Source organism: Furipterus horrens, unplaced genomic scaffold (genome assembly GCF_987537825.1).
Source record: "Furipterus horrens unplaced genomic scaffold, mFurHor1.1.pri manual_scaffold_2, whole genome shotgun sequence".
Lineage (NCBI taxonomy): Eukaryota > Metazoa > Chordata > Mammalia > Chiroptera > Furipteridae > Furipterus > Furipterus horrens.
Window position 1 is genome coordinate 26,521,643 of NW_028327172.1, and position 144,179 is coordinate 26,665,821.

At 37.8% G+C, this 144,179-nt stretch overlaps 2 protein-coding genes and 2 non-coding genes across 9 annotated transcripts; all 4 read right to left on the reverse strand.

Moving 5' to 3' along the window:
* Window positions 1-36,140: 36,140 nt before the first annotated feature.
* LOC150018048 (U2 spliceosomal RNA) lies at window positions 36,141-36,331 on the reverse strand. The gene has a single exon (XR_016509452.1). It is a non-coding gene; the product is annotated as a U2 spliceosomal RNA (small nuclear RNA).
* A 6,816-nt stretch (window positions 36,332-43,147) lies between these two features.
* On the reverse strand, window positions 43,148-99,240 carry BBOX1 (gamma-butyrobetaine hydroxylase 1). 5 transcript variants are annotated; one of them, XM_090263143.1, is made up of 9 exons: window positions 98,671-98,840; window positions 89,790-89,855; window positions 89,428-89,680; window positions 88,123-88,237; window positions 71,064-71,262; window positions 57,851-57,956; window positions 52,948-53,144; window positions 44,970-45,136; window positions 43,148-43,631 (listed from the first exon to the last, which is right to left on the reverse strand). In XM_090263143.1, exons 3-9 carry the CDS (start codon window positions 89,644-89,646, stop codon window positions 43,477-43,479), a joined length of 1,158 nt encoding a protein of 385 aa, XP_090119269.1. In that variant the 5' UTR covers window positions 89,647-89,680; window positions 89,790-89,855; window positions 98,671-98,840; the 3' UTR covers window positions 43,148-43,476. The 5 variants fall into 5 exon arrangements, with proteins under 5 accessions (XP_090119269.1, XP_090119262.1, XP_090119254.1 ...); XM_090263136.1 differs by lacking the exons at window positions 89,790-89,855; window positions 98,671-98,840 and adding an exon at window positions 99,142-99,240; XM_090263128.1 differs by lacking the exons at window positions 89,790-89,855; window positions 98,671-98,840 and adding an exon at window positions 99,142-99,240 and having other exon boundaries at window positions 89,428-89,683.
* Window positions 99,241-128,929: 29,689 nt separating this feature from the next.
* On the reverse strand, window positions 128,930-131,013 carry FIBIN (fin bud initiation factor homolog). Of its 2 annotated transcripts, XM_090267613.1 has the most exons (2): window positions 129,919-131,013; window positions 128,930-129,804 (listed from the first exon to the last, which is right to left on the reverse strand). In XM_090267613.1, the coding sequence occupies exons 1-2, from the start codon at window positions 130,548-130,550 to the stop codon at window positions 129,786-129,788; spliced, it is 651 nt and encodes a 216-aa protein (XP_090123739.1). In that variant the 5' UTR covers window positions 130,551-131,013; the 3' UTR covers window positions 128,930-129,785. The 2 variants fall into 2 exon arrangements, with proteins under 2 accessions (XP_090123739.1, XP_090123740.1); XM_090267614.1 differs by having other exon boundaries at window positions 128,930-131,011.
* Window positions 131,014-132,602: 1,589 nt separating this feature from the next.
* LOC150018051 (U6 spliceosomal RNA) lies at window positions 132,603-132,708 on the reverse strand. Its single transcript, XR_016509395.1, has one exon. It is a non-coding gene; the product is annotated as a U6 spliceosomal RNA (small nuclear RNA).
* Between the last annotated feature and the right edge of the window lie 11,471 nt (window positions 132,709-144,179).

Genomic DNA, 144,179 nt, shown 5'->3' on the forward strand with positions numbered 1-144,179 from the left:
ATATAATGTGGTAACCTGGATAGAATCTTTGGATAGGAAGTAGATCAACTGATGAAATTTGATGTCTGCAGCTTAGTTAATAGTACTGTACCATGTTAATTTCTTAGCTGTGATGATGTATTATGGTGGTGTAAGAAGTTAACATACAGAGACCTTGGGTGATGGGTATATGGAAACTTCATATACTATTTTTGTAACACTAAGTTTCATGGTAATTTTTGATGCAGCAGTAGATAGCTGAAACATTGGCACAGAGATAGAAGCTCAGATAATCCCAGCAGAGGTCCTCTTAACTTGGGGCAATTGGAAAACAGGACTGATCTCAAGTTTGGGGAGTTAGTAGCTTTTTCTGTGATATTATCTAAGGGTACCAGGAAACATTTGGTCAAACAACCTATTCATTGGTCTATCTTGAAGCTTGAAATTCCCATTCTTCAGATAATCCATTAATTTAAGGCAAGTACCATAAAAGGTATCTTATAACAGTCATCGTCGTCGGCGGCGGCAGCCGTCCGTCTCGAGAGACGATGGTGTAGCTTCTTAAGAGTCTATCTGCACCGCCGAGAATGGCTGTGCAGTCCGACTCGGGAGTGACACAGTATCTGTCTCCTCCCATGTTGAATCGACATCTTGCGATGACGCTGGAGTGTCCTCTCCAGTGAAGCTGAAGCTACAGAGCCTGGGCAGGGTGATATGGAGGGTCTGCTGTTGCCCATGCAGCAGACCCCCCCTCTCTTCGCAGCTGAAGGGTCCAAGGGAAAGACGGAGTCAATGCAGCTTGGTTTCAGGTGCGCCGCAGGAGTTGCCGGTGTTGACTACAACGTCAAACCGCCTTAGGGACTCCGGCTCCGGATTTTCTGTCGGGGTTTACTCCCTTAGCCTTCCCCTGAAGAGGTATGCCGCAAGGCAGGGGAGGTTTTTTGGGGTCAGAGTTTTCCTTCTTATAACAGTAAATATATGAGATCTACCATGAAAAAATAATTAGTTAAATGTTTGGGAAATAATTGCACAGTTTATCAAACTTTTGAAGAACATTAGTATATGAAAAGGTCTGAGAAATTCTACAGTAAAGAAATTTTTGTAATTTTATTTAGCCTAGCACTTATTCCCCAAGTTACTCAACCACAGAGTCCTAAATGTGTGTACGTAAAATTTTTCTATGGAAAAGACTTCAGGGAATGCCAGATGAAAGCATCATGAACTGTAAGGGATTCTGAGTAGCAAAATGAGTCCCCTTTTCGTAGAAGTGATAAAAAGGAGGCTGAATGTCAACATTACTTAAAAAATGTCTCCTACACTGGGAAATAGTTCAAAGTCAATAACCTCTATGTATCTGTTTCCATTTCAAAAGGCAGTCAAGGGAAGAGTGAATACTAGTCAAAATTCTTAGTTATAAACAACAGAATTTACTCCTGGAAAGGGATTTATTACATACATTAATATTAAGGACATAAATTAGTTTATTAAATTTAAATAAGGGCCAGGGAACTTGTTTTGATACTCCATAGCCAGAAGAACACAGCAAAGAGAAACCCCCAACTGCAATATGAAGACATCTAGAAGGACTCCCTCTGCTAAGGATGTCTACCTCTTATTACTTGTGATGTCAAACCTTAGTCAGAGCTACGCAGAACCAAGTGTCACAAAAGATCCAGTCTCATGGTGTGTGACCACTACATGATGTTACTCCATTTCTTGTCACTTCTGCTTTCCAAGGTTTGATTGGATATGTCTCTTCACACAAGCTATATAATTACTCAGCTGCAAAGGGTTCTGGGAAATGTAGTCCTCCACACTTTCTCACAGTTATAAGAAGGCACATGAGAAGGGTTTTTGAACAAGTGTTGAGAAAACCAATTTGCAGCATCAGCCACAGGGTGCTACATTTACCCATTCTTCATGACATGTGCAAACACGATATTGGTTTTATATCACATGGTCATTTTTTCCCCATTTCTACCTAGACCACAAAACTGATTACTGTAACACTAACCATAGTAGAAATACTAAAATATAGGACTATAGTAATGATAATAATCATCACCATAAAACCAGTACTAGGATAATACATGCAGTATAGAACTAATAACAAGCCAAGTATTGTAGTTATACTAAAATTCAAACCTTTGGTAATAATGCTAAGAAAAAATCATTACTAACATAGAATAAAAGTATTATAATGGCAATAAAACCTAACATTCTAAATAGACTGAATGATGTGGTTTTAATCTCAGTATTTGAACTTAGTTCCTTTCCTCTTAGTGGTTAAGATCTTGGGTTTTGGTATCAGAGTGCCTGGCTCTACCTTGGCTCTCTGACATTAGGTTAGAAAGTAATTTGGTTCTCAATTTATCATTGTGAGGATTATAGATAATAGTAGTATCTCCCTCATAGGGCTGTATTGAGAATCAAATGAGTAAAAACGGGAAAATATTCTGCCTATAGCCATTAGCACTCAATAAATATTAGGTGATAGGAAGGGCCTCAAGTGTGTATCACTGAAACTTTCTCTGCTTCCTCAGAGATGGGAAACCTGCCCCTGCAAGCCAGCTCTCTATGACAGATTTCCTATTATCTCCCCATTGAGCTATTTTCTGGTAAGTTACCATTGCTAGTTAGAGGGATGTGCCTTTCATTTCCAGTTTTAGGTTAATCCCTACTTGTAAACATGGAATTTGGGACCTGCATTCTGTCATAGAGCCATGAGGTCCTTTCTGGATTTCTATCTTTAGGGACTAGACTCCCCTCAAGCTCAGGAGTCTGCCTATGCCCTTAGCTACCTTCCCCTGCTTGTGATTTTATAAAGAGAGACAAGGCCTTTGGAGCTAGTTGTAATTGGACTCACATATTATCTCCATTGCTTATTAGTTGAGTGACCTTGGCAAAATATTTTACCTCTCTGAACCTTGGGTTCACATGTGGAATGGCATTAGTCATACTTGTCTCAAAAGGTTGCTATGAAAAACAGTGAAGTGATGTTGGATGGTGTCTGGCATAGTTCTTAGCACATAGAATGTGCTTTGTAGTTAACACTCTACCCCCTCTCCACTTTTGATTTCTGCTCTGTCCCATGATGCCATTATTGTTTGTTCTAGTAATGCGTATGTGGCAGTAGGGGCTGGAGGCTGAACCTTCAATTTGTTCTGACCCCTTGAAAACCCCTGGATGTTGTTCTGAATTTTGTTTTAGTTCAAGGGAAAAAAAATCAGCTTGTTCCCTTGTGTTTCTTCCCCTGGAAGTTCAATCAGCTAAAATTCTGGGAACGGAGTGTACAGATTAACCAGGTTCTGCTTGAGAAGTTTTGCTGTCTCTCCATTGAATGGGTTGTTTCGGTCTATTGCTTGGGCAGATACTTTACTTAAGAAGTTAAAGACTACACTTTCCTTAGGGCCCTTGGACACTTTGTACAACTTCTGAGACTCCACATCAAATCTTAATATAATCATATAATCTTAATATAATTATTAGCATAGTGCTGACATTTGCTAGTTTGGCTTTAGGGCAGAGAACTCAAGAGATCTAGTGTTAGATAGATCTAGGTTTAAGTTCCAGCCTGTGGGACATTGAGAATATTATATTAGAACCTTTTGTTGTGCCTTAAAAGAGTACACTAATGACCCCAACTCTTGGATGGTCGAACAAGGCCTAAGGTCGCTAGTGCCTCATGAATCCCAATACCTGCAATGAGCTAAACAAATGGTATCCTTTCTATCTGTGCTTTGACATGACAAACCTGGGGTTCTTCACCTGTAAAATGATGATAACAATAGTATCTATCCCATAGGGAACTGTAAGGATTAAAATAATTAATATTTACAAAATGTTTAGAATAAGATTTGTCACTGAGTAACTAATATACAGGGCTAGAAAAAGGTAGGTTTACAGTTGTAAAACAAATAAATAATACAGTAATTAATAAATTATAATACAAAAACACACTATGTGTTTTATGTAGTCACAACTGTAAACCTACTTTTGCCCACCCCTGTATAGAAGTAATTATTGTTATTACCTTTAATTGTTATGTAACTATTCTCTGACAAAGGGGATATGTAAATATTATTTTATACTTTGGGTAATAATGTAATCTTGTGTTATTTTGTTGCTCAAATTGTTTTCACTTTGGCCATTGAGAGCTCTTTCAGGTTGACTCTGTTCACCTTTGGCACACCTCTATTCTTTTGTTTTTGAGCACTTTTGTACTTTCTGGCACTGCAAGATTCTCCAGACTTTGTGCTTTCCGAGTCACAGCTCTGGAATTGGCCATTTCATTACAGTTCCTGCTTTCTATAATTGAAGGATGGTATTAGAAACCAAGATGTGGGTGCTGGGTGAGTCAATAGATTTTGATTCAAATACTTCCAGCATTATGTCTGTTAAACGTAACAGACCTGAGTTGGTGAGGGAGGCCCTGTAGTGCTAGGTATAGATTAATAGTGTCATCCAAGATCAAAGAAAGTTTTTACGCTACTAGAGCCCAAGCATATCCAAATGTGAGCTCTACTGAGGGGAGGTTGTGGAAGAAATTGTGCATGTTTTTATAGATGGTGTAAGGTGCAATGATTCTGTGGTGGTGATTGCATTCTAATAATTCTTGAGTTATTTTGTATTGTTTTCTTAAAAAATTTGATCTTTATTGTATTTTTTTTCCATTATCATTTAGTCCCCTTATACCTCCTCTTCCCAGCAATGACCACACTGTTGCCCATGTCCATGAGTCCTTTTTCCTTTTGCTCAATCCCTCTCCCTCCAACTAGTTGTCATCTGCTCTCCATCTATGAGTCTGTCCCCATTTTCCCAGTTAGTTCAGTTTGTTCATTAGTTTCCACATATGAGTGGAATCATATGGTACTTGTCTTTCTCTGACTGGCTTATTTCACTTAGCATAATGTTCTCCAAGTCCATCCACACTGTTGCAAAGGGTAACATTTTCTTCTTTTTTATGACCAACAAGCTGATTTTCCCCCCCTTGAACTAAAACAAAATTCAAAACAACATCCAGGGGTTTTCAAGGGGTCAGAACAAATTCATTGTGTAAATGTCCCATAGTTGTTTTATATCCACTCATCTGCTGATGGACACTTGGGCTGCTTCTGTATCTTGGCATTTGTAAATAATGCTGCAATGAACTTAGGGGTGCTTAGGTTCTTTCAAATTAGTGTTTTGGGTTCCTCAGATATATTTCCAGAAGTGGGATTACTGGGTCAAAAGAAAGATCCATTTTTTATTTTTTGAGGTGTCTTCATACTCTTTTCCACAATGGCTGCACCAATCTGAATTCCCACCAACAGTGGTAAAGGGTTCCCCTTCTGCCAGCACTTGTTTGTGGACTTATTGATGATAGCCATTCTGACAGGTGTGAGATATTTCCTTGTGGTTTTAATTTTCCTTTTTCTGATGATCAATGATGTTGAGCATCTCTTCATATGACTATTGGCCATCTGTATGTCCTCTTTGGACAAGTGTCTATTCAGATCCTTCGCCCATTTTTTAGTTAGGTTTTTTTTTTTTTTTTTTTTTTTTGGTGTTGAGTTTTGTAAGTTCCTTATAAATTTTGGATATTGGCAAATATGTTCTCCCATTCTGTGTGTTATCTTTTTATTCTGTTGATGGTTTCTTTTGCTGTGCAAAAACTTTTTAGTTCGATTGCAGTCCCATTTGTTTATTTTTTCTTTTGTTTCCCTTGTCTGGGGAGATATATTCAATAAAATATTGCTACTGGCAATGTCTGAGATTTTGCTGCCTATGTTCGCTTCTACAATTTTTATGGTTTTGGGTCTAACTTTTAAGTCTTTGATCCATTTTATATTTATTCTCATGTGTGGTGAAAGAAGGTGGCCTAGTTTCATTATTTTCTGTGTATTTCTGCCCGTTTCCCAAGACCATGTATTGAATAAACTATTTTTATCCCATTGTATGTGCTTGCTTCCTCTGTCAAATATTAATTGACTATAAAGATGTGGGTTTATTTCTGGGTTCTCTATTCTATCCCATTAATCTATGTGTCTGTTTTTATGGCAGTACCATGCTGTTCTTATAGTTTAATGTTAGGTAGCGTGATTCCTCCAACCTCGTTCTTCATTCTCAGGATCACTATTACTGTATTATGCAGGGCCTTTTGTCCTTCTGTATACATTTTTGAAATATTTGTTCTAGTTCTGTAAAATATGTCATTAGAATCTTGATAGGAATTTCATTGAATTTATAGATTTCTTTGGGTAGTATGGACATTTTAATGATGTTAATTCATCTTATCCATGAACATGGTATATGCTTCCACTTGTATCTTATTCAATTTCTTTCTTCAGTGTCTCATAATATTCTGAGTACAGGTCTTTTACATCCTTGGTTAGGTTTATTCCTAGGTATTTTATTCTTTTTGTACCAATTGGAAATGGGATTATTTTCATAATTTCTCTTCTATTAGTTCACTAGTGGCATATAAAATTACAACTGATTTCTGGATATTAACTTTGTATCTTACTATTTTGCTGAATTTATTTATCAGTTCTAGTGATTTCTTGGTTGACTCTTTGGGGTTCTGTATATACAGTGTCAGGTCATCTTCAAATAATGACAGTTTTACTTGTTCCTTTCCAATATGAACACTTTTTTTTTTCTTGTCTGATTGCTGTGGCGAGGACTTCCAGTACTATGTTGAGTAAGAGAGGTGAAAGCAGACATCCCTGTCTTGTTCCCAATCTTAAGGAGAATGCTTGTAGTTTTTGCCTGTTGAGTATGATGCTGGCAGTAGCTTTGTCATATATACCCTTTATTATGATTAGGTATGCTCCCTCTAATCCCACTTTGCTGAGGGTTTTAATCATAAAGTAAATGAGGGTTGGATTTATCAAATGCTTTTTCTGCATCTATTGATATGATCATGCAGTTTTTAGCCTTCATTTTTAAAAACGTGGTGAATCACATTTATTGATTTGCAAGTATTGTACCAACCTTGCATTTTCAGAATAAATCCCACTTGCTCATGGTGTATGACCTTTTTGATGCATTATTGTATTCAGCTTGCTAATATTTTGTTGAGGATTTTAGCATGTATGTTCATTAGGGATGTTGGCCTATAATTTTCTTTTTGTAGTGTCTTTATCTTGTTTTGGAATTAGGATAATGCTGGCCATATAAAATGAGTTTGGGAGCCTTCCCTCCTCTTGAATTTTATGAAATAGTTTGATAAGGCCAGATGTTAGTTCTTTTTGGAATGTATGGTAAAATTCACCTGTGAAGTCATCCAGTCCAGGGCTTTTGTTTGCTGAGAGCTTTTTTGATTACTGCTTCAGTTTCACTAGGTGTAATCTGTCTATTCAGATTCTCTGATTCTTCCTGATTTAGTTTTGGAAGGCTGTATGTTTCTAGGAGTTTATCCATTTTTTCCTGGTTGTCCAGTGTTGGCATATAGGTTTTCATAATATTTCCTTACTATTTCTTTGGTATTGCTTGTTATTTTTCCCCATTCATTTCTGATTTTATTAATTTGGGCCCTCTCTTTATTTTTCTTAATCTGTAATCAGCAGCCTGGTGTTAAGCACCATTGGGTGGGGCAGAGTAATTCCTATGGGTGAGGCTTTTGCTTCCCCTCAGGCTGAGGCCACTTGGAGAGGAGTGCTCTGCCTGTGAAAAATTCTTTTGCAATATGGGGAACGACTCATCAAAGTGATCCTGGCAGCTGCTCCTTCAGTTCTCTACCCAGACCCACCAACCCAAGACTCTCCTCAAGCCTCTCTAGTCCACTCTGCCCTCCCTCTACCAGAGCCTAGAGTAAGTGACTGCAAACAAAATTTTGGGCGTTAACCCTTAAGAGTCTGTCTGCATCTCCCATTGTCTCTTTCTGGCAGACAAAACAAACCCTACTGCTTTTCACAGCTGGGTAGTATCTTGTTCCTTTCTGGCTCTGGTGCTGTAGGCTGGGGAGCCCAGCTTGTAGTTTAGCCCCTACACATCTCAGAGGGAATCCCATGGTTGCTGAAATATCCCTCTGGAACTTCAGCTGCCTCCTGTGGGAGCCCAGCCAGCCCTCTCACGCCTCCTCCACACTCCCTACCAGTCTCATTGTGGTGAAGTGGTTTCTTTTGTCTGTCTATGGTTACAAGGCTTCTCTTCAGCTAGTGTTCAGTTGGTTGTTCAAGGTGATTTCTCTACAGTTTAGCTATAATTCCAGTTTGGTTTTGGGAGAAGGTTAGTGTAGCTTCTACTTACTCCTCCACCACCTTAGATCTCCTATTTTGTATTGCTTTAAGTCTTTCATTCTGTTCTAGCTGTCCACTGTTGTGTAGTAAATGACTCCCAAAGTCAGTGGTTTAAAACAACAATTATTTTTATCTCTCTTGTTTTCTGTTGGTTAATCATTTGGGGAATGGCTCTGCTGATTGGTCCTGGAGTCTTTCATTTAGTTTCATTCAGTTGGTGGCTGTAATTGGAATAGCAGGAGTCAAAAGCTGCTGGGGACCAGCCAGGTATCTCTCTCTTATTTCTCTCCCTCACACAGGCTCAGGGCTTTTCCATGTGGTCCCTTCCTATAAACCAGTTTGGCTTCCTCACATTATGATGACTTCATAATAGTTGGATGACTTACCTGGTGACTGAAGACTTCAGTGCAGTTATTTCAGCGGACAGGGCAGAGGGACCCTTGCCCTTTTAGACTTAACTTTGGGGTTTGCTTTCCTGTCTTCTAGTGGTTCTAAGCAAGTCACAGACCATTCAGATTTAAGGGGAGGGGACAGGAATCCACCTTTTAATTGACGGAGTGCCAAAGTCACATTTTAAGAAACATCCATGAAACAAGACACATTGTTTTGCTTATCTTTATAAAAAAATTCTGCCAACATCCACCTCAACTATGCTGCCAAGAATCTGGGCATTTTAAAATGTACCTTAAACTCACAAAAGTTGAAAACTGCTGCCTTAAAATGGAAAGGTCTTTATCTGCTGTCTTTCTGTATTTTCCTCTGTTTTCATACTCTCATGCTTTCTTCAAATGTCTTTCCTACCCACTACCACTCATTTGCTTTCGCATGTCATGTTTTTTGACTTGCATGATGGACATAAAGATTTCCTTTGAAAACACTGTTGCTCTCAGTGCTGAAAGAAGACATGTCAAATAGAAAAAGCATGAAGGTGGAAAGAAAAGACACACATGAAAATTGGAAAACACAAGTGGGACAAACAATGCCCGGGGAAAGAGAGTCAGTGGTGTTGAATGAATGTGAGAGCACACAAAGGGGCCTGGAGAATATTGAGGACTGGAGGTAAGAAAATATTCAAAATGTGAAAAATTTTTACCAGTGCTAAGAATTGGCACAGGCCTATTTTTAAAGAAAGAGTGAATCTAGAGGTCAGGGATGGGTTTGGGGGACATTCTTAAACCATCAAAATTATGTGAAAAATTATATGTAAATTGAAGAAGAGGGTCCATAGCACTCATCAGAACTACAACGAGGCGTTAAAATACACTGACAAAATATCAGAAGCTCAGGCAGAGACAGACTTGATTAAAGTCACATGCTGGCAGGAGATCTGGCAACCCAAGGTCACTTATTCAGGGCTGTGGTTGACATATGTCCCATTGTGGCCATGCTTTGCTTCCCAGTCCTATAGGGCACCATGCTCTTCTTCCCTTGAAAGTTTGTGCATCTGCTTTTATCTAATTGTCCATTTTCCCCTTCTTATTTCTTTATTCTCCTGTTGTTCTTACTAATATGTAATCTGTGTCCCCAATTCAGCAACTGTCATTGTTCATTTTATTCCGCAACTGGGCTTTTTCTTCAGAATACCCTAGCCCATCCCAAACGTGCATACACACAGATGCACACACATGCACAGTTTTGTTACCTTTGGGTGTTAGAAATTATTTCTCTTCTATGTGCCATGGAGTAAACTGGATATGAAATCTCCTTGAATGATGAAGGTATGGCAGATTCTAGAGTTTAAAAACTCTGTAGCTTATGGCCATGGAGGGGCAGGGTTCAGTGAGTTTTGGGGAGACCCTCCCAGGCAACAAGAGGGAACTCTATTTTATCTGTTTTCATATAGTTTGTGAATGGATATTGTGTATGTGTTTAATAAAGGCTGTGGAATAATTTCCAGTGCATACCACTAGATGGAGGTCCTGCCTAAAGAACACACTTGAAGGCTCAAGCAGTCAAACCCAAAAATTTCCTCCCCTAAATAAAACCATGAATCAGGGGCACCCCAATCCAACCAAGTCTTGTCTTATTGTGGAACATGGTTCCTCTTGAACAACTTCAGTAACTTCTTACTCAGGAATTTCCCCAAATATGGGTCACTGTACCCCATGGTTCACTACACTTAGACAACTATAGGAACATTTACTTTTTCAATTCTTTTTCTCCATTGAATGCCAGATGACCAGTCTTGTGTTTTATTCTCCATTTCATGAGCTTTAAGTGTTGCCTGTCCTGTGAAGAGTTCTTTGTTTCTTGAGAGGAAACCTTGCAAACACAGGTAATTCTCCCAGTATGGGATTTTGAATGCAAGCAAGGCAGTAAAGAAACCCAGTCAAGTCTGAAGCTAGCTAACTTTTCTTTCTGGGGATTGAGCTGAGTTTTTCTGACTGATACTGATTACCCCATAGCTAAGGAATTCGGGACAGACTATTTTTATTGCAAAGATTACTAGAAGCAAGTGTGCATGTATTCTGCAAATAAAACCTCATTAATTTAAACATAATACAGATTGATTAGTATAGATCAATTTAATGAGCTATAAACTCACATTTGATGTTTTCACCACCTAAAGTTTTCACACCTGAGATTTAGAAGCGAATTGACAATACACAGAGTTTGCTTCTTTCCCTTTTGTGTGAGAAATCAACAACTTTTCACTTGACAAAGAATGATTTCTAGCGCAGCCAGATGAAGAATTAGGTTACACTAATGTTAGCCTTGGAAAACCTTGATAATGAATAACCTCTGAATCCCTCCTTGCTAGGCTGATCAAGGTCAAGGTGTCTGAAACAAAATTGAGGGCTGAGGATGTTTCTTTCCAGTGTCCTCAGTGCTCTGTTAGGACTCTGCCACTCTTTAGCTGCCTTACCTCTGTTCTTTGCAGTCAGTAGCTGGTGACATATTTGTCATTTTGCCTGCTTGCCCCTCCCCTTTGTCCAAGACTGGGCAAAGGGCTATCTTATCCTCCAGTCCCAACCAACTTGACCAGGGTGATTCCATCAGGATCTACCAGGATAAATTAAACTATTCTGAGTATTTAAAACAAAAGAAGTTTAATGCTGGTAATTGGTCATACAATTGATGGAGGAGCTGAGAAGCCTAAGAGAGCAGTAGCAAACCCAAGGTTATAACTGTAGGCTGACAGGAACAAAGGGAGAAGGTATATTACCTGAGCCTAGGGCAGAGGGTCACCAAACAGACCCTGGAGCTGGAGCCACGGGGAAGATGCATTCCCTAGTTGAGATGCCACCAAGGCAGAGCAGAAGGGGGAAATATGCTGGCTTTTCCCTCTATTGGTTTTCCAATCTCCCAATAATGCCTCTCAATGGCTGAACTCACCAGCAGCCAGCTGAGAAGGAGCTTGGGAAACTCTCTACAAAGGGCCAGGACCTGGGCTATAGAGCAAAGCAGAAAAAGGTCAAAGGGCCCAAGGGAAGCACAACAGGTGAACATCTACACCAAATAAGACCAATCAAATGTTTTCCTTCAGGAACTGGGATTGATTACTTAAATGATCACAGTGGCTTTTGGGTGTTGTAGCTGGGAAGCTAAAATTTGGAAATCAGGGCCTTCGAAAGATTGCTCCAAATAAAAGACAAAATCCCAGGAAGAACTGATGATGCTTAGGAATATCTGTAATTAGGGAACAGCCTTTTGATGGAGCTTCTAATTTTAATTGGGTGTGTATATATTCTGTTCCAGAGAGAATGAAACAAAAAGGCCTGCAATTTTGTAGCATCTAAATTTGGTGACACATTCAAAATAATCATACAATTAAAAAAACATTGTTGCCTTGCAATAAAATATTTATTAAATAAAGATATTTTAACAGCCAAAAAAATGAATACCTTTGGGCATATTTGGGCTGAGCTTTTATACATTTTTTCCAAAAAATGTAGAAAATTCTAATGTTCTCTACCTAGCAGATTTTGATCTGAATTTTCTACCAACCTCAGTACCTACAAAGTATTTTAAATTAAATATATAATGGCCTACTGAGAAGAGTCAATTAAAGTTGTCACCAATTTATTAACCATAAATACAACTTTGAACTTTGCAGACAATTTTATGACAAAACTAAAGATAAGATTATGTAAAACAAAATGTTCAGTAGCATATCAGTGACCCAGTGTTAGACCCAGCTATATGTTCCAACAATATTCTGCTCAGGTATTTTTTCAATGTTTACATTATTCATTTAAAGAAGCTGAAAAAATTAGTTAATGTACATAGCATGTCATTTTAACTTTTTAAAATGAATTGAAATAGTTTTAAAATGATACATTTAATACATTTAGTACACAATAAAACTAATTTGTTGATCAGTGAATAAGTATTAAAAAAAAATCAGACCCACTTTTCCAAAGAAGCCTTTTTGACAGTTAGGCTCAGAGGTCCTGTTTCTGACCTTGAACTGCCCAGAAGCACCCGTAACAGAAGAACCTAGCCTCTCATTTCATGCTCCCCACAATTTTACTTGTGGACATTTAATCTCCCACACAGGGGGACTTCAGCCCCCAGCTCTCAGAAAGACCCTGTATTACACTTCATTTTAGTTCCCCCAGCCTGAGAGCAGACCACTGTCATTCTCGCCAACATCTCAGAAATGACCCACAGAACAAATTGACAGTTTCCTAGAGGAGAAAATATTCCACTTTTCATGCTTGGATTCTGGGTTATTCCTGCAGATGCTATCCTCATGCTTTCCAATTATATAACTTAGGTAACCAGAAAAGGTAAAACAAAAAAAAATAATGACTAGAAAATAAAAAAAAGAACGAGAGAGCAATTCAAATTAGAATAAAAACAAGATAAAACAATAACATAAACCTGAATCATATTAAGGCCCTAAAAAGAACAAAAAAGACAGCAGTACAAATAATAATAAAAAGACAAAGTCAATCAAAGACAATGACAATAGAGCAAAAGAGTTGAAATAAAAGGAATAAGAGATTCAGAGAATAACTCAAGCTAAGAAAAAGAGATAAGAGCAAGTACAGGGTTAAGTTTATAAACACTAAAATCAATTAAAGATTGGACGTGAACTGGACAGCATTAGGAGTTTTTATGTGTCACCCTGCCATACAAAAACAACCCTGGCCGTACTAGCTAAGCCAGGCCTGTAAATTCTAGAGACCTCGCAGGCCTGTGGAAAGAACTCCAGAGGGCCCTCGGAGCTGAGGCGAATACCATAATGCAGCTTAAATCAATTAAGAAAAACCTCTTAGACCTCATTGACTATTTAGGGCACAGATCACGGTGCAGGAGATTTCTCCTTAGAAAAATCATCTAGTCCAATTTCTTTTCTGTAAGTGTGAACTAAGGCCTATATGGAATGAAAAGGTGCAATTCCAATGACAGGGGTAGATAGGTGGAGACAGAGGGACCCTTTTTTGGCAATGCCATCTGATTAGGAGGTCTGTCCAATTAAAGACCCTACGCTCAGCACCTTTTTAAATAAATTTTTTTTTCCCCGTACCTGGACTTTTGGAATCAGCACAAGTGCGTTCAATGTGCCTGGTGGTCAGTTAGTTCCTCTGGCATCCATTCCCTAGGCCAGCCATCTAGTTCTGTTGGAGTGAGCTCAGCTGCACAGCTGAGATGTGTCCAAGAACAGGGGTTTCTCGTCAAGGACGCAGGAAGCTCTGCTAGCCTGGGGATGACTCAAGATTGACGCAGAGGTGGGGCCTGGGGAAGGAGAGCCCCGCAGAACCCTTGGCTGGGTTTGGGAGAGAAGCTGGAGAAAGCCCCTCAAGGGGCAAGAAAGATGTAGAGCAGACCACAGTCCTGGGCTGGCCCTAGGCTCACTAACCTCTAAAGTGGTGTCTGGCTGTCTGCAGAGCTGCCCTGGCAACGGCGCCCTGAACACAGAGCTGGCGGTGCCCGTAAAGGCATCTACGGTAAGACCCAAAGGGCCTGCAGGTCTCTTTCGTTGTGCCGGGTCTAGAGGGAGGGTCTGGGTTAGTTTCCTTTTACTGGTGTGACCAATTACTGCAACCTGAATGGCTTAAAACAATACAAATTTATTATCTTACCCTCTGGAGGTCAGAAGTCTGAAATGAGCCTCACAAGACTAAAATCAAGGTGTTGGCAGGGTGATTTCCTTTTGGGGGTTCTAGGAGAGAATTCATTTCTTTCTTTTCCTAGCTTCTAGGAACCACCTGCATTTTTTGGTTCCTGGCTCCTTTCTCGGTCTTCCCGCAGCTTGGTATTTTCACATTTCCCCCCAGAAATCTCACCCATCTTCTTTGCTCTTTCCTACATCTACTTCTACAGTGACTCTGCCACTTTGCAGATTATATTGGGCCTATTTAGGTAATCCAGGCTAATCTCATCTATGGAGAGAAATCCTTAATTTAATTACATCTGCAAAGTTCCCTTTGCTATGCAGGAATGCATTCACAGATTCAGGGGATTAAGGTGTGAATATCTTTGGAGGGGAGCGTTCTTTCCATGACCACAAGAGCTTTCATCCTCTGTCATTTCAGTAGGTGGCACAGGGTCCTCGCAGAATCATCCACACTGGAGATGCCTGTTCTTCCGCTCCTGGTCCTCACCACTCCTGGTAGGAGCTGAGGAAGGCTCTGCGTTGTGACTTCATTTAATGGTGAGTGATTGAATTAGCTGCTTTAGAGTGAGTTTGGGACACACTTTCTGTTGGAATTCTCAGCAACTTAGGCTATTGGTTTCTTAGGAAGAAGGGAGCTGAGTGTTGGGTATAAAAGTTATAGAACTAGACATATTCAGTCAACAAACATATACTTAGTATTTATGGGGCACTGAATATAGATCAGGCAACAGAATATCATTGGTGAATAAAACTCAGACTTTGTAGATTTTGCTTTTTTACTGTTTTCCATGTGCTATGATCTAAGCTATAATACAGCATCGACTTTACTTATTCACGACTGAACCACGACGTTCACCTTTTCATGGGTGTTGATAGTGAATTCTCAATAAATTTTTGCTGAAGTAGGGAAAGATATAATTTCGACCTCAGTGAGTTTAGTTTAATATACTGAATTAGGGGTTGGAAACTTCTGGTTCTTGAGTCAAATCCACGCTACCACTTGTGCTTGTGAATACGGTTTTATTAGAACACTGCCATACCCATTTATTGATGTAGATCTCGGCTGTTTTGTTACAATGGTAGAGTTAAATGGCTGTGACAGACTGCACAGTTTCCAATTTGGGGCTAAAATATTTACTATCTGTCACTTCGCAGAAAACATTTGTCATCCCCTAGGCTGACAATTAATAACTGTATGGAATATAATAAGATCTAATAGTAGTGCGTGAGAGAGGCAATACTTTGGTTATTTTGAGAACTTCCCACATTCCCAAGCCACGTCTTTAGAAAGGCCCTTTAAGGTATTTGTCAAACTGTCCACAATGGTTGTCATGGAGATGCGTTGTTCCCCCTTTCACCATCCCTGTAGGTTTGTTGCTTTCCAGTCACCTATGAGAACTCTAGTGTTAGGATCTAGTGACCCTGGATAAGCTGTTCCGCCTTTCCTCTTAAGTTCTCTCCATCTTTCTGCTGCACTGTTGAAGTGTAGGGCTTGGATATCTACTGTTCATAAGCTCCTCCTCCCTCTCCCCCAACAGTATCCTACAGTTGTTTCCTATGGTGTCATCAACCCCACCTCTCTCTACCTTTCAGGGAGTCTAACATAATCTAATTTTTCAAAAGATTTAGACCTTTAGAAAATACCTCAGCTTCTAATTTTCTCCCACCTAGAAAATAGAAAGCTTTGTTACTGGTTTGTAATAAGCATTAGGTGGAAATGATGATAACAACAATAAACTGGTATTTGGGAAATTATCTTGTCTTATCTGCATTGCTAAGCAGTTTGGACCATTACCTGAAAGCAATAACTTAATTAAGAGAAAGGTTTTAAGGAAGAGACTGACAGGATCAGCCATGAGGATGCCATTCATTATTTAACACCTGCTACGTGTAATGATCACTCAGTCTTAAACAACTGTCACAGTAATATAGATAATAAGGGCTGGGGATTAGCTGGATTTGTGCATTGGAAGCTGGTCTAGCTGTCAAGGACAGAATAGATGGGAGGCAACCCACCCTTCAAGATTGGAGGGAGACTAGGAAGGAGAGTATTGATTACAGTAATCTTGGAAAGAGATGGTTAGGCCTCTACTTGGAAAGTGACAGTGGGAATGGACGTGAGCTTACAGAATCTAACTCTCAGATGTAGAATCAAAAGGGGTTAGGTGAGTAATTGGTTGCCAGTATTGAGCGGGAGGGAAAGGCATGGACTTCTCATAGGTCATGGGCTTAGGCAATTGGATGGATGGTGAAGCCCTTCACTGAGTTAGGAGACAAGGTGGAGGGGCAGCTGTGGGTATGTGAGGAAGACGTAGAATCAACTTGGCTGTGGCATTGGACCTTCTACTCCACTTCTGGAGTCACTTTTAATTGTTTTTAATTGTTTAGTAAAGGACTTAGCCACCCCAGGAAAGAGAAGTCCCCATAGGCAAGAATGGTGAACATCTCTGCATCAAGAGAACAATTCTGTTTTGTGCAAGCCCATTCCGGTGGCTGGAAAGGGCACATATTGTGATGGGGACATAGATATTTCCTAAGTCACTTCTGCTGGCCTGCAAGCATTTCTGTGTATAGACATCTATTAAATTGAGAGTCCTCTAGCCTGATCTCTTTCTCCATTGTTTTAGGTCCAGATAGATCTATGTGGCATTTGAGATCACATAAAAACTACAAAAAGTCTTTTCCATTTTGATCCTACTAAAAGTTATGTTTTCTTTTAAATTTATTTTTCCTTCAAAATAAGTTTTACAAACCCCATAAAATACAATTCATTTACTGTGATTCTACACAGAGAGATTTCCTGACAGGAAAATCTAGATAAGGCACATGGCAAAATTAACATTCAGTCTATATTTTTTTCTAACCCCAAATATCATAATAAAGCCTTCTCTTACAAGGACAGGATCTGACAATAATAAAATGGTCATTTTTGGGCTATCAAATTATAACCTGCCATTGAAGCAGATGGCAGTTATAAAAAGAATGTATTTAAGACTACTTCCTCCTGTCTCTCCTCCCACTTTTCCCTCATCCTTGCTTTCTCTTCTCCTTATCATCCTTCCATCCCTGACCATACAGTAGCCTAAAGCACCTTTCTCTGCCTAAAATTCCCAAAATAGAAAATAAGGACAAGGTTAAGAAATGCATTTATGAAGAATCAAATGATGAAAACTGTTCAAAACTTTTAAAAATAAAATTGATTCTGATTCAGTTCAAATTCTTTTTCATTTAAGTAGTTGGATCCCACTTAGGATTTCTTCAGACAGTAAAATAAAATTTTAAGAAGCAAAATCCTTCTGGTAGTTTAACAATACTAGAGCCTGCTGTTTTTGACTTTCCATTAGATTCATAGCCAGAGAAGGACAGATGTGTTGAAGATGTAAACGTGCTTTTAGAGACAGTTTTTTAAAATATTATTTTTAATTTTATAAACTATTATTTTTAGAGTAGTTTACAGAAAAATTAAACAGAAAGTACATAGAATTTTTGTATACTCCCTCACATAGAAACAACCTCTCACACCACAGTGGTATGTTTGTTATAATTGATGAACTAATGGCCTCATCATCATCACCCAGAGTTTGTAGTTTACATCATGGCTCACTCGTGGTGTTGTGCATTCCATGGGTTCTGACAAATGTATAATGACACATATCCACCATAGTATACAGAAAACTTTCACTGCCTTAAAGATCCTTTTCAGAAACACCTTTACAGATTCACCCAGAAATCCTGTTTTACCAGTTATTTGGGCATCCTGCAGCCCTGTGAAGTTGACACATAGTTAATCATCACAACAATATTTGCTTTAAGTATTTATATCTATTTAAAAGATATTAGGAAAGAAAATATTTTTTAATTTACTCAGTTTTTACTACTTTGGATGCTTTTTATGAAAGACTTGTATTTACCTGAGATATTTAGCATCTGTTTCTTTACCTATTAAAGAATAATTGAAAAATGTAATGTGGATGCTAACTAGTGCCCTTCACATTGGAGGTATTCAGTATATGCTAGTTTCTTTCACTTTGTGTAGCTCTACCAAGTAAGGGAGATTAAATATATTAGATAAACATAATGAAAAGTGAAATAGCTTTTACCAGAGGATTATACAGAGAAACAATAAAGAAAGGCCACCTCCCACAGAATGGAAGGAAGTGGGAGAGCTTCATGGAAGAGATAATGTTCAAGCTGAGCTCTAGAGGATGAATAGAAAGAATGGACTCAACAGCATGCAGAGGCTCCAAAGCATATGACATATTTGGGAGACTAGAAATTGTCATTGGTAGAGCAAAGGTGCCGTAAGGTTGTAGGAGAAGGAGCAGAAAATGTGGCTTGGATGATTCATTCAGGATTTGGGACTTCATTTTACATGTAATAAATAACCATCATAAAATTTTAAACTGGAGAAATGATATACTCTTATTTTGGAAAGATAATTTTGTGATAGTGAGAGCAGGAGATTGAAAGGTGATTAGTTAGGAATTTCTTACAATACCAATGACTATCATACATAGATCATTAAGTATAGTATGTTAATATAAGTATTTATATTAATCATATATTAAAGTCAAATATTTTTGTTAATCATAAATATTAAGACACTGGGCTAGTTTGATATTGTCATTTTGTTTCATATATAATACTTAACCTTCATAATAATCTTTAGATTATTGACTTAGTATCGTTTTACAAACGAGGAAGTTTAGGCTCAGAAAAACTAAGAACCTTGCCCAAGATCTCACAACCAGTAGGAAACCAAGCTGAAGAACTGAGCCACGTTTTGCATGACTCTAGCAGTTCAGGTGAGAAACAATGAGGGTAAGAATTAGGGCAGAAGCAGGATGAAACATTTCCCTTTTTGTTGTTTGAATAAGACTTGGTTTTGTAGCCTCAGAATCATTCTTCCTTTCGTCCCTCAATTCATTACACAGATCTGGATCATCACAGAATTAAACTGTTTGCTCTTTAGGAAGAATCGCTTTACAATCACTGTCGAAGAGATGTAGGTGCACCACCTTCTCACTTCCGTCTCCAGAGGAAACCTCTGGCAACAATGTAATTGTATCTTTCTAGTCATACATACACATACATAATATACACACACATACATGCATGCATATAAACACATATACACACATACATAGATATATTATTTACACACTTACATATAGAATTGTTACTAAGCACAAATCATGGATATAATCATAAAGCAATTTTATTTTTGTTTTCTACTGTCCCTTGATTCTCATCTGGGGAGCCAGTTCTCCTGCCCTGGGTGAAAGCACCTTCAGAGGCTTTATGCCTTCTCTAGCTACTTCACATTGCAAAACACCACCTCAGTTAGCTAATTACCATGTTAAGTCCCAAGGAACAATGACAAAATATGGATTTGATCTAAATTTGAGGCTTTGTCCCTATTTCATGTTGGTCTTGCTTCAGGGCAAAAGGAGTAATTATTTTTATCCATATTTCCTCATCTCACCAACATTGTCTTTCTGACTCCTCTGGGTCAGAGTGTTTTTCTCCCTACCTCTGCCCCATCATTTCGTGGCAGTCTTTAAAAAATTTTCTTCTACTTTTATAGACAAAAATATCTTAATTGGTTTTTTAAATTTATAATTTCCTTGTTATTAGTATAATAGGACATCTTCTCATATATTTGTTGGCCAATCACATTTCTTCTTCCATAAGTTGCCTATTCATGTCTTTTTATAATTTCTTGATTAACTGTTGTTTAAAAAATAATTTGTACTTCTGGTTAAGATGGCAGCATAGGCAGACATGGCTCACTTCTTCATAAAACCACATCAAAATTAAAACTAAAATATAGAACAATCATCATTCAGAACCATCAAAAATTGAGTTGAATGGAAGTCTTACAACAATGGAATTAAAGAAACCACATCCATCCAGACTGGTAGGAGGATCACAGACACAGAATGGGTTGGTCCTTCACCCATGTATGGTGGATAAAAATTGAGGAGGGATATCATAGAAGTGAGGAATCCCAACCCCACACCAGGCTCCCCAGGACAGGGTTCCAGTGCCAGGAAGATAAGTCCCCACAACTTCTGGCTGCAAAAAACAGGGAATTGAGTCAGTGGAAGAAACTTCTGGAGCCCCAAGCAGTTCCTCTTAAAGAACCCACACATGGACTCACCTACTCAGACTCACTCCCTCTGAGTTCCAGCACTAGAGTTTCAGCCTGAAAGGCACCAGTGGCATACAGGGAGAAACGGAAGTGTCTGGCATCAAGGCAAGCAGAGGCCACTGTGCCTTTGCTAAACCCGCCCTCCACAGAGCCAGTAAGCTGGGCCCATATCTGAGACTCCATCAACTTGCTTAACACTGTTTGATCCACTTTGGGTATCCCCAGAGACTATGCCCCACACAACTTATGGGCCCACCCAAGCTGCTAAACTTCCTAAATCCTATCAAACAAGCAACAGCTGGCCTTAGTGAGCCCCAGGCACAGTATTAGCAGCAGACAGCCTAAATTTACAGCTTGGTTTTGCCCGGTAATCTTCAATCCCAGCAAAAGTAGCAGCCATTTCAGATTGCTCTATAGCTCAAGCAGAGTGGCTCTGGGAGAAACTCAAGTAAGGCTGACCCTTGGCCTGCACCACCTGAGAAACTCCAGGATTAGCACACCCAGTGGACCACTACAGACCACACTGGAGCACCACCACCCTGCCCCTGCACAGTTGATCCTCCACGGGGGATGGAAGTTGGTGGTCAGTGGTCACAGCCAATCCTTGCAGCTGACTGGCCTGAGTAAATCCCTTTCATTGATCTGCCAACAGCAGCTAAGACACAACTACATGAGGAGGGTATACTCAGCACACAAGAAAGCATACTTTGAGTACCCAGCTTAGGTCATAGGGGAGACTGTCACTGGACCCTACAGGAAACCTACTACATTAAGCCATACTACAAAGAACAGAGTCAAAGCAGCTCTACATAATACATAGGAACAAACACAGGGAGGCTGCCAAAATAAGGAGACAAAGAAACATGACCAAAATGAAAGAACAGATCAAAGCTCCAGAAAAAGAACTATACAAAATGGAGATAAGCAATCTATCAGATGCAGAGTTCAAAACACTGGTTATAAAGATGCTCAAGGAACTTAGTGAGGACCTCAACAGCATAAAAAAAGATCCAGTCAGAAACAAAGGATTCACTAATTGATATAAAGAACAATTTATATGGAAACAACAGCAGAGTGGATGAAGCCGAGGATCAAATCAATGATTTGAACAAAAGGAAGCAAAACACAACCAGAACAATAAGAAGAAAAAAGAATTTTAAAAAATGAGGACAATATGAGCAGCCTCTGGGGAAACTTCAAGAGGTCCAACATGCACATCATATGGACACCAGAAGGAGAAGAGAAAGAGCAAGAAATTGGAAATTTATTTGAAAAAATAATGGAAGAAAACTTCCCTAATTTGATGAAGGAGATAGACTTGCAAGTTCAGGAAGCACAGAGTCCCAAATGAGATGGATGCAAAGAGGCCCACTCCAAAACACATCATAATTACAATGCCAAAGGTTAAAGGTAAAGAGAGAATATTAAAATCAGCAAGAGAAAAGCAGTTAGTAACATACAGGGGCATTCCCATAAGGCTGTCAGCTGATTTCTCAAAAGAAACTTTGCAGGTTAGGAGGGATTGGTAAGAAATATTCAAAGTCAGGAAAAGCAGAGACCTATAGCCAAGATTGCTATACCCAATAAAACTATCACTTAGAATCAAAGGGCAGATAATGAGCTTCCCAGAAAGTAGAAGATTAAAACTATGAACAATGAATTGGCAAAAAATACGTATCTGCCAACAACTGAATCTAAAAACCAAATTAAGCAAACAAGAAGGACAGAAATAGAATCATGGATACAGGGTGCATTTTGTTGGTTGCTCAATGGGAGGGGGGTGCGGGGGATGGGTGAAGAGGTGAGGATATTAAGACGTATAAATTGGTAGTTACAGAATAGCCATGGGATGTAAACTACAGTATAGGAAATGGAGTAGCCAAAGAACTTATACGCATGACCTATGGACATGAACAATGTTGGGGGGATTGCCTTAGGGAGTGGAGGGTGCTAGCTGGAGAATGGGCAAGGGGAAAAAATCAGGACAACTGTACTTGCATAATCAATAGTATATAATTAAAAAATAATTTGTAGTCCTTTTAGTCTACAGTGTCATTTGTGTAATATTTAGAAACTTTTTTATGATTTCAGTTTTTTATGTGATTTTTGTCTTCATGCTGATGCTTGTGTAGCTATTTTGATTTTTTGTGAGTCTAATTTTTCCTTTATTTTCTAGGTATTATGTCTTACCTAGGAAGGTCTTCCCTATTCCATGATTATAAAATATTCTGCCTTAGTTCTTATCATATGATAATATTTTCTGAATTCATTTTACTTTTTATTTTTATTTATTTTTATTTATTTTTTATTTGTTTTATTTATTTTTTTTGGTTTTTCAATTACAGTTGTCCCATTTTTTTCCCCAGTGCTCCCTCCCCAGCCCACCCGTTCTCCCACAATCATATCCCTCCCCGTTGTCCATGTCCATGAGTCATTTATACATGTTCCTTGACTAAACCTTTCCCTTACTTATCCCCCTTCTCTTCCTCTCCCCTCCCCCCTATTGAATGTTATTCTGCTCCTTGTTCTATTTATTTCATTTGTTTATGTTGTTCTTTAGTCTCCTGTATTAGGTGATCTCATATGGTATTTTTCTTTCTTTGCCTGGCTTATTTCACTAAGCATAATTCTCTCTAGTTCCATCCATGTTGTCGCAAATAGCAGGAGTACCTTCTTTCTCTCTGCTGCATAGTATTCCATTGTGTAAATTTACCACAGTTTTTTGATCCACTCATCTATAGATGGGTACTTACGCTGTTTCCAGCACTTAGCTATTGTGAACAGTGCTGCTATGAACATAGGAGTGTGTAAGTTCTTTTGAATTAGGGTTTAAGAATTTTTCGGGTATAATCCGAGCAGTGAAATCACTGGTTCAAAAGGCAGTTCCATTTTTAGTTTTTTGAGGTAATTCCATACTGTTTTCCATAGTGGCTGCACCAGTCTGCATTCCCACCAACAGTGAAGTAGGGTTCCCGTTTCTCCACATCCTTGCCAGCACTTGTTTGTTGATTTGTTGATGATGGCCATTCTGACAGGTGTAAAGTGGTATCTCATTGTGGTTTTTATTTGCATCCTCTGATGGCTGGTGATGTTGAGCATTTTTTCATGTGTCTATGGACCTTCTGTATGTCCTCTTTGAAGAAGTGTTTGTTCAGTTCCTTTGCCCATTTTTTAATTGGGTTGTCTGTTTTCTTGATATTGAGTTGTATAAGCTCTTTATATATTTTGGAGATCAGTCCCTTGTCTAAGGTATCATTGGCAAATATGTTTTCCCATATGGTTGGTTTCCTTTTCATCTTGCTGATGTTTTCTTTTGCTGAACAGAAACTCTTCAGTTTGATGTAGTCTCATTTGTTTATTTTTTCCTTTATTTCTCTTGCCTTAGGAGATGTATCCATGAAAATATTGTTACGTGGGATATCTGAAATTTTTCTGCCTATGTTTTCCTCTAGGACTTCTATGGTTTCACGGCTTACATTTAAGTCTTTGATCCATCTTGAGTTTATTCTCATATGTGGTGTTAGTTGGTGGTCTAGTTTATTTTTTTTTTTGCACATCTTTGTCCAGTTCCCCCAGCACCATTTGTTGAAGAGGTTCTTCTCACTCCATTTTATGTTTCTTCCCTCTTTATCAAATATTAGTTGACCATATAGTCCTGGGTTTATTTCTGGACTCTCTATTCTGTTCCATTGATCTATTATGTCTGTTCTTATGCCAGTACCAGACTGTTTTGATCACAGTGGCTTTGTAGTATTGTTTGATGTCTGGTATTGTGATTCCTCCTGCTGTGTTCTTCTGTCTCAAGATTGTTTTGGCTATTCAAGGTCTTTTTTGGTTCCATATGAATTTTTGAAGTATTTGTTCTAGGTCTGTAAAATATGTTATTGGTATTTTAATAGGGATTGCATTGAATCTGTAAATAGCTTTGGATAGTATGGCCATTTTGATGATGTTGATTCTTCCCATCCAAGAACATGGTATTTGCTTCCATATATTTGTATCTTCCTTAATTTCTTTCTTCAATGTTATGTAATTTTCAGAGTACAGGTCTTTTATCTCTTTGGTTAAGTTTATTCCTTAGGTACTTTATTTTTCTTGTTGCTATAATAAATGGTATTTTCTTTTTTGTTTCTGTCTCTGATATTTCATTGTTGGTGTACAGAAATGCCTTAGATTTCTTTATATTTATTTTTTACCCTGCTATTTTGCCAAATTCGCTTATTATATCGAGTATTTTTTTAGTGAAGTCTGTAGGGTTTTCTATGTATACCATCATGTCATCTGCATATAATGATAGTTTTACTTTTTCTTTCCCAATTTGGATGCCTTTTATTTCTTTTTCTTGTTTGACTGCTGTGGCCAGGACTGCCAACAGTATGTTTAATAGGAGTGGAGAGAGTGGACATCCTTGTCTTGTTCCTGATTTCAGGGGGAATGCTTTCAGTTTTTGTCTGTTGAGTATGATGTTGGCTTCTGGTTTCTCATATATAGCCTTAATTATGTTAAGGTATGCTCCCTCTATTCCCATTTTGCTGAGTGTTTTCATCATAAATGGGTGTTGTACTTATACATTATCAAATGCTTTTTCTGCATCTATTGATATGATCATGTGATTTTTGTCTTTCATTTTGTTTAGGTGATGTATTATATTTATTGATTTGTGAATATTAAACCATCTTTGCATCCCTGGGATGAATCCCACTTGATCGTGGTGTATGATCTTTTTAATGTGCTGCTGGATCCTGTTTGCCAATATTTTGTTGAGGATTTTAGCATCTATGTTCATTAGTGATATTGGCCTGTAGTTTTCTTTGTTGTGTCTTGACCTGGTTTTGGAATTAGGGTAATACTGGCTTCATAGAAAGAGTTTGGGAGTCTTCCCTCTTCTTGGATTTTTTGGAATAGCCTGAGGAGTGTAGGGGTTAGTTCTTCCCTAAATGTTTTGTAAAATTCTCCAATGAAACCATCCAGTCCAGGGCTTTTGGGTGCTGGGAGATTTTTGATTACTGTTTCAATTTCCTTCTTTGTTATTGGTCTGTTGAGACTTTGTACTTCCACTTGATTCAGTTTTGGAAGATTATATGTTTCTAGAAATTTGTCAATTTCTTCTAGGTTTTCGAATTTCTTGCCGTACAGTTGTTTGTAGTAATTTCTTACAATCTTTTGTATTTCTGTGGTATCAGTCGTGATTTCTCCTCTTTCATTTCTAATTTTGTTTATTTGGGTCTTCTCCCTTTTCTTCTTGATGAGCCTGGCTAAAGGTTTGTCGATTTTGTTTATTTTTTCAAAGAACCAGTTCCTACTTTTGTTGATCTTTTGAATTGTTCGTTTAGTCTCTATGTCATTTAATTCTGCTCTAATCTTGATGATTCCCTTCCTTCTACTTGCCCTAGGCTTTGTTTGTTGTTGTTGTTCCAGTTCTTGTAACTTTAGGGTTAGATTTTTTATTTGAGATTCTTCTATCCTTTTCAGATATGCCTGTATTGCTATGAACTTCCCTCTCAGGACTGCTTTTGCTGGGTCCCATAGGTTTTGTGCTGTTGTGTGTTCATTATCATTAGTTTCCAGAAACTTCTTGATTTCTTCTTTGATGTCATTTTTAATCCATTCATTATTTAATAGCATGTTATTCATTTTCCATGAATTCAGATGTCTTTGACTTTTTTCTTTGAGATTTATTTCTAGTTTCAAGGCATTGTGGTCTGAAAAGATGCTTTATATAATTTCAATTTTCTTGAATTTGTTGAGGCTTGTTTTGTGACCTATTATGTGGTCTATCTTTGAAAATGTCCCATGTGCATTTGAAAAGAATGTATATTTTGTTTCTTTGGGGTGAAAAGTTCTATATATATCAGTTAAGTCCTTTGGTTTAGTGTGTTGTTCAATGCCTGTATATCCTTGGTGTTTCTTTGTTTCAAAGATCTGTTTATTGTTGATAATGGAGTGTTAAAGTCCCCTACTATGAGTGCATTGCTATTAATATCCTTCTTGTGGTCTTCTAGTATTTGCTTTATATATTTGGGTGCTCCTATGTTGGGTGCATATATGTTTATCAGTGTTATATCTTCTTGATGGATTGTTCCTTTAAGTATTATATAATGTCCTTCTTTATCTCTTTTTATTGCCCTTGCTTTGAAATTTGTTTTGTCTGATATGAGTACTGCTACTCAAGCTTTTTTTTTCATGTCCATTTCCTTGGAATACTTTTTTATATCCCTTTACTTTCAGTCTGTGTAAATCTTTTGTTTTGAGATGTGTTTCTTGTAGACAGCAAATATGTGGGTCCTGTTTTCGTATCCATTCTGTTACCCTATGTCTTTTAATTGAAGCATTTAATCCATTTACATTTAACATTATTATTGACATGTATTTATTCATTTTCCTTTGTATCTGTGTTCCTTTCCCTCCATTTTTTTTTTCTTTTTTTCTTTTTCCTTCTCCTTAGATCATTCCTTTTAGCCTCTCTTGCAATGCTGGTTTGGCAGAGATGTATTCTTTTAGTCTTCCTTTGTCTGAGAAACTCCTTATTTCACCTTCCATTTTGAATGAGAGCCTTTCTGGGTAGAGTATTCTTGGTTGTAGGTCTTTGTTTTTCATTGCTTGAAATATTTTTTACCATTCCCTTCTGGCTTGTAGTGTTTCTGTTGAGAAATTGGTCGTTAGGCTTATCAGAGCTCCCTTGTATGTTATTTGCTGTTTTTCTCTTGCTGCTCTTAGGATTCTCTCTTTGTCTTTGAATGTTGCCATTTTAATTATGATGTGCCTTGGAGTGGGCCTTTTGGGGTTCCACTTCATTGAAACTCTCTGTGCTTCTTGGACTTGCATGACTTTTCCTCTCATCAGGTTAGGAAAATTTTCTGACATTACTTTTTTTTTTTAATCAGATTTTCTGTCTCTTGTTCTTCTTCTCCTTCTTGTATTCCTATGATCCAGATATTGTTTTGTCTCATGTTGTCCTGTAATTCCCTTAGACCTTCTTCATACTTTTTCAATCTTTTTTCATTTTGTTGTATTGTCTGAGAATTTTTTTCTACATTGTCCTCTAACTCACTGGTCCTATCCTCTGCTTTGTTTAGCCTGCTTTTGATTGATTCTACTGTGTTTTTCAGTTCAGAGATTGTATTCTTCATTTCTTCCTGGTTCTTATTAATAGTTTCTATGTCCTTTTTTATGCTGGTGTAGTTCTCTGCAAGTTCCATGTAATTTTCTTGGAGCTGTTGGTAACTTCCATGGAGGCTGTCATAGTTATTTTTGAGGTTTTCGAGCATATTGAGCTTCTTCACCACCATAGTTTTGAATTTCATGTCTGACATTCGGGCTATGTCTATTCTATCTCTTTCTCTTTCTGGGGATTCCTCTTTTTTTTTCATTGAGAGGTTGTTTCTGCGTCTTACCATGTTGGATTCTTCTTGTTTGTTTTTGTTTTTTGGGTTTGTCTGCTTTGATTTCCTGCCTTTGAGGTATGAGATTCTTTATAGGAGATTTGGGGGTTTCAGTGGTGCAGTCTCTTTGATCTCCTGAGCCTGATGTTCTTGGGATACGCTTTATGTCATTTGTTTATGTTGTCTGGTTATATTTCAGATGCCCTTTGGTGGGATCTTCCCTCTGGCTAGCTGACTTAGAGTCACTCTGCCCACCTTGTCTTGAGTTCTTTTGTGGAGATGCTGTTAAAAACATAAACACACAGCCCAGGCAAGAAACCCACACCCTCAAAAATATCCCCCACCCTCTATCCCATTATCGGCAGCAAATGAGTCAGCATTTATATAAATGTAGAGAGGTTAGGGCTATTATACTATAGGAAGAATAGATAGGAGTTGTTTTTAATGAAGAAAAAGATGATTTTTGAGAGGGGGGATGATAGAGTAATAATAGTAACAAGTAGTGTTGAGACTATGCAAGACAGTAAGTAATATTTACATTATATGTTAAGAATAAAAAAGAGAGGGAAGAATGCAGAATATAGTAAGAAAGTGGAATTTTATAGTATTATATTTATATTGTAGTTATATGCTATATATTTAGTGTGAAAGGGAGGCTAAACAAAAGAGACAAATGAACAAAAATTAAAGAGGAAGGATGAGAGGGAGAGCGGTATGAAACAAATTAAAGAGATAGCTTTAAAAATATTTAAAAAAAATAAGATTAAAAAAATTAAAATAAAATAAAATACAAATAAGAAAACTAAAATAGAATTAAAAATTTTTTAAAAAGAAAGTTTTTACTTAGTTCAGCCTTTGTGTGCAGTCTTCTTTTTCTGGATCCACAGCTGGTCTACTGAGGCGGGTCAGAGGTTGCTGATCATGGCGGCAGTGGTGTGTGCCTTCGTGCGGTGTTGGTCGCTCAAGCCTTGCGCCTGCTGGGTCGCTCACGGTGGTCTGCACGCTAGCCTCAAGCCTGCTGAACCGTGCTCAGGGAGTTGGTTTCTCACCCCTTGGGGCAGGGCCCAGACACTTGTGCACAGTGGAAGTAGGCATCTGTGAGTTGTGGCCACCCGCTCTTCTTGTACCTGCTTGGGTGGGCACGAATAGCGCCTGTGCAAGTGGCCTGTGCATTGGTTTGGCACCTATTGGGGCGGGTCAGGGGTGTCTGCGCATGGTTTCCTGCGTGCCTAGCAGGTTGATTCTGCGCCCGTTGGTGCGTTGATTTTATGCCTGTTGGGGTGGGCCCGAGGGGCACCTAGACGCACGGCCAGCGACTTGGTTGCACGCTTGGGCCAGTGGACGAGGGCACCTCCCTGTGTTCGCTTGCGCGATCCAAGGGGAGGATTGGGGAGTGGGTGAGTGCACTTCTGCACCTGTGCTCCTCAAGAGTCTCCTCTCACCCCCAACCTCTCCTCCCCTCTCTACAGAATACAAGAGAAACATATAAAGGAAAAACACGTTCTTACATACACGGCAGTACGCTGTTTTTTGTCTCTCAGCACCAGATGCCACCTGGCCCACTCTGGGCTCTGCCAGCGGGCAGAGACCCGCTCTCCTTCTGATTCCTCTCTGGGGAAGCCTGTGGTCACTAAAAAGTCTTTGTGTGCTTCCAGCCGCAGCTTGGGAAGCCAACCCAGTCAGAAATCCCTCTCGTTCTTTTTTCCTCTGATATCCTCATCAAACAGGTCGTTCCCAGATGGTCTTCTCTGATCCAGCAGTGCCATGGCTCAACTCCTGCCAGTGTCCAGATGCTCACTGAGATGTTCTGTCTGCAATTAGTCCAAACTACAGACGGGTCTCGGGAGCTAGAAAGCGCAGCCTCCCCTCACTTCCGCCATCTTCCTCTCCCTCATTTTAATTCCATAATCAATCTGGAGTTTATTTTTGGGGTGGAAGAATAGTCTAAATGTAATGTTTTCAAAGCAGATGTCTAATAATTTACAATGCTGTTTATTGAAAAAAAATTTCCCCATTGATATGAAATATCGCTTTTATTAAAATAACATTATAGATATGTTTCTGGACTCTATCTTATACCACGAAAGAGTTTTCTATTCTTGTGCCAACACCATGTTTTTTGTTACTACAACATAGTTTATTTGACATCTGGTAGAGTAGAAGTCCCTTGTTCTTCTTTGTTTACTTTGTTTCTCATGTTCTTGGCTAGTCGTGCACCTTTTGTCTTTTATGTGAATTTTAGAATTAACTTGTTAGAGTTTATAGTTAGAATTATGGTTCTAATTTTATTTTATTATAAACTAACTGGTTCAGAACTGACATTTTTATAATATTGAACTTTTCCATCCAGAACCATGCTATCTCTACATTATTTAGGTCTTTTTATATGCCTTAGTGAAGTTGCATTATTTTTCACCTAAATCTTTTATATATGTTGCTAGATTTATGTATTCCTATCTATTCCAAGTTTCCTTTTAAATTGCCTTCTCTAATTGGTGTGGTATTGCCAGTCTTGTTTTGGCAAGAGTTTACACATCTCAGAGAAATTAATTTATTTGAGTCATATAAATTTCTGCCATTGATTTGAGAGAGAGTGAAACAGAGAGAGAGAGAGCGACAGAAAGACAGAGAGCAACAGAGACATATATTGGCTCCCCCCACTTGCCATATGCACTCCAACTGAGGATCAAACCGGCAACCTAGATATGTGCCCTGAATGTGGATTGAATCCACAACCCTTTGGTGCACTGATGATGTTCCAACCAACTTAGCCACTGAGCTAGGGCAGTAACATTAATTTTAAGTACACCTGTAGAAGAATATATACCACATTTAGAATAAAAATTGTATCCCACTCCTTACTCTATTTAAATCATTTGATGTGTGTGTGTGTGTGTGTGTGTGTGTTCTCAGGTTCTCATGTCTAAATGAGAGTAATAATTTTGACTTCACACAGGGTCATTATGAGTATCTAATGAAATGATATTTGGAAATATGTACTATATTAATGCAAGGAACTCAGTAGAATTCTTACCTTTCATGAAAATTCTTCGAAAAAAGGTGAGTAAACCTTTTTTTATGGACTTAAGAAGCTCTGCAATATTCTCATAACTGAAATATTTCTTCATGTTACAATAACCTTTTCAATTAAAGCAAAGTAAAAACTTGTTAGAAAACTTCTTAAAAGCCCATTAGAACTACTGCATAGGTTTATTTTGAGAGCTTGAGGTTGTCTAATAGCTATCATCTGTTGAACATCTTCTAGATTTTAGTTGCAGTACTAAGCACTAGATAGGTAGTGCTTATATTATTTAACTAAATAGGTAGATATTATCTCCATTTTAACAATTCTTTCCTTCCTTTTTTTGTTTTCCCTCTCAAACTTACTGAAAAGTTGCAAGAATAATAAAACTGATTTATGTATAACCTTAATTCAGATTCTCCAAAAATCAATATATTACTATATTTACCTTTTTATTTTTCCCCTCTCACATTCATATTTTATCGGAGACCCTGTTTTATAAAACAATTGGATAATTATTAGAACCAAATAATATTGATATAATACTACCATTCCAATGCAGACCCTACATTAAAAATTTTCCAACTGCTCCAGATGTCTTTGCCAACAATATTCTTTCCTTTTTCTTCAGGATCCAGTCTAGGATCACTAGTTGCATTTAGTTGTCATGTGGTTTTAGTCTCCTTCAATCTGGGAGGATTTCCTACTTTTTCCCTTGTTATTCACGACTTCGACATTTTTGAGAAGTTCAGGCAAGTTACTTTGTAGAACATTCCTCAGTTTGGTCTATCTCATATTTTCTCATGTTTAGGTAAATGTTCCACACTTTTTTTTGAGAGGAATAGTTTGAAGTGATGCTTTGCTCTCAGTTCTTCACATAAGGAAGCACATGTTGTCTATTTGAACTATCACTATTGATATTGTCTTCTCTCATTTAGTTAAGATGGTGTCTGTAAGATTTCTCTATATTAAAGTCTGCTTATAAGTACTTTGCATTTATTAATAAGTAATTATATTAATAAAATTAAAAAGTATTTTATAGTGAGCTCTTTTGAGACTGTAAATATCCTGTCCCTCAACAAACTTTTACCCACTGGTTTTAATATTCACTGAGGATTTTTATCTGAATCAATTATTACTATCACAGTGGCTTTCTAATTCCATTATTTGGTCTACATTATTGGCATTTTACTGAAAGGTAGAGCTTTAAAGTCACCTCCATCTGTTCACTTATATTAGTCTGGACTCAGTCTGCAATCTGTTGCCATAGTCATTTATTTGATGCTCAAATTACCCATATTGTTCAGTTGAACCCCCTCAAGCTGGCTCTTGTGTCCTTTTGATATAAATTATGATGATGAAGGCACTTCTTTCTTTATGGCAGAAGATATTCTAGCTTAACCTGTAATTTTCCTCTTCAAATGAAGTCATCTTCTTTTGATGGCTCTGGAATCAACTACTGTTCCTAGAATCTCTAGTTCTGTTTTGTGGATAATGGCACTGAGCTGTGAAATGTCAGCAGCCAGTACTCTTAGTAATTGGAATAATGAATGACTTTTTCCTGAAGGGGAATATGGTGGTTTACCGTGTTCACTGCCTATGGTGTAGTTCCTCTTTGTGTTTGTGATATATTTGTCTTAAATACTATTTTAAGAGAGTGCTGACCCATTTTTTTTGTCTTGTATATTTTTCCTGTCTGTTTTTTCCTATTATGTGACTTTGATAAATAACATATTATTAAATTAAAAAATCTTTTAAATTCCCACTTGAGGTTTCTTTTAACTCATGAGTTTAATTCCTTTATATTTATAGTAATTGTAGTGCTTTTGGGACTCATTTTTGCTCTTCTATTCCTTTCCCTTTTCTTTCTTTCTTCTTTCCTTCCTTCCTTCCTTCCTTCCTTCCTTCCTTCCTTCCTTCCTTTCTTTCTTTCTTTCTTTCTTTCTTTCTTTCTTTCTTTCTTTCTTTCTTTCTTTCTTTCTTTCTTTCTTTCTTTCTCTCTCCTTTTCTTTCTACTATATTGTCTTTTTACTCCTTTTTAATCATATGTCACAATTCCCTAGTTCATTCTTAGCTGAATTCATCCTGCTGTTTATCTCATATATTTTGCTCTTTATTTAAACTACTGTGTTTTTCATATGTATTATTTTTAACTAAATTCAAAAAATTTTTTATATTGTCATATCACTACCTCCTTTATCTCTAAATATATACTTTCTTATTTATTTTAAATTATTGGTTCATTTGTTTCCACTCATTCTTTAGTTGCTGCCTTTCTTTTACAATTGTCATAACCTCAGGTGGCTGATTACTTTGTTCGGTGGGATTATATTGCCCTATGGGGTAAGAATTACTCAGCAAATAAATATTAATGAAGAGCCAAGGTCGCGCCCTAGTCTCTGTTCACCTCAGTGAGTCTCCACAGCGCCACCGGAGGCCGTTCTTGTTGACCACCGCTTCACCTGGTAACTTCTCTCTAAACTCTTAGGAAAAAATAGCATGGTGAGGAGGCGATCACGATAGGTTGTCATGTTGCAAGTCCTGGGATTTTGGAAGTAGAAGGGTAGGATCTTGGAGGCCAGAGCAATTTTCAACACTTCTTACCTCATGAAGGCGTTTGAGCTGCCTTGATTTGCCATACTGGAGTCCGGCAGCTCTGGATATTGTTGTTGCTGGATATTGTTGTTGCTTTGGGTGCTGAGGGGACAGGCCATGATGTTCCCAAGGTAACCAGTCTGAGACAAAGAATAGACTTTAAAAGATGTCCCCTAATTTATCTTCTCACTGCTTTCCCAGCCCTATCCTGCATTTGCCTACTGAGACAAGATAGTCATCACTCTCACATTTACCTGATGGTCCTGGAATCCGTATTTCCTTCTTACAACTGTGGTCCTATCAGGTTGGCTATTTGGCAGGGAGCCAGCAACAGCCCCCACTGGTGTGCTATTCAGATGAAAGACTTGCACAATAATTTTGTATAATCCAGTGACTATGATTTTTACTTTATAACTTCTGGGTTTTCAGTGCAGATTGTATGTGCACTCTTCTAGGTTTATTGCCAAGATTTTATTCTTTAAAAAAACTTAAGCTTTGTATCCATCTATAATTTATTTATTTATTTTTGTAGGTAGTGTAAGATTAGCATAGGGAGGTTTCTATTTTTATTTTTCCAGAAGGATTGACAGTTGTATATCATCATTAATAAATAATTAATCCTTTAACTTTGAAATTAAACTACCATTTTTGTCATATAATAATTTTTTTTTTTACACAGTAGGTTTTATTTCTGGATTCTATATTCCATGTCACTGATCTGTTTGGCTATTTCAGTACCAATGCCATAATTAATGAATTAAAGTGGCTCTGCTTTGAATCTCTTGAACCATTAGGAGCTCAGTTGAAATTGCTCTCAGGACAGTTTTGTCACCAAGGATGAGACACATTTCCAGAGTTCCCAGTGCTGGCTGTGACTCACTAGTTCAGTCACAAATACTTGCTGAATCACTTTTATTGTTGTTGTTGTTATGTGCCAAAATGTAAAAGGTAAAAATGGCCAAATATCAACATTTGATGTAAGTGCCATCTGGTTTGGTTGATCTATTAGGTAAGTTGCACATTAAAAAAAAAAATGACCACATTGCTTTTTAAAATTAATTTAAAATGCTGCATAATATGTTGTTGTTACTAAGGGAAAGCAAATGGCATCTTAGATTGTCTTACTTAAGAAGCTTTACACTTGGCCCCTAGTTCAGTTTGTTCAACAGATAGTTCCAGTGGAGAAGAGCTTGGTGATAGCTTCAGATATGGGTCTCTTCAAACTTGAGATCTTTCGATTCTTGGGAAAGAAGGTACATTATTCATCATCACCAATGCTTTTAGTTGTATCCAAGAAAAAGTGGAGGACTTTCCCAGAGATCATTAAATGCTAACTTTCATGAGGGTTTCATTTTAATTCTGGTTGAATCCAATATTTCAAAGATGCTGCTGATAATTTGAAAGCAAATTGCATAGAAGGAAAACAGAAACCACTAAATAAGTTTTCTTTTCATGTGCATATTTATATTCATTTCATCCTTTTCCCCATCTGGATCTGCCCTACCACTGGTCCAAGAATTGTCTGTCTGTGTTTGATTTAACTCAAAACAACTAGGACTGCAATTTTGCCCAAATGTATTAAAAGGAAATGCTGTAATTTATGTTTTAAAATGAAACCACATATCTATGTGCACTGTGTCTTCTTTGCCCAGCTTCCCCTCCACTGGCTGAACAATTAGGTCTCTTTGTGTATGATTTAACCCAGAACAGCTCGGGTGGTAAGATCGGGAAACCTTATGATTTATGTCTTTAAATATGTAATGAACATTAAGCAACTGGGTCAGCACATGGAGATTTCTTGGAGAGAAACCATAACAGTATTTGGGTTCATCAAACATCACTGACAGTGATATTTTCCATATGTCTTCCAAAGAACCTAAAGCTTAGCTCAGGGCCACTGCTTACATTATACATAAATAAGCCAAAAGAAACCTTTTTGCACTTATTGTGAATGTTTTCTCATTATATGGATTTCAGCCATTTGAGACCATTTATAACCACTGTCTTCCAGGCCATGTCATAGGATGACCTTTGGAAGTGTCATGTTCTCTAAAAATAAAAGGGAGAAAATTTTTCTCTCTTCTACCTACTAAATAAAAAATCTGGATTACTGTCAAAAGAAAAAGACATCTGTACCCAAAAGTGCTACTTTGCTTGTGTATTCAGCAACAATTCACTGACTGTTCTCCTGAGCCCTCTATATGCTGTGTGCTATGAATATCACAATGCCTAGGGGGAAAAAAATCTCGATAATTAATTGTGCAGAAAACCCTTTGATTACAGTTATGATAAATACTTTCAAGGAAAAGTTCATTTCATAAGGAGGGTGTGTGGTAAGCAAGAGGCTGAGGAAGGAATTGACTTGCTGGGGTTGACAGAGGCTCTCACTGCCAACCCCTAATGATGTAGAGTAGGGTTCGGAGACCCTTTCTGACATCCCTTTCCACTGCTCGTGTACCAGAGAAAGATGAGGAAACTCTTGAGTGAGAAGAGTGAAGTAAACGCAGACAACGTGTCGCTAGTGAAAGTCCCAGAGGCCTTTTAAGCCAGGACTGGAATGCTGCTTTTAGACCATGTGAACAGAGCGCTGTTTCTTTAAGTGTGGTCCATGAACCACTTACAGCTGGATCCCTGGGATGCTTGTTAAATAGCAAGATTCCTAGACCTAAGCCTGCTGAATCCAAGTGAGGGTGTATTGGGAGTCAGGTTTTTTTTTTTTTTTTGGTGCACCATTCCTGAAAGTACTGCAAAATCAGGTTCATGTACCGAGTGGGCGGAGCAAGCTCCTGTTCCATCTCCCAGCTCCAAAAATCCATTTAATATAATGTCCTCAGATAGAGGATGTATCATATATTAAACTGATATGAACAGATGCTATACTTGATTTTAGTCAAAAGGTTGAGAAATGATTAAACAGGATTCCCAGTAATTTTTATGCATTCTGTAATTTGAGGACTTTTGCACTGATTTAGTTTCTCACATTTGTTAGACCCTCAAATGACTTTTGTGCCCTTCACTTATGTCTCTATCAATTCTGGGATTAGTTTACTGGGAATGTAAAGTAAAGCCATTGGTGAGACATTTGGAAACAGCAAGTACTAACCTAATTCCACATGAAATTAAAATCTTCACAGTGTGGAAAAGTAGAAAGGGAACTGAACTAAAAACCAAAACTTATGTTTGAATTTTGGCTCTGTCACTCATTTTTTATGGCCAGGGGAAGTAATTTCTCCTCTCTCATTCTGTTTGCTTGTTCATAAAAGGATCAGCATTTTCCAAACTTTAGTCAGTGGAATATCTCCTTCAAAATAGCATCACTGTACTTCTAGAAACACTTTTCTTTCAATAGTAACTTAAGTTTAATTGGAAAAGAATCTTTATATCATTACCATAAATGGGAACCAATCATCACTTACTATAATTAAAAAGTCTTAACTATCAAATATATAACAATTTAAAAAATTAAAAAACTGCCCTGGCTGGTGTGACTCAGTCGGTTGGACATCGTCCTGCAAATGAAAGGTTGTAGGTTCGATTCCTGGTCAGGGCACATGCCTGGGTTGTGGGTTCAGTCCCTGGTCAGCGTGCCTGTGAGAGGCAACCGATCAATGCTTCTCTCTCACATTGATGTTTCTTGCCCTCTTTTTATTCCCCACTTTCCCTCTCTCTAAAAATAAATAAAATCTTAAAAAATTAAAACAGTTTCTTCCTGAAGCTCTAAAATTCAAGTCCTTGAATATTCTGTATTTTTCAATTTTTTTCTCTTTGTTTTTCAGTCTTAAAAATTTCTATTTTTAATTTTTCAAGCTCAGAAATTCTTTCCTCAGCTCTCTACTCTACTAATGAGTCCATCCGGGATGTTATTCATTTCTGTTACAGTGTTTTTGATCTCTAGAATTTCTTTTTGATTTTTTTCTTAGACTTTCTATCTCTCTGCTTACATTATCCATGTGTTCTTGCATGTTGTCTACTTTTCCCATTAGAGCCCTTAGCTACTAATCATAGTTTTTCTTTTTTAATTATTATCTGTTTTAATAATTCCAACATGACTGCCTTATCTGACTCTGGTTCTGATGCTTGTTCAGGATCTTCGCACTGCATTTTTTTTTTGTCTTTTATTATGCCTTGTAATTTTGTTGTTGTAAATAGGTCTGTAATAATGTAGTGGTAAGATGTGGAGGGGAGGGAGAATGTTCTATAGTCCTATATGCATCTTAGTTTCACCCCTTTAGGTGAGACAGTCTGGCTAGAGGGGTTTGGAATTGTGTGTTTTCCTTCCTCCAGGTAGGTTGGTCTCTGACAAAATAGTTTCTCCTGAGAGCAGGCCTTGATAAGAACAGAATAATCTGACACATTTCAAAATGGTCTGTCTTCTTTTTCTCTGGCTGGAAACATGGGAGATTTTTCTCTGATGTTCACTGTGAGGACCTATTAGAGTTCCTGGAGGTAAAACACAGAAAACTGTGAAGACCTCCCCATGACTGGGTCCTCCTGGAGTTTTTATATTTTAGGTTTGTCCAAACGGAGCCTTTCACAATTTGTCAATTATCAATCAGGTTTCCCTACCTTGGCACTGGTTCCTGTGGAGGTTTCTGCTCTGGGAAGTTGTGATTCTCTGTATTTGCCTGTTTGTCCCTACACTTTCGGAGGCAGCAGTTTGCCCTGTGACCTCACTTGTCTCATGAATCTGAGAAGAGTTACCGATTTTTCCATTTGTTTAGCTTTTTATTTGTTCTTAGGATGAAGCGAAAACTTTTAAGCTCCTTATAGGATGGTCTGGAAACTGAAAGTTCCCTGCTGGGATGTTTTAAATTGGTGTATGGCCTCATCCTGGTAAAAAATGGAAAAGCTTTTGAGGCTAAAATTGGGTATGTGCATAGTTAAAATGTGTTAGGTGGAAGAGAAATGAAGTCCTCCCTGGTACAAAAATTGAGACTATTCTCAATGACTGAATTCATGGAGATGTGACTTGAGTTTCATCATGATGTCAAATGGAGAATATGCAAAGCAACAATCACCCTAGCTCTTTTCATTTGGTCCACAAATATTTAGGTGCTGGGAGACACAAATAAAAATCTCTGCTTAAGAAGTTCATAATCTCTTTGATACTGTTGGTGGGCTACTCACCTGCAAGACTCATTGCCTTGATCTGTTTCTTCAAGAGCAGTATCTTGCCTACTGCATCAGAGCCCTTATCCCATTTGTTTTGCCTGGTCGACTCTCCCTGCCTGCTCTCCCCTTCTACCAAGACAGGTGTCTCTTATCTAAAGCATGCACTCGTGGTTGCCTACACATCATCTAACATTCATCTTCATTTTAGTTTTTAGTTACCCACTCTGCCACATATCCATGTATACTGAGGACCACCTCAGTATATATCTTAACTCCTTTGAGTTAATCATGAAAATTTCATTTTCTATAGCTGTAATTTGTTAATGAAAGTGCATTTGACACCATTCTGGTTGAGGAGGCATTAGAGAAAGCCTACAGGAGGGATTTTAGGGAAGATTTCCCTGCTTTTAAGAGAGACACCGCAAAAGCGAGTATATTTTATCCTCTTTATCAGCCTGAGGATAAAGCACACACATAAAGGAGGACAGACCAAGAGAACTACAGAGATGTGGGACTAGGGAGGTGCAATGTGAGGAGCCAGCCTTATGTCCTGGACTTCATGTTTTCTGAAATAAAAAATTTCCTTCTTGTTTGATTCAGCATTTCTGTTCATTGAAGCCAAAAGTACCATTATTGTATATCACCCTTCAAACAGCTCAAAATTCACTTCCTCAGGGGAGGACTTCCCTGAACCCCACTCCCTTGAGATTAGTCCTGTCTTCTTATTTTATGATCTTGTAGCTTCTTAGACCTTTTATTTATAACATGAACCAGAATTAGTAACTTATTTCCATGATTTTTTGATCAATGCTTGATATTCCTACTAGACCATTATCTTAGGAAGTCCTTTATGTCTGTCTTGACTGCGGGTACCCTGAATAGTGTCTGGCACATAGTAGGCATGCATGAGTACTTCCAGAATGGATGAACATAAAAATGTGTAGTGTGCAAGGCTCAGTGGGAGCCTGAGAAAAGAGTGTTTAAGCATGGCTGGGAGAACCAGGGAAGGATTCACAGGGGAGGTGAAACTTAAGCTGAAATATTGAAGGAACAGAAGAAGTTTTCCAGGCATAAAAGGTGGTAGGAAAGAGGATTCCAGGCAACTGGAAAAACATGTACAGAGACTCAGAGATATGCTCTAAGCCATTAAGGCCAACCAGATCACATTTTTATTGCAATAACTTACAGTTCAAATTTATTCTCAAAAGAATATTTTTTTGAGGATGACATAAAGGGATATTTTCATTTATAAAATGTCTCCTGTTTCTTAGTTTAAATTCCTGGACAGAGAAGTGACTCTCAGTGTCACTTAATTTTTCCATAGAACTACTCTGGTTGCATAAATTTTCTCTAACTATCTAGTAGATATTTATTTACTTACTTTTTAGTGTTTGGCTAAGGGGATAAATAGAGACCAATGAAATACCTTGTGACCTGTCATTCTGGTGACCTGTAGAGTTATTCCAATTAACCAGCCAACAAGTTGATATTCTCCAAATCAAATCAGAGAAATTGAACAGACAGTGAGTCCACACCGCCAAATAGAGGTAAATTCTAATCCAAGTTACATCAGATCTATTATAAGTTTGGGGGAAAGTCAAATCTTTAGACTGTTATATCCAGGAAACCTAATCATTTTAGTCGGCACCAGCTCCCATAGCCCATAATATGTCATGTCCTATATAACACTTCAGAAATTGTTGCAACTGTATCCAATCCTTCTGTCCTTCCTTTCCAGGGCAGAAATAATTTTTTTCAACAGAGAAAGAAACAGCCAGCCCATGGGGTACTGCCTTAAGATGTTGTCTTCTAATGACAACATACATATGTAGGAGGTCTAGCTGATTTTGAACACAAGCCACCAGTGACTCTTTATGTATAGAGTGTAACTGATTCCACAAACTAGGCCAATATAATTAGCTTATCATCATACCATGAGGCTTATAACCTTGGTCACAATCATGAAATGTCTCCAGGAAAACAAGTAATGATTTCATCCACCATCTGTGTACTTTCCAGTCCAGGTCTTTGTCCTGAGCTGTATGTGTATATGTATCAACTGCCAAATGAAATGGCTCATGGGCAGTGCAAGTTCAGTCTGTTCAAAACTAGATTCATTTTCTTGACCACAGGCTTGCTTCTGCTATTGCGGGTTCCCTCCTTGGACATGGAATCACTGTTAACTTCTCCTAACTAGAAACCTGGGAGACATCTGAGAAATCTCCCTCAATCTTCACTTGCAGTGGGTCATCAAGTCCTCTAGATTTAGGCTTCTAAGTATCTCTCCATACCTTTTGCCAGCATTCTTATTCAGTCTTCTTAATTTTTCATCTGACTTCCTGCAGTAGATTTATAACCTCATAAGTGGATTTATGGCCTCCAGTCTTTCTCATTTACAATTCCCTCCACAATGTAGCCAGATGGATATTTACAAAATGGATATCTGATCAAGGCACTTTATTACTTGAAAGACTTTAAATGGATCCTCATTGCTTTCAAGATCAAATATCAACTCTTTACTATAACACGTTTCAGCATTTCGTGACTTGGCTCCCATCTCTGCCTCCAGCCTCGTATATCTCTTCTCACCCTAATCCACTCTGTCTTTCTACAACCTCTGTTATTATACCTAATAATACTTAACATGTATTGAGCACTTACCCTAAGCTAGGAACTATACTAAAGGCTTTAAATCAATATTTTCCAAAGTCCTCTGATGATATGTATCACCAGGGATGCTTGCTAAAAATACAATTCCTGGTCCCTATTCCTGACCCATTGAATCATAATCTTCAGGGAATGAGCCTGGGAAGTTGTAATAAAAAACAAAACACAAGAACGTCATGGTTACTCTTACCATCTGAGAAGTTTGGGAAAACAGTGCTTTACATAAGCTTTTCATTCAGTAAAAAATAATGGGATAAGAACTGTTGTTAGTCTCATTTATAAACAGAAAAACTGGGGCTTAAGGGAAAAGGTAACTTGTCCAAAGACACATACTTAACAACTGATGGTTATTATTATGATCTGAACCTAGGATCCGATTCCAGACTTTATACCACTTTTGTATTCTACTCTCTCGCTTGTGTGTCATCATCACATGTGTGTTCACTCTCAATTCTCTGTGCTTCTTCTGTCTTTTGTCTTGGAAAGTCATTTTCCCATTTTTGCCCAGAAAACTACAATTAACCCTTATTCAACTCAGCTGAAGCTTTGATTAATTTTCCATGTTGGTTTCTTTCATATGAACCATTCTGTTATTGTAACATATTATCATCTATATCCTTCTATGTTCTCCTGCCAGACTGTAAGCAGGCACATCAAAAGTCCTTGGGTGTCCTTGGTCTAGTAGAGGGACTGACATGTACCAGGTATGTATGTGATAAATATCTGCTTAGTGAAGGAAAGCATCATAACTCGCTTTAGTTGGCAAATGCTTAGGGTTTAGATGCTATGAAGTGATGGAGCTAGGGACACCCCAGAAAATTATTTTTAGTTATTGAATGGTTTCTCTTAAAACAGGCCATGTCACTGTGAACTCACCTGGTTTTTATTCTAGGAGTGTCTTAGGAGAGATGGGATGGAGAACCCAACTAATTCTCTCTGAAGTTCAAAGGAATCAAGTGTGTGATATACTATAGTAGCTCTAATCAAGACCAGATTATAGAAAAAGACAATGAAGACCCAAGAAAGGGGCAGTGTTATAAGGGAAAGGGGAGTCTGAGCTGGTGATGTGGACTCAGGGAATCAGAAGGGTGTGCTGATACGGCCTTACGACACTCTCAGTCCAGACTCCCAGTGCTGTGGGTGCACCGTGAGTGTGAAGCAAAAGTTAAAACATAGTTGGAAGTATAGTGTTTTGAAATTGTCTTAAGACAACAGGTAGAGGTTGGCCATGGTGGCAGTAATTAAGATTTTCAAAATAGGAGGCTTGGTGAGGGCCCAAAATGTATGGACTAAAAGTCTTCCTACCACCAGGATTTCAGCAAATAGTAATACTGAGACTGCCCTTTTTGTCAGGGATAGGGATGGGACCCAGTTCAACAGGAGTGGGATTTCCACGGCTGCCAGTGACACCTGTGTTCCACTACTGAGGAGAAGGCAGTGGCCACAGAGGAAGCCGAGACCATCAGATGAAGCTGTCCAGAAGCGAACAGATAGTGTGTTCATTTATGAGGGTTGCGTGTATCTTGGTTCCACCTTTCCCTGTTATTAGCTGAAGGTAAGGAATGGGGGGAGCTGGCTCCTGGACGGGTGTAAGCTATCCTGGTAGGTCTTGGGAGTATTTATTTGTGACACAGATACTTAGGGAGACTAGATTTCCTCTTCATTTGGCATTCTTGGGTTTGGTGTCATAATTTAGGTTTAAAGGAAATTTTGAGATTGCCATGTCTGTGAAGTCTGAAAATTTGGGCAATAGAATTCTTTAACAAAGTAAATAAATTAAATCTTTGAAAATAGGACATTTTTTCTCAAGCTTGCTAAAGACAGTCATATGAGGTTATGAAAGATGAGACCCTATAGGCAACAGAGCAAAAACATGTTTTCTACAAAACAAGTTTTATTTGGAATACAAGCTTTATTTGAAAAAATAAAGTTTTCTTTAAAAAGGTGTTATTTGAAGAAAGGCTTTATTTGATACAAAACTATTTCTAGGCATTCTGGAGACTCTCATTTATGGGCAAAAGAAATTAGATCATACATGCACTAGAACAGAAAGCTTGCTTTGTTTGGAAAAGAGAGAACACTGCTATAAACATCTAAAGAGCTGGCATTAGAGGTGATTACAAAGAAAAAATTCTTGTGAGAAAGGTGACATATTCAGTGTTAAAGAAATTAATATATAAATGACATGAATCATGGTCCGTGGAGACATCCTTACCATTTCTTACCAAATACACTCATTGGAATCTTACTGAAATTATAGTCAGAAGATTCAGTTTCTAGTTCTGGACACTCTTCCTTAAGATGCGAAGCCTGGACATTACCACATCCCAGTCGGCATAAGCTCCTTCTAGATGGCGGGATATCTCAGTTCCTGCTTCGTAGCTACTTCGACCATGCAGCAAGCGCCAATTATCAAAAGTAATCACATCACCTAGACAAAAGAGTTTTTCAATACGAATAATCATGTCTTTAATACGTGCAGAGCTAGAAAATGCAAAATATTGCCACTCAGTTCACATCAAAAATAATTTGTTTATTTCTTTACATAAAACCCATATATCCACTTTTTACACAGATCAGGCCATAGGCTACAAACAGCTTTAGACATTTTGACCTTTAAACTACATAGCCTGGCAGGCTCCTGTGGACACTTTTATAGTTCTTACTTGAAATAATATTTCTGTGTAAAACTTTTGAATTGTTCTTCCTGACTGCTACTACCTCTTACTTAGAAGTGTTTATTCCAGTTTAATAGCCTCAAATGATTATAAAATAGTGACATTCTTGGTTTGTCTTCCATGTTTCTGGTATTTCATGTACACTATTTCTAAGCCTCATAAGAATCCTAAAAAGAGATTATTATCTCATCTTTTCATATATGAGGAAACTGAGGCTCCGAGAAGTTGAGGGATTTGCCCAAAGCTACGGTGCCATTAAGTGGTGAAGCTTGGATTCCAACTCCTAATTCTTTTCTACTTTTCTCCCATGATATTTTCATTTTACACATTACTGCTCTTAAAATCAACCTGGCATGACTGTGTAGCAGCTGGTTTGTGGATATTTTTGGTATTACTTTATCGTACCACAATCAATTAAAAAATAATCACAAGTGAAAAGAATCTTCCACTTGGTCAAATCAATGGCAATGAGAAATTATGCTTTTTATTTTAAGTATCAAAAGCCTTGAGTTTAATATCACTTTAATGAGTCAAGATGGTCCAGGAAAAATACAAAGCTTTCTGCTCCTTTATTTCAAGTAGCTGGGGTATTTCAAGAACTGCTTTATTTCAGGTAGCACTAGTTTGCCAGATCAGGTAAGCTTAATGAGTAAATATTACTCATGTAGCTTAGAATGAAAATCATGAAGGTAATTTTATTTGTTTATCAGGATAGAATAATTGACTACAAGCTTTAGTTTATATTGATTGATTATCAGGATAGCAAATATAAGTCATCTGTCTTGATATCAGACACAAGGTTTCATTTGGCCTATAGCTTATCTTTCAAGTATTCTTTAGGTTGAAGGTTATTAAATTTTGGTGTGCTTAGGGAATACCTAGGAGCTTTGTTCAAAATAAATATTTTAAAGTCTGGAGAGTCAGGAGTTGGGGCTGGGAGTCTGCTCTTTCAGCAAGTTGGTCACTCACCAAGATTCTGCTGTAAGGTTCCACATTCCATGCTTGAAAAAACAGCTCTACATATTGCTCTAAATGGTTAAGATTGAAGAAAATACATCCTTTCAGTTATTTGAGAAACCATGTTTACTGACCTGGATTCATCTTAAAAGTAAACTTGGATTCTTTACAGTTCATGAGGTCAACAAACTCCTTCAGAGCAGTGTAAAAAGGCTGAACTTTTTCAACAGGTACATCAAATATTGTGTCTCTTGTTGCATTGTTGAAGTTGATACGAACCACTTGGCCTTTATCATCTAATCTATTTTTTTAAAGAGAAAAAGTAAAATATATAAGTCACAAAGTATCTATTTACATTTTAAGGGTTAATTTGTCTTGGAAGATGATTCTGACATAAAATATTAAAGAATCCAAGCACATGTACAAAAGATGTTAATGTTACCCATGGTACAATGTATTTATTTCTTTTTTCATTTATCAATTTAGTAAGCATTTTTGAAATCTTACCACCTAAATGCCAGAAAAATTTAAATTAACTTAAAGTAAACAATATTGAAGACTTCTGATAAAAACTTTTTTATGTTTAAGAAAATGAATTTATTCTTCATTCTTTAAACAGTAGCTTTTACATATTAAGGTATTTTTATAAGTTCATAGGTCCATCATTTTATAGGTCTTATTTACTGGGGTTTTAAGCAGAACTTTACTGGAGTGTTAGTGAAAAGAAAGATCTGTTTTTAAAAGTTTGAAATACACTTTTCCAATTCAATCCCTAGTTTATAGATGGGGAAACTGATGCACAGAGAAAAGAAGAGTCTAGCCTGAGGTACATTCTTTGTGCCATCATCCATGTTACAGAAAAGAATATAATGACTTTGAAACTTCTTAGGCCGTAGGTGATGATTAAGGGAGACCTAAGATGGTTGAAAACTAGGTGGAAGCTACACTAACCTCTTCCAAGGGCCAAACTGGCATTATAATTAAATTATAGAAAAATCCTTGATAACCAGCTGAACAATAGCTAGAGAGAAGCCTTACAACCAAGGATTTAGGGAAGAAACAATACCACCACAACAAGACGGGTAGGGAGTGCAGAGAAGGCATGAAAGGGCTCTCTGGGCTCCCAAGGCCAGCAGCTGAAGTCCTGGAAGGATATTTCAGCAACTGGGGGTTAGCCCTAAGAGGTATGTGGTTTAAATCCCAGCTGTGCTCCCCAGCCTAGAACAGCAGAACTGAGAAAGGAACCCAAATAACATCCAGCTGTGAAAAGCAGTGGGGTTTCTCTCTGCCATGGAGAGATAGCTAGATGTGCAGAGAGCCTCTTAAAGGGCCATTGCACAAAACTTCATTTGCAGCCACTTACCCTGGGCTTGGCAGAAGGAGGGCAGAGTGGACTAGAGACACATGAGGTTGGTGCCTCATGGGAGAGAGCTGAAGGATTAACCACCAGGATCCCTGAATTGAGTCATTCCCCATACTGAAGAGGCCATATTTATCAGGCAGAACACTCCCCTCCAACACCAACAATCTGAGGGGAAGCAATAGCCCTACCTGTAAGAATACCTCTTGTTCTACCCTATGGAGTTTAATTTAGACTGCTGATTACAGCTAGAGTATATAAAAATGATTTAGTTTAACAACTAAGGCAGATATCTGGGACCCTCTGAGACTTTAACTGACCCACTCACAGGTCTGGTGCTGGTAAAAGCCAGCCTTGGTCCTCAGCTTGGTTCTTTCTGCCCACACCCAGGCTCAGCAGAGGGGTCCACAGACTGTGGATCACTGATAGCTACAGTTTTTCTCTGGCCAGTCACAAGCAGTGTCTGACATAGGTCTGCTCCAGAGTCTTTGCACATCTACATAATACATAGAAACAAATAGAAAGATGTAGCCAAAATGGGAAGACAAAGAAATAGGCCCCCAACAAAAGAATAAGAGAATTCTCCAGAAGAAGAACTAGATGAAATGGGGCACACTATCAGATAGAGAGAGTAATGATTATAAGGATACTCAATAGCATGAAAAAAGACATAGAAAGCATAAAAATGGATCAGTCAGAAATAAAAAAATGCAATATCTGAAATACATAATACACTAGAAGGAATAACAGTAGGTTAAATGAAGCAGAGGATCAAACCAGTGATCTGGAAGACAAGGTAGAAGAACACACCCAGGCAGAGCAGCAAAAAGAAAAAATTTTTTTTAAATGAGTAGAGTTTAAGAAACCTTTGGGACAACATGAAGCATAACAACATTCACATCATGGGAATATCAGGAGAAGAGAGTGATAAAGGAATTGAGAACCTATTTGAAGAAATAATGACCAAAACCTTTCTTAATCTGACGAAGGAAAAAGACACAGAGGTCAAGGAAGTACAGAAAGGCCTACAAAAAGACAAATCATAATTAAAATGGCAAAGCTTAAAGGCAAGGAGAGAATCCTAAAAGTGGCAAGAGAAAAGCTGGTAGCTACCTATAAGGGAGCTCTAATTAGACTGTCATCTGATTATCTGATTATCTGATTACTCAACAGAAACATTTCAGGCCAGAAGGGATTCGCATGCAATATTCAAGGTGATGAAAAGCAAGGACCTCCAAAAAAGGCTACTTTACCCAGCAAGGCTATCATCTAAAATTGAAGGAGAAATAAGAAGCTTCCCAGACAAGAAAAAGTTGAAGGAGCTTGTTCACAACAAACTAGTACTGTAACAAATGTTAAAGGACTTGCAAGAAGAAGAAGAAGAAGAAGAAGGAGGAGGAGGATGGAAAAGAAAGAGAAAGAGGAAAATAGTTAAAATATCAAATGGCAATAAAGAATATCTATCAATAATCACCTCGATTGTAAATGGTTTAAATGCTCCAACCAAAAGACATAGGGTAGCTGAATGGATAAGAAAACAAGGCCCATATATATGCTGTCTCCAAGATACACACTTCAGATTGAAAGACACACACAGACTAAAAGTAAAGGCATGGAAAAAGATATTTCATGCAAATGGAAAGGAAAATTAAAGCTGAGGTAACAATACTTATATATGAGAAAAAAGACTTTAAAACCAAGACTCTAGTAAGAGACAAAGGATACTTCATAATAATAAAGGATATACTCCAACAAGAAGATATAACTCCACTAAACATTTATGCACCCAACGTAGAAGCACCTAAATATGTTAATCAAACTTTGGTGGACATAGAGGGAGAGATCTACCAAAATTTACTCATAGCAGGAAATTTTAATACTCCATTGATTTCAACGGATAGATCTTCCAGACAGAAAATCAACAAAGAGACAGCAGCGTTAAACAACACACTAGATAAAATAGGTTTAATTGATATCTTCAGAGCATTTCACCCCAAAGCATCAGAATATACATATTTTACAAGTGCACATGAAACATTTTCTGGGATTGAGTACCTGTTAGAACACAAAACAAGTCTCAGTAAATTGAAGAAGATTGAGGTCATATCAAGCATCTTCTCTGACCACAATGCTATGAGACTAGAAATCAATCACAAGAAGAAGACTGAAAAATCCATAGACATGAGAGCTAAATAACATGATATTAAACAGTGAATGGGTTGACAACAAGATCAGGGAAGAAATTGAATGATACCTGAAAACGAATGAAAATGAGAACACAACAATCCAAAATCTATGGGATACAGGGAAAGCCATCTAAGAGGGAAATAGAATTACAAGTCTACTCAAAACAAGAAAAAGCTCAAATAAACAATCTAACTTCACACTTAAAGGAACTTGAAAAAGAACAATGAACAAATCCCAAAGTGAGCATAAGAAATGAAATAAATGAGCAGAAATAAATGAAGTCTAAAAAGTGATACAAAAAAATCAATCAATCTAAGAGTTGGTTCTATAAAAAGATAAAAAAGATTGACAAACTTTTAACCAAACCCTTCAAGAAAAATAAAGAACCTAAATAAATAAAATCAGAAATGAAAGGGGAGAAATAGGAAGTAACACCAAAAAAATACAAAGGATTGTAAGAAAATATTATGAACAACTATATGGCAACACTGGACAATGTGGATGAAATGGATAAATTTCTAGAAGCAATCTGCCAAAACTAAATCAGGAAGAATTAAGAGAATCTGAATAGTCATATTACACCTAGTGAAATTGAGCAGTCATCAAAAATGTCCCGGACTGGGTGGCTTCACAGGTGAATTTAACCAAACACTTTGAGAAGAACTAACACCTCTCCTTCTCAAACTATTTCAAAAATTTCAGGAGGAGGGAAGACTCTCAAGCTCATTTTATGAGCCCAGCATTATTCTAATTCCCAAAACAGATCAAGACACTACAAAAAAAAAGTTACAGACCAATATCCTTATGAACATAGATGGTAAAATCTGCAACAAAATCTTAACAAACTCAATAGAGCAATACATAAAAAGATCATAGACCATGATCATGTGGGATTTATTCTGGGAATGCAAGGTTGATACAACATTCAGAAATCAATAAATGTCATTTACCACATAAACAAAATGAAGGATAAAAACTACATGATCATATCAATAAATGCAGAAACAGTATTTGATAAAATCCAGCAGCAATGTATGGTAATAACTCTCAGAAAAGTGGGAATAGAGGGAACATACCTAAACATAATAAAGGCCATATATGACAATCCCGCTGCCAACATCATGCTCAACAGGCAAAAATTCAGGCACTTCCCTTAAGACAGGGGACCATACAGGGATGTCTGCTTTAACCTCTTTTATTCAACATAGTACTAGAAGTCCTAGCCTTAGCAATCAAACAAGAAGAAGAAATAAAAGGCATCCAAATTGGAAATGAAGAAGTAAAACTATCTTTATTTGTAGATGACGTGATTTTGTACATAGAGAATCCTAAAGATTCCACCAAGAAACTACTAGAACTGATAAATAAGTTACCCAAAGTAGTAGGATACAAAATTAATATCCAGAAATCAGCTGCATTTTTATATGCCAATAATGGACTAACAGAAAGAGAAACCAAGAAAACATTCTAATTCATGAATTCTTCAAAAAGAATAAAATTCCTAGGAATAAATCTGACTGTGGAGATAAAAGATTTATACTCAGAAAACTGTAAGACACTAAAGAAAGAAATCAAAGAAGATACAGATAAGTGGAAACACATACTCTGTTCATGGATAGGAAGAATTAATGTCATTAAAACACACATGGACCCAAAACAATTTAGAGATTCAATGCAATTCCTTTCAAGATTCCAATTACATATTTCACAGAAGTAGAACAAATATTTCAAAAGTTTATATGGAACCACCAAAGTCCCTGCATCACAACTGAGATCTGAAGAAGAACAAAAATGGAGTAATCACATTACCTAATATGAATGTATACTATAAGGCCATAGTAATCAAAACAGCATTGCACTGGAATAAAAACAGACACATAGGTCAATGGAACAGAATAGAGAACCCAGAAATAAACCCACACTTTTATAGTCAAATAATATGTGACTAAAGAATGTAATCACAAAGAAATGAGATGAACCCAAACACAGAAATGATCAAGGTTCCTGATGGACTGAAAACCCTCTTGTTTTATTTCCTGTTGCTAAAAATACATTTTTAAGCAAGTTAATGTTAACCACTTGATATTCTTGGGATATCCTGAGACCTTGAAAATAATCAATTCTGGACTTTTTCTACCAAAAATAACAAAGCCAAATTGTGATTCAGATGGTGAACATTAGGTTAATCTCAATAGCCCAGGTTTTTTTTTTTTTGCCTCCTTTCATTAGCCCTTGAACACTTGCAATCATATTGTGCCATGACAAAATTAAAATTTGTTATGGTTCTTTTCCTCCCAGTGGATCCCCCTGATAAGTCCAGTACCCACCTGGTACCACACACCGTTATTACAATATTATTGACTATATTCCCTATGCTGTACTTCACATCCCTATGACATTTTGTAACTATGTAATCTCTTCACCTGTTCAACCACCCCCCCAACTCCCTCCTATCTGGCAACCATTAGTTCATTATTTGTACCTATGGGTCTGTTTCTGTTCTGTTTGTTTATTTTGTTCTTTAGGTTCCACATATAAGTGAAACGATATGATATTAGTCTTTCTCTGTCTCTCATGGGTTTTTAAGACAACTTCTGAACAATTAAAACTGCCATGTTAAAACTCGTAATCCAAGAGTTAGTTCTTCTCTTTCCCACCTCAATGACTGAGCTCTCAAGAGAATGTTATTCTGAACTAGAGTTTATTTTTGATGTCTGTCTGTCTTTCTCTCACACCACTCATCTACTATGACTGAAGAATATGCTTTTGACCTACAAAACATATCCCAAATGAACCCTTCTGCACACTTCTACTATCACCCCTTGTTCAAGGCGCCCTCTCCTCTAACTGGAAGTTCTGCGGTAGCTTCCTAACTGGTCTTCCGGCTCCACTCCTTGCTCTTTACACTCCATTTAGCACAGCAGTTGAGGTGATGGATTTCAAATGTACATAAATTTGTGTAAATGTAAATGTCTCCCTTTTGGTCAAAATCTCGTGGCAGCACCCTATTTCACTAAGAGTGAAATCCTGTGACTTACAATGGCTAACAAGGCTCTGCAGGAACTTACCCCCATTTGACCTCCTCTCTTAATACTCTGCTCTGCACTGTCCCTCTGCTTTCCTTGATTGCACCTGTCATGTTTTTAGGTTTTCTTAGGTCCTTTGCTCTAGTTATTTCAGCAAACTTCTTATCTTCTGGGCCATCTTTTTCATTCCTTTATTTTTTGTTCTAATATCACCTACTCAGTAAAGCTTTTCCTCACCACATTGTTTAATGATGCAAATTCTAGCCTCCCTAAGTCTTTGGTCCTATAGATTCTCCTTCTGCTGCTGTACTTTTCCTTTTTTCTTGCGTACTTAGCATTCATTGTAATTCACCTATTTGTTTTAAAATTTCTAATTCTCCCCTTCTCTGTTAAATTGTAAGCTGTGTGAGGTTAAGGATCTTTGTTTTCTTCACTCAAGTATGCCAAGCACCAACAAGAGTGGTTGGCCTCAATAAATATTCGCTGAATGAATAAATACAGGCTCTATGTGAATATTAGACAGCTGAGTTAGTATACTGGAAATCTGATTATTTATTAAATGAGTTTTTGTTCATATTATTTGGCTATTTCTCCTAAAAGAAGAATATAAAGTCAGTTCTAAAATCATAAACACCACAAAATTCACAAGGGGATCTGATTAAACCAACTATGTCCTAGAAACACAATGTAAGATAATTTTCAAATAAAAAGATAAATTTGTGGCCTTCGTAGATACTTAAAAATTTATGATCAAATAATGTCAAATGAAAAGATAACACAAAACTTTCTATGTAGGGAACATATGATTTTTGTTGGCATCCATTTGGGGAGACATTCCTGTTTCATTCTCAGCCCACGTGGTTCAGATGAGGCTGTCCTTGCTCCAGAGATCAGTATGTGACCCAGGAATGGCTAATCAGAATTATCTGAGTTTCTGTCTATGGCTATTGCTTCAAGGGTACATTGGAACACAAATAGGACAGTGAATCATTTAGCTTTGTTGTAGCTCTTGGGAAATAAGTGCTTTCTCTGTGCTGTGATTACCAGCTCTAAGGATAATGAAAACTTGGAACTACTGTTGATTATCTTTGAAAATGAAGCCAACAAAAAGGATGTTGCAAAGCTAAGAGGTGAAAAAAAAAAGAGATAAATTTTAGATAACACTGTTTAACACCTGGATCTATCTAATGCATCAGATTCTTTTACTTCTGGCTGGAAGTATTCTGGCTAGTATAATCACACCAATTATAATGATGTAGAACTTAGGTTTTAAAAATTAAGTAAAGGTTAAGTGTACATGAAGTTTTAGTTATTTCTCTTACATTAAGATCAGAGATTTTATGAAATTTGATAAGTAACTTTTTTTTTTTATGGTGAAAAGATTCTTTATTTCCCTCTTCCCTCCAAAACTGGATTAGAAAGTTAGTAAAAAGTAAAGCTCTGGAGTTAACGGAAGCTTTTTGCTGTTTAAGCTTTAGGTTAATGAAGTTTTTCTCTCAGCTGTTTCATCGCTATGACAAATGTATAAATAACACTTACTCTATAATTTTGTGTTTGGATTGTACAGAGAAGTCACAGTAATCCACTCCAATGTCCGTGAAGTCCACGAAGGTGGAGGACAAAATCTGGAATGCCCGCGGATTGTTTTCCTTGAGTTGTCGGCATACGTTAAATCCATCTACGATTTCCGAATCTCCCCCAGTGACTGTTTGTTTGATGCAGTGGAGAAGCTGAACCTTTAAAAACAAACAGAGAAATAGGTTTTGAAATCATATGTAGTTGTATTTTTTGACACTGTATGAAAGACAGCTACAGAAAGATAGAAGTGCACTAAAATCGACAAACCTTTTCTATTTGTCCTTGTGTCAGCAGAGAAAGAGGCTGGGGAGGAAAAGCTGCTTGCTGTCAGTATTTTATCTTTCAACTAAAACATAGTTTTAGTTATAGTTGAAGACATGGGCACAGGCATGCTAACGTTCACTAATAAACAAAAGGCACAGATGATAACAGCTGCAAGGAACCAGCACTTCATGTTGGAGTATTTATGCATGTCGTGTTGGCTTTACAAAGGAGGTGGGATTTCATCTGGGTCAAGGAGGATGGATATGATTTTGAATATGTAGAATAGAATGCAGAGAGAGACTCATTTCCCTGGGTATCAAAACATTTGGCTTCGGTAGAAGGTCACGTCTGGGAATAGCAGATCCAGTGGGAAGGTCATTTGGAACCTCATCATGAAGAGTCTTGAATGTCAGATGAAGCATATTGGACTTTGGTGCTCAGAGGACAATCATTAAAGGCTTTTGAATATGGAAGTAAAGATTGATTTGAAGACTATCAGTCCAGTGGTGTTACAGGGAATAAAATATTTAAGGTGGAAACTAGTGAGGGAATCTAATGCGAGAGTTCATGTGTAAGGGTAATGAGGTGAAGTGGGCTATGAGGATGAATAAACCCAATAAACATTGGAAATTAGAAACCGAAAGGATAGTAGTTATTGTTACTAAGCTTTAGGAGAAACAATTTAACATTATTTCATTGAAAAGCAAAATATAGTGAAAAATTTTGTTTTGATTGGAGTTTTTTTTCTTCGGTTATGCCACTCCTTTTCGTAAGTCAGCATAGGTGGGTTATTTTTAATACCTAAATTTAGACACCGATTTTCTGCTTAGAGGAACTAAAACTATTCAGCTGTGAAAACTTTATTCTTACTGAGTGAAAAATCTAAAAACCAATGTCTGACATTTCTTACAGAAGGGAATAGGTAAATGTAATCAAATATCCAGACTGGGGGGGAGGTATCATTATGAGTGGAAAAAATATCCATTTACTTGCTTTTCTCCATGGATTGTCTAGAACAGTGCCATCCATTTGAACTTTCTGTAATGATGGAAATGTAGTCACTGGACCCACATAGCAATTGTGCACTTAAAATGTGGTTAGTATGACCCAGGAGTTGAATTTTAGATTTTATTTGATCTTACCTAATTTAAATTAAAATTTAAATAGTCATTTGTGGCTTGTGACTACTGTATGAAATAATGCACATCTAGAACACAAATTTTGCCATCCTCCCCAAAGCTGCATTGATTTTCTTAATATTTTAAAACTTTCACATGCTTGTTCTCAAATTATGATTGTATAATTCAGATTTATTAAGTCTTCACTACAGTCCTTAGAATTTATACTTTCATCTCCACTTTATAGGTGAAGAAACTGAGACTCAGAGCTGAAAAATGTCAGCCAGCTAGTAAAACTCAATTAATATGTGGTAACGCTGGTATTCTAACTGGTCTATTTGCCTCAAAATCCTCAGGCAGCAAGTTCCTTTCCCATAAAGAGAGAAATCTTTTTATAGTATTCCTAATAATTCAGTATTGTACAGTATGTGTCCATGTGTTTTGTAATCTTGAACTTCTATTTTAGATTGATGACACCTTATTTTCTGAAGTTAGGAGAAAACTGGTCTAAATGAATAATAGTTCAGTCCTTAAAGTGATTCTTTTTTTTTTAAATAAAAAAAATATATGTGCCTAAGCTGACCAAGTCATTGTAGAAAACCATCTCATTACCAGAGCAGCGAGGGGTGGAGCAGCATGATTAAAAAGAAAATACAATGAAAATCTCAATTTCAAATCTACCAAACTCCAAGAAGGCAAAACAATAGCGCAACTTTGTCCCTGGGAGAATCAGAGTGTTCTTTAAATCCTTTTAGACTTTGCCATAATGAAGTCATAGAGTATTTCAAATATAAATCTTTAAAAAAGGTCAATTGATGTCTTTTACATATGGCAAGGCCAAGTAATAATCTTTTCTTATATACTTACAGTTTAATGTAATCTTATGAAAGAGAAAACGATGACAGAGCCAGACAACACTTTCACTGCTAATTGAAAAGGAAAATATATGCCTGATGTGTATAAAACCCAATTTTATTTCATGTAAGTCATTCAGAACCAAAAATATTTTCTTTCTAAATGTTACTTTATGGCAGCATGTGACTTTTGGCCCAGACAAAGAAGCCAGTGAAGCAACATCTGTGTTTCATTAAAGCTGCCTCCTTGTTCCCGCTCCATATGATCCAAATTGATCAAATTGAACCCTAAACAGGTAACTTATCCAGATCATCAGATCTCTACTAAAAGAACATTAGCTAATTCTGTTTGTTATCAAAACACTTGAATTTAGGGACAAAACTCCCTCAATGCAAAATGGAAACTTGAACAATACACACAGGGTGCCTATGTTTAAATTATTCTTCTATTAGAATCTAAACATTTCAGAAATCACCTTTTATTTTAAAAATCTTCTATTGGGTCATTTAACTTTGGATGTTTCATTTGCTGATGGGGACAGGTACAACCTTGTGATTTTTCTGTGTGTGTGTGTGTGTGTACACTCTTTATAGCATATCTGTTAAGTCTCTATTACATGAAAGTTTCAGAATTAAGTCTTGAGATATAGAGAAGTCTAATATTAAGTTGTTCCTGTATTTTAATAATTTGTAATGTATGGCTACGGTTATAAATTATCATCACATTATATAAATTATGGAAATTAGAAAGTCCAACTCAAGAGCCATATGGTGTAGTGAAAGATGGAGGACAGGGTTCAAGTCCAAGTTACCTATTAATCAGATGTCACCCTGTGAAAGTATTTAACCTTGCTGTGTGTCATTTCCTCGTCTGACATGAAAAAGACATGATACATCCTGTCTACCTTAAAGGAATGTATCAGATAAAATAATATAAGTGAAAAATGCTTTGAAAGAGTATAAAATGCTCTGAAAATGTCAAGCATTATACTATATTTCAGAAATATTTTTGAAGTCATTTAATCACTTTTCCATAGGCTTTCAATTTTAACCCAGAAACAAACCTAAACTCAGAAAAAACAGCAGATAATTAAAAAATTCAAACAGATGTTTGGTTTTCTAGTCTGTTTTTGAAAGCTTTATTCCACCTAACTTTTCCAATTTATCTTGAACAGATGAACTGAGCTGATTAGTCTGGCTTTTCACCGTAAGGGCTTTAGAAAATGTCTGGACCACAATTAGAACAAATCACATTGTGTGTCTCTTCCTGTCCCCAGGCCCCACCCCAAAAGATGACTATAGTGGTGATTTCAGAATCATTTAGTTCAAAGAATTCATGTAGTGTTTTATAATCAACAGAATAAAATGTAAAGCGCATTCTAGGCTAGCTCAGTTAATACTGGTGAGGACAATGGGTAATGATAAGGCACAGAGAAAGCGTGTTCACTTTAACATGGTGGAAAACAGACTAATTTGTATTTTGACCCATTTTACCTTCAGTAAGGAGAGAATTGTCCCAAATTTCTACTTCCATTTACCTATGAAGATACTAATTTCTATGTAATATTTCATTTAGTCCCACTTAGCTCAAAAAATAGGAACAAAATATCTTTTCAAAAAGGTATTTACTTTTTTGTTTAGCAAAATGATGCTTTTGTAAAAATAAAGCTAGTTTAGTAAAATGACAATTTTGTAACAATTTAGTGGAAGAGGGCCCCAGACATCCTCCTGGGGGACCCATGGCTCTGTGTTGAAATTCTCCCTCCTTGATGAGAAATCTGTTAGATGGGAGAGTAGATGGTTTCCAAAACTAGCCACGGTTGTTCCGCTCCTTGCATTTATACCCATTTGTAGTCCACCTTTGCAATTTCTTTCATAAAAGGTGAACCGTGCTTCCTCCCCTCTTGAATCTGGGCTGAACTTATGATTTGCTTTGACCAAAGAGCATGGCAGAAATGGCATTGTGTTGATGATGAGCCTAGGTCTTGAGAGGCTTTGTAGATTTTGTCTTGCTCTCTGGAAACACTGCCAGCTGCATGTGCATCAGCCTGCACTAGCCAGCTGGAGGATGATAGAGTGAATGGAGCAGGGACAAGCCATCTCAACCACCACCTCGGGCAACCAGCCCCCAACCGACTCAGCATCAGAACTGCCCAGGCGAACGCAGCCCAACCCGTAAAAACATGACCTAAGCAAGTGGCTCTTCTTTTTAAGCCACTAAGTTATGGAGTGTTTCTTTTCTTTTCTTTTTTCCGTAATAGCCATTATGAATGATGCCCATATGACTTTGTGGGAAAAACCCTATATTGTTCGCTTGTTTTATTTTTTCTTTTAACTCTTGGGAATGGTAAATGTGCAGAACTGCTGTGGTAAAATGTCTTGGCAAAGCAAAAAGTCCAATGGTTATAAGAAGAAACAAAACATGTTAAAAAATATATACGAAAATCTTTCATCCCTTGGGAATGGGAAGCTATCTAGGATTTAGGTACAAAGATCTTCTGAGTTTGGGTTGCATTTGGAGAAAGATCTACATAAGACAAATAGGCTATATAATATAATCTTCTAGGCTCAGAATAGAGGACATTGGTTCTCGGCCTGCCCTGTGGCATACGTGGAGGCTCACCTTACCCCAGGTGGATGATGGAGAGCTGGGTAATCAGTGTGAAAGCTGAGCTTCCCAGTTGTGTAAGCCACATTGTTTGCATCGATTTTGTCTTGCACTTGCCAAGTATGTCTGTAAAATACAAGAAACATATGTTGAAACAGGCTGTAACTAAGCCAGAGGAAATGTGTTAAAATGAACTTGGGACTTGGGGGAAATGGAAACTTTTCATTTTATTATAATGATGATGAACCAAGGAAGAGAGTCTGACCTTTCTTTGTCTAAAGTAACCATTTCTGAATTAGCATCTCCTCATTGCTCTTCTCCTCTCTAAAAAAAGAGTACATTTGCCTCTTGCACAGAGTTTACAAAGAGGTGTATGTGGAATTTTAGATTTTATTTTAGTAGCTTCATGCCTTTTTGATAATGATTTATTGAAGTGTAATTGACACAGCACAAAGAAAACCATTTCAAAGAGAACAATTCAGTGGCATTTAATACCTTTATAATGTTGGTAACCACCACCTCTATCAATCTAATTTCAAAAATGTTTTCATCGCTCTAAACTAAAACCTCTTACTTATTAAGAAGTTTCTTTCCATTCAACATGTTCCCTATCCTTTGTGTTTCTGAAAAATTTGTCAGCTAAATGCAGAGGCTTGGGCAAATTCCATTTTCTCTATTTGGCAAAACTATAGATGACATTATCTTCTTTTGTTACAAGACATAGAATGTCTAGAAGTCTTTCTTTCTGTAATATTTGTCCACTGTTATTAAGATCCACTTTTCTCTCAACTACTATTTGGTTTCCCCATATAATAGCTCATATAGGGATGGTACAAAAAATGCTTGATTCTTTCCCTTTATTTACCATTTTGCAATGTAACGTGTTAGTTTTCTACCACTCTGAGATGACGGTCCATGCACATGGACAGCAAAGTGGGGATGGGTGTGGGAGTGGGGGTGGGCTGGGTGGAGGTGGGCAGAGGGGGAAAATTAGGACAATTATAGTAGAATAACAAAATTTTTTTAAAAAGGTGGATAGTTTTTAAAAAACAACAGTATTTTAAAAGTAGATAGAAGTAGTGGTTTCAAAACGTTGTCAATGTACTAAGTGACACAGAAGTACAAACTTCAAAATGGTTAATTTTATGTTTTGTCAGCTTTACCTCCATTACCAAAAAAGAGCTTGGCTTAAAAGTTAAAATGTGTTCGTTAACAATAACACCAACAAACCCTAGGAGTGACTTGCAACCCCGTGACAAGAAAATAAATCATTATTCAGATTTTCTAAGGCTTTTCCCACAGAAGATTAAGGCAATGAGTCATTGGAAGGAAACATAGAGTTCCTAAATGAACCCAAGGCAGTGCGACAAAAATGTCACTGTATACGCGCATCATTTTATTGCTGTTACAATATCTCTTTATTAATTTATGTTTCCATTTATTAAATCATTTTCAATAAATATATGTTGAGCACATTCTATTCCAGGCATTGTTTTACAACAGAGCTAGAGCAGGGACCAAAAAAAGACAAATTACGAAATCTAATATCACATAGAGATAAGTGTTGTAAGAAATGAGAGCAAGGTAAGGAGATGAGGGTTGGGGGTCAGAAGACTACCACGCCGAAATGATGCTTTTGGACGTGCTCTCGAAAGAGCTGGAATTTTTCACAGAAATTTGAATAAAATCAGGGAAGGAGAAGTATGAATTTCTGGGACATGTATTTTAGGCAGAGGAATCTGAAGAGAAAAGATTGGGTTTTCTCCTCATTCTCTGGGGTTGAGAATAAAATACCTAGTTTGCTCTTTTTTTCTTTCTCATTTAAATTCAGGATGGAAAGTCTGGTATGTCTTTCAGTAAGAGCTATCCACCTGTGGCCATAAACTGCAAAGAGACCCAATGAAAAGTGGAGGAGTATAAATAGCCTGCTGCAACTCATCTCAAGTATGAGCCAAGCAATCCATTATATAGTGACTGTAGCCAAGAAATACATATTCTCTGTAAGTTCATGCCACTTTACATCCCGTATATAGTATAGATTCAGATATTGTCAACATCAGCATTCCAAGAATTATCAACACATAGAAAAGAACTTAAGGAGACAAAAAACTAATTTCATCAAGTTGCAGAATATATATTTAATATCTTCTGACCAAGAAGATGATGCCGTTGACACTGTCAGTCAGAAATGACTATATTCAAATTATCTTTTCAAAAGTGATGATAGTTTTGCATTGATTCATCTACATTCTCTTTCTCGGTTTCTCCTATGATCAAGGGTAAACTAACTGAGTTTTGCTGCAGCCAAGAGCTGGCTCAGAGTCAAGGTGCAAGCTTTAGCCAGGGAACAGCTCTCTTCTTTGTTTGACATTAACTGGCTTCTACAGGGAAGGGGCCAGTGACTTGGCTTCCTCTGAGCAGTTCTCTGGCCCTCTGAGCTAACTGGCAGGGGATGATAAACATTTTTTAGCCCTAAGGTACCTTAGGCACAGTATGGGATGTGTAGTCTAAAGGTCTGTGCTCATACATAATGATAAATCCTGGGAAAGGAGCCTGCCAATTCCAGTCACAAAACGTTCTCCTAAAAGTCTTAGCATAAGTCTGGAAAAATCCTAGAAATGTCATTTGGTCTACCTATCCTTGTAGAAATGAATCGTGCCAAGCAGGCTGCTGCTGATCGTCTATGACCATAAGCTTTCACTTCTCCTTCTCAGATCCAAATCTCCAATGAAACACAGCAGAAATAAATGCAAACAAAATTTATTGACCTGTGTAGAAACTTTTTTTTTTTTAAAGCCCACTTGTGGAGCTTTACTGAGATGAGGGTGGACTTATACACACCTCTTATTAGAGGCATATTTTAAAGTGATCCAAGTAAGGCAACTATTCAAGCAGATTATCAAGAATTCTCATGATAGAAGCAGAGTTGCGGGGCCAGATGCTTCCGAAACGGAAGAGGCAAGCTCAGCACAGCATCTCAACCCAATAGTGTAGGCTCGCTTGGTATTGTGCTATAAATAATCCTGCTTTCACCAAAGATGCTGTTTTAAAGAAAGCTAAACGAATGGAGATGCTATTTTCAACAAGCCAATGAACTAAAAGTACAAGGTGCCATTCTCAACATTTAATTAGAACTTTACCTTATATTTTTCTCTATTCAAGGGTTTTGTCAAAAGCTCTTGTATATTAAAATACTTTTTCTTAGAGACTATTTTATGGGCTTGGTTTAAAAGGTAATTTTGTAGATTCATCATAATCTAGACGGCCAGTTATAGATATTATTGTATTCCATGATATTAATAGTATTTGGTGGCATTGTAGGATGCTTAAATATTGTTTTTGCTATATTTGTCTTTTATACATTTGATGATACACTTTTTTTACCTTTGATGATAGTCTTTAAAAATTTTTATTTATTTATTATTAGAGAGAGAAAAGGAAGAGAGAAATAGAGGGGGAAAAACATTGATGAGAGAGAGAAACATTGACTGTGGACTGAACCTGCAACCCAGGCATATGTCCTGGCTGGGAATCGAACCATAGACCTTTTACCTTGCGGAATGACACCCAACTGAGCCACATGGGTCAGGGCTTGATGATAGATTTTACACTCTTGGTTCGTGGCTCACACTTGGAAAATCATGCTGTATTTATTTGTAATCGTTTTAATTTTTGAAGTATTCCTTATATGAAAAGATGTTCTATACCTGCAACCTGGATTTATGTCACCAGAAGCTACACCCCCCAATGTGGACCTGCTGCAAGCTCTTCTTGTCAGATCAGGAAAAAATACCTTCTTTTGAGCATTATTTCTTATTCCAATAGATTGAAAACATAATGTTCATATGTTATTTTTACTTTTTAAATTTCAACATGCAAAATGATCCACTATTTAAAATAACCAAACATTTTATAGTTAACCATCTAAAAGAATAAAATAATGTGTATTATCTATAACTATAGTATGACACTTCCACATATGACTTCCCAGATGTGCTCTCCCACCAGAGCTCCAGACATTTATTTTTCCATTATCATTTATTAGACACATAAAATGGGCCAGGAACTAAGGATACAGAAGAGAAGAGAATAGACAAATGAGTGTGATTAATTTTTCATAGCTAAAGTACAAGGTGTTATGAGAGTAAAGAAGTGAAGATTAAATGGAGACCTGATGATTGAACAGGATTTTCCTGGGAAGAGTAAAGGTTGTTGCAGGCAGAAGAAATAGCTTGTCAGAGGCCCAGAAGAAGAGAATGTGGCCTCAAAGAAAAAGTGAGAGAAGTTCATTCTGGGATGAAGTAGAGAGAAGGTTTGCTCTATGTCTACTCCTGGCTTCCCTTCAACTTTCTGCTTCCCTTATTGTCTTGCAAAGTCTTACAAAAAATATCTTATTGCATTAGGGAACTGAGATCAAACATAGTCTTTATCTCATAGCAATTAATCCCCTATCAAAAATGTTCTTTGAATGAAAACATGGACTCTATAATAGCAAATTGTATTGTTTTCCTGATTGTCTGACTATATCCTTAATCCTGGCATGAACTATGTATTTCAGGTCTGCTTCTGTTGTGACTACTTTAGCCATCCGTTATTGTTGGTGTCTTGTTTCTAGGGGATGGTTATGGTTAATTGTAAACAACACTTGGCAAAATTGCTAAGGTTGTGTTTTTAAAAATCATTATCTTTCAGTTCTACATTGCATTTATTCCTAAATATAAAAAAGTTCATACCATTTTTAGGTGAGAATTAATATTCCCAAACACAAACTAGAAAAACGGAAGTAACCGTTCTGATATGTTCTTACTCAATCCATTATATTTATAGGGAAATCTCCATGAGGTATAAAGATGTAAAGTAAACAAGGAAGATTCTTAAGTTATGATGTTGACATAAATTTTAATTTCTCTTAATTCTCCCTGCAAAATATCTGAACATCTGGAGTGCAAACCCCAACACACAGGGACGACATCTAATCAAAATTAGGAAACAATATGTATCCATGACCCCCCCCCACACACACACAGACCAAATGAGTAGGTATAGATAGACCTTCCAAACTCATAATATGTGGTACCAACAACTGTGTAGGAGAAAGCAGAAGGAAGCAACTAGGTAGAGCTGAAAATTTTCCAGATTGCTAACAGTTATTTACTGGAATATGTAGTAGGGCAATTTGAGAATGGCAGGGTGGGGGAGAGAAATTAGGGGAAAAGGGGACAACTGTAATTGAAAAACCAAAAAAAAAAAAAAAAAAAAAAAAACCTGAGAGGGAATTTTCACATTCCATTATAGCTGGGTACAAGAAGTTCATGGTCAGGGACTGGAATATTCTGACCTCCATGAACTCCTAAAAATTTACAAAACTCTCTTCCATGATTAAACAATCCAAATTTAGCATTATAGAAACAAAGTAATAAGAAGGTGCAGATGAAAGCGAAGGAGAGGAGCCAGGAGGTCTTAGAATGCCATTAGCCCTAGTTTTAAATATAGCGTAAAACCATAAGATACAGAGGTTTCATATCCCCCTTTAATAGTTAAGAAAACAAATTTCACATAAAAATTAGCAACACAAAATGATTAAGATTTAGCCTCATAGTTATTTTTAAAAAAGAGAAAAAATAGCGAAATATCACACTTACAATATATGTCAGAAAAATATATCCTCAAAAGATAAAATATATATATATTTCTATTAACTTCTGTTTTCTATTTATAGCTGCATCTAATAAACCAAAATAAATGATACAATATATTAAATGATACAATATATCATTAATAAGTTATACAATATGTTAAAAATAACCTATATGAGATTAGAAACTCAAAAATAGGGTGATATATTCAGGAAAAAATTTTAATAACCATTAAAATATGAAGACTAAACTAGAAGGAATGCAGACCAAATAAGCATAACAGATAATGCCTTTGAAGATAAAAGGGAGACAAATTTTAATGTCAAAAACAAGAGATAAGAAGGATTCAGGACAAAGTAACAAGAGAATACGTAAAGACTATTTAATTTATGCATATTAGGAGTCCTTAAAAGAAGAAACCCAAAGAACAGAACAAATACAAAAAAATATAAAAAAATATAAAAAAATATAAAAAAAGACATTAAAATTAAAACCAAAGATTTGAAACTGCATACTGAAAGACCAAATCATATACTCCATACTCCCTTAAAAATTGCCGCTAAACAAGCAATAACACATAGTCTATAAAATTACTGGTCTTTGAAAAATATTTATTTGGGGCATCCAGATATAAATGTCAAATTACTTATAAAGAAAATAAAATTAGGTAACCAATAACAACATAGTGCATATTAAACATGCCGTGAGCCAAGAATTTTATATTTAGCCAACTTGATTTTCAGGTGTGAAGGCTTTAAATTGCTGTCAACATGTACCAATTCAGAGAATATTGCTCCCGGGAGTCCTTCCTGAGGAATTTACAAGCGAATGTGCTTCAGACAACTAAAGTGAGTAGTGATACATAGACATAGCACTGGTGCTGATGACTAAATTTGTATTTCTGAATAACACTACTTACAGGCAAGGAAAACACAGATACCAAAAAACTGAAAATTTGGGAAAACAAACTACAGTGCTAAGTGATGTGCACTTGCATGATAATATTTTAAACAAACAGAAAAATAATAATAAGGTGGTGAATATCATAAAATTCAGACAAGCCATTACATTTGGGGACAAGAGAGCTTTGTGACTGGTCGGGATACGTGGGCGGGTTCTGGAGTGGCTGGCCATGTTCCAATGACCTGGACGGTATTCAGAAATGTTTGCCTTGATATAATTTATTGAGCTATACATTTTTTAAATGTGATTTTTATGTATCTGTACTATATTTTATCATGAGAAGTAGTTTTTAAAATTTATTTTTAAAGGTTAATAATTCTAATAATAAAAATGAAGACAGGTAAATATAGAAAAATACCTGCCTCTGAAATAAAAAAACATGTTATAGCAATTTGCTCCAAAGTCCCAAAGGCCTTCATTAAGAAAAATTTAAAATGCATTGCATAGCAAAATAATAATAATAATAATTTTCACAAATAATAATAATTATTTGTGAAAATTCCTTTGGATGGGAGGTCAAATTGTGTTTAATTTATTTCATCTGAGCAAGATTTGGATGCTAGTTTAGATTACTGATGTGAAAGATATAACTATAAACTTTATCTTCTCTTGTGACAAGTTAGCTGGTTCTTTGTTGACTATCACTTTCTTTTTGCATAAACATTTGGCTATAACTGAACTTAATAGAGAGGAGGGGAATTAATATTCTGGTGCTTTTGTTATAATTTAGTTTAAGAAATTTGTATATTATACTGCCAGGTTATTTCCTAGCACCTGAGCTGTAAATATGAGTAGAAATCATATTTGATAGTCAACATTATTATGGTATTAGGAACTAGAAGGGAAATGCTAGGTAACAACAGACTTCCACAGTATCATAATGTAAAGGACATATTGTATACTGTTGAGTCAAGTAAACTTGGGTGTGCAGCCTGATTTTTCTGCCTCAGTTTTTCTGCCTTTAAAATGGGGATAATGATTCTTATCAAAATTGAGAAAATTCAAGAAGATGATGGTAAAGCATTTAGCCCAATACTTAGCACATAAAGGATGCTTAATAAAAAGTTATTTTTCCCACTTCAATAATAGTGTTTGTCTGTCCTGGCTGCACAGAATATAACCAAGGAAGCAATGGGGTTTAGGCTTGTGGAGAAGCAACTACCTTATTAGGGTATCTTACAAATTTGCTCAATTGATTTCTAGAGGAGCATGAGACACAGAAGTTATTTTTCCTTTCATTCATGAGATGACCTCATACTCAAGTGGTTTTTTTTTTGTTGGCAACAACTTTAATTACTGTGAAACCTGATATTACAGAGGAAACCCCAGGGTCTGACTCTTGGCTGATAACATAAACTGGGGTTCACAATAGCCAAAAAAACATAGTTTGTAACTCTGCTTAGGGACCCCTAATACTCACAAAAATACACATTTTAAAAGCCCCTGCCCCAAGTCAAACACTATGGTTAGTACTAAATCTTAAAACAGCTCATTGAGAAATCCCAGTGTGAACTTTTTTACAAAGTAGGATGTAATTACAACTAAATTCAGACTCAGACAAGTTTTCTTTGCTTTCCTCCCAAGTCTGAATTGCTTTCAGGTTTTTTTTTTTTTTTTTTTTTTTTTTTTTTTTTTCATAATTCAGAAGCCATTTTATTCAAGATGGGCTGTGTGGTTTCCTCAAGCAATCCCTTGGCCAGAATGTCAACAAAATGGGTAATCTTAATTTTTTCTTTCCCTGTTCAGTTGCCACACTTCACAAATGTTTTCTGGTAACATGTATATCAACCAAATAGCTGCTTCAGAGTCAGCTTTGGAGGCAGTGCTAATGGTAGTAGCAATTACTAAGGGCCCAGATGCCAAAGAATAATAATATTTTTCACTCATACCCCCTCAGTCTCTAATACAACCTAATGTGTGAAATGCTGCCGCGCTGGCTTACAGAGATGCCAGCAGAAATACTTGTATTCCCCAGAAGCCATTTCCATTTTGTTAATCCTTAACTGGACTGGCTGGCGTCTTTAACAAAAAGCTCACTAGAAACATTTTCTGTTTGACAATATTTCATTCATCTCCTGAATGCAAGGCGCTCATGCGGATGCAAAACTGGGCAGTAGGAGTAGAATTTTACATTTTTTCCAGCAACTTTTTATCCAAAGGTCTCAAGGGGCATGGCAGGTATTCAAACACTCCTATGGAAAGAGAGAAGCAAGTCCTCAGTTGAGGAAGTCACAGAGTTCCAGGGAATTCAATGAAAAGTCTGGATCAACTTGTCACAAATAGCCGGCCATGAAGCATGCCTAAGTTCTGTTCCCATTGGTCCTTTGGGCGACTCTCTAGGCAGTAATGGGATTCAGATGCCTTGGGGCATTGGCTCCTCAATTCTTTTTGCAGCTAAGTGTTCCACAGTATTTATTTATATTTTCTCTACAATTCGTGGTCATAGAAGTTTTATTCAGCAATTACACAGCTTCCATGTTTGTTTCCACAAGATAAAATTTAATTATCACCAATATTCATAAGGTTCTTTTCCTTTACCCATTTTCTTCATTGTCTCTCACCATTTTTTACTTTATTCCTGATGTTAGTGTTTCAGGAAAACATATATATATATATATATATTTTTTTTTTTTTTTCATTTTCACTTCATTGTTCTTATTAGTCTAATCATCACTACCAGTATATGAATGCAACTTGCTCATGCCAGCAAATACAGCATTCTTAGAAAGAAGAAAATCTGAGCTTCTGAGCTCTATTCTGGAAAGAAGTTGGTCTTGCTAGTTAAGGCTGAAAATTTTAATCTCTCCGACTGGCTTTCTAATGAAGAAGGGTGATTCAGAGTTGGTCATGAGGTTAGTTTTCTAACTAAGGGCTGGTAAGTGTCAACAATGCTAAGAAAGAATTTTTGACCTTTGCCCAATGGGAGTCCTCAAAATTGTAGCATATATTCATTCCCTTTCATTAAAATTCCCTGAGAGATAAGAGTGTGTGAGGCACTGAGCATTTCACATGGTGGCAGGAAAGTATTGTCTAGATGACGCACTAGCTAAATAATGGCAAGCATCTGAGGTAATACAGGTGTAGGTGATGACACGCATTTTTGTCCCCAAAGTTATTACCTTTTTTGATTTAGTAGTTGAACATAATCTTATAATTATAAAATGCTCTAATAATTATTGCATTCATTTGCAACTTTGTAGTCTCTTAAAAGCATCTAGACACATATTTATTCATTAAAGCTTTATCCCTTACCCACTATTTACTGGGGCTGAAAAAAATGCTGGAATCTCCTCTTTTTGGTTATTCAATCAGCCATTTAACAATTGAGATGACAGCCCAAAACCAAAATTAGATATTATACTTTTCATTTTAGACCCATGCAATTTGAATTCTCCAAACAATACTCTATCCAAATGGAAAAGTGCTAGGTGGGTATTAGTTCCCAGCAGAGGCATGTGTAAAATAACATCTCACTATCTACTGGTTTTGGCATCTAAACAAGAAATCAGGCTCCTAGAAAACTCTGCATGAAAAGCAAAGTTTACCTTTAACTTTACACACTTTCCTTTCTCTGTCCCTCTCCTAATTTTGGCAGTCCCTCTTATCCATTATGTATTGCCTCCATTCATTCGTTCCATACACTTACTCACCAAGCAATTATTTTTCAAACAAGAGGAGGGCACTTTGCCAGTGGAGAAACAAAGATATGAGAGGGAGGGGCCATGATTAAGGCAGCCACTAGTTCTAATGTGAAGATAAGTCATGTCCAGGCATTAGCATAGGACAAAGACGAACACGACAAATGCCATTTAGTGTACATAATTGAGAGAGCTCAGGGGGTGTAAAACACCCAAGTTCTTTGCCAACTGAGACTTGCCTTCTCTTGAAGGACCCTTTCCTCTCAGCCAGAAGTTTATAACCATTGCTGCACATCAGATTCACCTACAGAGTTTTCAAAAGCCCTGATACTCAGGCCATCTCCAAGTCCTGCTAAAAACAATCTCTGGAGGATGAACCCAAATATTAGTATTTTTTTTTAATTGGCTATTTCAATGTACAACCTAGGTTGAGAGCCATTGTTACTCAAACTTAACATCCTTTTCCCACATGACCATGGAAAGGAGCGGAAAAGAAAAATAACATCAGGGAAAATGCTCACTTTTCTCATTTTCTTAACTACCACCACAACATCAAAACCCACGAATAAGCAAACAGACAAATACAAAGCAACAGTAAAACTGTCTCCTGTAAATTTATAAGCTAGGAGATGAAAAGGTACCGCCCCCCGCCCCCCCCCCCCCCCAATAAAGGAGAGATCTGGATGATAAGTGGTGAGAATAGCAGTAAGGTGGCAAGAAAGGCATCTGTGGCCTGTGGTATTGTTTGAGAGGTTCATAAAAGAAATGTGACCTCCCAAGGAAGATGAGACTGAGTGGGTTAAGCCTATCTGGTTAGATGCACAGGTCTTGGCCCAAGGAAATGGAGTAATAGGAGGGGGTCTGATTTATTTTGAAAAGGAGTCTTTAGTCCAATACATTTCACAATATTGGGTCAGTGGCCAAGTTATTTTGTTACTATTTGTATAATAAAACAAACCAAAATACAAGTCATAATTCAAAACTCAGAATCTGACCCTTACGTGATGGATGAGGGCGGGAGGTAGAGAACCACAACAAAGAGCCCCCAATTTGGCCACTGTTAGGAAATTGTGAAACCAGTTGACATAGATACAAGAAGTCGGCTGCCAGCAAATAAAAGCTAAGTGCAACAATGGAGAAGATATTTATTTTGAAATGTTCTGTTTACATCCAGTGCCTGAAAGCATCTTTTCCATGTTTTTCCTTTATATTATTGACAGTGACATGGATCAGGAAGCCCAGGGATAGAAAAGACCCAGATTCCAACTCTGGTTCCTTTTTAACTATGTGGTGGGAATGTGGGTTATAGTTTAATTCTCTGGGCTTCAGATTCCTTATGAGTAAAATGGGAGGTAATATTTACTTCAGAAAGTTGTGAACATGAAATAAAGAACAAATAATACAGTCGAGGCTCTTAGTAATTTCAAAGGCCCACCCCACCCCCCTTTTTTTTTTACCTGTTGTAACTGCTGTGATCCCTAAGGCCATTCAAATTTTTGCAGATGTAGGGAAGGTACAAATTTTATGAGACATTCCTGGAGTAGGGATAGGGGCTGGGTCATCCAAGTCTAAATATGATAGCATCTTCTGCAATGAATTAACTTGCTGAAATCATTGGGGGCGACTCATTGAGTATTTTCAATCCTCTGCTTATCAACAGATGAGATCTTACTATGGATTATGGTGGCAAACTCAAAGGCCAACAGGGCTGGGGAAGGACTATGGCAAACTGTTCCTCTTTAAGGAACAGCCTCTACTTAGGCCCAGCAGGTTGTTGGCATGCAAGAATTTAGGCTCAGTTGTTGCTAGACTTAATTTTTTCAAGAAAAGTCAGATCTGTATGTAATGTAAAATTTCCCAGTTTTTAGGTCTTGATGACTAATTTCATTTTCTTTTAACATCATGTAGGCCAAACAAAACACATCTGAATACAATCTATGTGCTACCAGTTTGCAAACTTTGGATTTTGAAGGTCTTTTTCGTTTCCAATGCCCTCTATTCTGTGCACCCAAGAATAACTGTCTTCATGTCACATGAGAGGCTCACCCTAAAGATTAAAAATGAAGTCATGCCCCTACTTCCAGGTAAGTGTTTTCTGTTGTTGGTGTTTCACCATCCATAATTAGTTTTACCTCCCGGCAGTTCTTATGCAAACAGCTTCTTGTTCCAAAGTTAAAATGAATTATATTTCCTGTTACTTGCTTAACTCCATAGACTTAATTTTCTGCATGTTAGTTTTATCCCACCCCCACCCCCCCAAAAAAAAACCCCACACATCTGGTGGCTGGTTTCAGTCCCCCAGGGCCCAATTTTATTTTTCACCACCTCATGGGAGGGAAAACTTTAATGACCTTTAACATTTGTAAAGCTGCATATTTTATAAAAATCCTGAAGAAACACAGTCTTCCATTCCATCTGTTATGGACTGAATTGTGTTCCTCCAAAATTTATATGGGGAAGCCTAACTAACACCCAATGTGACCATATTGGGAGATAATGCCCGTAAGGGGGGTAATTAAACTTAAGGTGCAAGGGTGGGGACTATCAGACTGGTAAGCAGAGGAGTAGATACTGGGAGTGTGGGTGCACAAAGGAAAGGCCATGTGAGGAGACAGTGAGAAAGTGGCCATCTGCAAGCCAGAAGGAGGGGTCTCACCAGAAGCCAACCCCGCTGACACCTTGATCTTGAACTTCTGGCCTTCTGAACTGCGAGGGAATAGATTTCTGTTGTTTAAGCCATTCACTCTATGCTATTCTCTTATGGCAGCTCTAACAAACTAACACACACCTATAACTAGCCTGATGTCTTTGGGCTTTTAGGCTTCTTAAAAACTCTAGTCATTCTTAGAGAAATCTCACTTTTAGACTCGTCTTATCTGACTTCCTGCTCAGGATATTACAGAAATTTCTGTATCTCCAACCCAAATGGTACTCCTTCTGAGAACTATATTGAACTTTGTATATAAGGTCAGAATATAAACTATTTGGTTACTCACCCATAAAATGTGAGATAAAGGAAACCAATCCTTTTCCCAAGTTTTAAAAGTTCTCCTCGTCTGTTGGATGCCCCTGTGAGGCGCACTATGCCTACTTTCTTGAGGGTGGAGAGCCACTTGTATGCCTGTTCATCACTTTTCAAAACATCTTCAAAATTCAGGGTAGGTAGCTGGAGTTCTGAGCCCCAGTACTGACATTCTGTGAATTAAGAAAATGAAGAAACCAGATGGGATTACATTGTTTTTAAATACAGTGATAACTTCAGAGAGGGGATACATTCCATGAAGTTGACCTTTGACTTATCATGCAATTTATTAAACTTTAGTCATATTACAAATGCCCAAGTTACCAGATTTTCTCCCTGGAACCGTGCTAGTCTACTTCTACGGCCCCTGCTTGCTACTCTGCCTGATCCATGGCAGGTATTCATTATATCATGTTTGTTGAGAGAATGCAGTTGAGCTTATGGATGGCTCTTGATTTCAATGTATTTAGGGCTTCTGTTCCTTGCACTGCTTAGAAATAACCCTGAATGTGGTGTTCTAACAACCAAGTCATATTGCTCAACTCCAAAGAGATAATAAAATCAGAATGGTGGACTAGAACATCATATGCCTAATCCTGGGAGTGGGGGCGGGGGTGTTTCCCATAATAGGTACAGTTTCTTCTTCCTTATTTCATCTGATAGGAAGCTTTCTCTGGGGTTGAACTGTACTTTGGAGTCAGCAAAAGCTGGCCACAGGGAAGAGAAGATGACAGGTGTGGTCCTGGGGTGCACAGATACCTTGGTGATGAACACACAAGAGATAAAGTCAAATGTGTTCCTTAACTCTCTGATTCCTTATGATTAAATGCTCATAAAAATGTTTACTTAAAAAACACAAAAAGGAAAACAAACATAAAAGTAATTTGATTGCAAACCAGGATCTTCCAAAGGAGGTGGAACACAGAGGAAATATAATTTTGCCAAGGGAAATAACTCAGATATTATAACTGCATTCAGGAAAGATTTAAGTCTAGCTAATCCATTTGATTTCTTCATTTTTCAGGAATAAATTTGCATTAGGAAGGCAAACCTTCCTAACAAGTGACAGCATGGGAATTTATGATCTCAATAATATCTGAGCAAAGCCTCACTTTTCTAACTGGGGAATATTTGTCGTGTTACAGAAAACAACCTTAACATCCCGCCGCTCCCATTTATGAATGAGGAATGGGTCAACGTCCCCTTGTAGGGTTGTAGACTGGAAATCATTCCATCTGATGTCAACATGGCTATTTCTGCAGAAACAGGGGTTTCTTAGGAGTCAGTCAGTGGCCTTAGTAATGAGAAGGTACAGGCAGGTGCAGGAACCCAATTTCTGCTCTTCTTCCAGCTAGTGGCATGAGGACCTTTGCAGAGGTGAATAGGTGTGTGTATGTGGGAAAACCCAATCTGACTATGCATGCATATATTGCCAAAGTTTCTGGGTTATTAAGCCTAACAGCTTGCATAATGAGGCAGAACTTCTGAGGCCTAAATTGCAAACTGTAAATTAGGCTATCCTGGTGGCTGAATTAATTCTTTCAACTATATTAATATTCTTTAGTACTGAATATATTCCACAGGTGAAAGTGACTTTATTATATCTTCTCAGGAAGTCGAGTTTATATCCAGTTACTGATTCCTAATTCCTCCTTTTAACTCTTTTCTCTCTTTGAGACAAACCAGACCTGAAGGAACAGTAGCCTTACCTGTTTCTTCTTTTTTTCTTCTTTTTAAAGCATTGCTTATCCAGTGCTTCTTACATTTGAGAGAACCTTAGAATTTAATATCAACCAAATCACTTTGGCAAAGAGAAGAAGCTCAGTATATGGGCCATTTTGTATTATGCCAAGCAGGTTGGCTAAAGCAATAACAGACAGTGAGGTGTGAAGTTTTGGGATAATGATCATACTTTCTCTTTGAACAGGGGTGGTTTGACATACAAATTGTTGGTATTCCTTGATTGTATCAGCTACTTAGCAATTACCTGTTTGTTTATCTTTTCAATAAGCCTAATAATTTACTATGTCACAAGACCCTGTGATAGGCAGTGGGTTTTAAGGAACTCGTAATCTATGGGAAAATTGGATATGGGGACTGACAATTAAAAGAGAATATATGATAGATGCTAGAGTTGAAATACATTCAGGATACCATGGAGGTATCAGATTTTCTGACTCCTTATCTTATACTCCTTCTAGGATGCCAGCTACTCTTTTACATGCATGATGGTCCCCAGGTCTGTTCCTCATGCCTCAACTCTGTCTTCTAAAATCGAACAGGACTGGTTTTATATGCAAGAGCCTCTTCTCAAAGAGACAATCTACTCGACTTTGTTTTGAATGTTCAATTACATGACTGTTTGCTTTGCCATCCCATTTGTTCTTTTTATTTAAAGTCTCCAGGTTGTAATGTCTGATACAAATCAAGAGAGTCTGCAGAAAGAAGGTGATAAATGTTACAAATAGTGCTTATTGGCTGCCTACCTAGAAAAGTCATTTGGCTTCCAGTCAGGAGAAAAATTTCCTGGGCAAAATGTCAGTGTTAAGGCATGAATAACAAATTGCTATCTTCTCTTTCTAAAGCTTACTCTAAGTAGACCATCTCTAGAAACTTAAACAATATTTAAAACATCTGTAGCTTACTGACCCCACATGAAAAGCATGGCCCATAGAGGATTAGAGGTGGTGGATGTGTTGCTAGACACTCCTCTGGCATTTTCCCACTGGCTTTAGGATTTCCCATCATCTTCCTTTCTCCCTATTAAGCAAAAGGATTGTCTCAACCACAACTGAGGATCTTCCCAGTTCTTGGACACCGACACCGCGATAATCAGGTTGAGGGCAGGTTTTTCCTTCCTGTGCTGACGGCTAGATAGATTAGTATCATCTCCATGCCCATATAGCAAGTGGATTATCTTTATTACAAAGAGTTAAATGATTTATTGATGACCCTTTGTTGTAATATTTAGAAGAATATCTTATGTCCTGTTGAGAACAAACCAGCCTGGAGAGTTAGTATGGTCTAAGGCAAACAGAACTTCGGAGATGATGGAAATATTCTCTATCTGTACTGTCAAGTACTATAGCTACTAGCAACAACATGTGGCTATTGAGACTCAGTGCGCAGCCAGTGGGACTGAGGAACTAAATTTTTAATTTAAATTAACTAACTTAAATTTAAATAGTTACATGTGACCAGTATTGTGTAAGACAGGGCATGAATAAACTAAGAGCATGGAGGCAAAGAGGCCTGGGTATAAATCATTTTCCTGACTCTTACCAGCTAGTTGTCTCCTCTCTGGACTTTTGTCTCATTATTTATAAAATAGCCCTAGTTATATTTACCTTGTAGGTCTTTTACTTACCATGTGGTGAGATCATACAAGAAGCCTCGTACTGAGTACTTTCTAGGTGTTAGGAACAGTGCTAGGTGCTTTCTATATGTTATTTGTTTTAATATCCATAATCAATATATGTGATAGATGCTTTCAATATTTTCATGTTACAGAGAAGGGAACAAAGATCTAAGTCCTGTTGCTAATGATTTGCAGAGCCGGTTAGTGAAATCCAGGTGACAGGTGACTGATTCCTGGATTTATCAACTCCACATAAACATTTGATTCCTTGAAATACTGTCATCATGTATTTTTATGTTCTGTGTCAGAATGTCCGTTGCTTATTCTGTCCCTTATGAAAGAAATGTACCAAATAGAGAAGAAAGCAGGGCAGATTACAATTAGGAACACTCTGTCTGAACTTGCTCAAGCATGGGTGTTGAAAGATAAACCTTGGCTCCTTATCAGGACTTTAAATGCAGAAAAAACATTATGAGAAGGTTCCATGGCACAGCACTGCAACAGCATTGCTTTTAGTGTTTTTTGAAAGGAACTGAGACTTCAAAATCAGCTAGCTTCTCAAACCTATGCCACTGTAGTTCAGTGATCCACATCAGTTTGGCTTTACTTAAGGCCATTATCACTTTCCAGAGAGTTTGGTGACTGTGGCAAGGAATTATAATAAAGAAAGATTGAAAAGAAAAACATTTTCACTAGATGTAAATGTTTTTAAAACTTTGAGTTGTATTTTGACTACTTTATGGATTTAAGAAGCATCTGCTGAGGGCATACACTAAACACATCTGTATACACTTACAGCATGTTTCAGCGAATATGTCTCTACATGAGTCACTTTCCTATTATAGAATAACCCACACCCAGACACAACATGCTCTTCAACACACAAGTACACACACATGATACCCTCATTAAAAAAAATACAGAATGAGTTAGATTCTTTCAAAAAGTGTTTTACTTTACATGTGTAAAATTAACCATATTCACACAGAGATGCTCCAGTTTCAAGCAAGGCCATCAATACCATAGACAGCATAGTATGTACTATAAATAATTCAGATTTACAGGATTTTACTTTCAGAGTGTGGTTACAAAGATTTTTTAAAAATTTCTATACTGTATTTATTTTTAAAAACTATCTCCAAATCTTTAGCAAGTTAAGCATAAAAATAATAGTCATAATGTTTAGAACCAATGAAAATGACAATTTATGAGTTTATATTCATACAAAGAAAGAAATGATAGCTAACAAATGAGGAAAGAAAGTTGGAATTAGAAAATCAGCATTTGGCAATCACTGCAGTAATGGTTAATTCAAGAAATATATTCCAATGGATGTTAAAAATAATGGATGGACATAGGATAAGAAACACAATTTTGTATAATTACGAAGACTTTTAAGTTCTGCAAAGTTTATGATTTTCCAACTCTAGCTCTCATTTTGGTGTGCCCTGGCAGGAGCGTTGCAGAAATCAGTGACCAGGGGCCACAGTCCACTGCCCAGCTGTGTCCTAGTGTCAGCCACTCACACACTTGGTAATGCTAACTGTGACTTTCACAGATGGCATGGTGACGAATCAGTTTCTAAATCTATCATAATATTTCAAATATAAGCCACTCTAATTTTCATGAGATATAAAACTACATTTTATTAAACACACCTGTAAAATCATTCTGTGATATCTGCACGGAAACCTTAACATTGAACATGTAATTTATAAGCATTTTTCAGTCTCCCCCAACTGCAAAACATGACTACTGGGGACCCCAAAGAAAACACGTTTGACTAGAGTAAATCATTTGTCAGGCAAATACATTAAAAGCAAATTTCAATTTCACACTTGGGTCTGGACACAGAGACAGTATGGAAAATGACGGAATATTTAAGGCATGAACCACCTTGTCTAATTTAACTTACGGCCCTACTAATAAATACTTCCTTGAACATGTGCTTCACACATCATAAAGTTTACGAACAGGCTACACGCTGGCTTTCAAGAAACCATTTGTACAAGGTTTCCTTCTTGGGATTAAGAATCACATTCCTGAATCCTGAATTGTATTTCAGGAAAGGAAAGAACACAAAGAAGCTCTTTAGTTACAGATTCATGAGTGCGGCATGCTGAGTTGCAATGTGTTATTTCAAGAGCTTAGGACATTCTGTCCACCTGTAATGAACTGTGCTGTTGGCTCTGAAATAGCTAGTCCAACATGCTGGGGATCAGCCAGTCTCTTACTATCTTTTCCTATAAATAGTTCGTAGGGGTCCAGCTGAAAAAACAAAATCAAACAAGCAAACAAAGAAACAAACAAACAAAAAAAAAAAACAAAAAACAAAAAAAAAAAACAAAGAAACAAAAACCTTGACCCTTAACAGAGATACCCGAGTAGAAATTGGGCTTTGATTCTTCTCTCTGTACTAAGGTGATCCAGCCCTCTTTGAATGGACTTCTACTGCTTGTCTAGTGAACTCTGCATGTCTTTCAAGATTCCGGTCATGTGTCCTCAGTTGCCTTGAGGTCACCCTGAGATGAGGATGTGAATGAAAGCAATTTATTAAGGAGGTGTCCTGGGGGCGCTGTTAGGAGGTGGGGAAGTCAGGCACGGAAGGAAGCCTCTGGAAGGTGTTTTAATGAGCGGGTTACTGCTTTTGGCAACAGAGGTGCAGCGCTCCCGGACCTTATGTAACACTGTAGAATGTGCTTCAGAGTGTCCTACCCAGGGCCAGGGAAGCTGACATGCAAGGCCATCCACACCCACCCCTCACCCAGTGATGGCTGTTCCTCTGGGCATTCACTGACCGGTGGGTCTTTCTGGACGCCCTGTGTATCCTGGCCACGCATGTTCCCTCTGGCAGAGTGGCAACTGAGCAGCAGGAAGCTGCTGGCAAGTACGGGAGGGGCGCTGAGGGGCTGCAGCGAGGCACCTCCAGCCTCTGCAGGGCCTGCAAAGGGGGGGTTAGGTGTCTGTCTTCTCTGGTCCTTCAGCCCAGATACACACTGCAGTTACAGTGCTTGCCACGTGATGCTGAAATATCTTTTCCTTATTCAACACATACTTATTGAAAGCCTCGTGAGGCAAAAGAGATCTCATGAATGAATAAAAGTCGATGTGATTGCTGCCCTTGTGAGGGAAACAGCGAATAAACAAGGAAGCAAACAAATAAGCACATAAAAGTAAACACTGTAGCAAGTGCTATGAGGGTAATGGATGAGGTATATTGGTAATTATTGGGAGGTCAATGGGGAGCCTATTTAGACATGATGGAGCTGAAGAGATGCTATTGAAGCCACATCCTCAGGAGTGAGAGAAGCTAGTCATGCCAAGGTCAAGGGAGCAAGAAGACACGTGTCCTGGCAGAAGGGACAGTAGGAAGATGGGGCATCTCTTAGCTTGTTGGAGGAACTTGAAGTCACTGAGGTAGAACACATGAGGCAACCGGGGCATGTAGCAGATGAGGAGTAAAAGTAGGCAAGGCTCGGTCAGGTGGGACCTCAGCTCTCTCTCTTCCACTGAACTTTAAGCACCTTACAAACTATGACGACCAGGCCATTTATCTTAGTTTCTCACTGTGGTTGTGCCCTTGTTATATAGCCCAGGGCTGGCACCCAGTGGATTTTCAGAAAATGAATATTTTCTGTATCCTGAACAAATTTTTGCTTTGTTCCTAATGACATCTAGAGACAAGAAGCAACCCTTGTACAATGCGATTGCATCCGAGCACACCTTAGTATTTTAAAAGACAAAGAAATACATAAAAAACTTCGACAACGTGAAAAATGTTTCTGAGCATCTATAAAAGATGCTTCGAAACAAGTTTAAGTTGCTTGACAGGACTAACTCATTTTCATTTGGGACTATTAGGTACCTGGCATGTTGTATATGCTCAGCCCTGTGACAAGATGGACCATCTGATGGGAGAAGACAAGAAAACATGAAATATGAAGTGACACTAAATGGCAGTGTGTGATAAATACTTGAGAAAAGGAGAGCTAACATTTAGTGAGCACTTACAATTCCAGGCATTCTCCTAGCCCCTTATATATGGACTGATTCACATAGTGCTTACAGCAACCCCACCTCAAAGGTTCTATTATTGTTCCCATTTTATAGATGAGGAGATAGGCACAAAGATGTGAGATCATTTTGCCTAATTACAGACAGCTAATACATGTCAGAACTGGGGTACCCACACAAACAATTTGACTGCACATATTTAAAAAAAAAGTTGCCTGTTGAAGGAAAACAAGCACCGAAGAGTATCAGGAAAGGAAATTATTATCTCAGACTGCCTTAGAGTTGGCAGGGCAAACAGAAAATTCCTGTTTATCCTCTGTCCTTACTGAAAGGTTACAGAACAAGCTCTTGACTGCTTTCAATGACACGGCACACATCTCCCTATGGAACGGCCCATACTGTTTAAGAGGGTTATATCTTAACCCTTCAGCTGTCTCCAGTTGGACAGCTCCAATAGTCACAGGCTTCTTCCTTATGCTGAGGTAGAACCTACCTTTCTTTTCAGCCCTAATTCTGTCCCCCAGATTCACACAGAACATGGTCATCTTGAAGAAGTGTACAAAGACAGCTCATGTGTTTTCTTTCTAAATAGAGTCTTTCTTCCCCATGTTTTTCATGTTTTATTGTTCCCAAGCCCTGCACTGCCCTCTCTGCTCTCCTCTGGATCATACATTCAAGTTTGCTGATGCCCCAGGAGAGCTCTGCTGTCTTGAAGCAGACACAGTACTACAGGTGAGATCTGACCCATCCTGTATGGTGGGCTCACACTACATCTTCATTAATGCAGCTCCAATTTAATCAATCTTTTATTATTTTTGGCAGTCTCATATTCACTTTTGAGTCAATAGTGACTCATACTAACTTTCCAGTCACCCAAGTCTTTGTTTCCAAAGCTAGTTCATTAAGCACATATATTAAGCATATATATTAATTAAGCACATATAGAGATAAAGATGTTGGTCCAATTTAATAGGGCTATTGTGTCAAAGTTAATAGCTTAATGTTTGAAAGTAACAGATCTGAATTCAAATATGAATTCTGATCCTTCTCATCTGCATGATCCTCAGAAAGTGATATCATTTCTCAGTTCAATTTCTTCATCTGGAAATTATGGGATGAAAATAACCAGTGGGGTCATTGTTAAAGTTAAATGAGATGGTATCTATGAAGAGCTCACCATAGTGTACTTGATGAAATATGCACTTGAAGCAGAGCATCTGAACGTGGCTGGAGGAAAACACTATAATGACTGTTCTTATTGCACGCCCACTCATCACTAGTTTACTCATACTCCCTAGCTGACTGTTTCTCGCGGTCCTCTGTCATCAAACCTCCCACACTTCCTCTTCCTACTCATGCTTAGTTGACAGCTTTGCTTCTTTTCATTAAAAAAAAATAGAAGGACTCAGAAGAGAACTTTCATACACATCTATCACCACATTCACCAATCTGCTTGCATCCATGTCCTTATTGCCATTTGATGTAATGAAGACATATTTGTAAATTTATTGATCACTCTCCCTACCAAGATGTAAACTTCTTAGGGACAAGGCCTTTGTTTTTCTCACCACTGCACCCCTAGCACCTAGAACAGTGCCTGGTATATAGTAGACACTCATTAGGTACTTGCTGGATAAATTCATAGTACATGGTAGATGCTCAATAAATGATTACTAATCTTAATTATTTCCCTAGATTCCAACTGTCTAGTAGGGAAGATGGCCAATGCACAGACATCGACCCTTCATTGCAGTAACTGCAGTGACACACAGAGAGGAGCCCACACAAATTGCTATAACCACACAGAAGCAGGAAGATGAATGGTATTTAATAGAACAGATGCTCTTTAGTCAAATCTTGGCTCTGCTAGTCCTTGTCCCTTGGATTTTAGATGAATTACTTCATTTCTATCAGTCTCATTTTTCTCATGTGTAAGATGATTGTAATTATAATGCCACCTTTGTGAAGATGTTTAGAGACTCTGCTTCCTCCTGGTTTGAGCACATTTTTATCTTGGGTCCTTTTCCTTTACCTTCCATATTGAGATTATCTACTCATATATGGCCATGAATTGTGCCTTGTTTGGATCTGGAATTTATTTCAGCCAAGTATTTAGCTCACACATGAAATATATTTGTTGACTGCTGGTATTTTTTATCTGTAGCAATCCTTAACTAATTAATAGATAACATAACTGCTTTCTTCCAAGTTTGCTGACCATCCCAGCTTCAGCAAACATTTCTAAGTCACAAACTGAAATTAGGTCCATAGTTGACCAGTCTTTTTACTGCCATCCTTGATTTTATTGAAGTCAAACTATCTGCCAGGAAGGTGAAATTTTGGTGCAGACTTCGAACCAATGTCTGAAAGATTAAAATCTTTCTTATGACGATAGTTCACCTCTCAGCCAATCTCATGTTTTTAACGAGAAATATAACATGATTCTTCTCCACATAAGAGGGACTCAAGCATAAGATATCATGCCACGGTTGTTTATCTCTCCTCCTGTTCTTACCCAAGTGCTCTTTGCTCGGCCTCTGCTCCTGTGTTCATGGCTCTCTAAATTGGAGGGAAATGTGGCAGGGAAGGGACCTGACTGGTTTTGAGCACCCACAGTGTGCAGTCACTGTGTGATGTACAGTACTTACATTTTATCACCTATTCTTCACATCCCAAAGCTGAGAAGATTGCTTCTTTTACATATAGAAAAAGTGAAGCTCAGGTCATTTATGAAACTAAGTCAAGTTCACAAAGCAGAGTCAAAACCAGATCTACTGAGTCCAAAGGCCATTCTCTTTTCATAACACAGTGTTTCAAAGATGAAGAGCTTTCTTAGCATACCACACTATTTCACTTTCTCTCCTGACAGATTCTAACAATCTCTTTTGAAAGATGTATATGCTTCTATTGTTATATTGTAGCCTTGCATTTAGTACAACTAGTAAAATTATATCTATTTCTTGGGCTGACTTTGTTTCTTATCTGTAGCTTATGGTTTGGCTCAGGGATAAATATAAATAAAGGGTAGAATCATTGGTAAAGGGCTTCCCTGGGATGTGAGTTGGATCTTGCAAGATCGACCGGTGAAGAAGTTTAGCGAGACAGAATGAATGGCATAAGGAGAGCTTGGATAAAAGTAGGAACTCACACACTTCTGGAGGTGGCACCAGATTGCGGGATAATTGGAAAGCCCCAGGAAGACTTTGATTTCATTGTGCCACAGTGAGGTACAGAGCAAGGGGGGAGAGAGTTGATGGTGGGAGTCGAAAATTAACCTACAGAGTTGTGCAAGCTGGGTGTGAACACCGAGGCCGTGTTATTTCAGTGACCGGACATGAGATGACAAAAGGCTTCAACTGAATTGTTGGCAAGAGAGAAAACCTACATAATCTTTTCTTCCTATAACCTCTTGAGTATCAATCTTCCTTGGGAAAACATATGATGTCCATAGAATCTTGAAAACCAATGGGGGAAAAGGAGAAAGATATTTCACTAATAGGAGTCAGCATTGAGTGTGTGTGTGTGTGTGTGTGTGTGTGTGTGTGTGTGTAAACAGGTGTAAGAAACTATAGAGACCAGTCAGTCCTAAGAGGATTCTTGGCCTTTTGGGCATCTGTATGTCTTCTTTGGAAAAAAATGTGTACTTAGATCTTCTGTCCATTTTTAACCAATTTTTTTTTGTTAGTAAGTTGAGTTCTTTATATATTTTGAATATTGACCCCTTATTAAATATAGGACTTGCAAGTATATTCGCCCATTCAGTAGGTTGCCTTTATGTTTTAAAGATGGTTTCCTTTGCTGTGTAAAAGCTTTTTAGGTTTTATTATCTTTTCTTATAAAACAATTTATCATATTTTCATTAGTTTATCTTTGGGCTCTCTATTTTGTTCTACTGATTTATGGGTCTGATTTTACATGCATACCATGCTGTTTTGATTAATATAGCTTTGTTGTATACTTTGAAATCTGGGAACATAAGAGTTCCAACTGTGTTCTTTTTTCTTAAAATTGCTTTGGCTATTTGAGCTTTTTTGTTGTTTCATATAAATTTTAGAATTATTTCTTCTAGTTCTGTGAAAAATGCCATTGGAATTTTGATAGGGATTTTATTGAATCTGTTTAGTACTAACATTGGATGATATTATGATATTTTGCTTTAGGAAGTTAAGTAAAAAAAAAAGAGAATTTTTAAAAAGAATATGATTAATGTCTCTTACTCAAGATTTTAAAAAGTAACAGCATATAGTTTTAAAAAAATATTTCTCTAATATATCTCATTGTAAAATAGACTTTAATATTTATCTCTGGCCCTGTCATATGTGTTTTTCAGTTAGAAATAAGAATGGAGATAAAAAAAGCGAAAGGAAGACCTTACATAGCATTTACAAGTGAAGTGAAAAACAAGGCAGATGACTATGGGAACAACCTTCAGACTACTTGTGCCCGCTAAGGACACTACAGGACAAATCTCAGGCTGTGAGTCTTCCGTCTTGGGATCACTGACAGAACAAGGGTGATTCCAACGCATGTAGGGATGTTAGAACCTTTGTTCTTATGCCCAAGTCTACCAAGTTCAATGCAGAAGTTGACTGTAACAATAAATGATAGGTAATTCAAAAAGAACAGAGAACATTGAAAGACATCAATTAACCCAGAGGAAAAATGAAGCAAAATATGCATGTATGAACTCAAAGACATTTCTATGAAAACCAGTAGGTCCCTTTCACATATAATAGGAAAAACAAAATAGAGATTCGTTTCTTAAACATATGAAAACTTTGAGCTATTTCACCATGTATGTGTCAGAGGGTGAGCCTGAGTGACCTCAAGGAAGGAATATTTATTTGGTCTTTCTTTGGGAAGGGAATATATCAAGGTATGTGACACGGTGGCTCAATTGCTCTTTTGCAGCTGTTTTAATAGAGCTGTTCTGAAGCCATGCTAACCTGGCAGCTGTGACACCATTGGGACAGTCTAAGGCAGCCTGAAAAACACAACCTGCCATACCTTTTTATAATTACCGTGCAACATGTGAAACCAATAACCTGCCCCACCTCTGCCTTGCAATGCAGACTCCCAGCCCTGGGGGTTCAAGAATGCTCCAAGGTGGGGCAAGACTTAGTGATGGGTGAACTATCACATGGGAGTTAGGTATATTTAATATGTATATTACTCGCTAATTTTTTTAAAAAGTGATTTTTTGTTTTTTTGACAAATCTGTAAAAATAGTGCCTGCACCAAAACAACTCTGTTCCTTGCACTATAATAAAAATATTTTTCTTCAAGGTAACACATGGCACTCTGCAAGAAAGGGGAGCTCTGTTCCTTCTTCCCTCCCACCACTGCCATGGGCAAGCCACAAGAGTTTAGAGCGTCCTGACAGTCATTTGGGAGTTTTCACTCCCTCTTGCAGCATATTCCTTTTGAAACAGACGAGGAGGCTATGGCTGTGTACTGAAGGGAGGTAATCTCGTGAAAGACACAGGAGAAATTTTGCTTTGCCATCAAAGGGGCATATCAAATTGAGAGGAAATGTTCTTTTCTGACTGTGCAATGTACTCAGGCCCTGGGTTGCTGAGAAAACTGAGCAGACGGCTTCCATGGGAAAAAATCTTCTGAAAATCACAGCCTTTTAAGTTTCAATTTGCAGTAACAAATATTACTAAAGTCAGGGAATAATATACAAATATTTTAGTACTAACTGAGAGAGATAGAACAAACATTCATTCTGATACTGAGTGTTAACAAAAACCAAAATTTTAGATTGGTATGTATTTAACATTATATTCTATATTAATTTTTTTCCACGTCAGTCCTATCAGTTATGCTATGGGAATTTTGCACATTGAAGGTAGTCACAAAAATGAGTGTGTAATCATGTCAGTTTCACATGGAAGCTAAAGTACAATTACATAAAAAAATCTTTGTATTTCCAATGTGCTATTAAGTTTTCAATTTTCATCCATATGTTTGGACATGTGCAGATGTTAGTTTTCATCGATCCATTTTTAAGTTAGTAGAGATTAAAGAACAGGACCACCAACCTTCTATCCTGTAGATCAATATATGTTTCTCTTTCATACAAATTCTAACCCCATCCTCTCTGCTATTCCCTAGTTGAAGCTCTCAGCTCTTTTATAGGATCTTTTCTAGGCCATGCCATGGTCACCCGGCTCCCAGTCACTCCCCACACCAGTTCCTTCAGTACAGATGACCAGACCAAGACCTTTCGGCAACACAGATCCAATCACTTCACGGTCTTTTGTAAAATAAATACAAACAAAAAACCAAAGGCGTCCATCGGCAGAGGGAAGGAATGCACCAAGACAAGAATAAAGCTAGGAGACGTTTGCAAACTGGTAAGCATTTTGAGAAATTATATGCATTTGGTAAAAATGCATATACAGTAGTCCCTCTCTATATTGCGGTTCACTTATCGCGACCTCACTGTATCGCGGGATTTAAAAAAATATTATGTTTAATTACTTATCATGGGTTTTTTGCTATATCGTGGGATTTTGCGGTACTGTATACATACACTGTTAAATTTATGTAGGTTTAAGAGTGTAGAATATGTTTAAGAACATAAGTAGTGTTTATAAAAGTGTGGAAAAGGTTAATAAGGGAGTGGGAAAGGTTAATAAGGGACTGGGAACAGTTTGTAAGTGTGTGGGAAGGGTTTATAAAGCCTTAAAATATAGATAAATACTAAAATAATTATAAAGTTCCTACTTCGCGGATTTTCACCTATCGCGGGGGCATCTAGAACATAATACCTGTGATAAGTGAGGGAATACTGTACAACTCTGAAAATATAAAATGCATTCCAAAAAGAGAAACCCAAAGCAATTGCCTCATTAAATTTATAAAGATCTTAAACTCATTTCTCAGGCTTTATAAGGAACATACCTGAATTCTATGTTGAGAAAATGTCCTTATCTAAGGGTTTAGGACAGAGACTCTTAGTATGGCACTAAAGCCACTTGATGTTTTGGCCCCTTCCTCCTCCTCTGTGGCCTGACAATTTTAACTTCATCCGCATTAAACTAATTTCAGTTTCCTAAGCCTGTCTTGCTATTTCACACTTCTGTGATTTTCCACAGGCCTTTTCCTCTGCTGAAAATTTCCTTACTTTCTACCTTTGCCTGACAAACTGATTCTTCAAAACCTAGCTCAAGCATGACCTCCCTTCTGAGGACCATTTCCTTATCTCTTCAAATTCCTTCCTCTGTGTTATGGTTAACCTGCTACGCATGACATAATGGACTTAAAGTAATGCATAGTATCTATTTGCTTCCATGGCTAGTTTATCCTTCTAGACTCAGTTAGTCCTCGAGGATAGAACCCATGTCTTTTTTAAACTTGGTATTTTCTTAAAGAGTTTCCAGCACAAAATAGGTGCCCGATCTATGTGCCACTAAAAAAAAATTATGAGGGAGTGATGATTTACCTATGTCTTCCTCCTGGCTATGTCTTTCCCATGACAAGAGCTTCTTTAGGATGCTTATCATCTGCATTTTCATTTTTGACTTCAGCATCTAGTGCCAAGGAAAGATCAAGGAAAAGTCTACATCTTGATGCCAGATTTTAAAAGACTTTCCTCACTCAAAGGAAAGAGCAGAAGAGGAAAAATTGTCACTGAGGGCTAAAAGCAAAACAAAATCCCTTCACAAATGCATCTGAGTTTGTTTATATATTCAGGAGTACAAATGTTTGAAAATACGCGATGGCAGTGAAATAGGGTGTGAGAGTCTATGGGCAAAAAGCCATGAAAGCAATATTCCAAAATGGCCCATTAATTTCTTTAACCCACCAACTGCACAGCTTGAGAATATATTTAAAAAACCTGATCTTGTTTTAAACCATTAAAATATTTTCCAGTGGCTAAATAGCAGCCAGTTCTCCTTACATTATTCATGACTGCAGTTGGTCGGTGTGATCTGTTTTTTCCACTGCTTAACTAAGTATAGTGTCATTTCCATTTTGCTACTACCTGATAGTATTGAGAAATGTAAGGTATAAACTTCAGTCTTCAAGAAATTTTAATGGGGGTGGCCATATTTTTTTTACAATGCTTAAGTTAAAATAATAAAAAAAATTTGCTTTTATGCCCTGAGATAATCAAGAGACAAGTCTGAAGGAAATTAAAGTAAAATCCCACAGGATTACAGAATTAGGGCAGGGTTAAAGAAAAATATTTTGAGTACCAGAAGAAATTTAAAATAAATAAAGGACAATAATACATTAATGATTCTGCTGTTTGACCCAGTTGCTACTCAGTTATGTAACTGGAAAGCCCTTGAAGTATCTACCAATGAAGTCACATGAGAAGGCAGAACAAACACATTTCCATGGGTGTCCTCATGGGTTCTACCAGGTAGCTGGGCTAGATAAATAGGAAAATGGATTCCTGGTAGTTTAGACAAAAACCACTAGAACAGAATCTTGTCAGTTGTCGGAATGGTGAGACTAAGGGAATAAAAGAAGCTAGTTCTCGACAAGACTGGCCTATAATTCAACTGGAAGGGGACAGTATCATACCCTGTTGATAATCATAGGACAAGGTGAAGCTGTGTGATTCAAGTTGACTAATTCACAACATCTCCATATCCAGTAAACTGTTTAAAGTCTAGTGTTTAAAACCATGGAGAGTTACCTCACATGTTTGAGAATTTCAGAATTGGAAGGAGTAAGGTAACATCCCTATCTTGGGATATGGCCCAGAATTCCCAGAGAGGTGTTACAAATTCAACAAGGCTAGTCAGTTGCTCAAAGAGGCAGAAGTCCAATATTTCTGGTTTACAGTGTAAAGGAAAAGAAAGTTCAGGGAAACTTCCCTTGTCAGTGTGTTTGTAGTAGTCAAGATTCTAGTAAATACCTAAGAATCACCATGCTTTTAGATTTTGCCTTTGACCCACATAATGTTATGAGACAAATCTTCAGAATACACAGAGAGTAAATTATTAACACTTCCCACTTCTTTCCAGTGCCTCTGCTTGAGCTGTAATTATTGTGTGTCTCCTAAAATTCATATTTTAAAAAGAACTTTCTATCTATGTTAAGTATTTAGTTTATTTTGTCTCTGCTCAAAAATAAAGTCTTTTTTTCTATCCAATCCATTTGTTGCAGATTTTCTGAACATTTATGTGGTTACAGATTCTCCTGAGACCCATATAAACGCTCACCAGGCAAATTTGCTGCGCACACTCACACACAGATGCTCTCATTTACACACAACGCTATACATCCCTTCATGGGGGTTCATGAATTGCATAATTTTATCTGTAGATACCAGGTTAGGAATTTCTGCTTGGTTGATGTGGTGTTATTCTGGCCTTAGGCAAAATTATTAAGAAGGGCAATGCTGGTTTACCCCACAGTTTTGCAGTGAACACTTCTGGATTGTTTGTGGTGTGCCAGGTTTTGTGGTATATGACAAGGATACATGTTTATTGTGTTTCTTTTCATTTTGTCTCTTTAGAATATCTAGAACTGATCTGTGTTTCTTTCATCACCCTCCAAATGATCTGTGTGGTAAACCATTGAACATGCCACATAAATACCGTAATATTTTAACAAAAGCACAGGGTTTGGATTTGCTTCTGAACAAATGCCTTACTGTACAAGTTTTAAAAGACATTGAAGACCATAGCAGAGTTACCTGGTAAAAACAATTCTCCTTGGAGCTTTTCTCTGGCCTGCTGCGAAAAGCATCTTTTCTTCAGCCAATCAGCTTCAAATTCACTGTAATGCTCATTTGGCCACGTGATAAGAACCTTATAACACAGAAAGCAAATATCACCTATGTGCCTATTATGCTTCTATATACTCCAGTCCTCCACTATTGCCCTGTTTCTGAATGCTTTTTAAGATAATCAGGAAATCCATTTCTTCTCTCTCTTTTTTTTTGTCTCTGTACACACAGGCATAGAATAAGCTTTTGGAAAACAGGGGCACTGAAAGCCAAGGGGATCCATCTGAGTTCTGAGACCCCTTAAATATCACACAAAAAATAAATCCTGACTAGATCTGACATTCTTGTTTTATATTCTCTAAGCCTGTGGTTTTCAAACTTTCTATGATGACTTGAAGTTGGATATCACTTAACAGTCCTGCCAAGAGTGTCAGAAATAGTAATGATGTGACCCGGCAGATAATAATAATAGCACAAAAATAACACCATTTTGAGGGCATGCTGTATAATAAGCACTGCAAACACACCTCATTTGTCCTCACGCAAGTCTAGGGAGAAGGTACTACTATCACTCCCATTACTTCAGGTGAGGAATGTAAGAGTAAATACTATTTCCATGGCCACATAGCTAGCAAGTAGTGAACCCTACGAGGAAGCCCTTGAGTGGAGATGAAGACAAGAGTGGGAAGAGGGTGACCTTGTTGGTCACATTTGCTTTCTGTAACTATCCTAATAAATTTGGAATAAAGAAACAAGGTGGTAGCCACATCTAGCTTGTGGTTTGGGGAGGTATGCTTTTGGGAATCCTAGAATAAGCCTTGCACGTCTACTCACTAGTTTGAGTGTTTATTATGTGCCAGGCACTATGTTAAACATTTTTAGTCATATTATCTCATTGAATCCTCCTCACATCTGCTCTCTGAACAAATTCTGTTGATATACCTATCTTACGGATGAGTAAACTGAGGCCCAGAAGCATTCTTTTGTATAGAAATAGTTTGATTGTGTCTTCAAGGCTACCATTCACTGAAAGAATAATGAGTAATGCTGTATACTTTATTAAAAAATAGTAGCAGTAATAAAAATATTAGTAACAATAACAACAGAATCTTTCATTTACCGAGCAGGCTTACTTTGCACCAAGTCCTATACAAACCTGATCCTATATACGATCAAGTGAAAAACTAATTCATTATTTAAATTATGGAAGACTAGCCCCTTTATTTATCTTAGGAAAGAAGGGAGAAATAGAGCTAGTTTAGAGATAATTACCCTTTTTTGGTCAAATGACAAGTCTTTAATACCAATGTTCACATCAAGGGATTCCACGAGAAATTTCCGTGCTTTTGCAGAATCCAGGTAGCAGTTGGGGCACTGGCAGTTGTCCCTCAGCCACACAGCAGGGTAGAACGACTCTGTACCATCGTGCCAGAGGATCTGCATCAAATGGGCCCCATCCAGCACTTCCGCCTTCTGGATGGCGCAGTGCATGTTTCTGGTCTTGCAGGTAAATCTTGTCAGCTACCTGCTTTGACAAATCAGTATTAAAAAGAATCCCAGGCAGATCAGGTCTGAAGTGGACCTCTAAGAGCATGAACAATTCAAGTGGACTCTGGTTTAGGCTATTCGCTCACCTGCCAGAGTTCGAGGTTTGACTTATCGATGCTGGGACCTTTGTTCTGGTGAGAGTATTTCATATACTGTCAACAGAAACACAGTGACTGAATCAACAAGATAAATGTCCTGAGTCAGGATCCAAATGAAAAGAATTCCTTGTTTTTCTCACAGACATGTTAGATAATAAGTTCAGAACCAATGGCATGTGCACTTTTATATTGGTATGAAAGCTTTGGAATTTTTTTAAGGGGGAGATATGCTCTACAAATTGAAAGCATAACAATCATACCTACACTATTTTAACTGATGCCCAATTACACACACTTTTTGAAAAAAATGTTTCTATCATACAAAATTGGTAATGCATTTAAAAAAATTTTAAGAGGTACTGTAATCCAGGACATGGTACTGCTTCTATTCTAGCACTTATTATTATTATTTTTACTTATATAGTGCATTTTCTCAATGTAATATAAAATTTCCTAGGCTCTGCAAAGAACTTGCTAGTTTGTTCTCTGAGGTTTTCTGTTTTAATAGAGTGCGCCTTGATATTTTGTTTAGTTTAACCCTTTACTGAATACATTCGTGAGTTTACTTGGAAACACATCACTTACTTTTATTGAGAAATCCACTAAATTTAAGAACATGCAGTATTGACAGAAGGGAAATCAAGTGAAAGAGAGACACTGTGGAGCTATGAACTGAGCACCTCAGTGTTAATTCTGATTCCAATCATTACTATGAATTTGACCTTCAGAAATCATATTAGTGTTCTAAATCTCACTTTCTTCCACATAAATTCTGTTTCTAGAGTCATAAAAATAATTATAATTAGCTCATCATTAATAGAAGGTCACATTTGTCAATGGAAATAAGACTTTATTGTCTCGGGATGAAGGAGAGGCAGACACACACACACACACACACACACACACACACACACACACACACACACACACACACACACACACACACACACACACACACACACACACACACACACACACACACACACACACACACACACACACACACACACAGTGACTGTTACCAAGTATCTTCTATGCACCAGACACTGCATTGTCAATAGCGGAGGATTCAGTGACAAGCAAGACAAAATAGCCCCCTGTCTTTCTTGAACTTATAGATAGAAAACTTTGTACATCATTAAAAGCACTTAAAAATACTTTAAACAACATTAAAACAGCTGTTAGGTGATTGTTTTATATATACTTCCTCAAATCATTAGCCTGGATAATGTAGTCAGGTTATAAAGCAGAGCCAAGATCAAAAAAAAAAAAAAAAAAAAAAAAAAAAAGACTGCTTTCTCCATTTAGCTAAATCCCTCTAAAGTTATCTCATGATGGAAAGAAAATGCAATGTATTGGGATTCATGTTTATTTCTACCTGGAAACTCCTATCTATTTTTTTTCTCTTTCTCTTATTTTTAGATTTTATTTATTTATTTCTAGAGAGAGGGAGAGAAACATCGATGTAAGAGAGAAACATCGATTGGTTGCCTCCCAAATGTGCTCTGACGTGACTGAACCCATACCCAAGCACTTACCCTGACTGGGAATTGAACCAGCAACCTTTCAGGGTTCCATTTTCTCTTAATAATTTATATAGCAACAGGAGAACATTATTACCTAAAAAATTATAAAAAATATAATTTAGCACAAACCTGGGTGTTTATCTCATAGATTCAAAAAGAGGCCCTCGGGAAGTCCAAGTATCAGTTTCTCTGTGGAATGAGTGAGTAGCGAATTTAGTTTCCCTGACAGAAGGGGAGGCTGGCAGGTTTTCTCATATGATTGGCTTCAAAAGACAGGGATGATTCCAGTAAGTCTGGGATAATATAACTAGTCATTAAATGAACAAAATGGAAAAATGTAGTAAATTTTTATCTAAGTCAGGGGTTAACAAATATTTTTGTAAAAGGGAAGATAGTACATATGTGAGGGTTTGCAGGCTACATACAGTCCCTATTGCATACTCTTATTTTATTTTTACAAACAATATAAGGATGTAAAAACTATTGTTACCTCACGGGCTATGGAAAAATAAGCTGTAGGCCGTATCTCGCAGTAGGTTGCCTGTCCTTGACCAAGTTGTCTAAGTCATGCTTTTATTACAGTGGAACATAACCATAATTAAATACTGAAAATAGTTATCTTTTCCCTCCTCATATATAAGGTTAAACTTATTCAAATATATACTAAGTATCTTATTCCTGCCTGCTGCACAAGAGAGTACAAAGGTCACCATGAAGTTTTAGAAGTCAGGGAAATGTGAGATAATTATGAAGTCAACAAAAAATAAGGCTGGGCCCAAATGGCATTTGTAGTTGTCTGAGAGGTTCCAGGTTGCTTTTTTAGAGAAAATGGCTATTTGAATGACTCTTAAAGGATCTGTGATTGATGTTGCTGAATGCATATTGATCTCATTATTTTTCTCTTCATTCTTTCATGCAAGCATGTGACTAGTAATTAGCTATATTTCACAGCTTTTCCCATAGCCAAAATTAGTATGCAATATAATACTGGCCAATGAAATATATCTGGAAGTTTCTGGATGGAAACATTTTTTAAAGTAAGTAAACTTAGCTGCCCCATGACGTTCTCCCTTCTTCCTGCCTGGAATGTAGATGTGGTATTGGCCACGGAGCAGTCATTTTGCAAACACAAGGCAAAGAACAGAAGGTTAAAATATAAAAGTAGCCTGGGCTCTCCTTCGTTCTGTGAAATCATATTACCAGTACTGGACAGTTGTGTCTGGATTTGTTTTTACACAAGAAAAAAAACTCCTTACATATGTAAACCTTTATATGCCAGTTTTTCTGGACACAGACAGGTTGGATTACAAGCAGAAAAAATTGTGAAAGGTCCATTCCAAGGAGAAGAGACAGAATGAGCCAAGGAACTAAGATTTGAAAATAGGGAGTTTGAAAGTATGTTTGAACTAAAATATCGCTTTGCTCCAGCTAAACCATATTTTTATTTAGTTTAGCTGGAGCCAAAGGCTATGAGAGAATATACAGATTATAGGAAATTAAAAGGCGCGCTGTCATCAGATCAGGAAGCACTATGGACAAAGGAGTTTTGGCTTAATTCTGTTATAAATGGAAAATTTTAAATATTTCTTTCAGGCAGATGATTGAGAAGGGGCATAACACTGAGAGTGTCATAGTCTGTAGAGGGCTGGTAACAATACTAGAATTAGAGAAACTGTTAGGAGTTTCTTTTTTTTTTTTTTTGTGGTAACCCTGTTAAGAATATGTGAGAATGGTGGGAATAGAAGTGTGGAAGGATAAGGTGGGAGGTGTGAGCAACATTGTAAAGTTATATTTGAAATTGTTTCTCAGTTTTTGTCCTCATAAATTTCATTGGCTCTTTTATTAAAAACCGTTTTATGAAAAAGAATGACTTTGTTTTCTTATTCTACAAGAAAACAATTCTTCTTTGAGCTTGTTTAAAAAGAGCAATTACTATAATCTATTGTATTAAAGATAATCAAGAAATGCAATACAGAATGCAGTTGTTCGTATGGACAGCCCTATGAACATGTGGGTGTGTTTACTAGGCAAGCAGTTATACCAAGATTTCCTATAATACAAGGCTATGCTTTTTCAGTGAGTGGAGAGCAGACAGAGAGAGAGGAAAGGGTCTGGTCTCACAGCAAATAAATATCAACAGGGATGATGGAGAGCCCAGAGGCAAAATAGAAGCAGGAAAAAAATATGTAGATCTATATTAATTTGTTTATCTTGTTATTCTCTCTGGTATTTAATCTATTTATAAACTGATGGATTAATCACTTGCTAAAATAACTTGCCAAGAATCAAAGGCAAAAAAATCTCAAAATATCAACATATGCAAAGTAAACATACATAGCTTTCAAACTCATCTTTTAAAAAATTTTTGATTTATTTATTGTTTTACTCTTACAGCTGTCCCACTTTTTCCCACATTGCTCCCCCGCAGCCCACCCCTTCTCCCACAATCAATCCCCACCTCATTGTCCATGTCCATGGGTTATTTATACATGTTCCTTTATTAAACCCTTTCCCTACTTACCCCACTTCTCTCCCTCCCCTTCTCCCCCCTGGTAACTGTTAGTTTGTTCCTCGTTTACATGCCTCTGGTTTAGTTTTGCTCATTTATTTGTGTCGTTCATTAGTTTTCTGTATTAAGTGATATCATATGTTTTTTTTTGTTGTTGTTGCCTGGCTTATTTTGCTAAGCATAATTCTCCCTAGTTCCATCCATGTTATCACAAATGGTAGGAGTTTCTTTTTTCTTTCTGCTGCATAGTATTCCATTGTGTAAATGTACCACAGTTTTTTGATCCACTCATCTACAGATGGGTACTTAGGCTCTTTCCAGCACTTGGCTATTGTAAACAGTGCTGCTATAAACATAGGAGTGCTTAAGTTCTTCTTTTGAATTAGGGTTTCAGGATTCTTCAGGTCTAATCCTAGAAGTGGAATCACTGGTTCAAAAGGCAGTTCCATTTTTATTTTTTTTGAGGAAATTCCATACTGCCTTCTATAGTGGCTGCACCAGTCTGCCTTCTCACCAATAGTGCACTAGGGTTCCCTTTTCTCCACATCCTCACCAACACTTGTTGTTTGTTGATTTGCTGATGATGGCCATTATGGCTGGTGTAAAGTGGTATTCATTGTGGTTTTTATTTGCATCTCTGATGGCTAGTGACATTAAGCATTCTTTCATATGCCTGTGGACCCTCTGTATGTCCTCTTTGGATAAGTGTTTGTTCAGTTCCTTTGCCCATTTTTGAATTGGGTTGTCTGTCTTCTTGGTGTTGAGATGTGTAAGTTCCTTATATATTTTGGAGATCAATCTCTTGTTTGAGGTATCATTGGCAAATATGTTTTCCCATATGGTCAATTTCTTTTTCATTTTGATGATATTTCCTTTTGCTAAGCAGAAACTCTTTAGTTTTATGTAGTCCTATTTGTTTATTCTTTCTGTCATTTCCCTTGCCTTAGGATATACATCAGTGAAAATATTGTTACATGGAATATCTGATTTTTTCCTGCCTATCTTTTCCTCTAGGACTTTTATGGTGTCATGGGTGACATTTAAGTCTTTGATCCATCTTGAGTTTATTCTGGTGTGTGGCGTAAGTTGGTGGTCTATTTTAATTTTTATGCATGTCCCTGTCTAGTTCTCCCAACACTATTTGTTGAAGGGGCTCCTCTCACTCCATTTTATGTTCCTTCCCCTTTGTCAAATATTAGTTGACCATATAGGCCTGGGTTTATTTCTGGACTCTCTATTCTGTTCCATTGATCTATATGTCTGTTTTTATGCCAGTACCAGACTGTTTTGATTACAGTGCCTTTGTAGTATAGTTTTATATCAGGCATTGTGATTCCTCCCACCGTGTTCTTCTGTCTCAAGATTGCTTTGGCTATTCAGAGTCTCTTTTTGGTTCCATATAAATTTTTGAAGAATTTGTTCTAGGTCTGTGAAATATGTCACTGGTATTTTAATAGAGATTGAGTTGAATCTATAAATTGCTTTGGGTAGTATGAACATTTTAATGATGTTGATTCTTCCCATCCATGAACATGGTATATGCTTCCATATATTTGTATCTTCCTTAATTTCTTTCTTCAATGTTATATAGTTTTCCAAGTACAGGTTACAATAATAGTAACAGTAGAAGTAATAGTTTGTATTTACTGAATGCCTTTTCTTGCCCCTCACTGTTCTAAGTTCTTCATGTACATTAACTCAACTCATTGAATTTCATTACAACTCAATGAAACATGTTCTGCAATTACTCAAATGAATAGCAAAGAAAGAGATTAGGGAATATTAGCATACAGATGGTAGTAAAAGCCATCTTAATTTCTCCAAGGGAGTAAGACAATTAAGAAAAAAAATCTTTCTCATTTATGTTTATCATCCAAGTTCCAACTGTGTTGGTGTATATTCTAAATTCAACTAATTGTCAGTATTATATTCATTAATGCATTTGAAAATGTTTTGGTTGAATTTTTATAAAACTTGAAATCAGATACATTAATTTTTTATGGATACATTATTCAAAGAGTACATTTTTTACCACCCAAAAAACACTGTTTTCTGTACTTAAAGATGGCACAATGCCTCTCTGCCACTTACTGTTGAAGTGCTCCCACCTATAGACATCTACAGCAATTAACAGTAATGATAACCCAAACTTCCACTTAAAGCTCTCTGCCTTTATTTTTTCTTCTTTTTTGTTTTTCCTCTTCCTTCTTCCTAGGATTTTTGAACTGCAGGGAGAAAATCACTTTTTCAGACATTAGGATGACCTGAAACTCTTTCTCCCAACTCATTTGATCAATGAATGCCCTCAGGAGGGTATTTCAAGACAGGTGGCACTCAGAGGATGGTAGCTGAAGGGCGGTTGCCCTGGGCACGAGAGTGTGGAAGAACTGGAAAGACATGGGTGTTACTGAAGTGAATTGTTGAGTTCTGTGAAGAAACTTGGCAAGTCATTTCTACTCTTGACAATCCCTTTCTCACCTGAGAAACAGAGCTTGGATTGGTGGAGATTCCTACCTGATGGGATAGAGTTCTTTTAATTTCATCCTATCACGTGTGTGTGTGTGTGTGTGTGTGTGTGTGTGTGTGTGTGTGTGTGTGTGTGTATTCCTTCCTCTCTTCTCTACCCTATTGTTCATCTTCCGAGTTATAGAAGTTTGTTTGGAACTCCTGTTTGGCATAACCAAATTGTTTGTTTTAGAGATTATCCTACTTCAGCAATGGGTGTGGTTTTTATCTTTTCTGATCTTTAAAAATGTGATGAATTCAAAATTTGTCTGCTGGCTTCTCCAACACTCTTTGGAAAGCCAAGAAAGTAGCTCTGAAAGTTTGGTTCATAGCATGGAAAATGGAAGCTCAAGCTCTGGGTGTGACTTGTCCAAGCCCATATTACTTGTGAGTGGGAGAGGTTGTCCCAAAACAGGTTTGGCAGTCAAAGATACACATACAAAGGGAATGTTTTCTAATTCTAGTAAAAGAGAATGCAAAAATTTCTCAAATGCTAATTACAACTAATTTGAATCATAGCTTTCAGATGGGATTCCCAGGAAGTTGATGCAGAAAATTTATAGCGAACTGTACATATAATTAAAATTGATAGAGACTAATAATATACACCTGAGAAGTTTGTTGCATTCACTAGATTACTCACCTCTGAAAATAAAAGGTTGTTATTTCTTGAATGTTTTTTTAGTGGAAGAAAAGAATAGAGTGAACTCATGTTATCAAATGTCATGTTACCAAATGTCAGTTAAATTTCCTTTTTCCTTTCATTAGGTAAGTCAGCAGACCTTCTATGGAATACACTAATGTGTCTGAGGATGGTAGGATCAGAAAATGATCCTCCTTCTAAGTGGTAGAATCAGAAAATGATAAAATTGTAAGAAATGTGCATATTGTATCAGTGTATGTGTTTAAATTCTATCTATAAAGCCATTTATTCAGCATTTACTATGTTCTAGCCACTCTGCTAGTGCGTTCTAAAATACAATATGTGTTAACATTATTTAGTCTTTCTTATAACCCTATGAGATCAGTACCATCACTTCCATTTTATAGATAATCTTGAGCTTTGAGAGGTGAAGTAATTGACATGAAAGCAGAGGAAACAGGAATTCTTGACTACTGCATAGTACTACATCATGGAGAATCTATGGCTGAATAGTTTTCCAGGCAATAATTTCAATTCACCGAAATGTACTATTAAAGTAGTAGCTAACATCTCAGGGTTGTTGGTTGTTAGTACACTTCCCCATTCTACTTTCATCATTGGAGGGCGAGGACAGCAAGTTATTTCCTGGTCATTATACCATCAAGGCTTAAACATAGACTACTATTTTATATTTCACCCTTTAAATCATAAAACTCAACTAATTTCCATTGGTAAAGAAGAGGTTGACCACGCCGTATTAGTAGTGTCTGAACTTTAATATTGCTTGAATGTATACACACTCTATTCATTATACCTGCTGCCTAAGTCCCTTCAAAGTAGAGATTGTTTTAGTTTTTTAAACTCAACTTAATAAGTGGCTGAGCTACTTGATAATTCATGAGTATATTCTTAGGTGAATAATAAGTTTCATAAAGCCATTAGAAGAACCAGTCCATTCTCCTGAGCAGGTTTACCATTTTACTTGATATCTTGTTTAAAGTGTCAAATTCTATGCCAACACTTCCTTCCTAAATTATAGAAAGGAAAACTTGAGCTTTACTCTAATGGAATTACCGCATTCAGATTGAAAACTCAAATTACCAAGGCATGTGTTTACTGATGTAATGCAGAGTCATTATGAGAAATTTTATATTTTCAATAAAATTAATGCGAAATACCTGTCACATCTCTTCTTGGACTACATTCAGGGAACACGATAATGAAAGCGTGCCTTCCAAAGATATGTGTCACATCCAGTTTTGGGGGCTTAACAAAGGGCCAAGTTGTAATGGGCAGTTGCCTTTCTTTGGACTGGGTTGTAGATTATTTGATGAACATTTCCAATCAGAACCCTCCCTCCACCCCACCCCCCAGTCTTCTTTTTAGACAATATTCTCTCTGTCCCCTCTGTATGCTTTCTGGATCACCTTAAGGACTGCAGAATAATTTGCCTGCTAGATTAAGCCAAACATAATTAAGAAAGAGAAGCTGCCAAGAAGCAATCAGATCCACTGCATTCCAAAATCAAGTCAGTCTATTCCAAATGCCCGTTGGACCATCCCCATGCAGCCCGCATGGCTATGAGATCCATGTGACTGGATTTTCATTTGGATGCTCCCCAACCCCCGATCCATAGACCTGAATCCACAAGCTCTTCAAATAAAGAAAAGTGGAGCTCAATCATACCTGTTCTCAAATGTGTATTTGGCGCCAAACCTCGCAACTTATACGAAGGAAAGACAATGTCAGCTTTGATCCTAAATGTCCTGTGAGGAGGGAGCCTCCTGGTGCCCAGCACATTCCAGATGGGTCTGCCCCCGGTTGCTCTGTGTCTGATGCAGTGCTATTACTTGGAAACCTTTATTTCTGCTCCTGGCAGCTCTGCTGCAGCCCTGCCCCCAGATACAGCTAAGATTTGCAAATGAGGAAGGATGTCTCAATCTGAAGGTGTAGCAACTGCTGAAAGGAGCTTGGAGTTTAAAAGAAAAAAAAAAAGAAAGAAAGAAAAAAAGTACTTTTATGGCCTAGAAGGAGAGTAGTTAGAAAGAAAAAAATTTTCACTCTTGTAAGTGCCTGAAACCACAAAACCCTAGGACTCAAAGAAAAGCATTACCTAAGTTTAGAATCTTTCCTGATAGAAAGAAGAGCAGGTCTCACCTGTCTTGTCTCCTGTCCCTGAGCCAGCAGTAAGTAGCAACAGAAGCAGGTGAAGGAGCTCTTTCACGCCTGTCCCACCTGTTCACAGTGACAGCTCTCTTATTGCAAAACTCACTTGGAAGAAAGGCATTGAGATGTGCTTTTAACAGGGAGGAGCTACTAGCTCTCACCTGAGTAAGACGTGAGGTGGTATCTACCTGGCATAGATTATTCCATATGCGCCCCTTGAGAGGGAGTGTGGTTAGGTATCAGGGAGGAGGAGCTGATAGGAAGGCTGGAATGGGCCCTCCTGGGCCTGCTGCTCTCCTTTCTCTGCCATGTTGGCTGGAATGAACAGTAGCTGCCAGAGAGCGTTGGACTTTTCTGAAGACACCTGGTTGCCCAGTGACTTGACTCACAGTACACATCCCTTAGGGCAACAAAAGGGAAAGGCCAGAGCACCAGCATGCCAGAGACCCAGAACCTGGCTGCCAGGCTTTCAAATGGGAAGTTCCCGGAGCAGGGGGAGGACTGGTGGACAAGTCTCAAGTCCTAGTTCCTGCCTGGGTCCAGAATCCATTAACAGAAAGTCTGCAGGTGGCAGGAGAGTCTAGGAAAGAAATACATTAGCCCCCTCTGCCTTCCTCCCACCACCACCAGGAACAGCCTCAGCCGCAGCTTGTGTCTTCTTGCCTGAAGGGCACTCACAGCTGTGACTCTCAGGCAGGAACAAAAGAGCCAGCCACAGAGAAAGGAAGTGCAGTCCAACTCTAAGGTGGCCTCCTTCAGGGTTTGTTGCCCCGGACAACTCCGCCTCCCAAGACTGCAGAGTCCCCTCCTCCCTCAACGATGCCCTGTCCCCTCCTTTCACAGTAAAATTGAAATTGTGTTCTTTCCTGGGGTCCCCTCCTCCACCGTCCTCCTTCTTTCCTCCAAGTCTAGGTCAGATTACTGACACCCAGTGTCCAGTGACGATAACAGCAGTTTTTGTCTCCCATGTAGAGCAGGAGGGTGTGTGTATGTGGGGTGCTTTCCTAAACACTACCAGCTTTTTAAACCCACATAACAGAGTTTGCAAGGGGTGTCAGAATCAATCAGTTTAATTATATTCTAAAAGTTCTGATGATGTGATAAAAATACATTCAACTAGTTTTTATTTCATACCTTGTGCTTAGTAACAATTATTGGAATAAATCTGATAGATTCTGTTCCAGCTTTAAGAAAGTTGTTGAGAAAAACATGCTGCATGTCTGTGCTTCTCTAAAAGATGAGTAAAACAAAGCAAAAACAACAAACAGTCCTGTCCAGTTAAAGTTTAAAAACCTGCACATAATTAATTCCCACACTGAAAACAAACAACAGACAGACAAAACCTTCCCTTGAGTGTGAGAAGCTGCAACCAGAAAAGTCACCATTCGTCATTACCAGGATCAAAAAGTAGAGGCAAGGATTAAATCTCAATGGGTGCCTTATTCAGATGCCTGCGATCTGAGAAGACAGTGGGTTATGTACCCTAAAAATCAGTCTTAATATCTCATCTCAAGCTGACAGTTTTTTATAAGGGGAAGAAGTAGTTCAGTGATTTTCCCAGCATCCCAGCAATTCTTCACCTGTGTCCTGGTCCTGGATGTTCCTTCCCTGCAGCACAATGGCCTAGATGCCATCTCAATTACTTGCAGTCCTCCTGGGGCACAAAGGTTGAATTGCTTTGGGGCCTCTCAAAGTCAAGATAGGTCCTGCAACAACAGCTTTCTACAGGCATTAATCGCTAAATCTATTAAATATAACTAAAAAGTTTTAACCCTTGAGTTCCCCCATTGAAGCCTCTTTAAGATTGAAAAAGAGGGAATATTTCCCCGAAGATTTTCTCTTTTCTTTGTTAACCCCTCAGTCTCCAGCTTGCTTTTACAAATGGCCTCTCATATACTACCCTGAAAGTAGAAAAAAATTAATATTCTGGATTTCTGGTGGAGAAAAATGAGACCATATAGTTTCATGAACTATAGATACAGAAGATCACCAAATGTGCACTGGTCCCAGAGTAAGATATGTTGAAACTTTGTGTTCCTTTTTTTCTTTTTCTTTTTTGTTTTAGATTTAAGAAAACGTCTTAAAATTAATTCCATGTTAAAGACAGCTAATTGAACTTAAGTATAGCCAATGCAGTAGACATTAGAAACACATTAAAAATCAGTGTGCATTTTCAACAGAAGTATAATCATTTCCTCATTATCGGTGAGCACACACGAATGAAAGATGCTCTGGATTACTTAAAAGGCTTCTTCAGTTATGTGTGAATAGCAGGAGTTGATGAGATTGAGCAAGATCTCACTCAGATTTTTTAAAAAAAATTTATTTTTAATGACATGCAATATTATATTTATTTCAGGTATACAACATAGTGATTAAACATTTATATACCTCACAAAGTGATCACTATGACAAATCTAGTAACCATCTGTCACCATTCATAGATATGATGACATTATTGACTATAACATCTCTGCTGTGCATTACATCCCAAGTGACTAATTTTATGACTGGTAGTTTGTACCTCTTAACTCCCTTCACCTATTTTGCTCATCCCCGTATCCCCTTTCCATCTGGGAACCATCAGTTTGTTCCCTGTATCTATGAGTTGGTTACTGTTTGGTTATGTTTCATTTTTTAAATTCCACGTGTAAATGAAATCATACGGTATTTGTCATTTGTCTGGCTTATTTCACTGAGCATGATACTCTCTAGATTCACCCATCAGTTGGAGGTTTGATGTTGGGTGGTATTTCCAGAGGATGAATCCACTGCAGGTTGGTAACTCCAGTGGCAACAGACTTATATTGTATGATTTTTAACATATGCTGGGACTTGGGGAGCTGTCCTGGGCATAAGAAGATATTATAAATGGCAGGACTATTTAGCTGCAGTGAAATCTCGTACTTATGGAAAAATTCTGCTGCTTACACCATTTCCTATTTTTGAAGAGGGAAAAGGAGTAGGACTTGCCAAGGATACTTTTCATATAAACAGTTGATAGTAGCATTCTTTTTGATTAAATTTTGATAATTTTATCAAGGTTTAAAAGTGTTTAAATGATACTAAATATAAAATGTTATGTATGCTTTTAAATAAAGAAGACAACCAAAATGACTCATAATCCCACTGTCCTTATATACTATTAAGAAAATTATTCAAATTTATTAAATATGTACTTCTTTTCTTCTCCCTCTTTTGAATTCCTTTTGCCAAAGGTAATTGCTGTTAATAAGTTGTTTTTGGCCTGTACTGAAGTATTTACTATACATATGTGTAACCCAGTGCTAAGCTGGTAAACACTGAACAACCAGCCCTCTGTGCCCATGTGTTTTTAATTCTCAGGTAATAATAAAAGTGCTTTTATTACCCGTGGTGACAGGGCCCATGAGCAAGGGGAAAGCCCAGTCCACAATTTCCAAGAAGGTTCAGCTGGGTAGGTAGAAAGAACCCTTGCATTGTATAGGACACACAGGGTGTTTTGAGTCCTTCTAATAACAAAAACTATTATGATAAATAAATATTAGTAATCATTTTGCTAAATAAAATCAATAGCTCAGCTTTTAATTTTTAGTCATTCAGTCTCCAAGAACTTAGTAATTTCTGAGTAAACAATAAGCTATCAATAAATGGTAATTCTTAATATTATTTTACTTGGGCTGAAAAATGGTGGTAATAAGCCAGTTTAATCTTGAAAGTAATTTGTCTTAGGTATTTAAATACATAATATTTAATCTTTTATATTGCCTCTTTGTGAAACATCACCTCTGTGAAAGCTTTGGGTTGGGAATTCTGTATTTAGTCCCATTCTTAGAACAGGCAATAGAAACTTCTACCCTGTTACCTGTGTTTTAGAGGACTACACTCTGGCCCTCTTCTATCTGTACCACTTCCCACAGTGATTTATCTATGGCATCAAGGGCCCTACCCAGAGCCTTCACCATCCCCCCACTCTAGATAATGCTCTGCAAGCCAGACTCTGAAATTTCAGACCTTCAAAGACTTGCGACTGCTTCCAGGGTCTGTGAGATTTTTCTTCTCTTCCTCCAGGTTACTTAGGTTGCATTGCCCTACTGGTCCTGTGGAGATCAGGACAAATAAAATGACATTGGTCCAATCAAGATAGCATAAAGTGTATAAAACTAAGTAAAGTCACTCATGTCGACTAAAATGCCGTTCAGTCAGCCATGACACTTTGGTTCAATAGAAAAACTACTTAAAGACACATCTGGCAAGGGGACAGACTTAAGATATCTACCCATGTGGTCAGAACAGACACGTCTGGCAAGGAGACCCAGCTAAGGTGTCTGGCCATGTGATCAGAATGGCCACGTCTGCAGAGCGGGACCACCCACAGGCTACTGGGGAAATTCCACTCTTGCGATCAGGGGTGTCAAGCAAAAAGCCTTGTACCACCCATAGGTGCTTGGATAAATTCCAAACTTGGCATCAGGGGTGCCAAGACATTTATCAAAAGGACCCAGAAGCGTGTAGTACACCACTTTCTAGGTAAACTGAGGCAGGTTTCCATCCACTGCTGAGACAGCTGAGCTCCGCACACCAGAGTGCTGATCTAGGCCACGCTGATCTCCCTTGGTGTCAGCTGCTGGAGGCTCTGCCCTGCTAGACTGAGGACTTTGCCTGCTGCCCACCTGGATCTGGAGGTCCTTCCATGCAAGACGCTGACAACTCCTCTGCCCACCGTGCTGTCTCCTGGACCTGCAGACTGAGCTCTGGAATCAGGTTCATTATCCCCTGTTGATTGCTGTGTGTGTGTGTTATGATTCTCTTAGATTGTTAGAGTGTGAGTAGGCTATTAATGTATGTTGATGTTCTACTTTGAGTGAACCTGCATTCAATAAAAGCTGAGTGAATAGCATAGTTACTGTGTGTGACTTTTGTCTATTCCTTGGTGCCGGGCTGCTCAGCAGGCAGTTAGCTGAGCTGCTGCCCGGTGACTTATAGGAAAGACTATATCATGAACAGACAGTTGTGACAGGTCTGTACACCCTAGTCCCAAGAGGTGGCCCAGGGGCAGCTCTATATGTGTGTGCTGTATAGAGATATATGTTCTGCAGTGTCCACAGAGTCTCCTTCCCGCTGCAGAATCAAACTTTAAATGCAATGAGAGGTAGAGAGAGCTGAGGGCCTCAGGCTGTAGGAAGAGGGCTAGTGTCTAGGGTCTGGTTCTCCCTTCCCTGCCAAATTTTAGTGTGGAACAACAAGGAATACGGGAATCCTAAATTCAAGCTTGATCCTCTAGGATATTATGAAGGTTTACTTCTCAAGGTTGGTTTATAAAGCATATTTTATTGATCAGGTTATTATAAGCAATGGTGTGTTGCTGGTAGTTATTTAACGAGAGGCTCTCTGAAAAAAAAGACAGTGACTTGATTGTCATGTTTGCTATTGCAATGGTGTAAATGATCCTGCTATGGCTAATTTCAAACTCCCAATGCAACATCACTGAATGTGAATTTAGGAAGAGGAACCTAAAGTTGGCTCTCCTAAGCCAATAACAGCTGGGTCCAGCACACTACTGTTTATAATAATTTTAAATAGTCATGCACCACTTAATAACTGGGATATATCCTGAGAAATTATTATTAGGTGGTTGTGTAAGCATCATAGGGTGCACTTCCACAAACCTAGGTGATATAGCCTACTGCACACCTAGGCTATATGGCTTAGCCTATTGCTCCTAAGCTACAAGACTGTATGACATGTTACTGTATAAAACAACACGAGATTAAATCAAGCACAAGAGAAAATAATGCAGTCAAGAGACAGTAAACAGGAGATGTAGGAGGCTACATCCAGTATAACCAGCATAGTTTTACAGCGAACTTTTCCTAATAAGGAGAAAGAGTACACTCTAAAATAACAATAGAAGTGTAGTAAATACACAGACCAGTAACAGCCATTTATTATCATTATCAAGTACGTGCTATACTTTTATATGACTGGCAGCACAGTAGGCTTGTTTACAACAGCATCACCACAAACACGCGAGTAATGTGTATGACATTAGGACAACTACACTGTCACCAGGTGACAGAAATTTCTCATTCCCATTGTAATCTTAGGGGACTCCTGTGGTATATGTAGTCCATCATGGACCAGACAACATTGTTATGTGGTGCATGATTATATTTAGTTGTGGTATAAGAGCCTAATTTGTACTCTCATCCTTGGACACTCAATTGTTAATGATTCACCCTACTGCATAGGAAAGTGCTGACGTGTAGTGGACCCCTAATAAATACCTCTTGAATAAAAGGCCCTGCTAATTGTATGCCTTTAGGTAAGCCATTCATCTCTAAATTAATCTTCACTTTAAAGAGTTATTAACCAAATGATACAGTTCATCAGAGAAGGAAAACTCTGACTCCAAAAAACCTCCGCTGCCTTGCGGCATACCTCTTCAGGGGAAAGGCTAAGGGAGTAAACCCCGACAGAAAATCCGGAGCCAGAGTCCCTAAGGCGGTTTGACGTTGTAGTCAACACCGGCAACTCCTGCGGTGCACCTGAAGCCAAGCTGTATTGACTCCGTCTTTCCCTTGGACCCTTCAGCTGCGAAGAGAGGGGGGGTCTGCTGCATGGGCAACAGCAGACCCTCCATATCACCCCGCCCAGGCTCTGTAGCTTCAGCTTCACTGGAGAGGACACTCCAGCGTCATCGCAAGATGTTGATTCAACACGGGAGGAGACAGATACCGTGTCACTCCCGAGTCGGACTGCACAGCCATTCTCGGTGGTGCAGATAGACTCTTAAGAAGCTACACCATCGTCTCTCGAGACGGACGGCTGCCGCCGCCGCCACCGCCGACGACGATACAGTTCATGTAAAAGTATCTAGCATAGTACATGACACCTGATTTACAATCAATTAATGTTGAAAGAATGAATAATATATATGCAATTGACTTTAATATGTTTTTTATTATCGTATTTGGGGAAAATTCAAGTTTTTCAGTCTACACTGTCTTAGGTGTTTGTAACTTTCTGCGTTTATCTCTAGCTCAGGACAAATGCTCATTTTTTTAGGGTTTTTCTTGGAGAATCCTTTGTGACAGACATCTCATTTCCATACTTCTCCCTAGGGGACAGTGCTCACACAATGTTATTCACTTTAGAAAGTTTGATAAAATTCCATTTGGCTGCAAGTCTGTTATCTGAGCCTAGGGGAGGAAAGGCAGTGTTTTGTGCTTTAGTTTTGGATTTCATATCCTGACATAGTGGAGAGAAAAATAGCTTTGAATTAATACTTGAAATTTAGCCATTCCATATGTTGCCCTTAATGAGGACTGAATTAAGTTTTTAAGGTGAACACATGAGAAATAGGAAGTACAGATGAAATGATTCGGCTGTGGGATCCTTCTTCTCATTTGCTTGGCTAATTTAATAAAGTTTAATAATAAGTGATAATTTCTACTTGGAATAGTTGTCACTCATGAACATATTCCATTGGTTGGCAATTGATATACTTAGTATAAATATCATTTTTTCTCAGTAATTCCTAATAGAAGATATTTTGCTTTTCATGTGGATGTTTTCTCCCTCCCAAATTATTTCAACATTGCTCCCATGATTTCAATGAGCCATTTTTCCCTTCTCTATATATTTTCAGCAGTTAGATATTTTTTTCTCTTCACAGTGCCACAATTAACTTTTAGTTTTTATGATACTTCCTGCAAAAAAATTGTTTGAGCTTTGAGCCTATAAACTCAAAACCCTAAGAAATAAATCTCTTGTAAATGTAGTAAAGACTTTGTCTGGGAATCTTCCTTTATATTATCAAAAAAAAAACAAACAAACAAAAAAAAAACAAAGACAGTTCTTTCTCCAAAAGGAGTATTCCATATCAAATCACTCAAGTGTTGAAAACTCATCTGAATAGGCTGCTAAATGAAAACACAGATTCATCAAAATGGACATCAACATAAAGGCAGAGCTCAAGAAAATTGTCAGCAAGTGTAGATGTATAACTCATGGTTTGGAAGAAACTTGAATATCTTCTGATCCAACTATCTTATTCTATATATAGTGAACCTGGAATACTCCTAACCTAAAGAAAAACCAGATACCACCAAGGGACATTCTAAAGATTTTCATGTCTATATTAGTGAGATTGGGCTGGGTTATGGTGTGTTAAGTAGATGACCGTGAAAGCTCAGTGGTTTAAGACAACTGAGGGGTATTTCACACACACATGACATGCTTGGGGATCAAGATTGATCAGGTCTCTACTACCTGGAACATCATAAGATGCTGTGGCAGAGGGAAAGTAAGCATGGCTAATTATGCTTGGAATTTAAAGACTCCCATCCATGTCACATATCATTTCTACTCATTTCATTAGTCAGGAAGTCAAATGGTCATGTATTCCTTCAAGGAAGTAGGTAACTGGGTTATTGGAAGGAGGAAACTGATTATTTTTTAACAGTCTCTATGTCTGCCAATCCTTATTACTCCTGCTGTCATGGACAATTTTCAAATATGTGAACTCATAGATGCAGGTAGTAAATATGAAATATACTGAGGCATAATAAGACCTTGAAGTAAGATATTTTGAGAATGAAATTTTAGAAAATTCATTCTAGAAAATTATCATAGGGTTGAGTGGCTGAAAAGTTTCTTCTATCTCTCATCTGGCTGAATTAGTAAGACCCAAGCTGTTGAAGGATAAATGACATTAATATATCACAAGAAAGGATCAGTAAGAAGGTGAGGAAACATTGAAAGCCAGGAGTTTTAATAAAAAGAAAAACTGATGGCTCCCCTCCACCACCACCCAAGGATATGGCAATACAGGTGGATATAGTAATATCTGATGCCATGTATTATGCAATAATGCTGGTGACCCAAAGATAGTTCTCTTTGTTCACCAAGACATATTTATGTTAAAATCTGGTTTCCACAGTTTTGTTTGTTTGTTTGTTTGTTTTTCTTAGAGGGAGACGATGTTCTGCTCAGGCTAATGTGAATATTTTACAGTTGAGAGTTAAGTGTTCTTATTCTAGTTCAACAAAGTGGTCTCTGCATTATATTCTTAAGTTTGGACATTGCAAGGCAGCCTCACTAGTGTTATCAATTCTGGAGACTGACATTTTCTGGGTCTGCATGGCCACTACTTGATTATAGTAAATTCACCCAAGGCATGCTACTGAATAAAACCTTCTACTCACTGGGCAGGTAACCGTCTGGCAATATCTGAACTCCTGTCTCGATTCTCAACCATCTCTCACCCTCCAAAAGACAGTTCTTGCCTCCTCCATTGGTAATATCATCTTCAAAGTACAATGTGAAGGGTCTAGTTAACTGCCCTTCTTAATATGATCTATTTTCTGCCCAAAGAAAGTACACCAGTGGGAGGTGTCCCATTGATTGCAAGGTACAGCCTCTCCTCATTAAGATTTAGTCTTTTCCTGAGCTCTTTGCAAATGCAAATGTCTTTTGTGAGAAGCACTACTTTATCACTAATGTTTACTAAGCTACTGAACATTTCTTATGGAGTAGACACTTTAATAAAGTGTTGAGGTAGATACTATTATTCTTACCTTACAGATGAAGAAACTAAGCTCAAAGAATTTTGGTAACACCCCCAAGTTTACTAAGCTAATGATTAGCAAGGCTTGGATTCAAATGCAGTTCTGACTTCAAAACCCAAGCTCTTCACTACAACGTAGCAATGAAAAGACTAAAAGTGACTGCAATATTCATTTATTCAACCAGCGTGTTTAAGAGAACACTATGAACTCTTCAAGATGCTCTTCAGGGAGCTATTGAGAAACACAGACAGCGTGTAAATAAATTCATGAGATAATTTCAGTTAGTGGTAAGTAGTGTAAAAAATGCTAAACAGGGAACTAGGATGAAGAGAAATTTGAGTGAAAAGATAGTAGTCATGCAGGTCTGGGAGAGTTTTTGACAAACAATTTTATGGAGAAAATGCTCAAGCTGAGACCTGAATGATGAGAGAGAGCCAGTTTTGGGGAGAGGGTGGAAAACATTCCAGGCAGAGAGAACAGAGGACTGGAGAGAGGATACGAACATTCCTGGCAGGAAGAAGAGCACCGCAAAAATGCCTGAGGTGAGGGTCAGCATTGTGCCCTTGGGGAACAAACAAGTCACTGCAGATGCACACAGTGGTAAGGGGGAGAATGGGAGGAGATGACCTTGGACGGATGCGCAGGAATCAAACATTTAAAGCAGAACATGAAAAGAGCAATATTGACTCTTGGATGTGAGTAAAAGGTATAAGAGGGAAAAGTTCAGGTGTCACAGAAGACAGAAGCTTTCTTCTTTATACTTCTTTCCAGGGTCAGCCCTGCTCCCAGTTATTCTTAACTTTTACCCCCTAGCCCCAGACCCAGAGATATGTAGTACAGATTTGGTTTTAGATATTCAAACCTATGCATTCTTCAAGCACCCGTTGGACACAAGATATGGGACTCTCTATAGTGCTGAGTGCAGTTAGTCCAAGCTCACATTATTACAACGAGTTAGGCCTCAGCCACCTCCGCTCCCTTTAAATGTTAATCTTTAGAATTTCACATTTAAAAGGATGTGTAACGGAGTGATGGTGGCTGAAATGAACTCTAACCCCAGTAATGGGATTAAATGAATGTTACCTGTGGATTTGAGGACATACACTGAACAGCTGATGCTTTCTTAAGATTATGAAATTGTTCTTGAATCAAAACTGTAACATTTGTTGGGATCCCATATGTCCACCTTGAAATTAACAGGTTTCCTCTGAGTTTCATTGCAAAGAGTCAAGTGATCTTGGAGATGGAAATGTCTTTTATTCTTTGGCTAAATTCTAGGAGACTCAGTGGGACCCAAGGGAACTTCCCTTGTTTCCATTTTTTTCCGACTTTAAAAATTGAGATGTAATTGACATATAACATATTAGTTTCAGATACACAACATAATTATTCAAGATTTGTATATGTTGTGAACTGATTGATAACATCCATCGCTATAGTTACAATTTCTTTTTCTTGTGATGAATGCTTTTAAGACTTACTCTCTTAGCAAGTTTCAAATATCCTTGCTGTTTTCTTGTTAGTGTACCTCCTGCAGGAAGCTTTTCTGCAAGCTAGCTATCAAATTACTTCAACAAAGTAACACATAATTCTGTTTGCTGACTTATTTAACAAGTGAAGTACTCCCCAGGCAGTTGGAATACCTCTCAGCAAAAGACTTAAACATATGCTTAGGCAAATAGAGTTAGAATTTGATAATATGCTCTGAAAGATGAATTTAGAATATGTCTGGAAGAAAATACATGCTACAGTGGAATCTCTTCACAAACATGGCCCAACGTGTGTGAATCGTGGGCAAACTTGCATTTGGCAAAGTATATTAATGTCTTTTGCTCACTTGAAACTAGATCCTAAATCTCACATTCTGTTCTTATTTTGATGTGTTTACAATACTTTTTATTTTTCCTTAGCTTTATAGGGTTCTATAACATTCTTTGTTTTTCTTTCACAATCATTTCTCCAATTAGTTCACAAGGCTCTGACTGTGTTTTTGGCATAAAGAAGGTAACCCCGTACTCACGGCATGCTTTGAGCAGTGGGTGAAGAGAGTTAACACACCCTTTATGTAAAGCATTTGGAAAACAATAATTTGTGAGTTTATTATTTGCCTAGCCAAATATGAATTCCTCAAAATACTCTATATTTTCCTACTTAGGAGACTATATCATCTTGAATACCAAAGCCACTATTAAACACTTCATCTAGACATGTGTGCTTCATTCGCCAATGTAGGAGTGAACTTTAATTTTGAAATGCTTTCAGATAGATAACTTGAAAATATAAAAACATCTCAATGGAAAAATTGTTTTACTGTTCTAATAAATTACTTAAGAGGGTTAGGCTGGCCCATTAATGGCTTTAAAAAATTTTGATAAACACAGACCTCTGGGGCTGAAAGCTTTCTCTTGAAAGAAATACAAGTAGAAATCTGGAACTCATTTGTTTCACAGGACATTAGCATGACTTGGTTACTTTCATGAGCCCAGTCACATATGTGTGTAGCATAAGATTTTCTTTTTATTTTATTCCTTTTAATAAGAGGATTATCATTATTGACTCCTTTATCAAATATGATGTTTAAAGTGTTTTTTATTTATAACTTACAATATCTGATATATTAAGTTAAATAACATTAGTGATAAGTGCCAGGAACACAGAATTGGACACACCATGTTTCTCTCTCCTCACCAATGATTTCCTTTTTTTTTTTATTTTGGTAGTGAAGCTATAAACTTTGTTAATCTTATATTTCTCTTAGTGACAAAATTCTTTGGTTTATTTTGCTCTAAGTCATTTCTCAATGAAGTTCTTTCAGGGTAATTTCCCTGACCAAAGCCATACGTATTGCCCCCAAAGCCTCCGTCCCTGATCACAGTCAATGACTGGAGTGAAACGTGTGCTTGGAGCGGCTCATCTTCCTCAGTGGAGGTTCCATCCAGATCATTCCAGGGCCGCTTTGCAGAAAGTATAGGTATGAATGTTCTGCAAGTTGGGTAAGGACACACTGGATCAAGAGTGAGATGCTGCTGAGATGGTGTTGCTAGCATGGCCCATGTGTGCCCAGCGCCAGTCAGTGTGGGATGGTATTTAGCGAATACTGTGGCCTCACTGATGGAATCTGGATCTTTGTGGTAAGCAAGTACTAGTGGCTTCCAGGGGTGGTTCTCTCCCGGGAGGGAGGTTTATTCTCAGGAACAAGTGAAAATACTCCTTGACAAAGTTAACATATATTCTTTTTTTTGGTAAACCTTTGAGCCATATAAATACTGGTCGCTTAAAAAAAATCAGTCCCTTCTTATTATTTTAAAATTATATGTTGCTAAATAAGTTGCTTAAGAATAGTTTCTCAGGAACACACCTTCAGTCTCTCCTTTTTATTTAAAAGACTTTTGCACAATTGACAAATGGAACTGATCTAATGCTAGGTAAGGGAGGTGCTATAGAAACCCAGTTACACAGAGGGGAAACATTTCTTTTTTTCTGAGCTTCAGAAGGAAAACACAATCCATGCTATTATCTGCAGTTCTTATTCAGCATATATTCTTCCCTCTGAGTCTGCAAAGCAATGTTGCTGTTGAGTCAGTCTACAGTTAAACCAGAGGCCCACATGATACTGCGTCCGTTACAACCATCCCACAATGACACACTGCCTACCAACATGGGCAGTCGCTTTGGAAAAACATTTCTCTTGCGAATTCTTGACAGAACTCCTAGTAACACAGTGAGACCCATAATTTGTCTAACAAGTGTTTAAGGAGTTGCTGAAATCTTATCTGTCAAGATTCCAGAATGAAATCTTGTGAGCACAATTTTCTGAATGGCAGTGAAATAGTCTAGCTTTATAGTTGCTTTAGGTCTGAGAAAAGCCTGCTTAATTCACTTCAATTCAGTTCCATTCAACTACATTTCTGAATACCTAACACACAACTGCTCCATTCTACAGACCTTTTGAGTATCTATTATATATAAGATAATGTGCTGGGGGAGGTGATGAAAAGCCATTTTGCTGCTTTCATGAGGAGACTAAAAACTTCTTGGCAGCAAACAATAAAAATTCTTGTAATTTTCAACAAATGAATTTAGTGGAACTATTTCAAGGGATCATATAATAATAGAATTATTTTATCTTGTAATTTATAACACTTATATAAGCAAATAGCCATGTAAGCAAAATTCATTCAACAACTAATGACTTAAATGTACACTTACCATATATTTATTTTTGTATAATACATGTACAAAATAAACATTATAAGTTTATAAAGTTAGTTCTGGCTATGTACATTCTTGTTTATGCCTTTTAGAAGCTATTAATAGTTTAAAAATTGAGGGAACATGGGTAATGGTGAATAAAATATTATCCTTGGAATACCCTAAGAAATATTATTGGAGAATTGATGAACATGCAGAAATTAGTCTTTTACTGTTTTCATCTATGAAGAATCTGTTAATTTTTACTGCACATTAAGCATTTACATTTGGTTTGTCTTAGAACTAATGAGATAGTTAGATATGAACAACTGGACAACATGTTGAAATATTCAATATGTAGAGCTTGTTGTATTAATAAATTCCATCATTGGCAATAAAATTGTATTAGAAAAATCTGATTTCTACTGCAAAAGGGTTACCAGCCAAGGCTTCAAACTCAAGATATTTATTGAAAATGTCCTCTATCACAATAAAAGCATTATAACATTGAAAAAGATAGTAGGGTGACAAGGCTTAGGAATAACAGAAACCAATATATAATATTTAATAATATGATATTTAGCAAGATAATATATTATAATTATATAATTAATTATTATATAATAGGTATAATATGAGATATAATGTATGATATGTTATAGACTTTATATTTATTATATATGTATATATAATACATATATTAATTTACATATATTAGTCCAGATACCCCAAATACTGGAAGCTTGGACTTCTTGGCAAATATCTCTGGCAAGAACTAACATTTTGTATGGGGGTGATATTATAGTAACAACTCCCTGGTGGTAAGAATGATTCACTCTCAAAGTCCCAAAAGCATCTGATTGGGTGATATTTGGTCACAGACCTATTCTCGCTGAACCAGAGTCTGGTCCATAATTGCAGGTGGGCATATGCAAGCCAGAGTCATCTAGAAACTTCAAATACAATAAGGGAAAAGTAATTTCCATCCTCCCACTCCCAGCCCCCAACCCCCAGGTTGGAGAACTATTGAGAAGGAGAATAATTTTGGGAACCGCCTGGTGCAGGTAAAGTGGGCGTTGTTATGCTACAGAGATGAAGGAGAATGAAGGCCAAGTGGGGAACATTGAATTCAGAGGTGCATTTGAAGGCCGTTGTGGTTGATGATAGATGGAGTAGAAATGAAGTGCCCCCTGAGAACACACCAAGTGAAAGAGCAGAAAAGGTAAAATAAGATGACCACATGAAAGTTAAACTATAAAATGAACACTTTAGGTTTAATGGGCGAGAGATAGGAAAAATTACATAAAAGAGACAGAGTGTTGTTCAGGCCAGTAAGATGGAACTGAACCTGATTGAAGGCAGTACCTTATCAATAGAAAGACTGTGTCATTCAGCAGGGCTGTTGGCCAGCAAAGGAAGGGCAGAGACATACAAACCAGAGAAAGGAGTGCCCTTATTAGATGGTACAAACATCTGTTTCTCACAGGTGGATTCATCCTTATCATGGAAGCAAGCACACTGGTGTCATTAACATACGGATGACCAGAGTTCACTACAGGAGATCCACTTTTTTTGTTTACCATGTTACTTACAGGTAAATTGGCTCCCAAAATGGCCTTTGTACAGGGAGCGAATGTGCAACAGAAAGATTGTCCATCAGTTCTGTTTCTTTGGCTTATATACTTTGGTTTATCTATACAAGTCAGTACTCATTTTCATCCCAAATATTGGTGAGACAAAATGATTTTTTGTTTTTTTCCATAAGATGGCTCTAGTTGTGCTTAGTTGTTTTGCTGGATGGAAGGGGGTGGGTATCAGACAGAAGAGGGAAAAGGGGGAAAATTTGAGACAACTGTAATAGTATAATCAATAAAATACATTAAAAACAAACAAACAAAAAGAAACAATTTTGTTAGATTATATTGTGACAGCTGTCATATCAGCATGCATTAAAAAAATAAAAATTAGTGAACTTCTGTGTAGCCTGTTTATTGAAGATGGAAGAAACTAAGCAATATTTTCAGCATATTATGTTTTATGATTTCAAGGAAGTTAAAAAATGCAACTGAAAAGCAAAACAAACAAACAAAAGATTTGTGCAGTGTGTAGAGAAGGTGCTGTGATTGATCAAATTTGTCAAAAGTGGTTTGCAAAATTTTGTGCTGGAGATTTCTTGCTGGATGATGCTTCATGGTCAGGTAGACTTGTTGAAGTTGACAGCGATCAAATCAAGACATTGATTGAGAACAATCAATGTTACACCATGCTAGACATAGCCTACAGACTCAAAATATCCAAATCAATAAAGTTATTAGTGAAAATAAAAAATATGTCTTTTATTTTATGGAAAAAGCTAAATGAACTTGTTGGCCAACCCAGTATAATCAACTCTGAAATATTACTAAGGCAAAGTACTAATAAGGTAATTTTTGAGAAATGAGTTGAAATGAAGAGATGATAACTGAAGCCAGGCTGCAGGGGGTTAAAGCATGAAAGATGGTGAAGGGATAAACAAAAGGACGTTTATGTCATAGCTCTTGGACACAGGAAGAAAAGAGTATTATTTAATTCGATGACAACCCTCCATATTTTACACATACATCAAAATTGACATCCACTCTGTTATTTCCTAATTGTTTTCATTTTTTATTCTTTTCTCATTTTGATCTTTATTTTCTTTTCTTCATTTTTTGGCTTTAATGGGGGTGGGGGTGGGGTTCTTGGCTGCTTACTTACAAACTCATTCACAGCCTTGGAATAAACAACGTGTCCACAGCACTCCAGGTTTGGGGACACTCCTCTGCTTTCCTTTTCCCAGCAAGATCTTTTCATGTTTCTCTCTTGCTGACTGCCTCCTTTAAAAACTCTTCCTCTTTCTTTCACTGTGTAATGAAATTTCCGAATGAACTCTGTGCTTTAGAAAGCACAAAACACTCTTTTAAAAGTGGTCTTCACATTTAGAAAGAGTTATTTCTTCAAGTTGAGAAAGAAGAATTTTCTGTTTAATGTTGATTTCTAGCTGAGGGATAGAACAGATTCCACATCTTACTTTCTTGAGCATTTTTGTAAAATTAATTTTCTTATACTTCAGAAGATTCCTTATCTACTTAATTAATTAGTAGCTGAATCCTCAGAAGGTTGCTCTAAAAATGCTTTGAAAAAAATTCTGTTCTCTGATGCCACAGAAAGTTTAAAGTGATAATGTCACTTTTAAGAGAATGGTTAATTGAATAGTAACTAGAGAGAAAATAGTCCCTCCCCCAATTTCTTCCTGGGCACAACATGTGAATATATATATATTATTATTATTATTAAAAAGGTTTTCTCTTCCCTGACTTCCCTCACCAGGTTTAATCTCCTTATTACAAACTGTTATAGAAACATCTACTTCTCAGTTATCTCATCTATTACAGTAGTAACTAACCATCTATTCACTTAATCTGCAAATATTTATTGAGCGTTCTGTTCTGTGTCAGCAATGTTCTAGGCTCAGTGATCACAACAGGAAACAGTACAGATGAGGTCCTGGCTCTCAGAGTTTTACTCCTGCTGAGTGAGACAGACATTAGAACACTAAATAAAATAATTTTCAGCACTGAAAAGAACTATGTGGAAAATAAAACAGGGTAATGTGATAGAAAAAGAATTTGGTGGCAATCTACCTTAGATATGATGTGTCTTTGCCATCTATTGCTGCAAAATGAATGACTTTCATACTTGGTGGCTTAAAAAAATGATTAGATTCTCGCAATTCTTTGGTTGGCTGGGTTCACCCGGGTGGTTTTGCTGTTTCACATTGTGAGATGAGGTCACTCATGGGGCTGCATTCATCTGGGAGCTCGGCTGGCTCTGGCAGGTCCAACATAGCTTCTAATCTTCCAGACCTCTCTCCAAGTGGGCTCCTTCATTTCAGTGGTCTAGTCCATGTTCTTCACTCCTTCAGTTGCTAGCTTCCAGAAAGCAATGTGGAAGCTGCTAAGCCTTGTGAAGTTTGGCCCAGAACTGGCACAGTGTCACTTCTATCATAGTCTATTGGTCAAAGCAAGTCACAAGGACATCAGATTCAAGGGGAGGGGAGTAAATGCCATCTCCTGATGAATGAAGCAGCAAAGAATTTGTGACTCTTTAATTCATCAAAAAGTAGATAGTTATTTGATTACTACTTTTACTAGATTTTAAGCCCTAACATAGCGTGGTTAATATCTATTGTTGCTCACTATAGTCAACACTAGTGCCTAGCACTGGTAGCAAAAATAAGTGACAATGTCAATGAATGTCAGGAAAAGATGAGGAAAGCAAAGACTTGGTTTATATATTACCTCCTCCCCATCTTGTAATCGTGAAAGGCATTTCCAATGGATCGTAGAACTCTTTCTTCTTAAGTTCTGATAAAAATTTAATATTCTGCTTGACACAGTGATTTGGGTAGTCTTTACCAATCAAAGTTGTCATGCATTATGTCATAAAATTTAGGAAGGCAGAAAAAGGGATGAGACCTCTACTAGCATATATTGTTCCTTTAGATGAATTAGAACAAGGTGTCCCTCTTGGCAGATAAATAAAAAAGAAACAAATGAACAAAACAATGGTCTCCTTTTGTATGGAGGCTTCCCCTTTGGTTTTCAAACAGACTGCAATTTGTGTGTGAAGAAAAGGGAGCTCTCTTTTTTTTAGGCATATACTATTCTGGTACAGGGAATATGATTTGATCTATTCCTTTGATGGATTGCAAAACTTCCCAGGAGTAGAAGATGATTTTGAGAGGGTATTTATATATGAGCAATTGCAGGGAAACATAAATGAAGGTTATTTTTGAGTTCTTCATTTTCAACTCACAAGCACCTTTTTTCTTATAAACAATAGCCTTTCAGGGTGAAGATTCATACCTACAATTTTTTATTTTAGAACCAGTTGATTCTACCCTGAGTTCAGCGGGGTTTACAATGATGACTAGTAAGCATCCAACAATGATTATGTTTCCTTCATGTCAAACCACCAAGTGAAAAATGAAAGCAACAATCAACCAGATGTTTTGTCTACATCAAGACAAGCTATTAGTTAGACTAAACCAACACTTCTCATTCCCTTTAATTGTCTTGCCAAAGCGTAGGGAAATCCCTAATCAATGGAAAGATGAGATCTCTAGCATTTGGCTGCTAAAACCAAAGAGATAAATTTAGGCTGTTGACAGATGTTTTCACTTTTCAACCAGTTTTTGGGGCATTGCAACCATAATATATAAAATATAGGATTTTGCATCAAAATGCCTCAACTCTTTAGTAGCTGTAGGATCTAATAGGCTAGACAAACTTTTGTAATACAAACCTTCCTAAAATTCTATTTTCTTCATGCTTTGAATTCTCTAACACCCATTACACCTGGGAAGACTCTTAGCCTGATATTCAAGATCCTCAACCAAATTACATTCTTTATCTTATTCCACTGCTTTTAAGTTTCACATATTCTGGACTCGGCACTATTGACTTGTGGGTCAAATAATTCTTTGTCATGGGAGCTCTGCACTGGAGGATGATTAATAGCATCCCTGGTCTTAATCCCCTTTCCTTTCATGTCATACTCTATCCCCTGATTCATGTGGGTCTTCCTCTGTGATAACCTTTTTGTTGGGAAGTGGGGTGAATAATGTGTCAGTGCAGTTTTTTCCCTTCTACAAAGAGCCAGGAGGGACATAAGAAAAAGGGAGGCCAAACAGGCAAGGAGAAGGAGAAAGAGCATGGCCTCATTTTGATCCATCACGTTACTAGGTCAAAGACTACTTACTATATGTCACTTCCTACTTAATGAAATAGTCCAATATATGTCTGATATCATATACCAAATTTGATTCCCTCATTTAGTGCTCCTCAAAATCCTATGCAATAAAGACCACCATTATATCCATTTTGCAGAGAAGAAAACAGGCTTAGAAAGTGTCACTCATTTGCCACAGATAACCTAGATAACAAAGGGGGCAGCCGTCATTCGGTGCCAGGTAGGCAGTGTCTAAGAGTTCTAATGCAATTTCAAAGTGTATAATGATTTAAGAGATCTTATCCTTGAGGTGGTTTGCTTTTGTTTCACCTTTCTGTTATTAAATGATGGATCACCTGAGACAAAAAGCCAATTGAATTTTCATTTCTCTGTGTATTTCTATTCCAGGGCTTTTATTTGCCCTTAATGACTTTCTCAGGCCTTCCTCTTGATAGTGAGACCTTCCAGGGCTGAGCTCAGCCCAAACATGAAACTTTTGGGAAGGAGTTAGGAAAGTCTGTTCAGCTGTTTTTGTAGAGGGAGAAAAAAAAAAAAAAGATATAAAATACCTTTACTCCTATTCCCAAACATAACTTAGTGTTTAGACGTTCAAATGAGCATGTTGTCAGACGTTTGTGAGAAACTCCAGAATCAGTTGCAAAAGACTTGAATTTAAGACTCTTCTCTCCTCTTCCCTTACTGGGCAGAGCTGTAAGTGTGAAGCAAACTTTTGTCAGATGGTTGGTGAAACTGTGACGGAATGGGCTGATGGTGTCCTGCACAGTAAGGTGGTTAGCCATGGAAGTTGTGGGTTCTCACTTGGGCCTTTTTCTATTCATTCCTTTGACCCTCTCCCCCAGGAGGCTTCTCCAGGTTTGCTAAACAATTGATAAAACTAACTGATTAGTGCTGAGTCTAGCACTCAACCAGGGGCTCATTCTTCAACCATTCAAATATATTTGTTGAATCCTTACATTATCTTATTTATTTACCTCAACAACCCTATGAGTATATGTTATTACCACCAATTTACATAAAGGGAATCCAAGGTATGGTCAGAATATGTTAACTGCCCTTGGACATTAATGTGAGTGTAGAACTGAAATTCAATCCAGAGATTTGTGAGATTTGTCTGTTTGCAAAGTTCATGCTTTTAACCACTGTAAATCATTGCTTCCTGTTAGTCAAGAACAGCTGGGAGAACTTGCTTATTGTTTATGTTACAGAAGGAAGAGTTGGAGGAACTGGGGGTATTAAGCCTGGACAAAGGTGCTGCAGGTCTTTGATTAACTTGGAATGAAAGGGGATGGTGGCTGTGGATCCCTGTGGAAGCCACATGGTGAGAGATTTAAATTCAAAATATGGCAGAACTTTCTAAGAGTTAGAGCCCTCCGACAAATGAATTCACTCCCCAGAGTTCATAATTTGAGGTGTCTAAGCATGGCCTGTATAATCACTTGGTAGTGCTGTGATATTTTAGGAAAGATTCAGGCAGGTTCTGAAGAGGTGAAGAGAGTGAGCTTGGCCCTCTGGGTTGTGATTCTGTGATTCTCTGGCCTTAATATCATGAATTTATATGACCCAGAATAAGTTTTTTCATCTGTTTATACCTTAGATTCTCCATTTTTTGAATTTTATGTCAAGCTCTACTGTTCTCAGACTCCAGCTCTCAAAGTCAAACTGTATCTAAGGATGTAATTAAAAGTGCAGTTTTATTACTAGTTTAGCCTGACAGAGTTTAATGTAATGTTGGTGTTGTGGGTTTCATGCTCAGGTTGGCTGCCTCAATCCTGGAAACTTGAGCCTGTAGTCTTCTTTTGCTAATTCTCTCTTGTTTTTTTCTCAGTTAAATCCAAAATTTGCTTTATTTAGTTCCCTGGATCACTGAAGAATAACTCTCCCTAAATATTCCTGAACTCATGATTTAAAGGCTTCCTGGTCCTTTCAGAATTAGGATTCCATTAGAAGGTGGAATGGGCCAGATCAGGAGAATGGTTGCTAGAGATGGGGCTGTGGCAAGGCTGGAGATCAGGGAGAGAAAACAGAAATAATAGCATAGCTATCAGGTGATATTCCAGAAAGGTGGGCAAACCATTCACAAGTAACCCTTGTGAAGGGTTATCAGCAAGAATTTGCTGTCTTAAATATATACAACATACTCAGAATAGTGTGCTGGTCACACAATGAGTAGTATAAAAATATTGTCGACTATTTTATTGTTTGTATCTTATGACTCCAGTATGGTGATTGCACATAGTAAATACACAATAAATATTTGTTGAATGAACAGAAAAGTATATAAATAGCTCCTTGACAAAAAGTTTTTTTAACAATAATTGCAAAGCAAAGTGGTGGCTGCGCTTTGGGTAATGGTACAATTTTTCCAGGGGAAATGGGAAAGCCCTGTAAAACCTGACATCCTGTTAATATTATGTTATTTTAACTGTCGGTCCAGATTTTTCACTGCTCTTCTTTTTTTATGGTGAAACTCATGGCAATTTAGAGGGTCTATGGAAAATGTGGTTATGGGATAAGTATTTGTCGTTAGCATGGCCTTTGCCAACTTCTAAGTCTGAATGAATTTTTGTTTGAGCCACACAGTTAAAAATTGTTCTATTTCTAAAGTTTCCCAAGTTACCGGAATGCCTTTAATTAGAAAAGAAGTGCTGCTTGTTCATTCCTTACAGTTATTGCTAAATATATGCACATATTAGTGTTCACCAGACCAAATTGCTTTTCTATTGAAGAGTACGTAAGGTCAAGTATTTTCTGAGCATGCATTGCAGGGGTCACTGTGCCCTATCCTGAGTTCTTGTTCAACTGACCCAAGGCCTCCTCCCTTGCAGTCCAGGTTGAGGCTGCATGGGGAGAAATAGGCAAGCTAGAGGATTATCAAACTGCTTCTCACTTTGGGAAGTCTCAGAGCTATACACCAGTGTCCCCCAGTACTCTCAGTGAGGCCCACTGACCTCCGAGTGGACACCGGGCTTGGATCAGTCCAGTCTACCAGCCCGGGCAAGCTCGTGTACGGGAGACCATAAAGGCCTTCTGGACATTCAGGGATGGCAAATCACACAGTGAGTGTCTGGGGCTACATAGAGAGGCTCATGCTGTCAACCTAATGCTTTCCATACTGAGATCACCGCAAATGGGGTCTGGCCTTCACTTTTCCAGGCCTGAAAACTTTTCTGTTATTTAGTTCTCAATAAAGATTAGAAGTGCATATTCCTATTCTCTCTCACTTGGTAGCCTTATTGCCAAGTTTTGAGCATTCTCTCACTGTAACCACTTAGGCACTGAAATTTACAAATTTCTTTCATGCACAAGGTACAAAGCAAAGGCACTGCTAGCATTTGAAAGTAGAGGGTAAGCAAGTTTGCTAACTGTTATTTTCTGCTGCAGCATTCATTCTCCGGACCCAAATAGGGAGTAACATTTGCAGTGTAAACACATGCATAGGAGCTTCTCTTACATGAATGGGAACAAAGGTGCCTTTGGTTTCTGAGGTGTCCGTCTAGAATGGGGAAGTCAACACTGGTTTGTAGACATACACAAAATGTCTCAGGCTTATTTGAAATGCATCTTTTTGTTTCAACCTAAGAACGCTCAAGATATTCTTTCTTAAAAGAAGGTCTTCGATGTGCTACAGATGGCTAGATTGTGGTATGATAATAGTGGTACTTACTTTTGCTTGGTATTATAGTAAGTTTTCTCTGATACATTGGTTTATCGGATCCTCACAAGAACCCTGCCCACTACAGTATGTCATAATTCCTACTGTACAGTAGAGGTAACTGAGGCTCCACGAGGTTACACAGTTTGCTTAGGTTCTGCAGCTAATAAATTACAGATGCATGATGTGAATCAGCATCCTGCCTCTGCTTCCTCTGCTCCTAATAGCAAGGGCAGAGGCAGAGATAGAGAGCCAGGCAGGAGGGAAAGGGAGCCAAGTGGACACTTGAAGGGTAGGCAAAAATATACCCCAGAGCAAAGTGAGCCCACTAGGTTTGCTGCTCTTTATAATTTAATCCATAGTAGAATCATGTGGAAAGTGTTAGTGGTTTGACTCAGTCAGATGGCCCACAAAACATACATTTAGAAAGTGGAAGGAGGCACCCATGTTTGCTTTGTCTTGGAATGAAAGCTGGGCAAAGATCAAAGCAAGAGAAGACGTTCAGGAAACATTGCTTTAACTGCATGCAGGAGGAAACTTTGCACAACTGGAAAATGCGAGCCATTACTGCCAACCCCAGAGCACGGAGGCTTTACCTCATTAATCATAACTGTCAGGCTCCTTTGTAAACAGCAAGCTGTTGACATACAAAATATCGTCTGTTTCTCATGGAAAAACAAAAAAGGGAGATGGTGAAATGTACAAGTTGTCGAAGTAAATGTTTGTTAGTGTCAAAATCGGATGCTCTGTGCCTTACCAAGTGCAAGGCAATGCAAAATTTTGAAGTCATTGGAAAACCTCAGGAGAAGTTTTATATTCAGATATAGCTCATCTACTTAAAGCTTCTATGAAGAAAAATAAAGAATAAATAGACATGCAGTGATGATGCTAGAAATCATTAATAAAAGGGAGATGTCTAAAGGTTAGTGTAATCACAGTGATTTCTGTGTACTAGACAATCATGTGATACTTTACTGTGATTTAGTGAAAATCTCCATCTTCACAGGTCTATTCATTCTAGCCCACCAAATAGGGTAGACTGGGCTTGGGTTGGTGGGCTAGAGGTGGGGCTTCGAGTCAGAGGGGTCAGCTGGGTGCATATATTGCCTAATATGTCAGGAGAACAACCGAATCATACATATCCAGCCGCCTTGGCGAGGGAGGGTAAAGTCATCAGAAATCTGAGAGGGGCGCTGCTAACGTCAGATCCAAAGCAGGAGGTAGAGAAGAGATGGAGCCAAGCGTTAGGGAATTGGATCAATGTACAAGGTTGGGAAGATTGACACATTATCCTGGGACAAAAGCAATAATGGGACACATTTGTAAGGATCAAGGTCAGTTCCTGCTGTCTTTGCTGCCACCACCTTAAACCAAGCCTCTGTCATCTCTCATCAGCATGACTAGTAGCCTTCCTGCTTCCCCTCTTGCTGTGCCCCCAGAGTGTGAAAATCAATCACAGCACTCCTCTCCTTACATCTCCAGTGCATGGAAATTAGAATACTATTCCAATGGAAATTAGACAATTATGATATCCAAATATTATTTATTAATAGCAAAGTATATGCTGTCCTTAGACCTCCAGTGCACTGAAGTTAGAATGATGTGCAGATTTCTCAGGGTGGCCTTCTAGTTCCTATATGACCCGACCCCTGCTTTCTCTGACTTCAAGCTCTTTAATCCTTCTCTGATTTACTGTGCTATAGTCACACTGGCTTTTCCCTGCTTCTCTTAACAAACATATAAACTTGTCTGTGCTTGAAGGGTTTTTTTCTCTTATTGTTCTTTTACCAAGACCACTCCTTTCCTCTGATCTTAAGAGGCATAGCCTTCTACTCAAGATTTCAGGCTCATTTCAAAGATCTCCTGCTTATTCAGAGAGGTCTTTCTTAACTATTTTATCTAAAACAGTACGTATCACTGCCTAACTTTCTACGATATATATTGTCGTTTATTTCTTATCTCTTCCTCCGTTAGAAGAGTCCTCACGAATTCATTAAATTTTCACACTCAAATGTTAGATCAAGAAGGGTATGGATTTTATTTTTAAATTTTTTTTTACTGCTGTATCCTGGAACAGTGACTGATACAGAGTAGGCATTCAATACATGTTCTTTTTTTGAATGAATGACTAAATGAGTGACAGACAGACCTGCAAGGAAAGGTGCCTGGACAAGGAGTCTTTATATCTGGATTAGTCCTGACTCATTTTCTAGCTGTGACTGTTGGGCTACTGTCTTCAAAGAGTGAATACCACAAACTTTTCTGACAGTTCAGCATCTTTAACATGTATTATGAGCACATGTGCTAATACACGTGAAAGTGCTTGGAAAAAAGAATAGTTAGTGAGAAGCCAGTTGCTCTTGGGCAAAAAAATATCAGCCTAATGCACGCAGTTCTAAGAAATGTACACTTCACCCAACATAAAATAAAGCAGAGAAAATGGTTCTTTGAGAGAAATTGGGTTTGAATTTTTCCAATTAAGAAAATTATATAAGGAAAACGTTTATTTCACAGGCTATTTATCATAGATCCTAGAATAGGAGGAGAGTTAAGAAACACTTTTGGTCTCCTGTCTTCAGAATGGAAGAGCATTGTTAATGGTTAAAATGGCAGCAGGGAAGTCAGGCTGCCTGCCTTTTACTCCCTTCTCATCTAACTGTGAGACAGTGGGGAAGTCACTTTACTTCCTTGTGCCTCAGTTTCCTCATCCAAAAAGTTCAGAAAATATGACATCTATTTGAAATATAATCCTGGGAGGATTATATAAAATAATGTATGGCAATCATTTTGAGCAGTGCCCATTCAGCAAGTATTAGCTAGTATTATCTTCATGTGGCAATAAAGGGACTGAATTTTAGAACACTTAAGGAATTTTTCAAAGTTGCACAGCTAATGTATGGTGGGACAAGATCTAGAACCCAGAACTTCTGCCTCTTGAAGTGCTGTGGGTAGATTCAAGCATTTAAAAAAGACTTAAGCAATTAAGCATCTTTACCACCTAAAATAGGCATTGGCTCCAAAACGATGTATTATTATAATAGTTTGTCTCAAGAAAAAAATATATACATAGATATGCATGAAAACTATGTACTGAAAAAATGTACACCAAGGTGCAAATAGTCTGTGTATGGAGGGAGAGTTTGAGAATATGAGCAATTTTATCTTCTTTGTGTTTTGCCGTTTGCTGTGTTATTAGAGTTCGGCAGGTATGAATCACATAACTGGAAAAAATGTTATTTAAAAAGCAAAACAGCAATAATATTAGCTTCAGCAATGACACGGCCGTATCTCTTAAATGTGTGATTACAGAAATCCTTATATTATTTACTACGGATTACATTTTCCAGAAAATTCTGGTTTAGACTCTTACTGAGCTACCATAGAACCTGTCCATGTGCCAACCCCCATGCTGCCATGTCTAATTCTGTGTTTAATTAGGAGTCATTTTCCTCACAGGTCTTCCTGGGCACCTCATATGGTGGCACTTTAAAAATGTCTGATGAATGACAGAGCCATTGGGATTCTGGCTCAGGAAACAGTATTTTTAAGGACTACCCCAACTCCAAAATTCCTAAGATGATTCACAGAATCTCATTCTCTAATAGTAGTGAATTATTGTTATGCATTCCGGTATTTTATTTCTAACCAAAACTTATGTTGTTTTTTCCTTTACATTAAAACATTTATAAACCACATTTAACATTTATGTTTCATACCCAAGTATTCTCTACCAAGACGATTTTCATAATTATCCTCTGTGAAATGTCCTAAGGAAATCTGACCATACTACCCTTTAGGTTGATTTCATACCTTTAAGGGGTTTCCGTGGACATTTTTTATTAGTTGTTAAAATAGTTTCTAATCTAAATTTCAGGTTTTTCTCAGAAAGTTTTGAGCCTGTTTCCTTAGCAGAGTTATAATGAGAGTTTAAAGGGCAATGAAAATCATGTGAACCATGGAGTACCCCTTGTTGCTACTGTTCATGAGACACCTGCTTCTGCGGTCTCCTACGAGCATGGCTTTGGTTGCTACAGAGGCTAATGTGGCCTGGTGTTCTTTATCAACAGACTATAGATAGACAGATATCTGTCTTCAGAGCAGAAATTCTTCAAAGTAGGCGTATGGAACTTTTCACATAGTCAGATTAGGGGTAGAAGGATTAGTGGTATTAAACTATGAATCATACAGAGAAAGTATCAACGAGGAATTTGTAAACAGAGGAGCCACTCAGCTTCTGATTGACTGTTTTCAGACATTTAAACTGCCGTAGGAGGTGGGCTGACTGGCCCACAGGGGACAACACTTGAAGGGGACAGCTGGCAGCTTTACTGCACCCCAACCCTTCATATTCTTTTGTTGTTTGATTATATATCCTACTAAATAATGATTACTTTAAAATGTGAGAACATAGAGATGTATATAAGACAACACACAATTTTAACTTTGGATTTCTGGGCCTAAGTTATAAAAAAATGATAATAATAACAGTAATAGCAAGTAACATTTATAGAGGAATCAGTCTGTGTCAGGTGCTATTCTAAGCATTTGGCATGTACTAATTCCTTTTATGAAATGCTTCTGTCATACAGTTTGTTGTGAGAGTTAAGGGAAATAACTCAGGCAAAATTCTTAGCAGAGGGCCTGAATAATATGAATTTTCAAATAAGTTAGCGATTTCATTGTTATTATAAACAATAATAATGAATGCATCTTTCTCCAAATAAAACCCTAAGAGGCTTTAACAATTTTTGGCTAGATTAAATTCCAAGGCTTCATCATATCCCAGAATTTCCACAGCATAACCCAGTACCTGACACATATTAAGTGACTGACAAATAGTTATTAAAAAAACAAATATTCTAAGTTGTATGGATATTCTTGTAAGTAGATGTCTCAGGAAAGAAAGTATGTAGTTTTCATCAGATTCTCAAGATATTTCACATCTAAGAAATAGAGAACCACTACTTTGGTAAAGAATTTGTCACTGTGTGAGTAACGAGGTCCTAACAAGAAGAACTGGGAAGCAGGGAGGAAAGATGTGAGTGGCGCTGGCTCCCCACCGTGAGAGGATTTGGAAAAGCCTTGTGACACCAGGCTCTGGGTTCACAGTCTGGGACGGCTCCCTCTCCCCACTTGGAAATTCCCACTTGTTGTCTGGAGTCATTTACATAAGACTCTGTGGGCCTATTGGCTGTTCATCTAGCTGTGGATGAATAATTCAATATCAGATCATTTTATTCCGGTTTTGTAGGAATCACTGAATGTTAGCACTGGGAAGAACCTGATCCATAATCTGTTTCAGGGTTTTCAAATTTGTAGCAGAAATGCCACCCCTCCCCACCCTGTACTCATGGAAGATATCTCTTATTGGGGACAGCAGTCTTTACATATGTGACTTTTCAATCATGCTTTACTTAGTACTGTATGCAACCATTAGCAATTGATTCAAATTAATATGTGTGAGAAAACCAGTTTTCCATCCATATTGAGATCTCATTTCTTTCTATTGCAGTTGGGAAATTTGAGATGACATTTAATATGTCCATGGATTAGACTTGAGCACCGTAGAGTGAGTGATATGAAAGCTTTGAGATATGAGGGTTGTGACTCCAAACTACAATAATTTAAGGACCAGATAGCTTCTCCTTTGCCTGTGCTGTTATTTTATCCTCATCTTTCATAGAATAAAGAAGGAAATGCTTTTAAATGATCTTTACCTTCTTACCACACACCGATCAATCCAGAGGCAGCTAAAAGCAGGTTTTTGGGTGATGAAATGATAAATGATTAGTTTAAGTGTTATTCCATATGTTTTTTAAAAATTTTAAACAAGATAATGGTTATCCAAATGCTCAGGCCTCAGGCCACGCCTCTCCTCTCTCAGCATTCCTGCAGAGAGCAGTGTGGGAAAGTCCTGTACTGAAATCGAAGACACCTGGGGCTGTTATAAGTAACTGAGGTTTAGTCCTTTCCTGGGACTCAGTTTCCCCAACTGTAATAGGAGAATATTAGACACTTCATAGGACTACAAAACTAGATACCTTGTGCATGGTAGAGAAAAAATGGCTCATTTTTGAAGAGTAGATTATGAACATTTATTTATTTTCCTGTGTGTGTGTGTGTGTGTGTGTGTAAAAAGAAAACATATTTAAGTGAGGATGAGAATTGGCCAGGGAAAGACATGAAATAAAGTGCATTTCCACCTTTTTAAATTATTAATTAAATAACATAGGCCTGGCTTCAAAATTACTAAACATCATTGCAGTTCCTATAACTTTAAATGGAATCTTCTCTCTACATTATGAGGGCATATAAGTTGTAAGCCCTGTTATAAAAACTTTCAGTTGGTTTTACGGAAAAGCTGGAAAAAATTGGAGTTTTTAGGCAGAGCAGCAGAGATCAAGTTCTGCATGGCCTAGACTTTTTTTTTTTTTTCTTTTGAAGATCATAAGGGTGGCCTAGGAACGGAGGATTGCCAAATATGTAGCTATCCCTCTGCCTTTAATACGTACTCTAAGTAAACTGGCTTAAATCCCATCCTTCTCTTTCCTTTTGTAGTGGGCCCTCTTTGCCATATTAAAGTTACAGATAGAAATTAGAAAATAAGCCAGCATTATATGAGAACATATTTATTGTCTGAATAATAAAACTTGGTTAAGAAGTTATTAGAATTCCCCCTATCTGAAGTACAAGTTTCCAGTAAACAAACAGAAGCAAAAACCCCAAATGAGAAAGAATACATCAGTAACCTAAATCGTGGGCATTTGGGGGCACGTTCAAACAATCAATCTACTTCTTTGTAACGGACCGTACGTAGCACTGATGACACAGACATGCAATGCGAGGACACAGCAAATCAACATACCGGCATGAGTGCACAGCCACCACAAAGTTTAGACTTCAAGGTGGTCGCTTTGATGTACACACACCCACAGAAGCACTTCAGACATCTCCCTGCAAAGCATGATTGGCATATAGTTTCTAGCCAATACTCTTACAAAAACAAAACAAAACAAAACAAAACAAAACAAACCCTAAAAACAAAACCTTAGAGACCATGGTAATAAATAAGAGAGAAAGGTGAGGAAGAAACAGGCAACTTCCATCTGTTGGCAAGCAAGCAGATGCAGAGCAGCACCTCAGCCACCTCCCACCCCCCCAAAACACAGGCAACTCTGACAGCTTCCAGAGCCCAGGAGGGGAGGCTGAACGCGGAGAGGGGCCGTGTGCTCTGTTTTCTGGGTATTTCCACACATTCTCCAGGACAGGAAAGCTGAACATTGCATCATCTGTGTCTTTTTAGATACGGCTGAAACAGGTGTCTCTGCAGAGTTATCAAGCCTCTAGAAAGAGGTGGGAGGCATGGCTTGAAACTGTTCTTTTCCATGACAAATCAATGGCAGGCACATAAATAATGTAAAACAAAACCACTCAACTCCCACTTCTTTCCTTTTAAAGACGACTTCAGCTCATTCTCCAAGTGCAAATCTGGATATAAAACACAGTAAGTGTAAAGGAAATGTCAGCCCTGTGTTGCGTGCCCCATCCTCCACAGCAGGGCAGATCGGGTACCCTCTCCCCGCAGGGTGCCCAGTCACCTACACTTTCAGATAATCGTTTTTCAGCCGACCTAGTCGGGTCCCGTGGCTCCTGATGGTGAGGGCCAGCAGCTCGTATCTGTCCCTGAGCCCCACAGAGATGGCGAGCGTTTCCTTCAGCAGGGACTTGGTGTGGACCAGCATCCCCAAGAAGTCCTCATTGAGCCTGCTCTCCTGCCGGCTGTCCTGTTCCTGGCCCTGCTTGAACTTGCTTTCCAGCTCGGTGAGGGACTTGTCCGAGTTGGAGTAGGCATCCCCGATCTGGTGGGACTCCCGGCGCAGGTACTTTCCGTAGCTTTCTTCCCCATCCAGGTCATAGGAGATGCTCTTACTGATGCCCTCCAGGACCCGCCCAGCGTCCTCCACCTGGCGGCCCAGCACCGTGAATTGCTCCCGCAGCGTGAGACTCAGCAGACGGCTGGCCTGGCTCCCCTCCCCCTGGGAGCAACGCCGGCGGTCACTCACCCTGAAGAGCAGCTGGCACTTCTCTGGGTCATCGTTCTCCTCGTAGTCCCCGTCGGGCACGAAGTAGTGGTGCAGCGTCCCATTGGACATCTCCGGGTAGAGAGGGCCCTCGAAGTAGCCCCGACACAGGTGGCAGAAGAAACCCATCCAGAGGAACTTCAGGAACACCATCCTGTATGTTCAGGATGACAGGGGACCCCTGGAGAAGACTTTTCACCCTGGCACGAGGAAGGGGGTCCCTCTTGGGAGTCAGCGCCTCCCTGAGACGGCGTCAGCCTCAGTCCCAGCCGGCTTGCTGCACCCTGGCCCCCCCTCCCCAGCAGGCTTCATGTGGCTGTGGCACCAGCGCCTGGGTAGCAGGGTCAGCAGCGCGGGATGCACAAGGCTCTGTGCCCCTGCGCGACTTGCTAGGCGGCTGGAACTCCGCAGGCTCTGCCCGGCGGGATCGCAGGGCTCTGGCGGGACGCTGGCTCAGCGGCCGAGCTCACTCTCGGAGTCTCCCCTTGCAGCTGGGAGATGGAGCCTGTCGCCCTGTCACTGGAGAGAAAGACTGGCTCTTGCCCTCTGGTACTATTTCAACTCCTGGACTGGGTGGGAATGCGGAGCTTTTCCTTTGGCTAATGATATCCTGAGGATCTCTCTGCTCTCAAATTACAGCTGGTTTCGTCACTTGGAAGCCAGGGAACAAGTTTGGAAAGAAACCTCTCATCAGGTCTCTGTTATTAAAGGTACAGGGTCTCTTTTTAAACATTGGAAGAGAGACCCGAAAAAAATAGAATTTGGCTTGAAAGAGAAAATGGGGACAGGGTAAGCAGAATTCCCATAACAGAAAGACTGGTTTGCTATTAACAGATTGGGAGGAAGATGGGTGATTACCCTAGAGAAATGACATTTCCCACTTTTAATAAGAATCAGTTATATTGGACTCAGTGAGTATGTCATTAAAAAGTTTGTGACTTTGAAGACAAATTTGAAGTATATAAAGTGGCAGTTTGATTTGAAAATAATTAATTAAAATTTATAATAACAATATATTGGTTGTAATAGAAGACAGAAAACTGATTAATGCATAGTTCTAAGTATATAAGAATAAAAACTGAAATGGAATTTTGCCAATTTAATAAGTAAGTGCACACGTGAGATAATTGTTTAATTTTATGAAAAAAAAAACCCATCCATGCTAAACTCCTACATTGTATCTTTAACTTGACACCAGTACAGCTTAAAAGTTTTTGAAGAATATAGAGCTGGTACGATTTCCCCATTTTCCAGATAAGGACACAAAGGGACATTGGGTTAAGCAAATTGTTTATAGTCACAAAATTATGTTGTGGTTAAGGTTGTAGTTGAGCCAACACTCATTAAGTCACAGGGTCTTTTAATTTAATTTAGGGATAAAAGTACTTTTTTAACCTGGCTATTATAATTTCTGATTTATTAAATAATAAGCAAATGGCCATCCTTCGGCCATCTAGTTTGTTCAAAAAATGTTTATGGAACATTTACTATATACCACAGTCTGTTCAGGTATTGGGAATAGAGCACTAAACAAAAACAGAGACAAATTCTTGCCGTCTTGGGGCTTATGTCCTGGGAAATGGAGAGAGGATTAAATAAGATAGAGTGTGTGTCAGTTAGCAATGGGGTTGTAGAGAAAAGACAGGGAAGAAATGGGAAAGCAAGAGGCAGCATTCCTATGGGCATTCCATGGTTATTTCCTCTTTCTGACTTGAAATCTAACTGAAACACTCAAATGATTTGCCTGTGTTTGTACTTATCACCCTCTCCAAATCAGAGGGGACTGGTATCATTCACAGACACAGTGCCATATAGTATTGGGACTGTCACACTTATTGCCCTCACTTGCACTCCTGGATAGATGTGAGAAGTTTGGTTAAATAAGTGGTGATTTTCTTAATGTGGTGTCGCATGCATAGATTTCTGAGACATGTTGACTGCACGGTTTTCTCAATGTTAACCAATTTATCCCCTAACAATATATGTTTCATATGTATTTTTATGTATTATCCCTATTTTACAGATTAATAAACTGAGAGGTCAAATAACATAGCTAGTATGTAGTAAATTTCAGATCCAGGTGCTTTGACTCCAGATTCCATGTTCATAATTATTGCACTATATTGAACTGGATTGATCCTTAGCCACGTGGTGGCCTGCGTCCTTTATGAGCACCTGAAACAAACTTATATGTCTTCTTTTTCCAAAAATATGGAACATTTCACAAATTTTCATGTCATCCTTGCACAGGGGCCATGCTAATCTTCTCTGTGTCATTGCCATTTTAGTATATGTGCTGCTGATGCTGCAATTGACTGCATATTTTAATTCTTATCCGCATATCTGACCTCATGAAAACAGAAACCAAAGGAGTTTTCTTAGTGTTGATGCTCACTAAAGACTATGGCTATTTTCTTTTTCTTTTTTAATTTATTTATTCATTTGTCTGTTGATTTATTTTATTTTATTTTATTTTTTAGAGAGAGGGGAAAGGAGAAAGAGAGGGAGAGAAATATCGATGTGCGGTTGCCTCTAACACGCCCCCAACTAGGGACCTGACGTGCAACCTAGTAATGTGCCCTAACTGGGAATCGAACCAGCGGCACTTGGCTCACAGGCTGATGCTCAATCCACTGAACCACAGCAGCCAGGGCTACTATGGCTATTTTCACTGTACAGGTTTGCCCCACTATCTGAAAGCACAGTGTTTCTGTGAAACCTTTTGTAAGCCAAAACTGTGTAAAGCAACCACCATTAATTTATAAAGGAAAAATTTGGGAGCATTTCCTGAACCCCAAAGTAACCTACCAAATCACACTAAATAACACATGAAACTTAAAATAACACTTACATATAGTAAAAACAGGAATGCTATGCTACACAACCTATATAAAGGGGAAATAATGTATATACAGTGTAGTTTTACTTACAAGGTTTAACTGACTCTATGACTGTCTTGCTCCAGAACAAACACTGAACACTACTTTCACATTTGGCCTTTTTTCTTTGGAAAGCAAAAATATTCTTTGGATTTCTTTTGGTTAGTGATAAAAGGTACCAATGCAGGTATTTTGTAAAAGTGAAGTGGTGCAAGGTGAACTTTTGAAAAGCAGGGCATACGTATACTCCAACAGAAAACTACAACTGTCCTGACTGGTGTGGTTCAGTGGGTTGGGCATCATCCCACAAACCGAAAGGTCACTGGTTTGATTCCCAGTCAGAGCATATGCCTGGTTGCGGGCCAGGTCCCTAGTTGGGAGCATGTGAGAGGCAGCCTATCCATGTTTCTCTGGCACATCCATGTCTTTCTCTATCTCCCCCTCCCTCCCCCTCTTTCTAAGAACAAATACATATATTTTTTGTTTTTTAAAAAGAAAACTACAACCTTTTCCAGTAAAGAAACTGAACTTGTGGACTCAAGAACCACATTGCTTCATCCCTTTTCCCTGGGACATTCATAAGTGACAACAGATGGATTCAAATTGGCTGCTTGGCGAAGAAGGGAAGAGAAGTTGGTTCTGATTCACTCCACCTCCTGCAGCATCCTTTCCTGACTTATTAACCAATTCTGTTAAGTACACTTGTATTAAGCACTTACTATTATTTGTTCTCCACATGTAGGGTGCAGTGTTAAGTTAGCTACAGATACAAAGATGTGCAATGAACACTTACAGTCTACAGAAAGCTTGCTCTTTGGTTTGATATATGTGCACACACACACACACACACAATCAGAATAAGAATGGCTAAGAATATTTACTTTTTCCTGCAATTAACTCATCTAAAGATACGAACCTTGTGCTATGTATTAGAAAGGTATCATTTTGGTGTAAGTAACGGAAAGTCCAACTCAATCAGATTAAAGGCAAAAGGAATTCACTGATTTACACAAAATCTATGATTAGATTTTCAGCCTAGCTCTGGTCCAGAATCTAGTTTTTCTATCACCATTTTTTGGTTTTACTTCCTCAGCTTATATTCACTCTTGGGCAGTCTCTTTCATGTGCATTTCTGAGATGGCTATCAGTGTCCTCTGGGACTACAAAGTTTCTTGTTCATGTCTAAAAAAAAAAGGCCAGATTAGATTTTCTGGTAGCTTAAATGCAGGTCCTCCAAATCAGCCTTGGTGGCCACAGTTGGCCCGATTTCGATCATTAATCCATCCTTGAACCAGGCAGATTGTAGTTAGAGGTTTGGAATAAGCCACTGGACTTAAGACAACAAGGGCCCCCATTCTGCAGCTGAAGGCAACATTGCTTGCAAACTACATAGTTAAGAAATACAGGGTCCTATTTAGGAAGAGAAAAGTATTGTTACAGAATGGGGGTGTCCAAAAAACCCCCAGAACTTGTGCCTGGGGGATGGGAAAAAGGAAGCAGCTTTTAGGATGCCTTTGCATGTCTGGGGCTAGTGGCTGGTAACTTTGTTGCACAAATGGCTTTCATGCTTCCAGGGTCCAGGAAGGTGGGAGGGGTCTTGGACCATGGCATGGTATTGAAAGAGCTTACAGAGCCTGCATAAGGTTCTGTGAATGGTCAGAACTGGTTACCACACCCACTGCGTCAGAGGATGCAGTCGGGGATTTAAAAAGCAGCTGCAAACATTTTAGCGAGGCTCTCCATGCTGCTTTGAGAAGGATTCCCTCCATGTGGCTTGGTGAAGAGGTTCTCTATGTAATTTTGAGAAGGTTCTTCATGCTGTTTTGAGAGGGAAACACCATGCAGCTTTGAGAAGACAGTTTACAAGAAGGCTGAGAATCAACGCGGTTCTGCATTGAAAACTGGCAGGCACCACAACACAAAAAGACCTCCCCAATCAGAATTGAATGATTGGCAGCTACCGGTAAAGCTGAACTGTGTCTAGGAAGTAGGGAAACGGTATTTCTCACTTTTCTAAAACTAGCCTGGTTTGGTAGGGGGAGGCAGAACTATGTGTTTGTGGGTGTTTCAAAGAACGTAAGGCTTAACGGCAGAAATCCGCAAATAATCTAAATCTATATAACTGTTAAATAAACAGTTCTTTTTCTTTTCACTAAACTCTGGTATTGAGAGTTATAATTCTGGCGGCGGGCAGTCAGGCCCCTAACTAAACAGCCCGTGGGTTCTGTTTCAATTGGAGCAGCCCAGGGGTTCTATTACAGTATGAGGACAGATTCTGGGGAAGTAACTACAAATATTCCCCCGACACCATGCCTTTGTCTTCATTAACCACTCCTGAAAGACTGGCACTCTTTTGTCACCAGGTACGAGTAAGTATTTATGAGCTGTCTGTATGGGAGAAAAAGCTCCCTTTGCAGCATTTGCTGATTTCCATGTTGTAAACACTCCCACCGTGGCTGATGTCACTGAATGCAGAACGCGGCAATAGCACACCAGTGTAGAGCACTTCCATCTTACACATACGTTAGATGCAGACGAGTCCAAGAGCATAGAAAATAGTAAAATGTAGTTCAATAATTTATTTAATTATATGTGTAAATAACTTAATTTTAACAATGACTATGTTTAACAACTGACTTGCAAAATTTCCCCAAACCTAACAATTGGTTCTCATGAGACAGTGCTAGTAGGCACCAGCCTGACATGGCCTTTTACTCGAAACCCTTCAATATGTTCACTTTTAAAACGTATTTATTTGTATTGGGTTGGCCAAAAAGTTCATTTGATTTTTAAGTAAAAATAAAAGCTACATTTTTCATTTTTCACCAATAACTTTATTGAACAATCTATTCACCGTTTTGTTCCACTACCTTCTGCCACATTTCAGGCAACTTCATAATTTCATCTTCCCAAAAATTTTTTATCTTTTTGAGCAAAGAGTCGTTCTAGGTGCCTTTTGCAGTCTTCCAGGGAACTGAAATTTTTTCTATTGCAAGAATTTTGTAAAGACTGAAATAAATGGAAATACAAAGGTGCAGTGTCTGGTGAATATGGAAGATGAATCAGAACTTCCCAGCCAAGCTGTAACAGTTCTTGTCTGGTCATCAAAGAAACATGTGGTCTTGCATTATCCGGGTGGAAGATTAGGTGTTTTCTGTTGACTAATTCTGGACACTTTTCATCAAGTGCTGCTTTCAGTTGGTCTAACTGGGAGCAGTACTTGTTGGAATTAATTGTTTGGTTTTTCAGAAGGAGCTCATAATAGAGGACTCCCCTCCAATCCCACCAGATACACAATATCACCTCCATTGGATGAAGACGGGCCTTTGGTGTGTTTGGTAGTGGTTCATTTCTCTTGCTCCGTGATCTTTTTTGTTCCATATTATAGTACCCACTTTTCATCACCCACCCCTATTTGTTTTAAAAATCGAATACTTTTCATTACATTTAAGTAGAGAATCGCATGTGGAAATCTGGTCAATAAATTTTCTGTTTGCTTAACTTATCTGGAACCCAAACGTCAAAGTGATTAACATAACCAATCTGGGGCAAGTAATTTTCAGTGCTTGAGTTGGATATTTTGAGTATGTTGGCTATCTCCCATGTGGTATAATGATTGTTCTTAATTATTGTACAGTGAGAAATCTCCTGCACGAAACTATGCAAACCGCTGCTGACATGTTTGATCAGTCACAGCACCTTCTCCACACAGTGTACAAATATTTTTTTGTGATCCAGTTGCATTTTTACCTTTCTTGAAATAATGAAGCATAATATGCTGAAAATGTTGCTTATATTCTTCCATCTTCGATATTAACATGGCTATACAAAAATTTATAATTTTATTTTTTAAAAATGTATGTAAATTTAAGAATAAAGGAGGGTCTCAGGAGCAGCAGTGGCCAGAGTTGTGTGAGTGAGTAGGTGAGCTCCATTGTCCAATACCAGCTGCTCACATGCAGTCCCAGCCATGCAATGCTAGCAGCGTGGCTAGCTTCAAACTTGCTTATCTTTTATCCTTGTCAGTGCACTTTAAAATCTTGTTGCTTTGGTCCAGTTACCACTTTAGAGAGGGAAGCAGGATCTCAGGCTGGCACCAAGAGCCTAAAAACCCGTGAGATTCCTTAAGCTCCGTGATTTCCCTGACAAAGGTTTTTGTGATTACCTGGCTGCTTCTGATTATGGCAATAAAAGTTTTCTAGAAAGGGGACTTGTGTCTACTAAATAAAAGGAGTGTTGGGGAGGTGAAGCTCCATTATACAGTCTAGAAATCCAAAAGGGCCCTCTGAGGGGAAGGGGAAGCCCTCACTCCAAGCACCATGTCAACAAAGAAAAAAGAACAAAGACAGTTATCTTGGATCAGAGTATGGATCCAGGTGGGAGAAGAGAGGAAAACAAAGAAAGAGGGGAAGATGAAGAGAAGGACAGTATTTAGCAGTTTGGGGTTATTTTATTAATTAACAGGTAATTTATTGAGCAGCTATTGTTTACAGTGGGTGGGAAGGAGAGAGGAAGAGAAATGGATGAGAGAGAAAGGAAAGAGAAGTAGGGAAGGAAGGAAGGTAATAAGCAAGCAAGGAAGAATGATGGAAGAAAAAAAGGAGGAAGAGAGTGGAAAAACATTTTATTATCTAGTGTGCTATTTACTTGACACATTAACTCAGTGAAGTGGTTATTATTTGCTATAAGAATATTGGTTAAGAGCTGAGGAGAATTAATTAACAAGAGTAATTACAAAGTTTCCATTAGGTATATGCAATACAACACACCTATGAAAATATAATTAAAATGTTTACAAGGAAGTAAGTATAATGTGGGACATGTCTGATCAGTTCTCCCAATCTTCCTCTATTATTCAGAATAAGCTATGATATACTGTGGTAAAAATGCTAACACCAAATTCAAGTCTGCTATAAACCAAGGTTACACAATCACTCTCCTCTGTGCCTTAATGTAATGTCATATCCTCTCATGTCTTAACTTTAATGTCATTTCTTCTAAAAGCCTTTCCTTGATTTCTGGATTTTAATTAGTTCTCCCTGTTGTTCCTTATCACCTTGTTCTTTTCCTCATGGTATTTTCCACTGTTTAAATTACACTTTAATTTAGGTACTTACTTGTTTTAGGTTTGTCTTTACAGCTTAACTTACACTACATGACGACAGAAGCTGTGCTGACTTGTATCTCTCTACTGCCTGGATCAAAGGAAGTACTAAATGAAAATATGTCAGCGCCGTAGGTTTTTAAGTTGGTCACTTCCTCTTTAGTGTTTTGACAAGTTGTTTTTGTAGTTAATGTTCAATGGTACATTTTTGTTCTTTTAGTGTGCATTGCTTTTTATTTTGTTATCTGTTAACCTAATATATCCCCCACACTTGACTGTGAATTCAAGGATAAGAATGTGTTTTATTTACCTTTATATTTTTTGTAATTAGCACAGAGCCAAGCAGATAGCCAAATACTTGTTAGTTGTTGTGATAACCAAACTGTAGAACTTAAGGAATTCTATTTAATGATGGTCAGATAATATATCTGTGTATATGTTTTGTCTGGCCAAATCAGCCAGCGATGTCTCACACTTAATCTAGACAATCCTAGCAGAAGAGAAGAGAAAAGAACACTGTGGATTCCAATATTCAGAACATTCAGAAGGGAGTATCACTCAGAAGGCTGCCTTTTGACCCATCCTAAGTAAACTGTGAGGCAGTCTGTACATAAATTTCCTAGAATGTTCTGGTCTGTAAACTGCAGAAGCATTAGACCACCCCACAGGGTAATTTGTTCTGTCCTGGTAAAATTTTTTTACTTCTCTGCTGTCCCACACTGGTTTATGATCCAGCTAGGTTTAAGAAAAATCAGACCTTATTTATTTCCCCTTTTGAGTAGTCTTCTATTTTTTTCTCATCATTTTAATTATTGGTTCTAATAGAATTAGAAGAGGTGAGAAAAGGCAGAGAAATGAAGTATGAGAGAACACAACAGTCTCACTTCAGTTATTCAAGCACTTTTTTCAGCAACCACATGGGAAAAGAAGTCTTAGATGTAGCTCTACAGGCTGTTGAGGTTGCAGGGGACACAGGGTACAAATAGTCTGTAAATGGAAATATAAGTTTAGGATCATAGAAGGACCTACAAAACCTAATAAGATTTGGAGGAGTAGAAGCTCACATCTAAATGGAAACAGAACAAGTGTCATGAAATTTTTAGGCCGAGAGCTACTGAGTAAAGTTACTGAGGAATCATGGTGCTGAGTCCATCTCCTTGTTCAAGGCGCTCTACTGTTTCTGGTCTTAATAAAACTTATAAAGGAGACCACAAAATGGCCAGCCAGTTGCCCCTCAGGTATCAGTTGGGGTGGGGAGTGGAAGGATGTGGTAGGGTTAATAATAGCATTTATTTTCTTTGTTAGAAAACAGGAACATCTTCTATGCTTGTGTTTCTTAGTTCTTGGCTGCCTTGCAGTGAACAAGTCCTTGATTATGTTTTGAACCCAGATCCAAATCCAATGTTTAATTCTAAAGAAATGGAATTGGAAGACGATAATAATTTTGAAGATAAGTCAAAATGGGCTTGCCATTATTGTCTTTGGGAGAAATCTGAATACATTTCGGAAGGCTTATTTACAGATCCAAGTTCCAGGGTAGACCCAATTTACTCCACTTCTTATTTTGCATCTTTGTTTATGTCGTCTAATGAACACCCACGTTACTTCTCACTTCCTTCATCTACTCCTCATTTAGCCCTTGTTGCAGATGACCTTGATGACACTAAATGTCAAACAGATGGAGATAGAAGAATAAGCTCATCTAGAAGTTAGCTATAAAATAATTCACTTAAGTATGGTCTTTAATATTGAATCTTAATTTAGACATGCTCTTGTTTAAAACTGGAATGCTCTTCATTCTGACCAAGTTCAGCATAGGTGCTCTAACAAATATTTGGTGATAGACGTATAAAGCAAATTGTTATAAAATAAGTGAGGCTATCAATTTAATATTGACCATATGTTTTGAACCATAGACATGAGAGGACTAATGATATAAATTTGAAATAGAATTCACTAGCATGGTTAAGACTTTTCAACAGTGGTTGCATACCATGTAGCTGAAGTTATTTAGACAAAAAACCATATTCATTTACTGATGAATTTTTCCTGTGAAGTTTTATTCATGACGAACAATTGCTTGGTTGGGAGTGAGTCTGAGTAACAGCCTGCCATACCTTTAGTATGCTATGCTATTGCAACTCTGTGAAGAATAAACAGTAAGTAAAACAATGTAAACAGCTATAAAAGGAAAATAGGATAGATTTGGTTCCATAAAAGAAGGATATGTAAAAATCATAGTCACATTAAATGAATTGGAACAACATTTGCAACGGATTTTAATAAGAAATGTTTAATATTCTTAGTGTATATCATGGTCATAGAACTCTAAGAAAAGCACTAAAACCCCAAAAGATAAATGCAAAATGAAATGAATAGGCAGTTTTTAGTAGAGAAAATTAATACCAATTTAACATATAAAGCATGAAGAGAATGACAGTATTTTCATTACTTTAAAATAACAAAAAGCCAAAAATGAAAATAACGAGATGTTTATCTTAATATCTTACTATAAAATATTATATTTCTTAATCCTAAAATGACACAGAAGAACAAGCATTCTCATATATTGAACGTGGGGATATTAATTGGTTTTATCTTTCTAGAAAGCAGCATTGGGAGATTTAAATTTTTTCAAATGTAAATAAAATTTTCATAACGTTAGCCCTAAGAAGTTTTTCCCTAGCATATACACCAGAGCCATACTGAAAAATGCAGAGAAAGATTTATGGGTAAAGCGGTTCACTGCTTCATTGTTCCTAAGAATAGAAAACTAGCAACAAACGAGATGTCCCAAGTAGAAAACAAGCTAAATATATGAGGCATCCACATGTTGGAAATATTTTGCATCTTTTGAAAATTAAATTTAAAGTTATTTTAGTAAAATGGCAAACTGTTACTATCCAATACCATATTAAAAAATGGTTAATAAAATAACAGTAACAGCAAAAAACAACAATACAAAGCCAAGATGATAACATAACAAAAAGTAGCTTGCAACTTCTTTGGAGGGTTTACAGCAGTCCCTCCTTACCTACAGGAGATACATCCCACAATACACGGGTAATATTAAAACCTATATGTGCCATGTTTTTTCCTACACATATTGTACACCCCTGTGATAAAGCTTAATTTATAAATTAGGCACAGTAAGATATTAAGAACAACTAATAATGAAATGAAACAATAATTACATTTACTGTAATAAAAGTTATGTGAAGATGGCCTTTCTCTCAAAATATCTTTATTGTACTGTACTCCCCCTTCTTTTGTGATGATGTGACGACACAATACCTACACGATGATGTGAAGTGAGGTGGGTGACGTAGACATTGTGACATAGTGTTAAGATGTTTTGAGGGTTACTTGAAAACAGACACCGCGATACTGGGATAGTGGATCTAATAACCTAGATGACTAGTAAATGACATGGAAATGATGGACAAAGGGATGATTCATGTCCTGGGGAGGATGGAGGGGGCAGCACAAGATTTTTATCACAGTACTCAGGACAGTGTTTGATTTAAAACTTATGAAATTTTTATTTCTGTAATTTTCCATTTAATATTTTCAGACCACAGTTTGACTGTGGGTAGCAGAAACTATAGAATGTGAAATCGTGGATAAGGGGTGGACTACTGTATAGGTAATAGCTATGGCCTTCGTTATTTTTGTTTGCATTCCTCACATTTTTTACCATAGGGTATAGTATAAATTTTAGGAGAAAAAAGAAGGGCAAAAAGGGAAATAGTTCAAAGAGGTAGAAAAACTTGGGCCACGTTCTGAAAACGCTTGCTCATGGAGCTCCTGACTTCATATTTTTTGGTGAAGTGCTTCCCTGACATTCTGACCTCAGGTTTGCAGACTGCAGACTTTCATTTGCATTAGTCTCTTAAATCACTTGACTCTGAAGCCAGATACCCAAGCCTTTGGATTCAGGAGCCTCTGATAGATTCCTTCCATTGTTGAAATTAAATCAGCATGTTCCATTCTGGTAGACTTTGAGGTTAAATTTCTAGATTTTCATGGATTGGAATTTTTATTGCCAGCGTTATGGGTTGGGCTGTAGGGAAAGCGAGGGGGGAGATACAATCCTCTTATGTTGTAGAGTGTTATTTTGTGAGGAAGTGTCTCTATACTAGACGAAGTAGACAGCTTCTAACCAGAAATCCTAGAATGCAGGAATTCTCGTCAAGATAAATAACCTAAGACAAATGAATGCTAATCTTTTTTCTTTCTTACTTCCAAGTCCCATGTATATTTACTAAGACTGCTGCTTCCCAGATTTTTTCTCACACCATCACCTAAATGGAAGAGATTTCTATTAGGTAGCTTCATAGCCTAGTTTATATCCTGTAATGTACAGAGAAAAAAAAAAACCACATTATTAGATATTTAGCATATAATTCCAATTTTATTTCTTTTACTATAAATGAAGCTTTCCTTCAGGGATACTTAAACCAAGTTTGAAGATGTCATTCTCAAAAATGACAAAAAGGGCAGGTTTTAACAAAGTTTAACAACAAAATTTGTCTTGGTCTTAACACTAATCATGGAAAATATCCTTTGAAATATTTTCTGCAAAGCTGTGAAAAAATAAAAATGAAGCTTGGATTTTTAACAAAGTTTAAAAATAGAGCATGTGATACCAGGGAGGTCCATCAAGTAACAAAGTAACTGATGGTTTCAGAGACTCTTAACAGTATTTAAAGATAGGAAATCATTTTTCCCCGAAAGCAGACCAATGTACAAACTGATAGCAAATTATAATTTATAAATAGTGAAAAAATATGTGACTAATAATAATGCTGCTTTGACAGCATAGTAATGTAATAAGATTGACGATGTTTAATATAGAGAGAACACAAAATAAGTATATTCTCACTCTTATCCTAGGGATTTTAGTGAAAATGAGCCACTTCCCTGAAGGGTATGTTATTGGGTCAACGTATGTTTGGAAAAAATGCATTTGAGGCTTTCTGCCTAGGATAAGCCATCTTCCTTTTTTCTCCTTACAAATGGTTTATTGATAATGGCTTTATCTCAAAAGCAGGAGCCAAATGGAAAAAGACAAAATGATCCCTGGAGAAGAAAAATAGTCTTGTCAGGAATAATAAAAATAAGTTTAAAAATAACCCGAAGTGATTTGTCATTAAAAGTTTGCTTTCCACTTGTAGAATGATTTTTGCAATCTCCAATTAAAGGAAAATATTTCTATTTTTAACCCCCCTAGCTCTCCTTGACTCAGGTATGGCTGCATTCCAAAGCTGTTTGGAGAAAAACAAGGGGTTAGCTCTGGAATGGGGAATTCACTGTGGTCTGCACTGTGGAATTCACTGTGGATGCAGAGCTCCAACAGCTGACAGGAAAGACAAAAAGTAAGCATTCAGATGTTAGGTCTATATGAAATCAAACATCAGTTTTTTTTTTTTTTTTTGATACATCTAGATTTTAGAAGTTAGGCAATATGCAGGTAAAATGTTTTTGTGTTTTCCTCTTACTCTATTTATTTTAATATCTTGGGATCCTGGTCTTAGAATCCTAAACATGGAGAGGTTTATAGGTTTTTTAGTTTGAGAAAGAAAGACTATTGATTGGAAAATGTCATCCCAAATAACTAAACACAGAATATCATCAAATCATTGAAGTCAAATGTTATAGGTAAACTTAAGACATTATATATATCATATTGATTTGTGCTTCTAAAGAAGATGGAGTAACAGAGATTAAATATACCCTTCAACCTGAAGTAACTAAAACACTAGACATAGTACACAAAACAAGAGTTTATAAGACATT

Coding starts and splice junctions, on each gene's coding strand:
- FIBIN (XM_090267613.1), bottom strand. CDS start 130,550: ATGGTGTTCCTGAAGTTCCTCTGGATGGGTTTCTTCTGCCACCTGTGT.
- BBOX1 (XM_090263136.1), bottom strand. CDS start 89,646: ATGCACTGCGCCATCCAGAAGGCGGAAGTGCTGGATGGGGCCCATTTG. Junction 71,263..88,122: donor AGGAGAATTGTTTTTACCAG/GTAACTCTGCTA, acceptor CTTAATTCACAG/AATGTCAGTACTGGGGCTCA. Junction 53,145..57,850: donor CTCTCCATCATCCACCTGGG/GTAAGGTGAGCC, acceptor TTGTTTTTAAAG/GTTCAGCTTCTCCACTGCAT.